This window comes from Camellia sinensis, chromosome 3, assembly GCF_055761805.1.
Source record: "Camellia sinensis isolate YWXY chromosome 3, ASM5576180v1, whole genome shotgun sequence".
Classification (NCBI taxonomy): domain Eukaryota; kingdom Viridiplantae; phylum Streptophyta; class Magnoliopsida; order Ericales; family Theaceae; genus Camellia; species Camellia sinensis.
The window spans coordinates 87347289-87491467 of NC_138963.1; the positions used below are offsets into that span (position 1 = coordinate 87347289).

The 144179-nt window shown below is 37.1% G+C and overlaps 1 protein-coding gene and 2 pseudogenes across 7 annotated transcripts; all 3 read left to right on the forward strand.

The window, feature by feature from the left end:
• Positions 1–59949: 59949 nt before the first annotated feature.
• LOC145821662 (xyloglucan endotransglucosylase/hydrolase protein 2-like) lies at positions 59950–63756 on the forward strand (annotated as a pseudogene).
• A 16734-nt stretch (positions 63757–80490) lies between these two features.
• LOC114296853 (RAF-like serine/threonine-protein kinase 20) lies at positions 80491–112130 on the forward strand. 7 transcript variants are annotated; one of them, XR_014364268.1, is made up of 9 exons: positions 80491–80856; positions 81424–84575; positions 84667–84753; positions 90671–90823; positions 90969–91132; positions 91248–91395; positions 94554–94676; positions 94754–94857; positions 111540–112130. XR_014364268.1 is itself a non-coding variant. In XM_082920322.1 (9 exons), exons 2-9 carry the CDS (start codon positions 81675–81677, stop codon positions 111749–111751), a joined length of 3876 nt encoding a protein of 1291 aa, XP_082776448.1. In that variant the 5' UTR covers positions 80491–80856; positions 81121–81674; the 3' UTR covers positions 111752–112130. The 7 variants fall into 7 exon arrangements, 4 of the variants coding, with proteins under 4 accessions (XP_082776448.1, XP_082776447.1, XP_082776446.1 ...); XR_014364267.1 differs by lacking the exon at positions 111540–112130 and adding an exon at positions 99221–99351 and having other exon boundaries at positions 94770–95153; XM_082920322.1 differs by having other exon boundaries at positions 81121–84575; positions 94770–94857.
• A 24606-nt stretch (positions 112131–136736) lies between these two features.
• Positions 136737–137354, forward strand: LOC114296869 (pantoate--beta-alanine ligase pseudogene; annotated as a pseudogene).
• Positions 137355–144179: the final 6825 nt, after the last annotated feature.

The window sequence follows — 144179 nt, forward strand, 5'->3', positions numbered from 1 at the left end:
CTCCAATACTTTTTGGTGGGCAATTTGGTTTTTCTGAAGAGACTGAAATGAATGTAAAGAAATCAATGAGGAAACCGAACTGAAAGTTAGAAGAAAAAGAATTTTTAAAGTTAGAGACATGGGGCATCATACCAGGATCATGGACTTTGTGGCCGATCGAATGGCCTTCAGCTCGGTCAAATTCTGGTGGTGTTCCATGTCTGCTGGAAGGCACACACTTTTTGCAAGATTGAAGGCCATCAAGTGATCCTTCTCAGCAACCACCGAATCGGTATCTTGAATAAAGCGGTTCTGAAATTTCAGCTTCGGTGCCCACCTAGAAGAGCCAGCCCGGTCAGAAGGCTCCGGCTGTGGAATTGGTGGAGGGATGGATTCGTCCTCATCCACAAGACGCTGTTCGGTCGAGGTAGATCGGGCGCGCTTGGATGGGCGTGATGAGGAAGGCTGTTGAGAAGGAAGGGCCACAATGGCAGGTTGCGTTTGGCTTGGTGGCGGTACTTCGGGTCTGTTGGTCTCGGTCAAAAGGGCCCTGACTCTGTTTCTCTTGGCCATTTCTTCTTCAGCGGTCAATGGGATTAGTCTGATTTCTGGCAAGGTTGGGTCCGGTTCTGGGGCCTCCTCTAGCAGAAAGTCGGTCACCCTCGCTTTTCGGCGACCGCTGTATCTATAGGTCGGTTCGAACTTTAGCAGCTTGGCCCAACTACGTTATGGATACCGTAGTGCGGCGCGCAAGGTCGCTAGATTTGGGTAGCTGTATAAAGAATGGAGGTGGGCAGAATCTACGAAAGAAAAAAAACTGTTAGTTCGGCTGAAAGATTGAAAAAATCGAAATATTGTAAAGCACACAAGAAAACCAAAGTAAATATACCAGGTGTTCCTTTTTTCCAATTGATGCTTCGGCCAGGAATCTGGGCTTGGTGATCCTCAAGGTTCCCAGACACCCAGAAAAAATTGTCGTCATTCAAGTCTTTATCCAGTGTGTTTTTTATTATTTTCTCACGTCGGCGACGTATTCTGAGATAGTATACCCAGTCGTCTTCCTTCGAACCAATGGAGTATTGGTGAAAGATTTCGGCCAGACCGAGGTTGAGACCGGCTTGGCGGTTTAGTTCGACTATTCCCATTATTATACGGTATGAATTGGTGGATAGTTGGGTTGGGCATAGTCTGGTTTGCCTAAGAAACTCACAAATTAAGGGTTGGACTGGAAATCGTAGTCCGGTTTCAATTATGGACAAAAGGGTGAAGGGGACAAAGCCTTCATTTCCCCAGGGTATGACATCTTTTTCGGCCAGGGTAAGGTGTACATGGTCAGGTATGCCATAATCCATTCGGAATTCGGCTAGGCCTCCAGGAGTTTCTACCAAAAACCTATACTTCCCCATTTATGTTTAAGTTATAAATAAATTAGTTTGGTTGGAAAACGGTGCTCAGTAGCTCGGTTGAGCGCACAAAGGAGTGCCTGGGCAACCTAAGTCCGCAAAGTGGAAAATAAAGGTGTTAAGCACAGATCGTTGACCGTGCTACAAAATCATAAGTAAAGATAAAGAAGTCCTACTTCGGCCTATGGGGGATGCTACAGGGATTATCTCGGTTCAGCAAAGTGCTTTGTAGCTCAGATTAAGCAAGGGGATCGATAGATCGGTTTGTGTGTGGGATTGGTTTACACGGTTTGAACTACGGGTTTTGTTACCTCAGTCAAACCTATAGGGGCAGCTTTCTTAGTTCGGTTTAAAAACTAGGAAAGCTGGCTTAGCCCCGAAGACTTGGCTCGGTCGAAGGCAAAGGTTTCCAGTTTGCTTAGTTCAAACTTAATTCGGTTCGTTTATCTCGGTTAAAGTAAATCAGAAGGTTGTTTGACTTGGTGAAACTACTAGTTTTGTGTGAAGTGTTAGTCCGGTGGGTAGCCTGGCTATGCAGGCGCCAGCCACAAACAACTTTTTAGTTCGGTTATGTTGGGGTTGTGGATCAAAAGTGATGTTCTACAGGTTTCATGAAGTTGAGTGGTTCTATTACATGTTTTGCAGAAAAGACGAAGGCTAAACAGAAAAAGTGTTTGCAAAAAGCACACAAAATAAAATATGGATTGAACAAATACGAAAACAAACAGAGCAAGAAAGATGGATTTGCTTACCAGATTGAAGTAGAAGACCTGGAGATGGAAGCAATGGCGGTAAAAGAGGAACACGAAGCAAGCTTCACAGTTGCAAAAGTTGGAGAGCAATGGAGCTTGAAAGAGAGAATGAAGGAAATAAGAAATGCAGTGGTGAATCCAAAGATGAGGAGATTGTTTTGTGAAAAGGACGAAAGTGGAAGGGCGGGAATTGTTCAAAAAACACGGAGTACGAAGGCGGCGTGACAGTTGCATTAAGCCAATCAGTGCCTGCCACGTGTCATTGGAATAAGAAGCGATTCAGTTGCTGTGATTGAAGAGACGTTTCAAACCAGACAGCTAGAGCCCGGTGTGAGTTTAGCTCGGTTGGAAAAGCTAAAGGGTTTTAGCTCGGCTGGATAGGCTAAAAAACTATAGCTCGGCTGGTTGATAGGTAATCCCAATCATGCTAGGCAGATGGAATTAAGGGGCAATTGAGAGGGTAATTTATGAGAAAATTAGGCCGAGCTGAGTAATGGGCCGTTATGAGCCACAATACAAAGGGCCGAGTAAAATGGCCATGTAAGTTACTCCGGTCGTGTGGATATTCTGAAGTTAGTCTGGTCCTAAGGCTGTAAAGCTAGTCCGATCCAACGTAAGATCGAAGTTAGATCAGTCTAACGGTACCTTTGAGTTAGACTGGTCTCGGAGTTATACCGGTCACGACTTGTTAGTTCGGTCTAACCACGCCATGGGTTGTGCATGAGAAGCCGACGTAAGAGCAATAAAAGGAAGAGCTAGTTCGGCTTATTCTACGGCTATGCATAGTCATGCTTACTTCGGTCATATTGGAGTTCGGCCATGATAAAACCATCTCACTTGGTTTAAGCAGTGAGGGGGGTGTTGAAGGATAAGCATTATCTTTCAAGAGTATGAATCCTAGGAGGATTCTGCATAGAGGAGTAGAAGTCCTACTAGGATTGTGCCACACGAAACCTATAAAAGCTCACAAACATCACCTTTGGAGAGGTAACACACAACTTTGCCTTCTGAATACACAGAGCTTATTATCTATTGTCTAGTTGCTGACTTAGGCATCGGAGGGGTTTCCGGCACACACCCGCCGGCTAGCTCACGTTTGTGTTTTCAGGTGATAAAGCGACGTCGTACGGAGGAGCGCAGACTTGATCAACAGGATTATACGAGAAGGTTTATTTCTTTCCCGTACAAGAGAAATAAAAAAATTGCTTGACATTAAGGAGAGAGAATGCTTTAGAACACCCGGTTGATGCACACAATATATATGCAATTTAAATAAGTAACAACAAAGCAAAACACTTGTTATATGTTTTATGCCACTCACAAGGCAAGAGTATTCCACCTTAAACCTAAGGTCTTAGATATATATTATTCTGCTCACTTTATATATAGTACATATATTTAAGAGTTGTTTTCAATGATCTAAATAAGTGTAATTTTTAATTTTATTACAAAAAAAAAATGTATAAAAAAGTAGAGAGGTGATCACTTTGCTTGGTTTGAGTTTTCTAAAAACACTTTTCAGAAAATTCTACTTTCTTATTTTCCGTATTTTTTTAATATTTTAAGCAATTTTTTTTAATTTTTAGACACACCTAATATAAATACACTTAAAAATTATAATTTTTGTGAAAAAAATATTTAAAAAATTCACTAACTACTAAAAATACAAAAAATAATAATAAACAAAACAAAACAAAAACAAAAACAAAAAACAAAAAACAAAAAACAAAAAACAAAAACTCAATACATTTTTCGTATTTTTGTGTATTTATTAATTTTTTAAAATATTTTTCACAAATATTTTACTTTTTAGACACATCTAAGTAAGATGCATCTAAAAAAAAAAGGCTTAAAATTTTAAAAATATTCACTTAAAAAAAAGACACGAAAAATTTAAAAAAAAAACTTTATTTTCAAAAAACATAATTCAAAAAACTCAAACCAAATACACTGGATGTGACTTAAAAAAAAATAAATAGATAGCTATTTTAGGGGATGCCAAACCACCCTTTAGTATTAGTAACAATTTGATCTGGTTGGAGGATTACCATATGTAAGTTATGACATTTGTGATGTTGATTACTACAAATATCATAACTATTTCACTTGCAATTACAACTAAAAAAAATAATAAGTTATAACCAAATATCACATAAATTATAATTAAAAACCTTCAATCATAACTAATATAATAATCAAAATATGTCATAACTAGTATCACAATAAATCATAATTAATTAACATTACAATAAGCCATAAACAAATCATAACTAACACTATAATGAGTCATAACTATAAATTGGAAACGTCATAACTAAGATATATTATACACATCTCAAAATAAAGTATTTATTATAGAACAGGGTTGGCTGGCTTCGGCTTTTTCGAGACTCAAAATGGACTTTTAACACGAAGTCATTCATATATATTTAAAAAAATGATAATAATTATGTGTCTAAATTTTATTTTATTTTTATATTTGACAATCATCGTGAAAATGTTACTTTGATTATACATCTATTAAAATTTATTTAAATATACATTAAAGTTTATAATAAGAAAAATTATCAAAATAATCTAAACTGAAGCATCAAATAAATAGTAAACATACTATAACAAAAATCACTTAAACATTATTCTTCTTTCATTTTTAGTTGTAAAATACCTAATCTAGTTTCCAAACGACGACTTTGCCGACTTATGTCCAAAGTCAACCCTGTTATAGAATTTACCCTAGTTGGATATGCAAATTTTATCCAAGTGCTAATAATAATAATAATAATAATACTAATATTCTTTCAATTTGTGATTTCTAGAATTTGGGAAGGGTCCCTTATCCCTTGCATGGTGCATGCATGCGGAGAAGGGAGCATATAATTAATAGGTATATTCTTTTGAACATTATTAATTTTTTCAGTATACACTATTTAATTATTAAATTTATATAATAATAATATCTTCAAATAAAATAATTATTAGAGATAATATGAATGTGTATATACTCATTTCAACAATTCACATATGAAAACACAAATATCCCTATATACACTATTTATAGCGATTTCGGTTTTAACCCGACCCTTTTTGCATCTTGGACTCGGGTTTCTTGGTTCCATGTTGTTTATAACTTACTTCCCTTGTATCTCCTTAAATTTGGCTTTAAGATTGTTATGGTTGCTTTTAGGACAGGATGGTTGCTTGGTTTCCAAACTCTTGTTGCCCAGAATTCTGCTCCTCCACTCGAGTTGGCTTTGTGAACTCTCAGTATTTTGCAAATCTGCAAAATTACTGGAAGAGTGTATTCTATGCTAGAGCGGATCTTTCTGTACTCGAGCGGTCCTTCTTGCACTCGAGCATTGGTCTGTTGTCTGCAAAACTACTGGGAGTGTGCATTCTGTGCTCGAGCAAAACAACTTATTGTGTCTGACACTCGAGCGTCACTTCTCACGCTCAAGCGGACTGTGTGTATATCAGTTCGTAGCAGCACTCTTTGCATCATTTTTTCATATCTTTTCTCTCAAAACCCTAGATCGGGACCCTCTCTCTCTAAAACCACATTTTCTCTACATTTTCACCTAGATCTAGTGGTTTCTCTACCCTACTCTCTTCGATAAAAAGGTAGAGCGTCTCAAGGGCTACATTTCTATCTGAACAGAGTTGTGTTTGATCATCTTTGAAGTTTCCTCTTTGCTTTGCTCGACTTCTATCTTTGACATAGGGACTTTATATACTCTCTTATGAATTTTAACTTAGTTATTGGTTGATTGTATAAGAAATGTTGGGATTTGGGTAAATTTTAGACAAACCTAGGGTTTTTGTTTAAAATCAAAAGAGGGGTTTTCAAATAAAGGTATTGAAAATGGTTATGGGTATAGATATGAGGATGTGTTGTGTTGAATTTGTTGATTTTGACACATGGGTTGGATTTGGGAGAGAATGGGGTTTTGCCCTAAAATGTTTCAGATAATTATTTTTTTTAAATAATGAAATTGGTATTGAAAATATGAAATTAGATGAATATTTAAGTAAATGGTGAAGTTGGATGTGTATTATCTCTCACCTATGGAAATTTAGATAATTTATCTGTCTTGGAGATTGTATATCTATTTAGAAATATCTATTTTGGGCTATCGATGGAGGATAGCTATGATTGTTGTAGAAATTGCATGAGGATTGAGTGAATTGAAACTAATCTCTTAACTGTTGTCAATGAATATAACCATGTTTTAATACATTGCATATGTATGATATTTGGGAGGAAAAAGGGGATGTACTCCATGTTTGGAAGAAGAAAGAAGATGGACTCTACTGAATTAAGTTGGCCTGTGTGTTCAGGGTGAAAGTCCCGAAAACCGCGCATATACATGGGTGCCGATTCCTGCATACGAAATTCCTGTAAAATGGCAAATTGAAGTGTTTGTGTAATGGCTATATTGATTAGGGAACCACTGAGTTGTAGTCTCAGTTGGGTTTTCTAGATAACAATGGATTTGACTCATGAATTGAGGTGAAATGAATTGTTATGAAATGAATTAAGATAAAACGAATTAAGATGTGATATTTGGCATAGTATGATCTTGTAAGAATACGAATGAGTTTACCATGGGCATTGTATATTCAAATCATACTTATATCTTTGTTAAGATTCATATATTGTACTAGATTGTTTCTATTAGGTTTTGGCTCACTCAACTTGGAAAAAATTATTTTCAGGTGCTAGTGATATGCCTCCGCCAAGGACTTAACTTGAGGCTCACTTTTGTTTATTTTGTATTTACCTTTTGTACAAACCTAGGGCTTTATTTGTACTAAGCTTATGACTCATTTTGTTGTAACCAAGCACGGTCTTGGAAAAATGTAAGCCTTTAGGGCATATGAATATTTATTTAGATTTCATTCAATCTACTGCTTGTAACACATGTTGTAGATTCGTGATGAATTATTTATGAATGTATATCACATGTGTCACCTTTTGTAAGCTAAACTCTGATTAATGAAAGCATGTCGTTTCAATTATACTTCCGCTTATGAGATGAGTCTACAAATCTCTTTTCTATTATTTTTCAAACTCAAAATATTATTATTTTGAAACATTTAGGGTTTTAAATTATTGAAATCAATTGATTTTAAAAATTTACTTACTATGGATGACATTGATTTATGACAAAATAACAATGAAAATGTCAGTTTACTTTGTTATTTATTTTGTTTGTATTGATTTGGAACAAAAGACCGATGTTCATCCTTACAGTAATGGTTTATTCGTTCTGTATGCACATAGAGTTGAACATTTACAACAAGTTCAATTATTTATATTTAAACATAATCCTTTTGTTCATGTTGTTAAAGTTGAACAAGTATTAAATGTTCATACATACAAAATTAAATATTTTGGTTTTAGTTCGAATATAAATTTGTCAACAAAGTTTTTTCAACATTATATTTATGAACAATACTAAAATGGTTTTTTATTTAATTTTTTGCTAAATACCACACCGATTTAAAATTTCAATTCATCGTTTAGTTTTCATTGTTTGCTCTCACATTGCTTCTATAGATTCAACACAAATCGAGGACACACAGGAATCTAAAATTACCGTTAATTGTATTTTGTGTCGGATTGAGTGGTCAAATAGCCCTCAATATTTTTATTTATTAATGACAATTTGTTCATATAGAATGTTTTAATTTATTATTATATTTGACTAACATTTTATTGTTTATTTTTTTATTTTATTTACAAAAAAGATAATGGGTGTGATTGACCAAGTAGACTAAGTAGTTTGATTTGGTCAAACCACTGTTAAGTGTTTTCCTACTTAATATGAGATATGTATGTGGATAGGGATAGTGTGGTTATTATTATTATCTCCTAATAAAAAGGAATTGTTATAATATGGATAAATGGTTTAAGATTTGGGTGAGTGAAACAACCTCAACAATCTAATTTATAAGGAATCTATTTTCTAACGTGTATACAGATATGGGTGTATGAAACAACCCCCATAATCATATTTTCTAACATATACTTCTGTATACTTATATATATTAGTTGTTGGGCACGTGCTTTGCACGTGACATGTAATTTTTCATTAACTGTTAATACTGTAATTATGTGTGTCTCTTAAATTGATATATGATATGTATAAAATATATGAAGACCTGTATGAATAAATTAATTTGTATCTAAAATACAACTAAGTAATAAATGAATACATACTTGGTTGAAGAACTTAAATAATAAATAAGAAATTTTATAAATATAAACATTAATTTATAACTAGATTGTTGAGATCACAATCTTATCTTAAATAATAAACAATAAGCATGTCCTTTAAATATATAGTATTACACAAATCTTTTTCTATCAACTTCCCACTTCAATTTTCCATAGCTCATTTACAATTGAAGGTATGAAATTAATTCACAATTACACAATTTTATTTAATAGGTCATCTCATAATACAAATTCATTAAATCCATTATTACATATTATTTAAATACTATTGGTGTAAGAATGCATTAATAGCAATATGTAATATATTTTTATACATCAAAAGTTGTTGAGCCTCGTTTCATATGCCACGAATATCTTGTATGATGAAAAATATAATATTAGTCATTAGTATATTTTCATTTATATAGAAAATGTGGAATATATTTTTTAAGAAAATTGAATGATATTGTAGCTTAATATTTCGATCGATATATGAATTTCATGATTATTTTCACAATTTTTATAGATCCATACTTATACGTGCTTGTAAGGTCACTTTTATGAAACTGTCAAGTTACATAATTTATTATGCAATCTGTAAGTAATCAACATATAATAAAAATTTATCAAACATTTTTATTTGATGTACTTTCTTTCTGTATTATTGAGTTGTTGCGATAATGTTTGGGCATCATTTGATTTTTTTTTTTAATTTGTCTAAAATGTATGCATGAGGTACATTATTTTTTTGAATTTCGCAACAGATATGACAATTTCTACTTTAATTCGTCTTACTTTGTTTGAAGAATATATTGCAATAGATCTCTTGTAGTTTTTGTTTTACTATCTTCTTCTTTTTCTTCTTGCTCACCATTTTAACTCATTGCAATAAAAATATTTTGATGAATAAGAGTTTAAGGCGATATCATCATATTGTTATGAATTTTAAAATCTATTTCCCTTAATAATGTGATTAGTACAATTATTGTTGTGATGAAGGTGTTTTGCAAAGTTTTGGTTTGTTATTAAAAGTGTTTGTTGTAAATACTTATTTGTATAACATGTATGTATATATGTATTGAATACAAGTTGATATGACAACAATACATAATTCCATAATTTTTTCCAAACAAAAATAACTATATTACTAAAGCGATACATGTTAGAAAATTAAAGTATCCAATGATAATATAGCATTATAGATTGACAATGTAGGAATACAGTAACATATTTAAATTTACATTTATATTTTTTTTTATATATTTATATATGTAGACATTGACATATATAAGATATCACAAAAGTAATATGTAAAATCTTTTGTAACAATATAATATATGTAACAATGAGAAGTTAATTATTCATAATTAAATAGTTGGTTATAATGTAGATGTCTAGTATTACATTTTTGTGTGTATGCATCATTTTTTAATTAGATTATTAAATTCACATAAAAATTGAAAGAAATTTGCGAAAATTGTGTAAAATTAGAGATTAATGACGAAAGACTTTTTTTTTTTTTAAGTTTATAGTGTTTGGTTTGATTTGATTTGTTTTTTCAAGCTTTTGTTTTGAATTTTATGATTTTCATATTTTTTGTCTTTGACACTGTTTTTTTTTTAATAACCATTTTATTTTATTTTTTAGATTCACTTAATTTAATACTTTTTAAAATTTTAATTTTACTTTTAGATTTAATACACTCAGAAAATAATTTGTTGTGTATTTTTTTGGAAAAGCCATAATAATAATAATAATAATAATAATAATAATAATAATAATAATAATAATAATAACAACAACAACAACATGTATAATAATAAAAAAAGCAGTTTATGTTTGAATTATAAATTTTTTTACCAATATTTTACTTTTTAATTCTATGTAGATTATTAGATATTAGACTTCATGTAAAAGTATAATTTAAATCTAAAATATGAAGAAATTCTAGTATTTTTAATCACCAAAACTAAGAAAATATGAAAAATTAAAAAGCAGATTTAAAAAAAAAAAAAAAATCAACGAAAGTGATTCATGTTTAGAATTTTGAGATGCAACACAAATTTTTGTTTTAAAAATGCATGTGCTTTTCTCTGTTTGGATTCAAACGAATGCATATTATTTTAAATTCAACCAAAATTATTTACAATGATTTGATCCATGATGGATAATTGTGAATATTATGTATATCAATATAGAAGTAGACACAGGAAAAAGAAAGAGTATTTTTTTTTTTTTGTTCTTCAATCATCATCAATGTAAAAAATATTGAGATGGTTTTTTTTTTATATATAAATAAGAAAAGAGACAGTTTGTTTATATTTATATAGGACTCTTAGAAGCAGATATATCATTTTTGACTGTTCAACTTTAAAAATAAAGAGATAATTGGTTTATCTAGGACTCTTTATGACTTTTAGAAAATATGGTAGATTTGAGAGAGTAAAATTGAAATTTAAAAAAATAAAAAAAAAAACATGGCAAACTCTTTACGCTTTTATAATAGTAGTAGATGTGATCCTCAACCATGAAATACACACAGCAACCCAAGCACAATATTTATAATATCTTTCCATTATCTATTGCTTCTGCAAACCTTTTCGCCTTGTTTGGTTTAACTCTCAAAATTTTGTTTGGTTGAAAAAAATTTTCACTTTCTCTCTCTTACACATCAATCAATCACTTTTTCTCTCTCCTGTCTCTATTTCAATTACTTTTTTTCTCACACACATCTACTCAACTGCAACAAAATATCAAATCATCTAAAACCTATTTGCAAAATATACAACCAAACAAAACAAAAAAAAATTCTAAACTCTTTTCCCAAGATTTTTTTTTTAAAATTTATCTCCCAAAACCAAACCAAACACACCCTTTAATTTTCAGATATCAATTCAATTTTGCTATTGCTGCAGGACATCACGGTGCCATTACAATTCAAGTAATTCCAGCGCGACACCAATTGTCTTCTATCATTTTGGACCTTATTGTCTTTTCAACTTTGATGGTGTGTATATCATCTTGTGTTAAGATGTATATTGTGTTGTGTAGGTTAGGCTAAAATAGAAATATTATGGTGTGTATTGAGTGAAAAATCAAAAATTCAAAATACTATTGATGTGAACTAAGCAAGGATGCATACTGAAAGGATTGATGGTGTGTAAATAGAATCACCCTAATTAATAAGATCTTATGGATGATATGACAATTCTAAAGCTTCTTTTTTTTTTCTTTTTTTTTTTTATCAGCAAAGAAAACCTTTATTAATGAAGAAACCATATATTACATATGAGATTACATAAATAAGAATGGGGGAAAAAAAAAGAGAGAGAGAGAGGAAAAGAAAGGAAATCAAGCATATAGTGTTGGTGAGAAACCAACACTAGCTCACAAGACCACTTGATGCCACCACCCATAAACTAGCTAACAAAAGCTTATAACCACTAAATGCTCCAGCTATGCTTACGTGTTGCCATCCAACATCTTTCTTAGACCAAACCCTCCTATTTGGATCTCTCTTTGTCCTTTAGCTCTAGCTCAATAATCTTGTTTAGCACATCATCTTCTTTCTCATTGAAATTGATGCCAAGAGATTGACCTAATTGTATAGTGGCTTTAGCTTCATTGAGAAGAAGATTGTTCAGACTAGTAACACCCTCAGACATATCTGAACGTGCTATCGCAGCTACTACTGGTCTGAAGATGACAGACCTAGAAGTGTGTTTGCTGACTGCTGCAGCTTTCTGCTCATGAAGTCTAGCAAAGCTGGTGAACCCCTCTAACTGAACCTTCTTCTTTCTTTTTCTCTTCTCATTCCGCAAGAGTTTTGGGGCAGAAGCAGGTTGCCCAACTAAGCCTGAATGATTTAGGCTCAGAAGACCCTTCCTATTTAAATTCTTACTAAGAGCTTATGTCAAATCCACTTCAAGATTGATACCAAACCCAATTCCATCTCTAGATCCACTAAAGCTTCTGATAAAAGCAGGTGTAGAGACTTGCTCAACATTAAAATTTGGGGTGTACACTGACTTCTCCAACATGGTTTCCTCGTCAACTGTGTTTACCTCCTCACCCAACTAACAATCACTAGACCCTGTCATCTGTTCTACCTCCTTGGTACATACTTCCTCTTCTCTGTTGAAACCTCCATCCTACTTTAACTCCTCAACGACTATGTTTACCTCCATCACATTTTCTACCTCTTTCTCCCTTAAACACTCCACTGGACTTGTTCCTTTCACAACACTGCCACAGATTTCGTTGGAGCTGCACTTTTCCAAGCCATTGTGCTTCAAACTACTAGATTCTGCTAAATGTTCTTCACACACAAGAATGAGATGTAGTTTACCCTTGCATTCCAAAGATATAGTTTTGTTAATAATCTCCATACAAGATGTAGCCACTCTGATTCTGGTGTGGGAGAAGGATTTTGGTTGACAAATATCACCATCCAAGCTAAGAACAATACCCCACATGCTTCCAATGTTATTGAGTGTGCCCCTGTTCCAGAGATTTAAGGGTATGCCATAACACCTCAACCATACACATCTATCTTCTTCAAGATAAAATCCTGACTTCCATTCCACCACAAACTGACTCCATTCCTTAAACCATTCTTTAATATTGCAAATATTTGATTTCAGCTCCTCTTGAGATTTGAAAGTTAATACTATATCTCGACCTCCCCCTTTTCTGACCATTACTTGATCCAAACCTTTCTCCTTCAGGACATTTTCAATGTTAATAGTAGAGTATTCAGTATTAAATCTGACTATTACACTATCATAGAGCCATCCAAGATCATCTTCATTGGCTTTTATGGACAAACTTGTTTTCCCAGCTACAGTGGGTGTGACCCTTTTTAATACTTCAGCGAACAATCTTAGGCCTGAATATGGGATTTCATCCCTGTATCTGATAGTTTCAAGAGGTCTTCTGATGGTATGGGATTCTCTCTTGCTTTATTCAACTCTGATGCACCTGTCCTTGGTAGCTTTTTTAACTTCTAGCACCCTTTCATCTACCAACAGACCATTCACTTTTTGGATGGCAATGTCTGCTGCTACAGGGCAATTAAATCTCACAAATCCAAATTTTAAGTTTGTTACAGTCCTTTTTTTGAAGGGAATAAAAACATCCTTTACTATGCCAAACTGTGTGAAAAGTTTGAACAGAGCTTTGGCATCCATAGCTGAAGGTAAATTATCCACAAACACGGTGAACAAACCATGCTTAGCTTCCTTGCCTTGATCTCCATCTCCTTCCCTCGCCTCACTGCCGGAATCCAATCTCCATTTCCTTCTTGTGGCATTACATTTTCATTGAGGCATATTATCAAATAGGTGAAGGGCAAAAACTTATAATTGGGAAAACAAGACCAGCTCCTAATCTTTGTTTCCCCCAAATCACAAAACCCAGATGAAAATAGAAAGGTCAGATAGTATAATAATAACCTTACTCGAATGAAGATGGATGGTAAAGTTGAAGGTGTGATCAATTCTAAAGCTTCTTAATAATAAGCCCAAAAAGATAAGATATTTATATGTTTTTATTTATTTTTTTACATATTTTCAATAGCAATAATAATTTTACAGATTTTAAAGACTGCTTTAAATTCATCTATCTAACAAAAAAAAGAAAATGCGTTTAACATTTCTCTAATTAATAATAGAGCAACCTTCTGGCCGTTGCACCAAAGGCAAGGAAAGGGAAAATCAAAAGGGTTGGATTTCTCTCAAGTTTATATTTTAAACTAGAGAGGCTCGTAGTGCCACAACAGGTATCGTTCGATAATTCAAACTATTCATTTTGCAAGGCTTTCAATACATACCATTCATGAAAAAAATTGAGTTGATCAGATAATTGTCACTATTTTATTTTATTGATTTTTTCTCCAAAAAAATGGACAACAAATATATTATTGAAAATATATTATCAACAATTTTTTTGAAAAACAAAACAATAAAATAAAAAAGATTACAATTATCGAATTAACCTAATTTTTTTTATAAATGATATATATGGAGAGCCCTACAACATGAATAGCTCAAATCATTAAAACGAAATATATGATAAGCCCCACGGACCATTCAAATTCTCTCAAATTAAAATATGAACTTGAAAGAAATACAACTCAAGCAATCAAGCAATCAAAACTACCCTTCGATTGCAGCAACAAACTGGTGGACATGGGACAACAAGCAAGCGTCTTTTTTTTATATGTTTTTTTTAACAATAATGTTGTAATGACATGTCTGTATATCATATTGGAAAGATTTGCAAATAAAAATTTTAATAAAAAATTTCACAACAGTAATATAATAATAATAATATTTTAAAAATTATAAATCATTTTAATAGACTTTTTAATTTGAAATGAATAAACACATATTTTGTGATGAAAGTTATATACTTTATAAAAGTTATAATTTCTACCACATAAAACATTATTTTGATTATCTATAATTTTAGGAGTGGACACCATAATTCCAACGTTCATGTTTTTTATCACAAAAATTGTAATTTTTAATATAAAAATTATAATTTTTTTTTTTTTTGACATATACGAGTATGTATAGTAACATTTCCCATCACTTAATTTAGACACAAGTAGAAAACTTTGTTTTGTTTGGAGAAATTTGGACTGTAATACTCTCCATTGCATATTTGTAATGAAGAGATTTTATTTCATCATTTAGAAGTGAGTGTAATAATTTTTTTTAATTTAAATTAATTATAAATTTATATTTTTATTTGATAATTATTAGGTACATAATGAAAGTTTTCATTAAACAAAGAGAAAAATTAGGGATCATGAAAAAATTTTCATGAAAATGATCATGAAAGAGTTATGATCCTTGGATTATCTTGATTAGTGTGTGGTGCTTTATTCTAAGTGTAATGCAAGAGTTACAAAACTTTCATGATTATTTTTATGAAATATTTTTCATGATACCTAACATTGTTGTTAAACAAAAATCTAGAAATTTAAATCTAATGGGAGGATGATGGCAAGAGGCACCACCACAATTCTCAAGTGGTGAGATAAAAACAAAGAAGTGAAACTAAGATGAAAAACAAATTCTGCCTTGCCTCCAAACGGAAAGCCAATGAAACCGATAAAACTGTCAGAGAGAAAGAAAGAAAGAGAGAGAGATTCCCATTTTCCAATCTACACATCTCTGCCCACCAATCAGTCTCATTGCCTCAGCATGCAGAAACTTATTGGAGGATACTTACTGCTCTCTCTCTCTCTCTCTCTCACTTATCTCTTCTGTTCCCAAGCCCATACATATTACATACACACCTTGCACGCTTTTTAATAAATCACAGAGTCACGCACAGGGAAGCACGAAAAATTATTCAGTACTCCTTCAGCGCGTTTATATTTTATATTTCTTTATTAATTATTATACATTATATTTTCTCATATTTTTTAATTACTCGACACAAAACTATAAATCTTATATTTTCAACCAACTACGACATTATAAAATAAAAAACACCTAATAACCACTCGGGGAACACCCGTCTTCACATTTTCCAACTCTTAGAAAACATAATTCCAGTAGTAGCATTAGTTGTGTTGGAAATGGTTAATTTTTCCTCAAGTTCGGTCTATTTTTTAGGTGGGCCCCGAGTGTCGTTTTACTCGGGTCAAAGTGGTAACGCGTTCTATGCCGCGTTGTGATTCACGTGGTATATTTGGTTGCTCAAAACCATTACCGAGTGAATGGGAAATTGAAGCCAAAGTGTGCTCCTTGGAAATGGAGTTTTGGTGGAAATTCCTTAAGGTTGTAAATTGGCTTGTCCCACATTGATTTGGTGGGAGGTTTTGAAAGGGTTTATAAGGCTTAGGGTGAGATACTTGGGGTGTGCCCCAAGGGGTACCCAAGTGTTTTAGAGGGAGAGGTTATGGGCAAAATGGGCTAGACCCATTGGACCCAAAAATCACCACACACGCGCGCGCCGCCGCCGTCCGTCCGGGCGGGTTGGGCTTCTAATCTTTTTGGGCCAAAAACATTTGAATTTAATTTTATTTTTTATTAAAATAAAATCCAGAATTCAAATTAAATTAGTTTGGATTTTTTGTTCATCCAAACAGGGCCCTTCCCGGTTTCAAACAGAAATAAACTGTTTTGGAATTAATGCACACCCAAACAGGGCCCTTCCCGTTTTACTATCTGTTTGAATTAATTCAAATCTGTTTGAATTCAAAACCCAACAGGTATGATACCTGTTCAATTCAAAACCAAGAGATACATACCTGTTTAATTCAAAATGAAGAGCCACCTTCACATCTATAAATAGGACCACCCTCATTTGATATTTTGCATTCAGAAATTTCGTATTTCACTTCTGTTTTCTATTCTTCATCTTGCTGCATTTTATTTTCAAAAGAAAGAGTGTAAACACTTAGTGTGTTCGTAAGGCAAACAATTAGTAGTGCTGCTATTGTTTGTGGAAGATCATTTCATCCTGGGAGATAGACGTCCGAATTCTGAAAGCACCGTGGAGAGGACGAATCTGTCTTAAGGAGACAGTGTTAAACACTGGACTTGATCAGAAAAATAATTCGAACAAATTAAATCAAGTAAGTTATTTAATTACTTTCAGTGTTGTTTTTATTTGTTTATTTATTCAGATTTTAATTTTGTTTTTGTAACAAAATAAAATCTATTTTTGTTTTTATTTATTTATTTTATTTCGAGTTTGATTTTTGTAATCAAACATATTCTCTCCTTTTTCTCTATTTCTTTTATTCTTGTTGTTGTTTTGTACACAACAGAATTAAATCTTTTTAAATACAGTGAAGATTGTCCAACAAGTTGTAGTAGTAGTAGTTTCTGAACTCCCTCTTCTACCTCTTTTGATCAGAGAGAGATCTAAAGCCAAAGTTCAAAGTCTGTAGATTTGTATCACTCACTCTCTGTCTCTCTGTGCTCCCTTTGCTCTGCCATTCTGTTCAATCTTTTGAAGGTCTTCTTTTAGCAGTTCCACCGAAACTTTTTTATGTGAACTTTACACATTACATTAATTGGCTTTTGAATCATTTTTCTGGTAGGTTTTTACTATAAATCTTGATTTTGTTACAGATGGATCATATGGATATGGAACATGAAGTGAAGATGGCAACAAACAATGAAGACGAAGCCGCTGGTGCTGCAACAAAATGATTTCCTTGTTTATTTTGTTCAAGAAAGTTTCACAGTTCACAAGCATTGGGAGGACATCAAAATGCTCACAAGAAAGAGAGAAGTGCAGCTAGAAAGGCTAAAAGAGCTTCTGAGTATGCAATGACCAACTCCAACTCCTCCTCCTCCTCCTCCTCAGAGCTAGTTTTTGCTCCCGACGGCCTTTTCCGTCCTTCGATGTATATTCGTGCTCATGCAGCCGGCCTAGGTTCATTTTCAGGCCAACAATTGTCGTCGGATGGGTTTGGATCAAATGGTGCAGCTCGGTTTGAGAATGTAATGTTGTACCGAAGAGGCAACTATATGAACTACTATTATTCATATGGTGGTCAATTTGACGAAGACAATTGCCGGAACTTGTGGCAGAGTAGTGGTAGTAACAGTAGTAGTAGGCGATGCAAAGGACGACTCTCCCAACATCTATCCACAAACAATGAGAATCATCAAGTTGAGACTGGGCTTAGCGACAACAACAATCAAAACCTAGATTTGTCTCTCCATTTATAAAAGAGTAGTGTTACTCTAATATAAAAGGTAGACCCAATTTTATTGCAGTCTATTTTAAGGCAATTATATTATTTTATTTTTTTAATTATCGATTAATCATTTTTTTTACACATCACTAAATCTTAATTTTTTTTTTTTAATCCCTTTTATATCATTTCTTCTTATAAAATCATGTATAAAGTGGACCCGAATGGATGCAGGGTTTGGTCCATATAGATGGGTTGGTTCAATTTCGAGAGAGCTATTATAATTACCTTTTGTTTCCATTATGTATGTCTTTTTTAATTAAATAAGACATTTCATGGTTTTAGGGGTTAACTCGCAGCTTTTATTGAAAATTAAGTAGTATTTTTTTGGAAGACTTTTTTTTTTTTTTTTAACACATATCGGTTATAATGATTTAAATCATTCATTTTACTAGGTCATATGTGTTGATTATTCATAATAAAATTTCAATCACATTATTTTGTTATATATATATATATATATATTTTAAATGAACAAATATGACTTTTAGCAAATATGGCTTTTAGTGATGTTTTAAAAATGCCGCTAAACACTTTTAGCACTATTTATATAGAATGCTAATGGTAAAACATTTAGCAACATTTTATAAAACGTTGTTTTACGATTGCCGGTGGTGTACTAACTTAGGCAAGATGACGTTAGAAATACTTGTAATGATGGTTTAAAATGCCATTAAATAAGAGTTTCAAATGCATTTAACTTTGCCAGCCACATTAAATTTCAAATTAGACATTTGACAACAAAACTCAATACTAATCCATAAAAATATTCAAAACCAAATTATAATTGGACTAAGAACAACATAATTACAAAACACGAAAATAGAATAGCTTTTGCATCTTGTAATCTACTAAGTACAATTCCTCAATATACATTTACATCTATTGAAGAAAAAATAGAAACAAATTTGATATTTTTTTTCCCCATGAACTAAAACCAAAAAAATCACCTTATCTTAGTATATCTCAATTTGAATTTCTATTGCTACAAACAAAATGTGAAAATTTGGTACTGCTCGAAACAACATAAATCACCAAACATCTTTGAAATTGTCTTCAATGGTTGTAGATAAAAAATGAAAAAAGAACAATTTGAAAGGGTGGATTTGTATCTTTCATTTAAAATTTGGGGCTAAAATGTAAATTTTTTTAAACTTTTTCCGTTTCAAATTTGACGGTTGGGGGAAAATTGATATGATTTCAAAAATTTTGGAGTAAAAATTGAAATTATTCGAGGTATGAAGATGCAATTGATTATGAAGGTAAAGTATGGGAGTAAAAATGAAATTTTCTCCACTTATAAAAAGAGTAAGTCCATTTTAAAGACAAAAATGTCCTTCTTACATCTTCAAATTTATAACAAAATGTCATTCTATTGTTTCTCACTACTCTTCTCCTCCAACTATCATTAGCAATTCCTTTCTCCTGCTCTTTTTTTTTTTTTTCCCCTCATCATTTTCTCTTATTCTTTTCTTTTTCGAGCTCCCCTTTGTAACAACTTCGATCGGTAATTAACCCATAACCCATGATTAAGAATGCTCATTAAGTTTTAAGAATGAGATTATGTGTTAATTGTGTGATTTGCTTGTTATTTGAATTCCTATCTGTTAGCCAGAGGAATATCTGTTCAGAACTCTGCTTTGTTCTGTTAATTAGAGGCCTTATCGACATCCGAATATGAAATTGACTAAGTCAACATGTTATTTAAGATTTTTAGAATTTTATGAGAAGTTTAATTGAAATCTGATTCGAAATCAAATAATTAGAATAAAATCATATCAATTGATTAGTCCTAAACCAAACTTAATTAACCAACATTAAACCAAACCTATAAAAGGCTAATCTTGAACATTCTATACACTTCCATTTCATTATCCTTGCAAACAAAATAGTAAAAGAGAGGGAAAGAGTTTGAGAAGTGATCAACCAAGCTTACAGAAGAGAGAATTGAGAGGAATTGGGAGAATTAGTTTGCTAGCTCAAGGAATCAACCATTTAGACTCCAATTGAGAAATTTAGGTAAGAATTCAACCCATAAGTTAAGTGTATGAATCAACAAGAGCATGAATTCAAGAGAATTAGGTGGTTAATTATGAGAATGAAGTTAAGATTGAAAAATCTAAGCTCAACTCATGCATACATGCACATCTCCTTCTATTTTGAAGTTGATTTTAAAGAATTCATAGATGCACGCACTGAACGTATGTTTCAATGTGTATCTGTCACATGTTTTTGTAGGTCACGCACCATAGTTCATCTGATCTGTCAAATTTGTTTAATTCGCTTCTGGAGCTATCTGTGTAACGCCCTTAAAATAAACCATAAGAACCCAACATTCTAGACATGCATAGACAAGAGAATAAAGCATATTTTCCATTCATCAGAGTATTAAATACAAAAGTATTACATGTTGACAACAAAAGTAAATGCCCTGCGGGCTTACAACTTTCCAAGAGAACACTTGGGTTCAACAAAGAAAAGTTCTAACTCTTTATACAAAATAAGCCCTTGGCTTGATTTACATGTAATACACAAAAATAACAACAAAAGGTCTTCCAGTCTCTAAGCCTCCCAAGCTACATCCTTTGAAGTAGCATATCACCTGAACCTGAAAATAATGTCCCATATAGGGTGAGCCACAACCCAGTAGAGATATACTAAACCAGATATGGGCAATAACTAAAACATTAGCATTTGATAAAAGGTTAACACTTGTAAACCCACTTACAGCAATTCCCAGTTTCATGACAAACACAATCATATTTCATTTCACTTTCCTTTCTTATCCAATTCAGATTCATAAACATGGCTCATTATCTAGCCCAACAATTTCATCAGACTACAACTCATATTAAAACACTTCTATTATCCACAATTCAAATGAGACTACACCTCATATTAAACACTTCCATACTTCAATTATCTACGTTATGCAAACGTAATTAAGATTTCGGGACTTTCACCCTGGACACTCCGGCCAACTTAGTTATCAATGGAGTCCATTCCCTATCTCCTCCCAAACAGGATCCTCTATCTCCTCTCAAACCATGGAGTACATCCCCTATCTCCTCCCAAACAATACACATATACAATATATTTAAACACTCATCATATACAATGATCAATTAATACATATATTCGATGTATTACTCCAACCGTCATATTCAATGACATATTCCAGATGATTAGTTTCAGTTTTTCCTAATCAACATACAAGGTCTGCAACAATCAAGACTATCCTCTACCGATAGCCAAAGCAGTTGTCTCTAAACAGATAATAAATTTATCAGACAGATAAAATATCAATATTTCCATAGGTGAGTGATTAACTAATCCAACTACACCGTTCAATCCCATAATTTCCCAATTTCATGATTTTCAACTCAACTCCACATCTCCCCAAATTAATTATTCAAATTAATTATTCAATATAATTAGGGCATTTTCCTTTTTTTTTACAAAAATTGCACCCAAGGCCAAATTTCATCAACCAAACACAATAACTTCATTTTAGGGACCACTCATACACTTGGAACCCCAAAACTAGAAAACCCCTCTTTTGGAATTTCAATTTCAAACCCTAGTTTCTCACAAAAACCCCAAACACCACCATTTATACAAAATACCTAACATCTATATCAAAACCCATAGAAAGGAGTAGGTTATCCCTACCTCAAAAGAAGAGACTCAAAGGAGATGATAAAGAAACTCGAATGTGCTCCAAACCCAAAGATTTTCGGATCCAAAAGAAGATCAAGCCAAGCTCCACACTTTATATAAAGGGACTAAGGTAGAAGATCCCTAGAGCTAGATGATTTTGTAGAAAGAAGTTGTATTCTAGAGAAAGGAGCTCTCAAATTAGGTTTTTGGAAAGTTAGAGAGAGAGAGACGAAAAAGTGATTTAAAATAACACAGTCACGATCTGATATACGTATAGTCCACTCGAGCGGAGAGTAATACGCTCGAGCATAAGACACAAAAACTGGACCCGCTCGAGCTCAAAGATACCCGCTCAAGTGCCAAGGCGCAACAGCAAAACACCACCCGCTCGAGCGCAAAGATACCTGCTCAAGCATAGAATACACTCCTCCAATACTTTTACAGGTTCCAGACACCCGCTCGAGCGCAACATACCCGCTCGAGCGTGAAAAACACTTCTGCAGTATCTCTGCAAACGCACAAAATGCTGTAAGGATGCAAACTTCGCTCGAGTGCAACAAGACCCGCTCGAGCGGATCATAAAAAATCTGGGCAACAAGATTAGAGACTAAAACTCAATCAACCTATTCAAAACGCGCCCAAGACATTTCTAAACTCAAATCTCAAGAGTTAAAGGGCAGAAATACGATGCAGACAACAACAATCATCCACGGAACCGAGTCCGGAATACAATAAACAATGAAGGGAAAAACCGAGATCGCTATAATCTGTAAGTAACACCCTTGTAAAGATATGTTCAATTATAAGTATTTTCTGTCTGATATGATAAGCTCTATTTTCTGAAATGATATTTTTTGTATAGATGAATGATTGTCCTATTTCTGAAATGTATCGTGGCATCATTAGCATCATGTGTATCAGTTATCTGTTACCTAGTACCAGGGTTTCACGTGGGTTCCATTTATGGAACTAGTTATCCATAACCGTTTATCTACTTTATATATGGGTTTTTATGACCATCTGCTTTGCATATGGGTCTTCATGACTAATCTGATCTATTAGTGCTAATGGATGTACCACGTATGACTATCTATAATTTCTGGATACGAATATGAATCTGTTTTTTATCTGAACTTTGATTTCTGAATCTGTATGGACATCATTCATAAAACCTTTACTTTGTTGTTATTCACTGGGCTCTAGCTCACTATATTATTTATGTGTGTAGGTGATTAGACGCGTGACCTGGCCTAAGCTGCTGCCTAGAAATCTGTTCTGTCAAGCCAACCATCATGCCTTACGTAGAGGTTCCTGAAAAATCTTTTGTGGTCAAGTTCTGTAATGAAGTCTTTTTGCTTTCTTTTGTTTTATTTGTATATAGGGCTAAGTCCTTTTTTGTTTTATTTGTACATGTGACGATGTGATGATGCTAGAGTGACGTCATATTATATGTAAATAAAGTTTTAAATTTTATGTCCCATATGAGTCTGCACAGCTCTATGGACATTATATATTTGTATTTGTTTCCGCTAACCTCTTATTTTGTTAATCTGTTTCAAAGGCCTTCGGTAATCCCAAGATTACTGGCCGGTTTACGATGCTAAACCTATAAAGGCAGGTTTGGATCGTGACACCCTTCAACCTCCAATGCTTGCCCTAGCTTCTCTTATGAGTGCAACCTACAAATAGCCCCATCACTCTATCTACCTCTCCTACCAACAAACCACCACCCGCTGCACAATCACTTCACCACCTACATCCATTACACCCCCACTGATGCAATAACTGAAGCTTTAGGCCCCAAAAAATTGATGAAAAAAAGATCCCAATTTTTTTTTTAAAAGCTATTTTGCTAATTCAAAAAAAAAATCATTTGAATTTAAAAGTTCCCAATAAATTTTGTGAAAATTCAAAACTAATAAATAATTGATGTGGTGAATTATTTAAAATTTATAGATAATTGTTTTTACCTAAAAACTCATTGATATGATGAATTATTTAAAATTAAGGATGGCAGCCTCTCACGTGAATGAATTGTGGGTAGAATACAATTAATATAAGTTACAATTGTTTATGGGGAAAAAACTTTTTAAATTTAAAGTCGATTAAATTTTAATTTCGATCAACTACAATACAAAAAAAATTGAATAGATAAGCAAAGTATTATACAAGTTTGATTAGCAATTTTACAATTAAAAATGTAAAAGGAATGATATTTAAGTGATATTTTGTTATAGTTCACTTTTTTATTTATTATACTTGAGTTTGGATTATTTTGGTAGTTTTTCTTATTATAAACTTTGTTATATATTTAAATAAATAATAATTATTATATATAAAAATAACCTTTTTTGTAATATTGTCTAGAAAATATAAGGTAAATTATAAATACACCCCTTGAGGTTTGTTTATAATACGAATTGCTCCCTGTGGTTTGAAAAATTACAAATACCTCATTGTCAGAATTTTTTATTTAACAAAATTAATTAAAAAAGTGAAATTTCTAACTGTTCACCTATACAATAATAAAATTATCTGAATTATTAATTGAAATAAAATTTTAATATTATTAAAAACTATTAATTAACTTAATAATTTATAAATAAAATGACTTATTTGTTATGAAATTAAAAATCTTATGGCATAATGTAATTTCTAGAACCACATGGGGTAATTTATAATTTAAATAAACCTTAAGGAGTATGTTTGTAATTTACCCAAAAATATAACCCAATCTTTTGATAACATTTTTTTTTTTTTAAATGTATGAAAGGTCCATTTCAAAAGTTCGTTTTGGACCCTAAAAATGTTGGCCCTACCAACGCTTCCTTTTCGCCTTCTGTTGTATTAAATATAAACAAATAGATTCATAATTGATAATTGAAATTTTAGAACAAGAACATGCTGAAATTTACAGAAATTCATAATAAAATAAAATAGCAAAAGAAAGCAAACCAGAACCTACACTAGACAGTCCTTAAAACAAATTCGCCGCCTCACTGGTTGGGTGCTGGAGGTTGTTCGATGTCTATCTCTCAAGATACGACGGTTAGACCAACTAGAGCAATACACCGACTGCGTAGCTTCGGCAAACAAAATTTTGCAGCACTTTCTCATAGGAAGAATACAATATCCAAACTAGAAGAAAACTTTTGAAGACAAGAAGAACAAATATTCTGCGTAATGAAAAGAAATGAGAGGGCCTCCTTTTATACACATGAAGGGAGAAAGGAAAAGACTCCTGCCATCAAGGCCTATCACAAATGCAAAAATGAATTCTGTACTAAACCTGCAAAACTGCTGGAATAATTCATCATCATTATAGAGGAGTTACCAGCTTTATTATACACATGAGTTTTGTGTATAATTTCCTCTAGCCCACAAATCTGGCTTGGCCTGAAAAGATTAAGATGGGTGGGCCAAGCCCAACCCCCGTACTCAATCCATTTCAGTAGCCCAAGATCCACAACCAACGAATCACGGATCCGGGCAGGCAGGCGACGCGTACGCGTGTGTGGCAATTTTTGCATAACGAACTTAGACCATAGTCTTGGCCCAAGTCTATCCTTGAAGCGTCCATAACTCCATTTCTTCGAAAAATTTGAATGCCCCAAAGGGCTCACACCCTTAGGCAGAAAATGGGATTTAAATACCCATCAATACTCTCATCTACAATCAATGTGGAATATAAGATTTTACACATTTCCCAACACCTTTTTCATGAGGCCAACTTAATGAGTCAATTTCTCATTCAAATCTTAATAGTTTTTTGTCATTCTTTTTGTGGTGTAAAGATTTCACTACAAAGAATCTAGACCCACTTTACTCCACCTCAAATGAAAATTGGCACCCACTTTAATATTACATTAAAGTCACCAAAAAACCATTATTTTTTCAACAATCCCCCACATGAATAAAAATTGACTGAATAACAACAAACGGACAACGCTTAACAACAAAGACTCAAAGAGAGTATATAGCGATCCCGGTTTTCCCTCAACTGTTTATTGTATTCTGGACTTAGGTTCCGTGGTGTTGGTTGTTGTTTATATCTTGTTTCCGTCCTTTAATTTCTTGTATTCGAATTTTGGGATGTATTGGGCAAGTGTGTTACAGATTGGTAGTGAGTTTAAACCAATAGTTGCTGCCAAGATTTTTGCTTCTTCGCTCGAGCGAGGCTTTTGTCGCTCGAGCGAGCTGTGTTTTGGTTCCTTCGCTCGAGCCAGGGTTCCTTCGCTCGAGCGAGAGTTGAGTGTTGTGTCTTGTGGCTCAAGCGAGAAGTCTTGCGCTCGAGCGTGCGTCTGCGTCTAGTTTTGGACCTGAAGGTTGTGTTTCTTGGCTCGAGCAAGCTTTCCTTCGCTCGAGCGAGCGAGGACTATGTTTTGGGTTTCTTCGCTCGAGCGTGCTTCTGGGTTGCAAACCTGAAGCTTCGTATTGTTCGCTCGAGCGAGGCTTTCTGCGCTCGAGCAAGGTTTCTTTATGTCTAGTCGCTCGAGCGACCACTCCTTCGCTCGAGCGAGATTCGAATATATCAGTTGGTAGCAGCGGGTTACACTTCACTTTTTCATCCCATTTTTCTCTCAAACCCTAGAACGGCTGCCTCTCTCTCTAAACCATCATTTCTCTCTACAAATCCATCTAGTTCTAGTGGTCTCCTACCCTAGTTCCTTTGTATAAAGTGTAGAGCTTGGTGTAGGCTTCATTTCAATCCAAAAATCTTTGGGTTTGGAGCATTTCAAGTTTCATCATCTTCTTCATTTGGTCTTTCCATTTGAGGTAGAGATAACCTACTCCTTTCTATGGGTTTTGACATAGATATTATGTACTTTGTATAAATGGTGGATCATGGTGATTTTGGGAAAGTTAGGGTTGGTTATGAGGTTATGAAAATGGGGTTTTCAAATGTTAAACTCCATGTATATGTGAGCCTTGGAAAATGGGATTATTGTTGTTAAATTGATAAAATTGAACCTTAGGGTTGATAATGGAAAAAGTGAAAAAATGCCCTAATTATGTTGAATAATTAATTTGGGGAATTGTAAAATTGAGTTGAAAATTGTGAAATTGGGAAATTATGAGGTTGATTGGTGTAGTTGGATAAATTAATCACTCACCTATGAAAATGTTGTTATTTTATCTGTTTAATGCATTTATTATCTGTTTAGAAATAACTGCTTTGGGCTATCGGTGGAGGATAGTATTGATTGTTGTAGACACTATATGTTGATTAGGGAAAACTAAAACTAATCACTTGGAATATGTTATTGAATATGACGGTTGGAATAATACATTGAATATATGTATTGCTTGATCATTGTATATGATTGAATATTTAAATACATTATATATGTATCTTGTTTGGGAGGAGATAGGGGATGTACTCCATGGTTTGAGGGAAGATAGGGGATGTACTCTCAAACCTGTTTGGGAGGAGATAGGAGATAGACTTCATTGATAACTAAGTTAGCCGGAGTATCCAAGGTGAAAGTCCCGAAATTCTAATTACGTTTGCATAACGTAGATAATTGAAGTATTGGAAGTGTTTTTGACATGAGTTGTAGTCTCATTTGAATTGTGAATAAAGGAAGTGTTTTAATATGGGATGTAGTCTCATTTAATTGTTTGGCCAGGTTCTGAGCCATGTTTATGAATTGAATTGGTTAAGTAAAGGAAAGTGGAATGAAACATGTACATATTTTTCATGGAACTAGATTGTGTTGTAAGTTGGTTTATAAGTGTTAGCCATTTATCAAATGCTAATGTTTTAGTTATTGCTCATATCTGGTTTAGTATATCTTTACTGGGCTTTGGCTCACCCTATATGGGACATCATTTTCAGGTTCAGGTGATATACCACCTCCAAGGACGTAGCTTGGAAGGTTTTGGGAGTTGAAGACTCTTTTGGTCGTTTTGTTATTTTGGTATTACATGTAAATTCAAGCCAAGGGCTTAAAGTGTATAAGAGTTAGTACTCTTTTTTTGTAACCAAGTGTTGGCTTGAAATGTTGTAAGCCCATAGGGCATTTACTTTTGTTGTCAACATGTAATACTTTGGTAATGAATACTTTGATAAATGGAAATTATGCATTATTCTCTTATGTCTATGCATGTCAAAAATGTGGATTTATATGTATTATTTTGGAGGCGTTACAACTTGGTATCAAAGCGTACCAGGTTTGAATACTTCGGGTACGTGGGAAGTGGTTAGTACCACAATGGATTTGTCTCACTTGTTAGAGACTTAGGTGTAATGTTATGTACTTATGTGATAACATATTTATGTGACTATATGGGTATGGGATTTAGTTTCTAGGATATTGATTAGATCCTTGGGTTTCTGGGAGTCCTATTGGAAAAGCACTTGATCAATGCTGTTTCCAATCGGAACTCTAGCAACACCACGGGACTGTCATTATCCGGAAATGAAATTCGTAGGTGCTTATGTGATTATGTGCTTACGTGGAATGAATTACTGTTGTCAAATGCTTTAGGACGCGAGTGAAATAGTTTCGGCACATTTGTGAATGTGCTAATGTTTTCGTTACCTTTATTAGGATGTCAGGACGAGGACGAGGTGGTGGACGAGGACGAGGTGGTTGGCGAGGTAGGCCTGGGAGGCGGGAGATGCCTATACCGGATAAAATTCTGGCACAGCAAGAGGGTATTGGTCAGGCCAATGTAGCCGAGCTAGTAGGTCAGCAGGCCATGGGCGCCTTAGCCCGCGAGATGGCAGGAGCATTGAGGGAATCCATGAACATTCTCAGAGCTGAGAATCAAGTCCAGGCCCACGTGACTGAGGCAGGGCCGTCCTTTTTGAAGAGAGAGTTCTTTCATTCGAATCCAGACAAGTTTGTGGGTGATCCGAAAGAGCCACTCAAGGCTGACGAGTGGCTTGAGCAGATGACTAAGACGTTTGAGATGCTTGGCATCGAAGACAGGGCATTGAAGGTGACCTTGGCGTCTTTCCAGTTGAAGGGAGACGCAGGTCAGTGGTGGAAGTTCGTGCAAGGTCGTATTGGAGGGACTTGGGACGCTTTTGTTGGTGCCTTTTAGGAGAAGTTTCTATCTCCCGCTGTTAGGGAGAAATTGAGGGATCAGTTCTATCAGCTCAAGCAGCTGAATACACTAGTGGCCAAGTTTGAGGCCGCATTTACTAGCTTATCGAGGTTTGCTCCTGAGTTAGTGGCGTCTGAGGAATGCCGTTGTCTTGAATTTGAGAAGAAGTTAAGGACCGGGCTCAATATGAGAGTTGCGGGGTCCATGACTCAAGAGTATGGGTGCCTTGTGGATGCTACGGCCCATATGGAGATTATTATACATGAAGAGAATGAGAGGATGAGGGGCTCCAAGAGGAGTCAGGATGGCCAGGGGGACAGTAGGAGGCAGAGGGGTTCTAACTCTCAGCAGTCCCAGGGTGTTTTTGTGAGATCTACCTTTCCAGTGCCGAGTTCAGGCTCTAGGAGGGGCAGTCAGGGAGACTTTACTTGTTACAAGTGTGGTCAGCTGGGCCACAAGTCTCCAGCTTGCCCGCAGAGGGGAGGAGGGTAGAGAGCAGCTTTATCTTCGACTCGTCCTCAGAGCCAGAGTCAGGGCAGAGGTCAGCCGCTCTCTTGTTACCAATGTGGTCAGGCGGGGCACCTGAAGAGGTTTTGCCCGCAGTTAAGTGGCACATCTGGTGCATCTGGGTCAAGGCAGAGTTATCAGCCAGCTCAGTCGGTTCAGGCCTCGAGGGCCAATTAGGGAGCTTCATCGTCTCAGTCTGTACAACAGTCTTTTGCTCCGAGAGGTGAGCAGGTAGATTAGAGACCTTCAAGGCACGTGTATGCTGTTACCGCGCAGGATCTTGTACCGGCTTCATCTGTTGTGAAAAGTATCTTTTTATTTTGTAACTCGGTTGCCAATGTGTTGATTGATACGGGTGCATCACATTCCTTTATATCTGTTGTATTTGCATCTATTTTGGAGTTGGAGTTGGCGTAGTTAGCATCTCCTATTTGTGTTGTATCACCCGTTGGGGGTGAGTTGATTTTGAAACAAGGGTGTCGGGGCTGTGATATAGAGGTCGCCGACCGCTGGCTTCCATTTTCCTTTGTAGTAATGGCTATGTCAAGTTTTGATGTGATTTTGGGTATGGACTGGCTATCGTCATACCGGGCTATTATTGATTGTTACCGCCAGAGGGTCACTATATGTACCTTGAGCGGGGTGTTTCCATTTCTTGGGGGATCGCGTTGGTAGTGTTTTGCCACCAGTGTATGATCCGCGAGGGTGGAGTGAGCTTAGTAGTCTTCTCGCTAGCTTTATGAGTAGTGGGTGTGATGAGATCCAGATTGAGTTATCCAGAGTGGTTTGTGAGTACCCGGACGTCTTTCCTGAGGATCTTGTTAGTTTGCCACCCCATCGAGTGGTGGAGTTTTCTATTGATTTAGTGCCTGGCACGGCGCCGATTTCCATGGCACCATATCGTTTTGCCTCAGCCGAGTTGAGTGAGTTGAAATTCAACTCCAGGAGTTACTAGATAAGGGCTTTATCTGCCCTAGTACTTCGTCGTGGGAAGCACCAGCCCTCTTTGCTAAAAAGAAAGATGGGCTTTGAGACTTTGTATTGATTACCGGAAATTGAATCGGGCTACGGTCAAGAACAAGTACCCTATGCCTCATATAGATGATCTGTTTGACCAATTGAAAGGGTCCCGTTGTTTCTCTAAGATAGACTTAAGGTCGGGTTACCATCAGTTGAAGGTCAGAGAGGAAGATATCCCGAAGACGGCATTCCGTACGCGGTATGGCCATTATGAGTTTCTGGTGATGCCTTTTGGGCTCACCAATGTATCGGCAGTGTTTATGGACTTGATGAACTAGATATTCCGGGAATTCTTAGATTGTTTTGTGGTCGTTTTTGTAGACGACAATCTAATTTATTCACCTTTGGAGGAGGAGCACGAGGAACACTTGAGAGTGGTGCTTGAGTTGCTTAGAGCCCATAAGCTGTATGCTAAGTTTGGGAAGTGTGAGTTCTGGCTAAGAGAGGTTAAGTTCTTAGGCCATGTAGTTTCTGGGGAAGGGGTGTTTGTTGATACATCCAAGATTGAGGCAGTGTAAGATTGGGCACAACCTAAGAGTGTTTTTGAAATCCGCAGTTTTCTGGGATTAGCTAGGTATTACCGCTGGTTTGTGAAGGATTTCTCCAGGCTAGCTTCGCCGTTAACTAGATTGACACGGAAAGGGGTCAAATTTGTATAGAGTGAGACTTGTGAAAAGTCGTTCCAAGAACTTAAAGTTAGACTTACTACCGCTCCAGTTTTGATTATTCCGGAGAGAGGTTTGGGTTATGCGGTTTATTGTGATGCTTCACGAGAGGGTTTGGGTTGTGTGTTAATTCAAGAAGGAAAGTGGTAGCCTATGGCTCGCAATAGTTGAAAATACACGAGAAGAATTACCCTACACATGACCTAGAGTTAGCAGCTGTGATTTTTGCCTTAAAGATTTGGAGGCACTACCTATATGGTGAGAGATTCGAGCTATTCTCGGATCATAAGAGTCTGAAATATCTGTTTACACAGAAGGACTTGAACTTGAGGCAGAGAAGATGGATGGAGTTCATTGAGGATTACGATTTCGAGTTGCATTACCATCCGGGGAAGGCCAACGTTGTGGCTGATACCCTTAGTAGGAAGTCCATTAGTGATGTACCTTGTATAGCCATCCGGGAGTGGAAAATGTTGGGTGCACATGGCGAGTTTGATTTGCTTCTGGGCGAATCTGTTGAGTCTACGACCATGTTTTCTGTAGTTGCGCAGCCTACACTTGTGAATCGAGTGATAGAGGCACAGAGGAGTGACCTTGAGGTAGAATCCCTCCGGGAGAAGATCTCCAGTAGGAAGGTTGAGAAGGGTTTGACTATGTATCTTGACCTGAGTATGAGGTACCGAGACCGTTTGTTTGTGCCAGAGTCTTGCCAAGAGGAAGTACTCTAAGAGTTTCACCATTCACGCCTTGCGGTGCATCCGGGAGGTACTAAGATGTATCGTGATTTGGGTCGCCAGTTTTGGTGGCGGGGTATAAAGAAAGATGTGGCAATTTTTGTATCGAAGTGCCTTACTTGTCAGCAAGTGATGGCCAAACATCAGAGGCCAGCGGGTTTGTTACAACCCTTGCCTATTGCCGAGTAGAAGTGGGAGCATGTCACGATGGACTTCGTTGTAGGTCTTCCGAGGACTCAGCGGGGTAGTGATGCCATTTGGGTGGTTGTAGACCGGTTGACTAGGTCGGCGCACTTTATTCCTATGCGCGTGAGAGATTCGGTAAATCATCTTGCCGACTTGTATATTCGGGACATAGTGAGGTTACATGGGGTCCAAGTGTCGATCGTCTCAGATAGAGATCCACGTTTTACTGCTAGGTTGTGGCAGAGTTTGCAGAGTGCCTTGGGCACTAGATTGACCTTAGTACGGCTTATCATCCTCAGACTGACGGGCAGTCCGAGCGTACCATTCAGATCCTTGAGGATATGCTTTGAGGTTGTGTCTTTGACTTTAGTGGGTCGTGGAAGAGGCATTTGCCCTTAGTGGAGTTTGCCTACAACAACAGTTTCCAATCAAGTATTGGCATGGCACCGTTTGAGGCCTTGTATGGCCGACCGTGTAGGTCTCCAGTGTGTTGGGCCGAGGTGGGTGATACACCTTTGTTGGGCCCGGAGTTGGTTCGGGAGACGACGGAGAAAGTTGAGCTTATCCGTAAGAGACTCGTTACAGTCCAGAGTCGCCAAAAGAGTTATGCCGACCGTAGGAGGAGGCCTTTGTTATTTGAGGTGGGTGATCATGTCTTTCTAAAAATATCACCTAGGCTAGGCAAGACCATTCCCTTAGTAAAAGTTTTGCGGAAACATCACGGGATTGAGGAAACCACTTGGGAACGTGGGTTGGATGTCCGTGAGAAATATCCGGACTTTTTTGATAATGTTTAACCATGTATTGGAAGTTTTGTTTTATTGATAAACTTTAAGAACATTGAATATGTCTTAAGTTGTAAAACATTGTATATGTTTTGGTTTGTGGGAGTATTGTAATGGGTGGTTATGCCTTGAAAATAAAAGATAATTTAACATTATATATGTTGAATGTGTGGTAGGAATGCAAATATATCATTAACATTGAATAAGTTATGAAATGGTGGAATATGGTATTGGAATTTATTGAATTTCAAAGAAATGCATGTTGTAGCATATATTGTGATTGCCTCTTGAATAGAGATGGGATGACCGGTAATGGGTCAGGATGTGGAATATTGAATTGCAATATTGTTGAGAATTGAAAAATCAAAATTTTGAAACTTATATCTAATTTCGGGGACGAAATTCATTAAGGGGGGGAGGTTATTGCGATCCCGGTTTTCCCTCCATTGTTTATTGTATTCCGAACTTAGGTTCCGTGGTGTTGGTTATTGTTTATATCTTGTTTCCGTCCTTTAATTCCTTGTATTCGAATTTTGAGATGTATTGGGCAGGTGTGTTACAGGTTGGTAGTGAGTTTAAACCAATAGTTGCTGCCCATATTTTTTCTTCTTCGCTCGAGCGAGCTCTGTGTTTTGGTTCCTTCGCTCGAGCCAGGGTTCCTTCGCTCGAGCGAGAGTTGAGTGTTGTGTCTTGTGGTTCGAGCGATAAGTCTTGCGCTCGAGCGTGCGTCTGCATCTAGTTTTGGACCTGAAGGTTGTGTTTCTTGGCTCGAGCAAGCTTTCCTTCGCTCGAGCGAGCGAGGACTATGTTTTGGGTTTCTTAGCTCGAGCGAGCTTTCCTTCGCTCGAGCGTGCTTCTGGGTTGCAGACCTGAAGCTTCGTATTGTTGCCTCGAGCAAGGCTTTCTGCGCTCGAGCGATGTTTCTTTGTGTTTGGTCGCTCGAGCGACCACTCCTTCGCTCGAGCGAGCTTCGAATATATCAGTTGGCAACAGCGGGTTACACTTCACTTTTTCATCCCCTTTTTCTCTCAAACCCTAGAACGGCTGCCTCTCTCTCTAAACCATCTTTCTCTCTACAAATCCATCTAGTTCTAGTGGTCTCCTACCCTAGTTCCTTTGTATAAAGTGTAGAGCTTGGTGTAGGCTTCATTTCAATCCAAAAATCTTTGGGTTTGGAGCATTTCGAGTTTCATCATCTTCTTCATTTGGTCTTTCCATTTGAGGTGGAGATAACCTACTCCTTTCTATGGGTTTTGACATAGATATTATGTATTTTGTATAAATGGTGGATCATGGTGATTTTGGAAAAGTTAGGGTTGGTTATGAGGTTATGAAAATGGGGTTTTCAAATGTTAAACTCCATGTATATGTGAGCCTTGGAAAATGGGATTATTGTTGTTAAATTGATAAAATTGAACCTTAGGGTTGATAATGGAAAAAGTGGAAAAATGCCCTAATTATGTTGAATAATTAATTTGGGGAATTGTAAAATTGAGTTGGAAATTGTGAAATTGGGAAATTATGAGGTTGATTGGTGTAGTTGGATAAATTAATCACTCACCTATGAAAATGTTGTTATTTTATCTGTTTAATGCATTTATTATCTGTTTAGAAATAACTGCTTTGGGCTATCGGTGGAGGATAGTCTTGATTGTTGTAGACACTGTATGTTGATTAGGGAAAACTAAAACTAATCACTTGGAATATGTTATTGAATATGACGGTTGGAATAATACATTGAATATATGTATTGCTTGATCATTGTATATGATTGAATATTTAAATACATTGTATATGTATCTTGTTTGGGAGGAGATAGGGGATGGACTTCATTGATAACTAAGTTGGCTAGAGTGTCCAGGGTGAAAGTCCCGAAATTCTAATTACGTTTGCATAACGTAGATAATTGAAGTATTGGAAGTGTTTTTGACACGAGTTGTAGTCTCATTTGAATTGTGAATAAAGGAAGTGTTTTAATATGGGATGTAGTCTCATTTAATTGTTTGGCCAGGTTCTGAGCCATGTTTATGAATTGAATTGGTTAAGTAAAGGAAAGTGGAATGAAACATGTACATATTTGTCATGGAACTGGATTGTGTTGTAAGTTGGTTTATAAGTGTTAGCCATTTATCAAATGCTAATGTTTTAGTTATTGCTCATATCTGGTTTAGTATATCTCTGCTGGGCTTTGGCTCACCCTATATGGGACATCATTTTCAGGTTCAGGTGATATACCACCTCTAAGGACGTAGCTTGGAAGGTTTTGGGAGTTGAAGACTCTTTTGGTCATTTTGTTATTTTGGTATTACATGTAAATTCAAGCCAAGGGCTTAAAGTGTATTTGAGTTAGTACTCTCTTTTTTGTAACCAAGTGTTGGCTTGGAAAGTTGTAAGCCCATAGGGCATTTACTTTTGTTGTCAACATGTAATACTTTGGTAATGAATACTCTGATAAATGGAAATTATGCTTTATTCTCTTATGTCTATGCATGTCAAGAATGTAGATTTATATGTATTATTTTGGGGGCGTTACAGAGTGCAACGAAATAACCCCGATATCGGAAATGGCAGTTTTTGGTTTTGAACCCCTCCTAGTGAAGTCCATCGGATTTACTGGCTACCCAGTGAACACGAAGTCTTGAACTATTCTGTCATTTATGTAAACCAAGATAATAGACCTCATATGGGAATTACTCCAACCATCGTTCAGTTCTCACTGTCGTGTCCGGTTTGGCCCTGGAACACTAGTCTGGTTCAGTGAGTGGTTTAAAGAATTAGGCCTTGTCAATTCTTATAGAAACGGCCCTACTTCACACTCACATTGGTGACTCTACTTGAGTATCCTGTTATACTTATCTCAACACACTAAGGTCATTAAAAGCTCAGCTTAACCTCTACACTTGCATGTATTACTGATAAAGGGAATAGCTAGAGGTTTTACCTTCTCAGTGAAATACCACCGTTACACGCAATTAGGTTGTCCCATTGAACCTAGATCTTGGGATCTCTAGCTAACTAGGTTGGGTTTCCATTCTAGTAACACCTTACACTAAAGGCCTTAAACCATTCTTTCTAACGACTTCTCTACTAACAATCGATTTAACCTTTTGGTTAGCGGATCCCCAATGTTGTCCTTAGACATCATATAGTCTAAAGTGACAACTCCATTAGAGAGTAGTTGTCGTATGGAATTATGTCTATGACGAATATATCTAGACTTTCCATTATACATATTACTACGTACTCGTCCAATAGCGGATTGGCTGTCACAATGAATACAGATAGCAGGCACAAGCCTCAGCCAACGTGGAATATCCTCAATGAACTAGCGAAGCCATTCAGCTTCTTTAGTTGCTTTATCCAAAGCAATAAACTCAAATTCCATCGTTGATCTCAATATATACGTTTGCTTGAAAGATTTCCAAGACACGACTGCCCCTCCTAGGGTAAACACATACCACTAGTGGATTTGGAGTTCTTTATATTTCTAGTATAGTTGGGTATCTGGTATAATGCAGCCCATAACCCCGGGTGCAGCGTAGATAACCTAACACCTGCATAACATTCCTCTAATGAATAACATTCGGATTACTCGTGTATCTACTAAGCCTCCTAATAGAGTAGGCTATATCTGGCCTTATACAACTCATCAGATACATCAAACTTCCAATAACTTGAGAATATTCCAGATGAGAAACACTTTCACCATTATTTTTGGTCAAGTGTAGACTCAAGTCTACCGGTGTCCTAGACACACTTGTATCTGATTTACCAAATTTCTCAAGTATTTTCTCAACATAGTGAGATTGAGAAAGTACAATACCATCAAATGTTCTGGTAATCTTAACACCTAGAATTACATCTGCAACGCCCATATCTTTCATGTCAAACTTAGAGTTTAACAATCTCTTGATAGTTCTAATCATCTCATCATTACTACTAACAATGAGTACGTCATCAACGTATAGACACAAAATGACATAACCTCTGTCAATGTCTTTAACATATACGCACTTGTCACACTCATTGATTCTAAATCCATTTGACAACATAGCATTGTCAACCTTCTCATGCCATTGCTTAGGAGCTTGCTCCAAACCATACAATGATTTGACAAGCCTACAGATTTTCTTATTTTGTCTTGGTGTTGAAAACCCCTCGGGTTGCTCCATGTAGATTTCTTCATTCAAATCTCCATTTAAGAAAGCTGTCTTTACATCCGTCTAATGTATCTCCAGACCGTGTAAAGCTGCTATTGCAATCACCATGCAAATGGATGTAATCCTTATCACAGGTGAATACGTATCAAAGTAATCCAAGCCTTCTCTCTACCTGTATCCTTTGATAACTATCTTAGCTTTATACTTATCAATTGATCCATTTGCTTTCATCTTTCTTCTAAAGATCCACTTGCTCCCCAAGGCCTTACTGTCTGGGGTTAGATTAACCAACTCTCAAGAATGGTTTTATAAGATAGAGTCAATCTCACTCTTAATTGCTTCTTTCCACAAAGGACTTTCAGGTGAAGTCATAACGTCATGGAAAGTTCGAGGTTCTCCCTTTAATATATAAGTCAAGAAGTCCGGACCAAAGGGCTTTGCGGTCCTAGCCCTTTTATCCCTTCTTGGCTCATCTACTTCCTCAACTTGATCATCGACTTGATCATCTATGTGATCATTATCACCTTCAACTTTTTTCATGAAACTCGAAACCGCTTCTTGGATATGACAAGGAAATACATTTTTAAAGAAAGATGCATTTTTGGATTCCATGATACTATTCTTGTGTATATCAAGAATAGCAAACTTAAACACAAGAAATCGATATGCACTGCTATATTGTGCATAACCATTAAATACAAAGGCAACGGATTTTTAGGCTTATCCTAACCCTCTTGAGTTTATATATTACCACCTTTTACATGACACCCCTACATTTGTAGAATTTATACAAAAGCTTTTGGCCTTTTCCAAAAATTCGTACAGGGTCTTTAAACAATTCATTAGTCTTGTTTGGTAGGACTTATTTCTACCTTATTTCAGCTTTTAGCTTAATTTAAGCTATTTTGATATGTTTGGTTCAGCTTAATAATACAGCTTATACCTTTTTGTAACTCAAAAATCAACTTATTATTTGAGTGGAGGACGAAAAACTTAATTTATAAGTCAAAAATCAGCTTATATTCACAACTATAAGTTGTAAGCTGTTAGACTATAAGTTATAATCACTTTCCCACAGCTCTACCAAACGGGCCAATTGTGGCACAATGATTATGAAACTCTCAAAATCATATCACAATAAATACATTCCCAGAATGTCATCAACCGAATTAGGCACCCAAACATATTTGGTCCAACCTAATCTGAAGCCAATAGTTTTACTATTTGGAGACACACATCTAGTGTTCAATAGTCTTTTATTCGGAACTTCAAAACATGGCCAACAGTCTTATCACTAGGAATCACTAATTTCTCAGCATGCGGTTAGTAGACTTTCTACTACTAGGAATCGCAATGTTTTAACCTGTGATCAGTAGTCACTTTACTACTAGGAATCACAACGTCCTGATATAGGATCAATAGACTCTTTCATTACTAGGAATCATCATGTCTTGACGTCTGATCAGTAGTCTCACCACTACTAGGAACCATCATGTCTTGACATGTGATCAGTAATCTGTTCACTACTAGGAATCACAATCTCATAACTGTGTAGTCAGTGGTCTAACACCTCCTAGGAACCACCAGTTTTCCTATCACTGTGATCAGTGATCTCATACTCACTAGGAGCCACCAATTTAAGAATATATTGGGAATTTAAAAATTCAAAAATATATTTACCCACCCTAATGGGTTGTCTCATCTTTGCTTTCAAGCAAAGTCATATAACAATCATATATGCTATAATTGACATAAAGATAATATACTAATCGCCTCAGATTAATTCAAAGATATTATCATGCAATCTTATGATTTCCTTTAATCACACTTGATTTATCTAGATCTTCCTTTAAGAACCTCGCAAGGCTTAAGGTTGGCAGGTGGAACAACATTTCCGTTGTCATCTCTTGAAGCCATTTCTGAAAAATCACAATAGAATTTCACTATTCTGTTTTTTCCATACACTAAACTTAACACTAGAAAATCCAAAGTTTGAAATTTAATTCAAAATTGATCTCGCCACTTACCTTAGAATCGAACATGGTCAGGAAAATTTATAGAAAGACTGGATGGGTCACACTGGTCCCACTTAAGACCCAGTTAACCTTAGACAAAACTTTCAAGAGTATGTTGCCTCGTAGTCCATGGGAAACAAATTTAGAATTACATTTCCCAAGAGATAAACCAGGATAAAACAAACCAATTTCCAAGCAAATAAAATTTCCTACCAAAATTACACCACTCATAAAATTTAACCGGTACTCTCGAAACTAAGCCCCTTATTTCTGAATAAAATCAAAAATATTTTAGCTAATGCTAAAATTTGGTTTCTTTTCTCAAAATCAAAACGCTTTGGAAATAATCAGATTATAAACCAAAACACTTTGAAAATAATCAGATTATAACTAAAGACATTCTCCAAACTTGGTTTTCCAACACTTTGGGAATAAAATGATTAAACTCAAAGACTTCCTCAAACCCCAAATGTTTGAGACCAATCCATCTTAGTTGTCATTTCTGAACAAATAAGAACTACTCTTTAGCCAAGGCTAAACACTTTAGTTTCTATTACAGAAAACCAAACCAAGTTCGAAACTTACAAGCAATTTAAAAATTGCTAACCAAATTACAACCAATGCAAAAAATTGCTTCAACAATGATTAAGCAAATAAAATGCTTCTAACAATACAAGCAAATAAAACTTGCTTTTACACAATTGGTAAAAACCAACTAAATCCAAGCAAAAAAAAAAAGTTGCTTCAAATATAAACCAATGTAGACTAATCTAAATAGGATTTTTTTTTTTTTTTTCCCATTCCCTTTTGCATATGTATTCCTATAAAAAAAAGTTACCAGAAAAATACAACAAAATGCAAAACAAATAATTTAAAAAAATTGTACATACAATCAAATATTATTAAACCTTCTACCAAATTTTTGAATAGCAAACATAAATAATGAATTAACATACTACACAAGTTATAAACCCTTATAACTCCTAAATAAATAAATTGAATTACTAGGCAAAAGTTACACAAATAAAGCTAGGGATACTTACGTGTAGGTCCTAATAAGTGAACTTATTGTCAAATAGGTCGTATGAGAAAAATTTGTCATAAAAAAAGTCATTAATTATAAGTTTTAGCGACAATTTATAAAAATCATGACAAAAAAAAGTCACTAATTGTCAATTTTTAGTGATATATATAAAAAATTGTCACAAAAAAATTATTTTTAGTGACAATTTTACCAAGACTTATTTTCAATAGGACATGATGGGAATTAAGTTCAACTATTAGGACCTATTGATAGTTTACCCATAAAACTAAAACTCCAAAATTAAATTTATACATTAACCATGTACATAAGTATAGAGAAGTTACACAACTTAAATTTATAAATCCACAATTAAATTAAAATATGAATGAGCAAATTTATAAAAATCATGACCAAAAAAAAGTCACTAATTGTCAATTTTTAGCGATATATATAAAAAATTGTCAAAAAAAATTATTTTTAGTGACAATTTTACCAAGACTTATTTTCAATAGGACATGATGAGAATTAAGTTCAACTATTAGGATCTATTGGTAGTTTACCCATAAAACTAAAACTCCAAAATTAAATTTATACATTAGCCATGTACATAAGTATAGAGAAGTTACACAACTAAAATTTATAACTCCATAATTAAATTAAAATATGAATGAGCAAGAGTTACAAAATAAACCTATAACTCTAAACAATGAATTAAAATTTAATAGTCATGAGTTATGTATGAACTTATCACACAATAAATTTGTAAATAATGCTAGCAATTCACATGTAAATAATTCTAAAATAATAAGCATGTAACAAAACTTAGAAAATTTAAACATGCAAATTATATTATCAAATTATATCTTATGAGCATGTTATTATACAAAACCTGTATAATGCATGGCATGCAAATATTGGTACTCATATAATAAAATATACTAGAACAAATAAATACAAATATGCTAGAAATCTAATAATAAAAAGCAGCCTAAAGAAACTTTGCATATATGAATAGCCACTGGCATGCTAATCCAAAACAAAACCAGAACCAGGAACAAACATATATATATATATATATATACACGTGTGTGGGTGTTGATTTCTGACCACACAACCAAATGGGGAACTCAACAGGAGAGCACTAATAGAATAGATAATGCCCAAACAACCTGTCACAGAAAAATAAGAATCCGGCAATGGTTCGTCCACCTGGGGGTAATCCGATAATCAAGTCAATATATCTCTCAAACATAACAAAATAGTACTTAATGCACAAGTCAAAACATCACAAATAAAAATATACCTTAAACCCACGAGGGTGCCTTACTTTTATATCCAGCACTAACCTGATCCCTGTAGAAGCCTAGCTTCAATGGATTTTGGCTCAATGCTCATCTTGGACTCCTAGCTAGATAGAGATAAACTCCCTAAGAGTTTTATCTTTACCCATACTGAGGTCCTCCCCCATACTAGGACTTTTGTCCCTTATCCACTCATCTCGAATTTCGATATCTCCGAAGATAACCTTGGCCTAGCCGAGATTATCTCGCACATGACTAAGCCACGTGGCACCTCGGCTGACATGTCGACGTCACATTGGCTGCGTGCTGCCATTCACGAAATATGCTCCCACAACTACCCCCTAGGTTCTATTACCTCGGCAACCTAAGGTGATGGAACCGACACCTTTTGTCCACATAGCACATAGGCTAAGACCTTCTGTTCTCTCACGACTGATATCATCTCTCGTCGGCTTTACATGACTAAGACTTTGCAGTCTACTTTATCAATGACCAAGAACCAAGAACCAAGTTCTTTAAGTTCCTTAACCGAAATCGCTCCTCTAGCCAAGGCTTTTGCTTCATTAAATCAAGAACTCCAAGAGTTTTATGAGCTATCACGCACGGTTTTCTCAACCGTTTCTGTCACGCGTCCTTCTCTCATTCATTCATACCTAATACACGCCATCAGGTCGTGTCGCTTCTACGCATGCCACCTGATAGACATGTCGTCCAAGGCAGATCACTATGGTTTGCCGCCTTTTCACAATTTTAACAAAAACTTCTTCTTCTCTCTCTCCGTCTCTTCACTTTTGAGTATTCAATCTACAACCAATTTTCTCTCTCTAACGTTTCTCTCACAAATCGCTATTGATGTTCCTTTGAGCTATTTGTAACTGCGCTTCATTCACCTCCTCCGGCGAACTTTTCATCACCTGTTCCTAGCCATTCGCGTCATCTGACTCCGGCGATCCCCATATCAGTGCTCATTTCATTTGGTAAGTCACAATTTCCCTCATCTTTGAGTTCTTTCTTTCAATATTCTTGTGACATGTTTCAAATATGCTATTCATTTAAATGCTATTTGTCACCATTGCAAATCAGTTTTTGTTCTTAAATCCCGATTGTATTTTGAATTTCATCATTTGGGTGTCAAACATGCTTGTTTGCAACTTTGTGTTGTTCAATCTGTCTCTAGGTCTACATATGCACATACGAACTGTTCATATGCTTGATAATCTAGCAATTTGTCACTATTCTTGGCTTTTGCACATCTGCACACACTTACTTAGTGTTCTTGAATTTTTGTTTGTTTTCTTGAGTCTGAATCATGTTCTTTTCTGTTTTGCTCTGACTTGTTTCCAGATTCTTGCCCTTGTTTCTTGTTTCCGTATAGTTTCTAGGATTGGGATTTGCCTAGAAACCAAATAATTAGGAGAAACTGAAACAAACTCCCCTTAGATCTGAGAAAACTTTAGCCCCAGTGCTAGCCTAGGTTTAAGCCGAGGTATCCAAACCTATGCCACTCATTTTTTCCAATTATTGCCCCAACTGTTACCAAGTCGACATTATGGGGATGTTCAGGTAGAGGGTAGACACCCTAGAAAAACTTGAGTACTTTAGAAGAGAGTTCTCCATCCCAGCCAACGTCCACTTGAGGTTAGCTGGAGAAGAGGACTCCATTATGCCTAACGGAGACTCCATGCCCTTTCCTATTGTTGCATTCATCAAATGTGGACTTCGGTTTCCCCTTGATACTCTCTTTCAAGAAATCCTCCATTACTACAAACTTAACCCCATGCAACTCGCCATAAACTCATATCGGGTTATTAATGGCATAACTGAACTAGCACACCGAGAAAAAGCTAGGATCACTTTAGCCGACATCCAATTCTGCTATACTATGTGTGGCCTCAAGTCCAAAAAAGGCTACATATACTACCTGAAGCCCAGATCCACTGCATACAAATTAATAGCCGACCTCCCAGACTCTAACAAGGGTGCTAGAGATGATTACTTCATCGCCTCAGGCAACTGAGAATTTGCACCTGACAATGACCTTCATCTCTATCCTCTACGTCGATTGGTGTTTAAAGAGAGTGATGGTAAGAGCTAGTTACCTTTCTAATCATATTTTGGCTAGGATTTGTCAGTTTATATTTGTTTTTTGTAATGTTCTTGTCCTCATTTTGTTTGTAGCTCTTCCGCAGCCAGCGAAGGACTTTTGACAAACCTTCTTCCCCAGCCCTGATCTTAAAAAGCTCTTAAGTTTGGATATCAACAAGCGCAAAGCCCCTTTGCTACTTAACTACGTCCCAACCTACAAGTCTGTACTGCCTGACATCCCATGCCGGAGTAAGACTCCCCCTTCAGCAACAATTCCAACAGTCGCTTCCTCACCAAGGCCAAACCAGGCCTCATTTTCTAATCCAACTAAGGTTGCATCAACATCTACCACTCAACTTATCCTGACATCCCAGCACCAACGCCGACGCCAAGCTCTAATCTCTGCCCCTGCCGGCAAAACTCGCAGCTGCAAATGCCGATATTCTGAGGCATTGGCTTACGACCCAACCAATCCTCCTACCACCTTTCCAGCAATACACTTTGGCACCAAAGTAACAATTGCTTCCACAGTTGACGAAATGGGCCATAAACCAGCCACCGTTGAGAATCTCCTTGCCAATATCCCCGGGGTTGTGACGGTGCAATCCTCGTCTTCTCCATCCCAAACAAAGCCAAAGTCGAAAAGATTGAAGAAGGCCAAGGTTAAGGCCACAGTGACTCAGATTGACTCTAAGGACACTGTGCCAATTTCAAAATTGGCCGAGATAGAGAAGAGTTAAATGGTCGCCGAGAAAAGGCCAGTCGAGGTCGATGCATCCGATTCCCAACCGCCCAAAAGGCCGAGGTCTGACCAACTTGAGGGTAGCCGCAACTTCCCTCGCAATATGACCTGGGCTCCCGAGGTCATGGTGGATGACAGACCCCTGACAGTCGGCGATAGCGCAATGAATCTTAAGGTCGGCGCATCCCTGTCAACGGCTATTTTTTTTCCAGAAGATATGAACTGTATGGCCGAATTGCATGAATATGAAAACTTCGCCCTTATGATGCAGCACTCGGTCTTGGTAAGTCTCTTTCTTACCCTTTTGTAGTCTTTCCATACTTAGTCAAATTTCACTAATCTATTTTACTTTTTGCAGGCCATCCAGCATGCTCATTCATGCGCGGTCAAGATTGAGATGACAAGAAAGGAGTTGGCAAAAAAGTTGATTTCTGACCACACAACCAAATGGGGAACTCAGCAGAAGAGCACCGGCAGAATAGATTAAGCTTGAACAACCTGTCATAGAAAGATAAGAATCCAGCAGTGGTCCGTCCACCCGGGGGCACTCTGACAATCAAGCCAGTATATCTCTCAAAGATAACAAAATAGTACTTAATGCACAAGTCAAAGCATTACAAGTAAAAGCATACCTTAGACCCATGAAGGTGCCTTACTTTTATAGCCAGCACTAACCTGATCCCTGTAGAAGCCTAGCTTCAATAGATTTTGGCTTAATGCTCATCTTGGACTCCCAGCTAGCTAGAGATAAACTTCCTAAGAGTTTTATCTTTATCCAGACTGAGGTCCTCCCCCATACTAGGACTCCTGTCCCTTATCCGCTCATCTCGAATTCTGATATCTCCGAAGATAACCTTGGCCTAGTCGAGATTATCTCACACATGACCAAGCCACGTGGCACCTCGGCTAACACGTTGGCATCACCTTGGCCACGTACTGCGATTCACGAAATATGCTCCCACAATATATATATATATATATATATATAAATTGAATGTCCTATTCATGCCTTCACTACAACAAAAAGAGTCTTTGAAGACAAAAACTAATGACGAAAATAATTTTTGTCACAAAAGATGTACCTTTTAGTGAAGAAAACGATATTCCGTCTCCAAATGTACCATTTTTAGAGAGAAAAAAATAATTTCGTCACCAATCTACATACATGTGCCGCCAAATTAGTGACAAAAAATTTCGTCTCCGTTAAAAATATTATTAGTGAGAATAAATATTTTGTCACCAAATATTTCAATATACAAAACTACGTAGTTTTGTGTTTGGAGAGAAAATCTATTCCTCACAAAATCCATTCTCTCGAACCAAATAATCTATTTATAAAATCTTTAACAACAATTTCAACTTTTTTTCCTTTATTAGTAATGCACAATAGTGTACTTATCTATATGCTACAGGTCTGATTGCTACTCATGGTTTTATAGATGTAACAGTTACCCATCTAGTCAAAGAACACATTCCGAATACATACAAACATGGAAAGCAACAGTGGCCATTATTCAAGAATCACAAAAGCTATAGGCAAACTATCACAGTAAGCTACCCAGAAATACTTTCGATAATTTACTTTACAGTAGGAAAGCACATAAACAAATCACTTATCATACATATGAATCTATTTAACCAATTTCATGGAAAATATATAATCTGTTTTAAGTTTGTTGTATATATTGTGTAATTAAATAAAAACAAATAGATTCATAATTGACAATTGAAATTTCAAAACAAGAACATGCTAGAATTTATAGAAATTCATAATAAAATAACATAGCAAAAGAAAGCAAACCGAAACCTGCACTAGACAGTGTCCTTAAAACAAATTCGCCGCCTCACCGAGTGGGTGCTGGAAGTTGTTCGACGTTTGTCTCCCAAGATACGACGGTTAGACCATCTACAGCAATGCACCGACTGAGTAGTTTCAGTGAACAGAACTTTGCAGCACTCTCTCACAGAAAGAATATAATATCCAAACTAGAGGAAAACTTTTGAAGACAAGAAAAACAAATATTCTGCATAATGAAAAGGAAAAAGAGGGCCTCCTTTTATACACATGAAGGAAGAGAGGAAAAGACTCCTATCATCAAGGCCCATCACAAATGCAAAAATGAATTATGTATTAAACCTGCAAAATTGCTAGAATAATTCATCATCATTATAGAGGAGTTACCAGCTATATTATACACATGAGTTTTGTGTATAATTTCCTACAGCCCACAAATTTGGCTTGGCCCAAAAAAATTAAGATAAATGGGCCAAGCCCAACCCCCACACTCAATCCATTCCAGCAAGCCCAAGATCCATGACTCACGGATCACGGACCCAGGCGGGCAAGCAGCAGGCGTGTGCATGTGGCAATTTTTGCATAACCAACTTGGATCATAGTCTTGGCCCAAGTCCATCCTTGAAACATCCATAACTCACTTTCTTCGGAAAATTTGGATGCCCCAGGGGTTACACCCTGAGGCAAAAAATGGACTTTAAATAACCATCAATGCTCTCCTCTAAAATCAATGTGGGATACAAGGTTTTACACATTTCCCAACACCTTTTTCATAAAGCCAACTTAATGAGTCGACTTCTCATTCAAATCTTAGTAGTTTTTTATCATTCTTTTTGTAGTATAAAGATCTCACTACAAAAAATCTAAACCCACTTTATTCCACCTACGTTAAGAATTGACATTCACTTTAATATTACATTAAAGTTATCAAAAAATCATTATTTTTCCAACAGCTTAAACCTCCCCCATGGAAACCCATTCAAATCCTTTCGACCAGTCCCGCTGTTACTGCCTTCTAGAAGAAGTCAAGCTTGATGAACTTTTAATGCCCAACCAATACACAAATTGGTTTCTCACATTGTGGCCATATTTTGGTTTTGCTTTAATATTGATTGACCTGATACTTCTTTGATGTCAAACTATATATATATATATATTTAATAGATAAAGAAACAATTCTTTTACTGGTTGTGTGAAATTGTTTCGCAGCATATAGTTGATGGGTGGACGTAGTGTGTCTGAGTCTGTGGAGGCAATGTGTAACAAGCATCATTAGTGCTGAAGCAACATAAGTACATCAAAATTGGTATAAAAAAAAAAAAAATTTATTCCATATGTTCTCATTATGAGAGTATTTCATTGGCTATTTGTGGGGTATTTTTTTGGGTACTTACGTATAAGTCCTAATAAGTGAACTTATTGTCTAATAGATCCTATAGAAAAAAATTGTCATATAAAAACGTTACTAATTATAAGTTTTAGCAACAATTTATAAAAATTATGACAAAAAAAAGTCGCTAATTGTTAATTTTTAGCAACGTATGTAAAAAATTGTCACAAAAAAATTATTTTTAGTGATAATTTTACCAAGACTAATTTTTAATAAGACTTGATGGAAATTAAGTTTAACTAATAGGACCTATCAGTAGTTTACTCTATTTTTTATTTTTTTTTTTATTGTTATGAATGGTGAGGGTGGGTGAGTGATTTCATGGGGTGCAGGCGTATATGCCTCTTAGGTGTCACTTGCCAAAGTAGAGATGAAATTTGCTATTGTTTGGCAGCCATGGAGGAAGAAGAAATAATATATACATTTATATAAGTACATTTATATAGGTTTATTTAAAAGAGAGAAAAAGATCATGATATAATGATCGATTTATATATTCTATTAACAAAAATTAATGTGTATTTTAGTCTATAAATTACATGGGAATTATATACTTATTTTTAAATGATAAAAGAATAATTTACACGTGTCAAACTTAGACCATAAAAGGGTAAGGTAAAATTTGTATTGCATGTAAGATTTGAATAGGAGAGCTTTTCTTTTACAAGTTTTGTTTCCTTCTCACCCCATATTCTTCCGTACCTTTTTTTTTTTTTTAGGGGACACCGTAAATCTTGGGTGTTTTCTAACTATCCCAGACTTGTTAAAAATAACTATTTTGCCTCTAAAGGCTAAGTTTATCCTGGGGATGTTTTATTAATTAGAGAGTTAAATATATCATTTCGTCCTATTAGATGTATGTTGTATAGATTCTTAAAAATAAATTAGATATATAAGATATGTGTCGATTACTTTTTAATGAACTTTTCTTATATAATAATCCTAGCGTATGCCCCTGCCCGAAGGCAGGGCGTAAATAATGTTGGGATTAAAATGTAGTTATAATGTTCAGTGTAAATAATGACAATTAATTAATTAATTTAATGCATCCTCGACATTTAATTAATCATGGAGAATATGAATACATTAGAAACAGTGTATGCTGCCACCACACATAAGCCAGTTTTGTTTGAATAATTGTAGGTATCATTAAAATTTAGAAAAAATTAACCCAAAAAAAAAAAACTTAAAATTCAATATATTCATGTGAGGTCTGTCTTTAGGAAGAAAAAAATTGTGTTGAAAGACAATTTGTCGGTAGGAAGAAGTAGCCATCAGTCCTTTGCGGGGTCTGTGTTTCACATATTTTTTTTTGCATTCCTATTGAAAAAAATAATAATATATCAACACATTTTGCATTCCTATTGAAAAAAAATAAAATAATATATAAACACAATTTGAATAGCACATAAAATAAATAAAGATGTGATAATGGCCAAGCATTTGAATGCGCAACACAATTAAGAAAACCGACCACTACTGTCACGACCCAAACCCGCCCCTATGGGTTTAGCACCGTAACCGGCCAGTAATCCGAGATTACCGAAGGCCTGCTTAACAGTAATACAGTAATACAGAGTACAGGGGCTGGCGGAAGCCAATACAGTAAATAAACAATGTCCAATGAGCTGTGACAGTCTGTATGCCAAAAAGACTTTTCATTCAAATATATATACAGTCGGACAAAACAGTATGTACATATATACAATCATTCAGTTCAGGGACCTAATCCCTATTAAACAGTACCGTACAGTAAACAAAACAGTTGCAGAGACAGAAGGGGGAACTAAAACACCCATAAGCCATAACTTGACAGGCTCGGAACCTCGCATTGAGGCACATAGGTTGGCTCAACAAAACTGGAGTTTACCCCGACGCCTCTAACCACGGTCTGGTGCCTGGACACTTACATATATATATGAGCAGTGAGCTAAAACCCAGTGAATAACACAATGCGTAAAGGGGTTAAGAATGAATGTCCTTACAGTAATGAAAACAGTTCATTAAATCAGTATTTCAGTCGTTCAGTCGATACAGTCATATGTGATACATCCATTAGTATAACAGTACAGTAGACAGTAGGTCTTAAAAGACCGAACAGTAAATGATGGCCATCAGTCAGTAACAGTAGTGGTTCCAACGAGAGAACCGACAGAGATCTCTGTAACAGTAACAGTAAACAGTAGTTGCTAAGGATGCCACAATACAGTTCAGAATATAGGACATACATTCATTCAATTAACAGTAACAGTTCAGAAAGCAGTACAGTTCAATTGTTCAGAAGATAATCATTTTGAACATATCTTTACACAGTTGTTACTCACAGAGTTCTGGGCTACAGTAAAGCTAGAGCGCGTCCCCAGTCGCCAACCCTACACAGTATACAGATTGAACACACACTAAACTACACAGTTGGGAAAGATAATAACTTAATCCCTAATTTACCTCGGTGTGGTTCTACATCTATATCCTCATTAAGATGCCTTAAACTAGGCCTAATAATGCCTAGGATGAGATGAGGATGCAAAGATGCACTTTAAAAGTATTTTCAGAAATTTCAGAAAACAGGGGTCACGCTCGAGCGTAGGTTACTCCGCTCGAGCGGACATGCCGACAAAGGTTTTCGCTCGAGTGTAGAATTATCGGCTCGAGCATTCTACAAAACAGTCAAAAGTGCTGGATAGGTGGAAATCACACTCGATTGGGCGCTCGACACCCGCTCGAGCATGACACACAATGTCTCGCTCGAGCGTCAATTATTCCGCTCGAGCGGACTGCAAAACAGAACAAAATGCTGGGAGCACGATTCCCACGCTCGAGCGCCAGTCACCCCGCTCAAGCGTGAGTCCAAATTCTGGAAATTCCAGATTTGAACCTCAAGCTCAAAACCAAGTTTTAAAACATAAATTTCGATCCTCTTGGGCCAATTTTCCAGAAAACACATCAAAACTCATACTTTAACATGATTCAAAGCTCAATTTGTAAAATCAAAGCCCAAGGGTGTTTCAAACAACTCAATTTCAAACCAATTTTCATGAATATGAAGAACATGCAAACATGCATGAATCTAACCAATTCAAAGCTTTAAATACAAGCTCAAATGAGCTAACTCTTACAAAAACATGATGAATTCATGGTCTAATGTAAAATTATGAACATGCATGTGGCAAATTTATGAAGACCAAGCTCTAAAATGCAAGAGTATACCATGCATGCAATAATTAAGCTTCAATTCAACACTTCTGAACCAATTCGTGACTTAACCCTTCAATTAGACATGAACCATGCAAGAATCAACTTAAACACAATAATGATGGGTTGAATTTCCTTACCCAGGTCTTCAATTACAAGAGTAGAAGTTCAATTAGGCAAATCTCCTACAAATTCTCCAAGTCTCCAAACTAGACTCTCACTTGAACTCAATTCCCTCACTCTCACTCTCTTGGTCGGTTGTGTGCAAGAAATGGAAGAAGAAATGTTTTGTTTACAAGTATACAAGCCTCCAAGTATGTTGCCTAAGTGATCCACTAGGGATGGCAAGGTTTTAATTAAGCCAACTATTGCAATTCAACTCATTTTAATCCAATTTAATTATACCAAATCACCCTTTTAATTAAATATGCTATAAAATTGTGTAAATTCTAACTAACACAGAACATCAATCAATTTCAAATTCGGCCGCCAATAAGGCCTTCAATTCGCAATTTAAACACAAAGGCATGAACAGATAGTCAAACAGTCAACAGATAGACATGCATTTAAATAGATACAGTTAATCAATCAGTTTCAGACTTCAGTCAGTCAGTTCAGTAGTTTATTCAGTTCACTTATCAGTTATAATCAGTTTCAGTTTAACGGTAATCAGTGGTTATTCGGTAAACAGTGACGAGGGTTGTTACAGTCTCCCCTCTTTAAAAAGAGTTTAGTCCTCTAAACTCGAGTTACCTTCGTTTTGGAAGAAAACAGGATTCAGTGGAAACAATTCAGGATATCTTTTAGCCATGTCATCTTCCCTTTCCCAAGTGGCATACGCGCCACCGTGGTTTTGCCAGTCGACTTTCACTAACGGGATCTCTTTGTTTCTCAACTTCTTGATTCGTCTGTTTACAATCTGAATAGGCCGTTCCTCGTAAGTGTAGTTATCACTCAGCACTACACGAGTAGGCTCTATTACATGGAAAGGATCCCAGAGGTAGTCCCTCAACATAGAAATGTGGAAGACGTTGTGCATATGCTCCATTTCAGGAGGAAGCGCAAGTTAATACGCCACCGGATTGATTTTCTCAATAATCTCATATGGTCCGACGTATCTCGGCGCTAACTTGCCTTTGACTCCAAAACGAGTCTGGCCTTTCATCGGTGTCACTTTCACAAACACGTGATCACCCACTTCATATTCTCTATCCCGTCTTCTGACATCAGCATAACTTTTCTATCTGCTCTGTGCGGTTTTCAGTCTCTGTTGTATCAGTTTTACTTTCTCAGTCGTTTCGTATACAATCTCGGGCCCAAGCAAAGGCCCATCTCCAACTTCTGCCCAGCAAATCGGAGATCTATATTTTCTGCCATAGCGCCATACCAATACTTAAATGATAGTTGTTGTTGTAGGCGAATTCAACTAAGGGCAAATGACCTTCCCAGTTTCCCTAAAAATCAAGGACACACATTCTCAGTAAATCCTCCAGAGTCTGGATGGTCCTTTCTGACTGGCCATCGGTCTGAGGATGATAAGCACTACTCAGTCTCAATTCAGTACCCAATGCGGTCTGTAAGCTTTGCCCAAATCTCGATGTAAACTTTGAATCCCTGTCAGAAACAATGGACATAGGCACTCCATGCAGTCTAACAATTTCATCAATATAGAGTATAGCCAATTTGTCCGCATTATAAATTGTCTTAACAGGTAAGAAGTGAGCAGATTTAGTCAGTCTATCAACAATAACCCAAATTGAGTCCATACCTTTACTGGAGCGAGGCAATCCCACAATAAAATCCATGGTGATATGTTCCCATTTCCACTCCGGTATAGGTAAGGGCTGCAATAGGCCTGCGGGTTGTTGATGTTCGGCTTTAACTTGTTGGCAATGAAGACATTTCGATACAAAATCGGCAACTTCTTTCTTCATTCCCAGCCACCAGAAATTCAGTTTCAGGTCTTGATAAATTTTTGTATTCCCTGGATGGATAGAAAATTTTGAATTGTAGCCCTCTTGCAGAACTCTTCTTTTCAATTCAGTATCATTTGGTACACACAGTCTTTCTTGAAATTTCAGTACATTATTTTCAAATTTGAAACCCGGTCTTGGTTTAGTTTCCCTTTCTTCGATGATCTTCTTCAAGAAGTCATCCAGTTGTTGTTTCTCTTTAATCTCTTCAATCAGTGCTGGTTGAGCAGAAATAGCAGCTAAGGTTCCACCTTGTTCTCGTAAAACAATTTCAATTTCAGATTTTTCAAGGTCACAAAGCAATTCTTTCTGCCCGGTGAGCAAACAGGCTAAATTTCCAATCGATTTCCTGCTCAGTGCATCGGCAACGGTATTGGTTTTTCCCGGATGGTACAAAATCTGTAGGTCATAGTATTTAATCAGTTCTAGCCATCTCTGCTGTCTCATGTTCAGTTCTTTCTGTGTGAAGAAATATTTCAAACTCTTGTGGTCAGTATATACTTCATATGTCGCCCCATACAGATAGTGACGCCAGATTTTCAGTGCAAATACTACTGCAGCAAGTTCCAGATCATGGGTCGGGTAGTTCTTTTCGTGCGGTCTCAGTTGTCGGGAAGCATAAGCAATAACTCTCCCATTCTGCATTAAAACACACCCCAAACCCTTATGAGAAGCATCACTAAATACAGTATAACCATCCGTACCTGAAGGTAGGGTAAGAACCGGTGCAGTCACAAGTCGAGTTTTCAACTCTTGGAAAGCAGATTTCCTTTGGTCAGTCCAGTCGAACGATATCCTCTTCTGAGTTAACTGAGTCAACGGTAAGGCAATTTTGGAGAAATCTCTGACAAATCTTCTGTAATATCTGGCTAGTCCCAAAAAGCTTCGGACTTCTGTCACGTTCATTGGTCTAGGCCAGTTTACTACAACTTCAATTTTCTGCGGATCAACGGAAATTCCATCTTTGCTAACGACATGCCCCAAAAACATAACATGATCAAGCCAAAATTCACATTTAGACAGTTTAGCATAAAGTTTCTGTTCTCTTAGAGTCTGTAGGGCAAGTCTCAGATGATGTTCTTGTTTTTCTACACTTTTGGAGTAAATCAGTATGTCATCAATGAATACTACAATAAAGTCATCAAGGTATGGTTTAAAGATTCTGTTCATGAGGTCCATAAATGCAGCAGGTGCATTGGTAACCCCGAAAGGCATAACTAAAAATTCGTAATGTCCATACCTCGTTCGAAAAGCAGCTTTGTCAATGTCCTCTGGTTTAACTTTCAACTGATGGCATCCTGATCTGAGGTTGATCTTAGAGAACACTTGAGCACCCTGTAACTGATCAAATAAGTCATCAATACGTGGCAATGGGTATTATTTTTCACAGTTACCTTGTTCAGTTCACGGTAGTCAATACACAGTCTCAGTGAGCCGTCTTTCTTTTTCACAAATAAAACAGGAGCGCCCCATGGTGAAGTACTGGGCCTGATGAACTTTTTGTCTAACAGTTCTTGCAGTTACACTTTCAGTTCTTTCAGTTCAGTTGGAGCCATTCGGTAAGGAGCTTTAGATACTGGCTGCGTTCCCGGAATCACATCAATGGTAAATTCAATCTCCCTGTCAATCAAATCCCTTGGCAGATTATCTGGAAATACATCTGGGAATTCTCTAACTATAGGAATAATGTTCACGTTAGCATTATCATCAGTAGATACAGTCAATACAGAACACAGATATCCCTTACACCCGTTTCTAATCAATTTAACAGCTTTCACAGATAAAATCAAATACGGAGGAGGTACTACTCCAACCCCATTAAACACAAATTTGGGTAAACCCGGTGGACGGAAAACTGCTTGTTTCGTTACACAATCTATGGTAGCATAGTATTTCGTTAACCAGTCCATTCCCAATATTACATCAAAATGATCAATGTTCAGTGGCAGTAAGTCAATAAACAAATGTGCATCTCCAACAATAATTTCACAAGCAGGGTACATATATGCACAGGTCATAGATTCCCCAACAGGTGATGATACAGCTAACAGATAATTCATGGGTTCTGATGGTCTATTCAGTTTTCGCGAAAAAGCATGCGACACATATGAATGCGTAGACCCCGAATCAATCAATGCATAAGCATTTTGAGTACAAATAGAGAGAATACCTGGCACAACGGTCTCGGTATTCTGCACATCTCCCGGTACTAGGGCGAACACTTGGCCCTGCCTTATGGGCTCTTTCCCGGTAGCTTTGGGATTCGGTTTTGGTGCAATAGTTGATGCTGCTACGCTTGGTGCAGCTTTACTATGGGCTTGTGGAGCAGAGGGGCAGTCTTTAACCATGTGGCCCACCTTGCCACACCTGTAATAGGCTCCAGATATTTTGTAACAGACCCCTTTGTGCTTCTTGCCACACTCAGAACAGGGTGGTATGAAACCACTCCCTTGGTTGGGGCTAGTTGTTGACCCCGTATTCTGTTTCTTGTTCAATGGGTTATGCTTGCCTTTCTTGAATTTAAAACCCTACCTTTTTCCACACCATTCAGACGCTGGTGTTTCAATTTTCAGTGCCTCGATGTTCGATTCAGCCATCAAGGCTCGGTCAAGAACATTTACATAGTTCGGTAGCTTCAAAACATTAATTATGTTCAGTATTGTAACATTAAGGCCGCCTTCAAACTTTCTAGCCTTCTTGTAGTCAGTGTCAACCATATGTGGTGCATAACGGGCAAGTTCAGTAAATTTTGTCTCATATTCAACAACGGACATTGTGCCCTGTCTCAGCTGTTCAAATTCAGTCACTTTTCTATCCCTAACACACTGAGGGAAATACTTTTCAAAGAAGGCTCCTTTGAATTGAGCCCAAGTCATAACAGTATTCTCATTACGGATAAGCATCCACCACCTTCTGGCTTCTTCTTGCAAAGTAAAGGCGGCCAATAGCACTTTATGTGCTTCAGAGCACGGAAAAACCTCAAACAATTTTTCAGTCTCAAGAACCCATGCCTCAGCTTTTAACGGTTCAAGGCCTCCCTGAAAGGACGGCGGTTTCATTTTGCTGAACTTATGGGTGAGAGCAATTATGTCCCCATCATTAACATTGGCATTCTGTTCTGGCTATACCGGAAGAGGAGGTGGGGGCTGTTGATTCTGTTGTTGGTCCAGTCTTTTAGTTATTAGTTCCATCATTCTTTCCAGTCTTGTCATTCCTGCCTCAGAGGATGAGGATTCAGATTCATTTGCAGTTCTCGCATTATCCATTTCACTATAGGCAGTTATAATAGTTATTAACATAGGCAGTCATTTGTTCAAACAGATTAACACAATAGCATGCATTCAGTCATGTCATAACCACACGCTTATCATGCTCAAGTAATGCCCTAATCGCTTTTCTAGGACATCCTATAGCTCATTTGGACACGTGTGTGCGGTAGAACTCGTGGTAAGTATTACTCTGATACCACTCTGTCACGACCCAAACCCGCTCCTATGGGTTTAGCATCGTAACCGGCCAGTAATCCGAGATTACCGAAGGCCTGCTTAACAGTAATACAATAATACAGAGTACAGGGGCTGGCGGAAGCCAATACAGTAAATAAACAATGTCCAATGAGCTGTGACAGTCTGTATGCCAAAAAGACTTTTCATTCAAATATATATACAGTCGGACAAAACAGTATGTACATATATACAATCATTCAGTTCAGGGACCTAATCCCTATTAAACAGTACCGTACAGTAAACAAAACAGTTACAGAGACAGAAGGGGGAACTAAAACACCCCTAAGCCATAACTTGACAGGCTCAGAACCTCGCATTGAGGCACATAGGTTAGCTCGACAAAACTGGAGTTTACCTCGACGCCTCTAACCACGGTCTGGTGCCTGGACACTTACATATATATATGAGCAGTGAGCTAAAACCCAGTGAATAACACAATGCGTAAAGGGGTTAAGAATGAATTTCCTTACAGTAATGAAAACAGTTCATTAAATCAGTATTTCAGTCGTTCAGTCGATACAGTCATATGTGGTACATCCATTAGCATAACAGTACAGTAGACAGTAGGTCTTAAAAGACCGAACAGTAAATGATGGCCATCAGTCAGTAACAGTAGTGGTTCCAACAAGGGAACCGACAGAGATCTCTGTAACAGTAACAGTAAACAGTAGTTGCTAAGGATGCCACAATACAGTTCAGAATATAGGACATACATTCATTCAATTAACAGTAACAGTTCAGAAAGCAGTACAGTTCAATTGTTCAGAAGATAATCATTTTGAACATATCTTTACACAGTTGTTACTCACAGAGTTCTGGGCTACAGTAAAGCTAGAGCGCGTCCCCAGTCGCCAACCCTACACAGTATACAGATTGAACACATACTAAGCTACACAGTTGGGAAAGATAATAACTTAATCCCTAATTTGCCTCGGTGTGGTTGTACATCTATATCCTCATTAAGATGCCTTAAACTAGGCCTAATAATGCCTAGGATGAGATGAGGATGCAAAGATGCACTTTAAAAGCATTTTCAGAAATTTCAGAAAACAGGGGTCACGCTCGAGCATAGGTTACTCCGCTTGAGCGGACATGCAGACAAAGGTTTTCGCTCGAGCGTAGAATTACCTGCTCGAGCATTCTGCAAAACAGTCAAAAGTGCTGGATAGGTGGAAATCAGGCTCGATTGGGCGCTCAACACCCGCTCGAGCATGAGACACAATGTCCCGCTCGAGCGTCAATTATTCCGCTCGAGCGAACTACAAAACAGAGCAAAATGCTGGGAGCACGATTCCCATGCTTGAGCGCCAGTCACCTCGCTCGAGCGTGAGTCCAAATTCTGGAAATTCCAGATTTGAACCTCAAGTTCAAAACCAAGTTTTAAAACATAAATTTCAATCCTCTTGGGCCAATTTTCCAGAAAACACATCAAAACTCATACTTTAACATGATTCAAAGCTCAATTTGTAAAATCAAAGCCCAAGGGTGTTTCAAATAACTCAATTTCAAACCAATTTTCATGAATATGAAGAACATGCAAACATGCATGAATCTCACCAATTCAAAACTTTAAATACAAGCTCAAATGAGCTAACTCTTACAAAAACATGATGAATTCATGGTCTAATGTAAAATTATGAACATGCATGTGGCAAATTTATGAAGACCAAGCTCTAAAATGCAAGAGTATACCATGCATGCAATAATTAAGCTTCAATTCAACACTTCTGAACCAATTCGTGACTTAACCCTTCAATTAGACATGAACCATGCAAGAATCAACTTAAACACAATAATGATGGGTTGAATTTCCTTACCTAGGTCTTCAATTACAAGAGTAGAAGTTCAATTAGGCAAATCTCCTACAAATTCTCCAAGTCTCCAAGCTAGACTCTCACTTGAACTCAATTCCCTCACTCTCACTCTCTTGGTCGATTGTGTGCAAGAAATGGAAGAAGAAATGTTTTGTTTACAAGTATACAAGCCTCCAAGTATGTTGCCTAAGTGATCCACTAGGGATGGCAAGGTTGTAATTAAGCCAACTATTGCAATTCAACTCATTTTAATCCAATTTAATCATACCAAATCACCCTTTTAATTAAATATGCTATAAAATCGCATAAATTCTAACTAACACAGAACATCAATCAATTTCAGATTCGGCCGCCGATAAGGCCTTCAATTCGCAATTTAAACACAAAGGCATGAACAGATAGTCAAACAGTCAACAGATAGACATGCATTTAAACAGATACACTTAATCAATCAGTTTCAGATTTCAGCCAGTCAGTTCAGTAGTTTATTCAGTTCACTTATCAGTCATAATCAGTTTCAGTTTAACGGTAATCAATGGTTATTCGGTAAACAGTGACGAGGGTTGTTACAATTACCACTTTTCTTACTCTTTCACCATGTCTTCAACATGGATGAAGAAATAGTCCATGAATTATCAGTGAAAATTTAAATTGGATTATAGAAATAAAATAAAATGAAACAAAAATAATGACCCATGAAAGACATACGGGTTGAAGAAAAAATAAATAAACAAGAAAATGTTGAGACCCAAACCAATGTCAACAGCCCCACAAACCAATGTCAAGACCCTCGCCTGACAACACAAAAAAGAAAAACAAATATATATCAATTTAAGGTTTAGAAACACCAACCCAAATACATAACATAACTTAACACCAACCCATATAAATTGAAAGATGCATAAATAAAAAAATGAAAAAAGAAACAGAACACAAAAAAAAGAAAGGGAAATCCAAATACATATCAATTTAAGTTTAAAAACACAAATCCAACACAAACACATCAGTTTAAGGTTTAGACAAACAAATACAAATCCAAATCTTAGAAGCACAAACCCAAATTGATGGGTCTCTTTTGCTTTGATTGAAAAGAAACATAATGATTTTTAATGCTCTGTTCCAATGCTTTGTGTCTCTTAAGCTTTGTTTCCAACTTTTTCTGTGGTTCCATTGAATGCATACCTAATCACACAAAACCAAACAGAAATCTTATAAACACAAACACAAATCGAAACCGAAATCTTAGAAACACAACCTAATCAACAAAAATATATATAAAAAAATAATAATAATAACACAAATCCAACACAATGAAACATTGAAAACCATTTGAAAAATCACTTTAAAATATCTTAAAACCCATTTGAAAACCATTTCATGAGGATCAATTATTATTTCAAACCCAAGGATTAGTTTGTATACCATACTACACGTTCCTAATCCTATTTGTTCATTAACAACATAATCACCAAATCCTATCCGTTCATCATCATCACAAAAAAAAAAAACATCAAAAAATTAAAAATAAAACAGAGTTATACGTGCCTCTTCCAAGTACTTCTTCGACCTCTTTGCCACACTCTTCAACCTCTTCATCATGATCATCAATTTGGATAGATCATAGCCTTTTATATGTACAAATTTTAGCTACAAAAATTTACTTTGCATAGATCAAGTCTTATACATGTATCAAGGCAGAGAAATCGGGCTCAACATATCTTGCCATTTCATCAAGGCAGAGAAATCGAGCTCTCTCTCGATGAATCCAATGGTCGTCTCTTACCCCACTTTTTGTCACTCGTTAAAATTATCTGATAAGTCCAACTCATTACATAGCGGTATTTCCTTATTATTGAAATTACATATCATGTGCCATGTAAACTGAATTTACTAAATTTTTCACTTTCCATTTATCTCATTCATAATCTCCATTTCTTTCCCCAAATATACATTCTATCAAAAAAATGAAAAATTATAGAATACTCTAGGACTACTGAATAATCATCCAAAAAGAAAAATTATAGAATAACACATCTATTTTCAAGCGTTTCTAAGTGTACAATCACCAAAATATTCCATGTTGTAATTAAAATGCACAAGAAAAAACAAACAAACAAACAAACAAATAATGGAAGAGTAAAGCTCATCAACTTGTTTCAAATAGATTGTGTCTTAGTTCATAGCACATTTCGAAAGTGTGTTCAAATTTTAGCTGTTAACCAAGCTATAATTTATAGAGCCAAGATTTATTCTTTGTGACAATGATATTTGTTCACCAACCAGGATCTGGAATTAAGCTACCAGCCAATGACTCCGGAGGAGTCGTAACAGCCTTCTATGTAAGTTCACATTTACAGTGTAAGAAACTCCTGCTAAAAAGGTGTCACTGATAACATAATGTAAATCATTTTTTTTTTCTTTCTTTTGGCAGTTGAAATCAGAAGATAGTGAATTGGATTTTGAGTTCTTGGGCAACATAAAAGGGAAGCCCATCAGAGTCCAGACGAATGTCTTTTTAAAAGGAAAAGGAAGTAGAGAGCAGAGGATCCATATATGGTTTGAAAACACAAAAACATCGAAATTGAAAATGATATCACACTCCTTAAATCACAATCTGTTAGAGTTCTAACTTATTTTGTTAATCGCCTTTCCCCCCAACAGTTATTTTGTGATGAATATCCCATTCGAGTTTTCAAAGCCAACAGACGCGATGGAGTTGGCTTCCCAACACAACCAATGCAACTAATGGCAACTATATGGGACGGAGATAGTTGGGCCACGAATGATGGAAAAACTAAAATCATTTGGGCTCATGCACTGTTTATAAGTCACTTTCAGGGCTTTGCCATTGACGGATGCCCCTATGACAGCTCCCACAAAAAATCATCTGACAATAACTGCAGTTTAAAACTATTGAATTCACAATATAATATTATGCTTAATCACTTTCTACTTTTTCTAATTCTCAACCTTCTCTCAGACCTAATACATTTTTCAGGACGACTATTCGGGGCTGTCTTTCTAGTTCTAAATACACGAAATATTGTAGAATTGAGCTGCACCATGTACAAAAATATGCATACAAAAATATGCTTCATTTGTATATTCTTCTCATTCATAGCATAAGAATCAACTGTGTCAGAACTTCATACAGTATTTCTTGAACACAATCATTTGCCACTATCTCACCATCACAACCCTTCCATCAAATTAAGCAAAGCAAAACACTACACAATAGACTTCAGAGCAAAACAAAATGTTCCCAGACAAAATTCAAAATAAGCATTATTTGCATTGGCTCTATAATAAAAAAATCACCAAAATGTATGGAAAGTTACTTCATTCAAAATAGGTCCATTAAAAAATTGCACCTCTGCAATAAATACCAATAATAAAATCATGGACCCAAAAAGAAAGAAAGAAAAAATAAGATAAGGTCATTCAGGAAAAAAACTTATGCAAATGTATTGCAACTTAGGCAATGAAAACTTTAACAAAAACTTATTTTTTGACCCAAAAGAAAGAAAATTCAACAAAAACAGTAAAATAAAATAAAAAAACGTGTTTAACATATTGTCAAGTGAGTGAAGAGGGTTTTTGAATTTATATAATAAGGGAAAACATAAAATGTAAAATTTAAATATAAAATGACTTAAACAGGAAAATTCAAATAATGCTTATAAAAATGGAAAATTGACTGCAAAATAATGGAAAATGGAAAATTGTCAAATAATGCTTTTACAAAATAATTTATTAAATAATGCAAAATTGACTGCAGCATCAAATTTAAGGAACAAATAATTTATGAAGTAGTTATTATGGCAATGAGGCTACTGATATCAAATAGAAGACTAATTTATTCAAAGGTTCATTTGCAATTTCCCTAGTTAAGAATGTTAATGACATCTTTATCAAGTGAACTGAAAAGCCCAAATTTCCCTCTATCAGGAAAACAGGATCAGATCTAAAAAAGCTTACATTCTGGCTAAACCAAGGGGCGTCAAAGAATTTATCACCCCCTGTAACTATCATTGTGCATGGTATGCAAATCATTGACCCACTGATAGTACTTGTAATACCCAACACCTAAAACCATCATTATCAGTACCTAATTACGTACCAATAGCATTACCAAGCTCCAGCTTGTATTCTATGGAATCACGACTCCTATATGAAGAGTTGAAAGAGTAACCAGATGGACCAGCTGGTACAACTCCGGCCCATATCTGATTTGCTAATATAACATGAGGGTTCTCCAATCGAACAGGAAATTCTCTGACATGGAAACCAAAGAAAAAATATTTTTTTTATCAACTTTGAAAGTCATGACGCAACCAAGTGATATAGCTAAGAGTAATCCATGTAAAGCCAATGCAAATAAATTAAAAAAAAAAACCATTCTCCCGTATTCAAAAAATATAAAATAAAAAATAAAAAAAATCTCAGCCATTTAAACAAAATGTAAAATTAAAAATAAAAAAAGAACCATTCTCCCTTATTCAAAAATAAATAAATAAAATCAGAGATGGGTACAGATGATTTACTGTCTTTGGGTCCATGAAAATCCACAAAGAACTTCTCTACCTTATACTCACTCATCATCCTATTTCACAACAATCAAAACCCAACTATTAAAATAATAATAGAAGCCAGTTTTAGTGAATAATACAGAGTGAGCAAACCCAATATTTGTCCAAAGTAATACAAAGCATCCAATATTTGAATTTTGTTCAAATATTTGTCCAAAGTAATACAGAGCATCCAATATTTGAATTTTGTTCAAATATTTGTCCAAAGTAATACAGAGCATCCGACCTAATAATAAATTAATGGAAGAAGAAGAAAAAAAAAAAAACTGTTCTCCTTTATTCAAAATATATAAAAATCAGAGATGGGTATAGATGATTTACAGTTTCTCTGCGATGGAGGATGGAGGTGCCATAGTGGGTTGAGATCGGAGGCGACGCGACGGTGGAGATCAGATTATGCCCAAATAAGAATTAGCATGCAACAAATGCAACTTAACCTTCATAAGTTCATATGACCACAAATGAGAGGAACTCAAATAAATAAATACAGAGATAGACATAGAAATATCATGATTGTACAGCTCTTTCTGTTAATCGATTTGAGATTGGCAAGCTTAAATATAATTTTAAACCAAGCACACTACAAATATCAAGAAGCCCAATCTAAAATGATTAGAATTAGAACCTAGTTCAAATAATTTCATAAATGACCACAGTTCTAATAACTTCACAAACTACAATATCTTGAAACAATCAACTTTTGACATTTTGTATAACTTTGTCCCAGCAAGGATACAATAAAGTTTGCTCACATGGTCGTAAAGACAATTATAGTTGGTCACGGAATCCAGTGGTTACCAACATTAACTTCTGCATTTTATAAGTTACATCCGCAATTCAACAATATTTGTATGAACACAACATTTTTTTTCAAACATCGTACAAAAGATATAATAATAAAATTGAGACATGTCAAAAGAAAATCTTTAATCAAAACATAGTAAAACTGTTTATAAAGCAATAATTTAGCAACCAGAAAGGTTAAAGCTTGAACACAAATCACAACATTATAAATAAATTTCACCTTCCTTCATAAACTTTCCCATGAGCTCCCTCGCCGATTTTTGATCCAATAAACAGTAACTTTGGGTCAACCAACAAACTCTCATCAATTGTTAACTGTGGGGCAATGATTGATCCATTCTGTGAAACCAACTTGGGGTCATCCTCAACCGACTTTCATAGGACTGGTTTCTTATCTTCTCCCTCTTCTCCTCCTCTGTTCTTCTCACTGCAACTCATGTTCCAAGTTACAACTCATGTGCCGTAGTTGCTGCCGGTGGAGATCGGAGGCGACGCGACGATGGAGACGATGCGATGGTGGAAGCGGAGCGGCAGTGGAGAGGAGGGAGAGGAAGAGAGAGATCTCTGAGTACAGAGAGTTTGAGACCTGAGAAGTTGGAGAGGAGATCGGAAGCGGCACGACGATGAAGACGACTCGACGGTGGAGAGGAGGGAGAGGAAGAGAGAGATCTCTGAGGACAGAGTTTGAGAGAGAGAGAGAGAGAGAGAGAGAAGTGTGCAAATAATGTTTGGAGTGGGTGGAACACAAGAGAGAGAGAGAGAGGGGATTGTTTTGGGCCGAAATTGAAAATATTACAAAACATCTCAGCCCTCAATGGTTAAAAACAACTCATCTCAGCCCTTGATTCAAAATGTATCTCTCATACATTTTAAGACATTTTCAAAAAGCCTCTTGCCTTATTATATAGATAGGATAAATTACACTTTGTCCTCTTTATATTTTGTCACTTTCCCACTTTGACTATTAAAGTTAATTTTTTTTCCCACTTTGGCCCTTCATGTTTCAAGGTTTTTCCAATTGACTCCTACAGTTAATTTCTATTAAAAATTAGACAAAAAAACGACACATTAACAGTCACGTGATATAAAAATATTTAATTATATATAACACATCTTTAGTAGGTGTTTGTCATGCACTAAAAAAGTGTACTTTTTTTTTGCATGCATACATTTATTTGGGTCACATCAATCAACATTTATAAACATTTCTTTTTTACTTTTCTACACATTTTTTTTTTATAAAAAATCAAAAAGTGTACTTATTTAGAACATCCCAAACCACCCCTTAGTATAAACTTAAACTCCAATGTAATAATACTTTTTTTATGTCATGTGACAGTTATTATGGCATTTTCTGTCTAATTTTGAACATAAATTATAGCTTTACGAGTAAACTGGGAAAATTTTGAAACATAAAAGGTCAAAGTGGGAAAAAAATATACTTTAAAGACCAAATTGGGAAAGTGATCAAACATAAAGGGGACAAAGTATAATTTACCCAATTGTATGTAATACTGAGAGGGTAATTTTGAGTGAAATTGGGCCGAGCTATGAGACGGACTTTATGGCCCAAAGTATGACAGACTGAATAAAAAGAGCCGAAAAGTTACTCAGGCCCAAGGGAGATAACGTTACTCCGGCCAAAAGAGATGAAGTTACTTCGGCTCGTGAATTGTTAAACTACTTCGGTCCGGGAGCAACTTGAAGTTAGATCGGTCTTCAAGGTACATCGTTCTTGAATTTATACCGGCTTTAGAGGTATACCGGTTTTGGAGTTATACCGGTCAAAGTCGTTGGTTCAGTCCAAGCACACCATGAGTTGAACAAGTGAGAACCGAGATAAGGAAATATAAGCGGAAGGGCCGAACTAAGGATAGTTCGGCTTACTTTGTGGCTCAGCATAGCCAGGTTTATCTCGGTCGGATGATAGTTCGGCCATGGTGAAGACCATCCCACTTGGTTTAAGCAGTGGGGGGGTGTAAAAAGATAAGCATTATCTTTTAGGAGCATGAATCCTGGGAGGACTCTGCATGGAAAAATAAAAGTCCTACTAGGATTGGGCCACTCGAAACCTATAAAAGCTCACAAGCATTACCTTGGAAGGAGGTAACATAACACAACATACAATTTTGCTTTCTGAACACATTGAGCTTTGTCTATTTGTCAAGTTTTCTGACTTAGGCATCGGAGAGGTTTCCGGCACACACCCGCCGGCTAGCTCACGTTTGTGTTTTCAGGTGACAAAGCGATGTCGTACGGAGGAGCGTGGACTTAGTGAACAGGATTATACGAGGAGAATTATTTCTTCCCTGTACAATTGGCGCCGTCTGTGGGAAAACCAGACAGAACAAAACCTCTTGATTAAAGCTTCTCCCCTTTACAATCAATGGCACACATTGAAGACTTGCCGCAGTCCGCCGTTGACGGACTAACTCCAGAAGGGGGCGCAAGGCGTGAAGGATTACCTTCTGTCCCTCCCATGGCGGACTTGGAGCCCCAAAGACATACCTCCAGGAGGGATGCTAGGGGGAGACGGACTCACAGCCCCCGTCAATCCCATTCTTAAAGTCCCGACAGACAAAGACGGAGGATTGACCCTCAAGCTCTGGAAGATCGCGTGAAAGAGCAAGATGAATTGATAAAGAAAATGGCGGTGGACATGGAAGCCTTGAAGCGCCAGATGAAGAAAAAAGAAGTGGCGACAGGAGAGGGGCGCAAAAACAAGACGCCCCCTCGCCACTCAGAAAATCGTAGTAGGAATACTACACCCTCACAAGGAGAGAGTAGAAGCCTCAGGACAGGCGACACTCAATCCTGGTCTTCCAGAACTCGTCACTCCAGGTCTGAGAGGACGAGATCTGAAAGGTCATACACTGAAGGAAGCACATATTGGCCCTCACATTCGCACCAAACCAGATCTAAACAGACGGAATTACCCAGATCATCCGACTTACTAACCGTGCTCGAAGAGAAAGCACGATGCAAGGAGGATGCCAGGGCAAGGGATCCACATAGAGTTTCAGCCCTGCAGCGGTTGGCTCCTCGGACGCATGGAAGCGTCGAGGTGGGAATGCCAATACCGCGCCCTGCCTATGAACCGACGGACAAGGCATTAGCAAGACTACAGACTTCACCGTTTGTTCCAGCGATCGAAAACGTGCCCCTACCATTAGGCTTCCTTCAGCCGAAATTCACCACATATGAAGGGAAGACGGACCCGTACTCACACTTGAGCCACTTCCGCCAAGTCATGGCTGTATACAGATGAAACGAGGCCTTAATGTGCATACTCTTTCCATCAAGTCTTGGCGACCTAGGCTTGACTTGGTTTGAGAAGCTCCCAGAAGGCAGCATAGCCTCTTGGGCACAATTAGCAGAAGCCTTTGTGACAAGGTTCCGAACAAACACTAAAACCCCGGTGGAGATCGATCAGCTACTCTCCATCGACATGGGTGATAAAGAGACCCTAAGATCCTACAACAGTCGCTACTGGGAGACATTCAATCAGATTGTGGACTGCCCCACCAATCTCGCCATTGCACAGTATAAAAGAGGCCTTCCAGTTGGGAACAGACTGAGGGACTCGATCACCATGACGCCACCCCTCACTATGGAAGCCCTGATGGAAAGAGTGCATCAGCACATCAGGGTAGAAGAGGATGGCGCACGAGCCAAAGCAAAATCTAGTGCGACTGCAGTACCAGAAAAGAAGACCTCAGCAAAGGTCAATACAGTAGATCGACAGAGCAAAAACGGACGTGGCAAACGAGATAACGGAGAAGACCCAGACAAAAGATGGTTAAGAATCCGCACTGCCATAACAACGGTGTTCAAAAAACCGATATATCGGATTCTGAGCGAAATAAGAGACGAGCCTTTTGTCAAGTGGCCAGCCAAGCTAGGAGAAGCTCAGAAAGACTATGACGACAGATCACGGTGCACCTTCCACAAAGAAAAGGGGCACCAAACTGAGAATTGCACGCCACTGAGACAGCACTTGGAAGAACTGGTGGCAGCAGGCCACTTGGACAAATACATTGAAGGAGGAACACAGCCAGCCCCCCAGGATCATAATAACCCCAATGGAATGCCAATCGACGCCCCACCTCAAGGCATTATCAATGTAATACATGGAGTCTTTGAACCTGAGCGTGTATGCGAGCTCAGGGGATCAATCAAGAAGGCTGAGCACTTTAGAGAAGTGTTAAGTGCACAACCTGCCATCAGGAAGGGGAAGACAGAGGCAACAAATGTTATGACTTTTTCGGATAAAGACTTGGATCGAATATACTGTCCTCACAATGATGCCCTAGTCGTCACTCTCCGAGTCAAGGATTTTGACGTCAAGTGGATTCTGATTGACCAGGGTAGTTCATGTGAAATCATGTACTACGACACATTCAAACAACTGAAGCTACAAGACAAAGACTTGGCGCCTGCAGTTTCTCCCATAATTGGATTCAACTCCATGCCAGAATGGCCCGTCGGCAAAATAATTCTTCCGGTCAGAGCAGGAAGCGTAACAAAACAAGTGGAGTTCTGGGTATTGAAGGTCCCCTCCACTTACAACATCATCTTGGGCAGAACATGGCTGCACGCCATGCGTTCGGTGGCGTCATCATACCATAAGGTAATGCGGTTCCCAACGACACCGGTATAATTGAAGAAGTCTATGGAGATCAGATCATGTCAAAACAATGTTTCGCTACGGTAAATGGCAGCCGCGCTGCCAAAGGATACGTTCATTCGGTGGAAGAACCAGAAAGTAATGAACTATTCACGGACGTCAGTAAAGAGGCTGATCAGAAAGCGGTGGAGGACTTGGTGGAGGTAAAAATAGATGAGAAGAACCCGGATAAGTTCTTCTTGCTTGGCTCATCGTTGTCCAGTGCTGAGAGATTAGAGGTCTTGGAATTCTTGACCACTAACATCGAAGTGTTTGCCTGGACGCCCTACGACATGCCAGGCATTGATCCAAACTTCATCAGTCACCAACTCAATGTCCACCCATCCGCCAGACCAGTCATTCAACGCACACGCAGATCGGCACTCCACCACGCCGAAATAGTGGCAGAAGAAGTAGGCAACCTGCTGGAGGCAGGAGCAATTAGAGAAGTGCACTACCCAAGATGGATCTCCAACACAGTTGTAGTGCCAAAGAAAAATGGCAAATGGCGAGTCTGCGTTGACTACAAAACAGTTAACAAGGCCTGCCCAAAAGATAGCTTTCCTCTACCAAGGATAGATCAACTGGTGGACCTGACGGCAGGGCACAACCGGCTTAGCTTTCTGGATGCATACAGAGGCTATCACCAAATCGCCATGCATGAGCCAGACCAGGAGGTCACATCCTTTACAACACCAAGAGGATTATACTGCTACAAGGTCATGCCCTTTGGCCTAAAGAACGCAGGGGCGACATTCCAACGAATGGTCACCAAGATGTTTGAACCATTGTTAGGCAGAACAATGGAGGCTTACATCGACGACATGGTGGTCAAAAGCAAGGATGAGAGTGACCATCTTAAAGACCTAGGCGAGATGTTCCAGATCCTGAAGAAGCACAAGTTGCGCCTCAATGCGTCCAAGTGTGCATTCGGAGTAGGATCTGGCAAATTCCTAGGCTTCCTCGTGACCAACCGAGGTATAGAAGCAGACCCCTCTCAAATCAAGGCAATCCAAGATCTGGAGAGACCAAACTCAGTAAAAGAAGTGCAGCATCTCACCGGCATGGCAGCTGCACTCAACCGGTTCATAAGCAAGTCATCAGACAGATTACGACCATTCTTTCAAGCTTTAAAAGCCAAGTTTGAGTGGGATGAAGAATGCGACCGAGCTCTGGAAAGCTTGAAGGAGTACATGTCTTCCCCACCACTACTTGTTACTCCAGTACCTGGTGAAGAACTCTTTTTGTACCTGGCAGTCTCTCAGCACGCAGTTAGCGCAGTGTTGGTTCATGCAGAAGGAATACAACACTTGCCCATCTTTTATGTCAGTAAGACATTGTTGGGAGCCGAAACAAGGTACTTGCCCTTGGAGAAACTAGCATTGGCATTGATGATGGCCTCCAGAAAATTGGCACACTACTTTCATGCCCACACCATAGTCGTCCTCACAGCTTTTCCACTAAAAGCTTTGTTTGAGAGGGCGAACTTTTCTGGGCGAATCTTAAAGTGGGCAGTAGAGTTGGGACAATTCGACATCAAGTTCCAACCTAGGACCGCAATAAAAGCCCAATCTTTGGCAGACTTCGTCGCAGAGTTTACTCCTGGAAGTCATCATATCTGCCCAGTCGACCTAACTGACACAACCGAACTAGGGACGGAAGTTGACGCCGGAATAGCACAACCCCTAGTAGAAGGTACTCAGTCAAACTCCAAGGCAGACCAGACTAAGGACAACAAGGAAGAACAAACCAAGGCTCACCAACAGTCCAAACAGATGTCAAGGAACAGACAGCAAGCATGGACCTTGAAGAAAACACCACTCTTGACCCCACGACATCATCTGACCCCTCCACTTGCTGGAAGTTATTTGTTGGAGAGATGTGGAAGCTCTTTGTGGATGGAGCATCCAATCGGCATGGTGCAGGACTTGGCATAGTCCTCATCTCTCCAGACGGCCTGGTTGTAGAGCAAGCAATCAACCTTGGCTTCCCAGCATCCAACAATGAAGCGGAGTATGAGGCGCTTCTCGCAGGACTCAAGTCAGCACATTACATGAAGGCCACCGAACTAATGGTCTACAGCGACTCACAGCTGGTGGTAAATCAAACTTCTGGCGACTATGAAGCGAAGGATGATAGGATGGCCAAGTATCAAGAGCTGGTCAGAACAGAGATCAAGAAGTTTGATGTAGTAAGGATAGAACAAATTGGCAGGGAGGAAAACAGCCGAGCGGACGAACTAGCAGGCCTTGCCTCAATGGCAGATACATCCATCCCTCATCCATTACTTATCGACTTCTTACCAAGACCAAGCATAGAAGACCCCGAAGCAGAAGAGGTATGTTGCGCAGAATTAGGCCCCTCTTGGATGGATCCCATCATCCTATTCCTAAAAGACGGCATCCTACCAGAAGAGAAAAAAGAAGCCAACAGAATAAGAACAAAGTCGCAACGATTTTGGCTATCTCCATCTTTGGCATTATACAAGAAGTCATTCTCAGGGCCTTACCTAAAGTGTGTTCATCCCAGCAAAGTAGAAGCATTCTTGTTTGAAATACACGAGGGGGTTTGCGGAAGCCATCAAGGCGGAAAGTCACTAGCCTACAGGGCCATTTCGCAAGGTTATTGGTGGCCATACATGCAGGCAGACTCAGAGAAATATGTGAAAAAGTGTGAAAAATTCCAAAAATTCGCACATCAAATACATCAACCAACTAGAGAACTCCTACCATTGACTAGCCCATGGCCTTTCGCAATGTGGGGCTTGGACATAGTAGGACCACTTCCAACAACACCCGGCAACAGAAAATTCTTTCTCGCAGCAACAGACTACTTCACAAAGTGGGTGGAAGCAGAAGCATTGGCATCAATCAAAGAAAAAGATGTGAAGAAGTTCGTTTGGCAGAATATCATCACCCGGTTCGGCATACCAAAAGCACTGATCTCAGACAATGGTACTCAGTTCGACAGCAGAATCTTCAGAGGCTTTTGTGAAGAATACAAGATAGAATTCTACAATTCTACACCAGCATATCCTCAAGCAAATGGGCAAGCAGAAGCATCAAATAAAGTCGTCCTGGATGGACTAAAGAAAAGGCTAGAAAAGGAAAAAGGCAAGTGGGCGGATGAACTTCCTCATGTTTTATGGGCTTACCGTACCGCACCACACATCGGCGATCAACAGGAGAAACACCATTTTCCTTAGCCTACGGAATGGAAGCAGTAATCCCACTGGAAGTTGGCCTCCCCACAATTCGAAGCGAAAATTTTGATCCAGACTTGAATGGAGAATCCATAACATTGGAACTCGACCTTGCAGAAGAAAGAAGAGAAAGAGCACTGGTTCACATCGCCGTATACCAATGAGAGTTAATCAGAAAATACAACAAAAAGGTGCATCCAAGACAATTCAAGATCGGCGATTGGGTACTGCGCAAAGTAATGGGAAACACCTTGGTTCCAGGAGACGGCAAGTTAGGGCCAAACTGGGAAGGTCCTTACAAGGTGGTTGGGTTAGCAGGCAAAGGGGCATACCACCTAGAAGACAAGGATGGAAAAGCAATTCCTAGGCCATGGAACACGACCAATCTCAAGTTTTTTTACTTTTAGCTTTTCTTTTTCAAACATGTAATTTTTTCTTTCTTCAATAAAACAAGCAATTCTTTTCAGCATAAATTGTTTTTTGTAAAAGTTAGCTTTAGTGAAGATTAGGTACATTGCAAGCATTTTATTCTACGTTAGCTGGAAAAACTAACTTAGAGGTTGGCTGGAATAAACCAACACCCTTCCTAAGCCCAGGATAAGGATCCAGGCTGCAGGATGTTTGGTCGGAATAACCAAACATTATTCTAAGTTGGTTGGAAAAACTAACTTAGAGGTTGGCTGGAATAAACCAACACCCCTCCTAAGCCCAGGATAAGGATCCAGGCTGCAGGACGTTTGGTCGGACTAACCAAACACTATTCTAAGTTGGCTGGAAAAACTAACTTAGAGATTGGCTGGAATAAACCAACTCTTTGTACTCTTCAGCCGAAGTAAGGGTATGGCTGAAGAGTGGTTGGCTGGAATAAACCAACTCTTGTTGCTCTTCAGCCGAAGTAAGGGTATGGCTGAAGAGTGGTTGGCTGGAATAAACCAACTCTTGTTGCTCTTCAGCCGAAGCAAGGGTATGGCTGAAGAGTGGTTGGCTGGAATAAACCAACTCTTTGTACTCTTCAGCCGAAGTAAGGGTATGGCTGAAGAGTGGTTGGCTGGAATAAACCAACTCTTTGTACTCTTCAGCCGAAGTAAGGGTATGGCTGAAGAGTGGTTGGCTGGAATAAACCAACTCTTATTACTCTTCAGCCGAAGTAAGGGTATGGCTGAAATTGGATCGGCTGGATTAAACCAACTGTGTACTCCTCAGCCGAAGTAAATATGTCGGCTAAGGAGTGGTTGGCTTATAAGTACAGTTTAACCAGCTAAAAACCGAAATAACAGTTGGAGTAATAGAAGACATTACAAGCGCAAGCATATGAATTAAAACCGGAATAAGAGTTGAAGTAAAATTTTTCATTCATTGAAAACCCATTACAAAGAAGGGGCATAGCCCGGTTACAAGAACAAAAAATAACGAAAGGAAAAAGTACATAATCAAGAAAAAAGTTCTTCAATTTCGGCGTCAAAAGCTGCATCACCATCAACTTCAAGACCGGTTTCAAGAGGAAGTTCGCTCTCGGTTGCCAGGATGGTTTCGGTTGGAACCACGGTTTCACTTGGCTGTTCAATAGGTAGGTCCTCTACCATGGGCTCCAACCGAAGTGATGGGTCTGCACTAACAACCGGAGTATCTTCAGAAGCAGAGGAGGAGTCGGAATCTGAGTCTTCCAGAAACTGCTGCTGCAGGGCATTGGCATACTCCCCAAGGGAGCTCGGTATGAAGTAGGCTGGAGGGTTGAAAACCTCGGTCTGCGGTTCATGACCGAGCTTCTCAACAGCTGCCCTCCAGCCACACTTGAAGAACAGCTCCTTGGCAGCATCGCACTGTTTGACATAAGCATCCTCTGCCTTCTTGTAGCCCTGCTTTTCGGCTCCCTTCGCGCTCTTTTTTAGTTGGGTTATTTCGGTATCTTTTCTCTTTTCAAGTTTTACCAACTCGCGCAGATACTTGTCTTTCATAGCAATGGCGGCTTTCTGCTTCTCTGCTTCAGCCGAACTAACCAGACCGGCAAGTCGGCCGTTCTCAGCTTGTAACTCGGCCATTTTCTTTTCAGCTTCTTCTAGCTCGGCCACCTTTGCTTCGACTTCTGTCATTGCTTGTCTTGTGGCTTTTCTAAGCTCTTGAACTTTCTTGTAAGTAATGTTGTTTTTCTGCAAGGCCTGACAAAACGAAGACTTTCCTTGAGCCGAAGTAAAAGTTGGAGAAATTAGACAGAAAAACGGACAGAGCTACTTACCAAAATCATTGACTTCGACGAAGACCGAATAGACTTCAATTCGGTGCTTAATTGCTTTAGGTGGTGCTCCATATCTTTGGGGAGGCACACACTCTTGGCCAAGTTGAAGGCCAATTGATGATCTTTTTCAGCAACAACCGAATCAGAATCTTTGATATCTCGGTCGTTGAAGGTTAGCTTCGGAGCCCATTTGGAAGATTCTGCTCGGTCGGTTTGCTCCGGTTGAAAGGTTGGTCGAGGACTTTGGGGGATGGATTCAACCTCATCGACAAGTTGCTGTTCGGTCGATGTAGATCGGGCGCGTTTAGAAGGGCGAGATGAAGAAGGCTGTTGACAAGGGAGGGCCACAACGGCAGGCTGCGTTTGGATTGATGGTGGTACTTCGGCCCTGGTTGTTGCGGTCAGAAGGGCCCTAACTTTGCTTTTCTTTGCCATCTCTTCTTCAGCGGTTAGTGGGACAAGTCGTATTTCGGGCAAGGTTGGGTCCGGTTCAGGTGCGTCTTCAAGAAGGAAATCGGTCACTCGGGCTTTTCGACGACCGCTATATCTGTAGGTCGGCTCAAAGTTTAGAAGCTTAGCCCAACTCCTTTCTTTAACACGTAATGCGGCTCGGAGTGTGTTCAGATTTGGGTAACTATAATGGGAAGCAAGATGAGCTGAGTCTGCAAAAAGGATACAACTGTTAGATCGGTTATTACATCCGAAACCAAAGTACAAGAAAAAACATACATAAAACCGAAGTAAACTCTACCAGGTTTTCCTTTCTTCCAGTTTATACTTCGGCCTGGGATTTGGGCTTGCTGATCTTCAAAATTGCCCGATACCCAGAAAAAGTCATCATCATTAACGTCCTTATCCAGCGTGTCTTGTATTATCTTTTCTCTATGACGGCGTATCCTAAGGTAATAAACCTAGCCATCTTCTTTTGAACCTATGGAGTACTGGTGGAAGATTTCGGCTAAACCGAGGTTCAGGCCTGCTTGGCGGTTTAGCTCGGCTATACCCATTATTATCCGGTATGTATTGGTGGATAGCTGGGTTGGGCATAGTCTGGTTTGCCTAAGAAACTCACAAATTAAAGGCTGGACTGGGAACCTTAGTCCGGTCTCTATTATTGAAAGCAGGGTAAAAGGTACAAAGCCTGCTTCGCCCCAGGGTATGATATCCGGCTAGGGTAAGGTGTACATCGTCTGGAATGCCATAATCCCTTCGGAATTCGGCCATACCACCAGGGGTCTCTACTAGATACCTATACTTACCCATTTGTTGTATAATTTACGAATAAGTTATATCGGTGCAAAAATTGTGCTCGGTAGCTCGGTTGAGCGCACGCAGGAGTGCCTGGGTAACCTAAGTCTGCAAAGTAGAAAACAAAGGGGTTAAGCACAGATCATTAGACCGTGCTACAAATTAAAAGCAAGGTATATGAGTCCTACTCCGGCCTAATGGACTGGTTCTACCTCGGTTCATCAAAAGGTTTGGTAGCTCGGTTTGAGCAGGTTAGACCGGTTCATCGTCTGGGGACAGCTTTCTGAGTTCGGTCTAAAAAACTGAGAAAGCTGGCTTAGCCCCGAAGACTTAATTCAGTTAAGCTATGTGTTTTGATACTTCGGTTGAGCCTCTAGGGGCAGCTTTCTAAGTTTGGTATAAAAACTAAGAAAGCTAGCTTAGCCCCAAAGGCTTAGCTCGGTTGAAGACTGAAGTTCCTAGTTTAATGTATTCCAACTTTGTTCGGTGATCTTATTTCGGCTAGGATGAAACAGAGTATTTTTTAAAGCTGCTGTCATCTCTACAAGTTCTAGTTCGGTTATTGTCTAAGGTGATCTACCTATATAGGACAAACAGTGTCCTAGTTCGGTTGCTACTTGATTCTGGATTCAAGACCAGTTTTCTACAGAATAGTTCGTACACGCATGAGTTTTTACTAATTTTTTCATAAGAATACAAGAAGCAAAGCAGAAAAGAAAGAACATGTTTTTCGAAAATACAGTAAACAAAATGCCTAAAACATGTACGAAAGCAAAAACAAGGGAGGAAAATAGATTTACTTACCAGATTAGAGAGAAGGGGACTAGAGATGGAGACAGTAGCTGCAAATGAAGAACACAAACATAGGTTGGAAAGGCAGAGGCTCAGAGAGAGAAGAATGTGAAAAGTATAAGTGAATGATTCAAGAATAGAAAGGTTGTTTTGTGAAAAAGGAGAGAGAAAAAGCGGCAAAAAGGGGCGGGACTGTTCAAAAATTTCGAAGTACGAGGGCGGCGTGATAACAGCTCACAGCCTATCAGAACCTGCCACGTGTCATTGGAAAGTGAAGCGTTACAGTCAGTGATTGAAGAGACGTTTTGACCGAACAATTAGAGCCGGAGTGAAATTAAGCTCGGCTGGAGAGGCTAAAACGATGTTTTAGTTCGGCTTGAAAGGCTTGAAAACATTTAGCTCGGCTGGACACTTGGTAATCCCAATCATGCTGTGCAGATGGAATTAAGGGGCAATTGAGAGGGTAATTTTGAGTGAAAATTGGGCCAAGCTATGAGACGGACTTTATGGCCCAAAGTATGATAGACTGAATAAAAAGAGCCGAAAAGTTACTCAGGCCCAAGGGAGATAACGTTACTCCGGCCAAAAGAGATGAAGTTACTTCGGCTCGTGAATTGTTAAACTACTTCGGTCCGGGAGCAACTTGAAGTTAGATCGGTCTTCAAGGTACATCGTTCTTGAATTTATACCGGCTTTAGAGGTATACCGGTTTTGGAGTTATACCGGTCAAAGTCGTTGGTTCGGTCCAAGCACACCATGAGTTGAACAAGTGAGAACCGAGATAAGGAAATATAAGCGGAAGGGCCGAATTAAGGATAGTTCGGCTTACTTTGTGGCTCAGCATAGCCAGGTTTATCTCGGTCGGATGATAGTTCGGCTATGGTGAAGACCATCCCACTTGGTTTAAGCAGTGGGGGGTGTAAAAAGATAAGCATTATCTTTTAGGAGCATGAATCCTAGGAGGACTCTGCATGGAGAAATAAAAGTCCTACTAGGATTGGGCCACTCGAAACCTATAAAAGCTCACAAGCATTACCTTGGAAGGAGGTAACATAACACAACATACAATTTTGCTTTCTGAACACATTGAGCTTTGTCTATTTGTCAAGTTTTCTGACTTAGGCATCGGAGAGGTTTCCGGCACACACCCGCCGGCTAGCTTACGTTTGTGTTTTCAGGTGACAAAGCGACGTCGTACGGAGGAGCGTGGACTTAGTCAACAGGATTATACGAGGAGAATTATTTCTTCCCCGTACAAATACTATTATTATATGTATATATTATAGTATAATTACTATAAATGTCTTTTAGACACGATAAGTTACATATAGTATTATTTTATTTTAAATACTTGATTAAAACTATAAAAATATGATTTTTTTTTATCAAGTCTACGAACCCTTAAATTTATGATTTGATGAATCTGACTTCTAAATACATATCTGCACTCGACACCCGTATCCAAATCCATATAACATAGATCAGAGGGACGTATATGTCCCAAGAGGTTAATATTTTCCAGTTCCAAGAGTTAATCTGCTCAGAGATCATTTCATTGTATCAAGGAGATGGTTGAGAATACTAGATGAGCCTGAAAGAGACGGAAAAAAAAAAAGACTTCAGAGACATCTAACGCTTTAGGTAAAACTATCTATATTTTCATTTTCAAAAAATATATATATGTACGGGCATTGAAAATCTGATACTTGATGATGAAATAATTCAATAAATAAAATAATCATATGATTACCATCTATAAGACAAAACGCATCTAGCCGCTAATGGTAGGGGGTCCTCCAACGCATCCTCCAATATTATAAAAATATTTAATGGACAAATTTTACAGAGAAAACAACATATCTCAACCCATTAGGTATAGTCTATTTATAATAACTAGCATGTCGCTTAGCAAGTAGTTTGAGTACTCTATAAATCTTTCTTATAATTTTTTGTTTAAAACTTCTATATCCATAAGACTTTATCTCTTAATAAGTTTTGTACAACGTAAAAATCTAATGTAGTGTTTAATTAGTATTTGTCAATTGTCAATATATGTGATAATTTATAATTGAGTCACGTAACAGTATTGGAACCCACATAATTCTTGTGGTGATTTTTATTCGTTGTCAATATATATATTGAGCCATAGAATTTAGTCATTAACATATTTTTTTATGAACTCCTTAATGCAACTTATTTTTAAGAATTGAGTTAATTTCACTTTTATCCTCAAAATTATCATAATTTTTTTTTTATTTCATCTCTAAATTGTTGACTTCGTCTATTTAGCCCATAAAACTTATGATTTCTCTTCATGTGGTTTAATTGGAGGTTATTGCACAAATCAATAATAATCAATGATAAAAACATAATTTCAAAATTTGAATAATTTAAATTATACAAACAAACGCCTATTAAATTGGTTGTAGGGGTGAAAGTGGAATTTTCTTTTTTGGGTATGATTTTCTCAAAATTTCAAAAAAAGACCTTCAAAAAAAATCTTAGGCCATATTGCTCTTGCATGCTAACTTTCTTTCAAAATTTAAATGAGTTTTGAGAAAGAGAGGATAGTGTGAAAAATTCAAATAAATGCCTAACACATTTGAAGATTTATTTAAAATACAAATCGTCATGCTTGTAATTATGAAAATTACAAATATTTGCTTGTCATAATTTTTATTTAATAAAATTAAATAAAATAAAATTTTTAACTACTCCTCTATACAATAATAAGATTACTTGAATTGTTAATTGAAATATATTTATAATATCATTAAAAATTATTAATTGAGTTAATGATTACTAGTAGGGACTGGACTCTCTCTAATTGGTTATTCCAATTGAATAGTCCAGTCTGGCTCATTTTGGGTCCACCTAATGATCAAAATCATTCAATGTGTAGGGCTCATCAAATACTTTAACTCACAAAAAAATCACATTGATCGGATATTAATAGTACTTGATCAGATCACGTTTGTGTCAATAATTTATTTTTAAAATAATACTTACCGTTGACACAAATATTATCTAATCAAGTAGTTATCGACATTTAATCAATGTGACTTTTTGTAGGAATGAAATACTCGATGAACCCTACATATTCAGTGATTTAGATCATCAATGTAGGCTCCGTGATAGGCCCACAAAAGCCCAACAACATGCTCCAATTTGATTTTAGATTGGAGAAAAACTTGAGCCTTACTAGTAAAATGTGTCATTTGTTATATGATTAAAAATTTGAAGGGGTGTGATTAATTTTCAAAAGAATAGTGCTAGAGACCCACAATTTAGATCCCTAAATTTACCCTCAATTAGGGGTGTGAATAATACCGCCGAAACCGCCGAAACCGCCAAAACCGCACCAAACCGCACCGTCAAGGCAAATTCGTTATTATTTGCCAATCGAACCGCCGGTTTTTGGTAAGAAAAATGACAAATTCTAGTGACACTTTTATCAATCCGCCGGTTTCTATTTTTCTTCCAAACCGCACCAACCCGCACCGCTATTAAATCATGTTTTATAAGATTCTAAATTTTTTTTTTTTTACTTAAGTTTGCTTGTTGTTCTATACCTTAGAATATAGTATTAAATTACTGCTCGAGGGGAATTCAAGATGTCAATAATCCAAAATACAGTTAGATTCCAATTCACTTTTCAATCTTTTTTTTTTCTGGCCATGTTGCAAACTTGTATCAGCTCACTTTTCAATCTAGATACTTTTCAACAGTAAACATTTTCAATATATTGTAAACCCTGAATGATATTAATTTTATGTATTGTATTTGATCATTGTAGCTTCCACAGATGTTTGTAATGAACTGATGGCATAGTCGTTGATATTATCATGTTGTTGCTGCACTTGCTGCATCAGAAGAAAGCTTCGCAAGATGCTTAACATCACGGTGTCTGTCGTCTTTTTTTTACTCTTTGATTTAAGTTTTGTAATTTGAATTATATTTTTTATAAACCGCCAATCCGCCCGAACCGCCAAAGCAAATCCGTCATTATTTGCCAACCGAACCGCCGGTTTTTGATAAGGAAAATGGCAAATTCTAGTGACACTTTTATCAATCCGCCACCCGCCATACGGTTTCTATTTTTCTCTCAAACCGCACCGACCCGCACGGCGCACACCCCTACCCTCAATGATATGGCAAGAGAGGTAGGCCTTACACATTTGAGTATATGACTAATAAAAAATTGGCATGCATCATGCCACATTATTGTGGATCAAATTATAAGTGATATTTTGTTGGTCTTAAATATTTTCCTTTTCAAACTTACAAGAGAAAAATTATATTTTAAATAAACTTCAAGTGGGGTATTTGTAAAATTTAGGAGAATTTTATTATATATACTCCTACTATGCACCTTCAGTTACAATATTTTTTTCTTCAGTTATGATCAAGTTTGTTTTTTAATTATGATATTATTTTGAAATATTTGGTTATAATTTTTTTATGTTTGGTTATGATTTTTTTTTTTTTTTGCATTTACCAATAAGTCCTATTTTGTGACTTATTACTCATTAAGTCCTATTGATAAATTTAACATGGTAAATTTATTTATAAAAATAAAAGAGAATGATAAATTTATCAATATGACTTAATAGGTAATAAGTTTAAAAAATAAGACATATTGATAATTTGTCTTTTTTTTTTTTTTTAAATTACATAGTTATGCTATTTTTTTTGTATAGTTATAAAGTGCATAGTTGTGTACATAGGCCTATTTTAGAAAAGATTAAAAGTTAATTTTTTAAAAAATAAAAAAATAATCTGTGTGTTTGGTTTGATTTTTTTGGATTAAATTTTTTGAAAACTGAGTTTTCTAATTTTCGTGTTTTTTTTAGGGTATATTTTGAAAATTTAAAATATTTTTTTTTTATATTTTTAGGTGCACCTTACTTAGATGTATCTAAAAAGTAAAAATTTATGAAAAAATATTTTAAAAAATTAATAAATACATAAAAACATAAAAAATATATTGAATTCTCGTATTTTTTTTATTTTATATTTTTGGTATTTAGTGAATTTTTAAAAGGTTTTTTTACGATTTTTTTTATTTTTTAGGTATATTTATATTAGATATGTTTAAAAATTAAAAAAATTATTTACAATATTAAAAAAATTCAATAAAAATAAAAAAAATACGAAAAACAAAAAAATAGAATTTTCTAAAAAATATTTTCGAAAAACTCTAACCAAGTAAAGGTGATAAAAAAATCAAAAAAACCAATAAATTGGCTTTTCACCGAGTTGGCAAACGAGGCATAGTGTTTCCCCTGTAATTTATTCAAATGAAAAAGAAAAGCCAATTTTTCAAAAGAAAATAGTTTCCATCTTATAGTTTCACAGTTAAGGGCTGGTCCTGGGTTGATGCCGCCTAATTCTCGGCAATGTCGCTAACCGATGTCCGAGATTGAAAATTTAGTTGTATGCTACGCTCTCTTTGTTTTCTTGATTTCTCATTCTCATTCATCCCACCACGTCGATCTTACCCAAACCATCGTGTCCAATCCAACTCCAAATTCAACGTTTCGATCGACCCTCATACGAATTGAATCGCTTCATCATCGCTGGTCAGCTCAGAAACAGACAGAAAGCAGAGCATATAAAAGCACAAATTATTAGGTAATTTAAAATCAATCTTTATATTTGTCTCTAATTCGATCTGTTCTGGTTTGAATTTGAGTTTGAATTTGAATTTTCTTTCACTCCCGTATCAATTTTGATCATACCCATCTGGGAATTGTTTTCCAACTGTCAAATCTCAACATTTTTTTTTTAGGTTATTTTTTTCCCCTTTTCCTTATATGCCTAGCTTGTAATTCCATCACCTGATTAATGATAAAAGGGTAAAAAAAAATATTGAGTCTGTTTATGTTGATTGTTCAGATTGAATTTTCTAATACAAAGATCATTTGGGTGTAGAAGATTAGATGATTTATTGGACAAAGGGACATCTGGACTATGTTTTGTGGGTGATCAAAGATTTGATTTTTCCGTGTATATGTTTGTAAATTTGGAGAGATAGAGGTGTTTTTTATTCTTTTGTGTATATATATATAATTTGTTTTCATTGCTTGGGGGTTCTGTGCTTGGCAGTAATTGGTTAGAATCTGAGTGTTCCTTAATCACAAAGTACTGCAAAAGTTGAGTAAATAAAAATTGTGTACATTGTTTGGTCTTTGGAAGCAGGGGAATCGTCGACAAGATTATTGCAATTGTAATTCAAGATTGGTGCTCGGTGGTGTTGCATTTTCATTTTAATGGTTTATAAATTGACTATTTAACTAGTTGAAAGAAGAAAGGGTCTACAAGGGCTAGAGAAGTGATGGATATATAGTTGACTGACATGTGGAGAAGTTCTTGCACTATTGGTCATTTGGCTTGAATTTGAGGGGCATAGAGGAAACAGAAGAGTCTTAAGGCTCAAAGTAGCTGTTTTCATGCAGCTAAACAGTGAGGTGCCTGGTCCTTCGGGTCGGTGGATTCATCACGAACCAAGTTCTGTTGTTTCAAAAGATGAGGTCTTGACAGGGAATAAAGTAAATAACAATATATCAGTAAACACAGGTGAGGAATTTTCTAGGCAGTTTCTTCAAGATCGTCGTACTCCAACAAAAGTTGCTGCTATTCCAGACACGCCTCAAAATCATGAGCTGAAAGTTGGATTCAATAAAAATCAGAACAGTCATATGGGATATGAGGAAATTACCAGAATTCTTGGTTTGAAGAGGATGGATTCTGAATGTGGTTCTGATATATCAGAGTTTGCTTCTGCAAAAGGGTCTACTGCCGAGGTTGAGAATGGGGCTTACATTGATCTAGTATGTGCATACAACAAGGAAAATAGTGATTGTGGATATGGGCCAAGAAGGGTTACTGGAGAAGTGAACTATGATCCAGCTGCTGTAAGACCAAGTGCTCCACCCATAAATGAGTTGGAATCCTTTCAATCCTCCCAACCTTATGGATTAGTGGTTTTGGATGGTTCTCAATCTGGAAAGATGAAGTTCCTCTGCAGCTTTGGTGGAAAAATCTTGCCTCGGCCAAGTGATGGGAAACTTAGATATGTTGGGGGAGACACTCGTATTATTTCTCTTAGGAAGAATCTTTACCGGGAAGAACTTGTGAAGAAAACCTCAGGAATTTGCAACCAACCTCACACAATCAAGTACCAGCTACCTGGTGAGGACCTTGATGCCCTTATATCTGTGTCCTCGGATGAGGATCTTCAAAATATGATAGAGGAATACCGAGGCCAAGAAAAGCTTGGGGGTTCTCAACGACTCAGGATATTTTTGATTCCTTTGAGTGAATCTGAAAGTACTTGTCCTCTCGATGACAACACTATTATTCGGCAGAGCAATCCTGATTATCAATATGTTGTTGCTGTGAATGGCGTAGTTGACCCCAGCCCACGGAGAAATAGTGAGCAGCTTTTGGCAAGTGATGTGAGTCAGTTAAAAACTAATTTGAAAACTAAGGACATACTTGGTGACTCATATCCTACGCAGTATGTGAATGAATTCCAAAATCTGGTTAGCTCTCCCATTCAATATCCTCCGTTCTCTCCATTGCCAGGTCAGCAGGGAGATTCAAATGGTGTTCATACACAATTATACAAGGATAGCTTATTTTCTGGTAGTACTGAAAGCTGCACCTTGTTCAGCACTGCTCAATTACCACCTGAAAACTCCACCAGTGATGCTGCTAGTTACTATCATCCCACTCATGGGGCAGTAACTTCAATGAACTGTTATGTTCCTAATAAAATTGAGGATATCAGACAGCCAAGTAAACCAGGTGGACTGGAGTTTCACAACCACATTCCCAGCAGAGAATTTGTAGTTCCTCCTAGCTTTGATCGAAATGATACTGATGCTGACAAATACTCTTTTGAGAGGCCAATGCTTAAGGAAAGAACATTTCATTCTGAAAAGCCTGTCTCACACTCTGGAGATCCAATGGGTCTGTTGTCAGGATCTAATGAATCCATTGGTTCTCAGCATAGAATGCCACATGCATTCTCTGATTCACAGCTGAAGGAACATGGGGGAAGGTCTGCTTACTGCTCACAAGAAGGAACGAGCCCATCTTCTCCCTTGAACTTCTCAAAACCACAGTTGTCTTCAGAGGTGGTGTCGGTTGCTTTGCAAGAAAATGCGCTGCAACTGCCTGAGAATATTGATTTGGTCAATCCACAAGTCCAAATTAAGTTACAAAATGTAGAACCTACAGTCTCCCACAGAATAATGGATATTCTAAATTGCTCTTTAGGCTCTGAATCATTGAGCAGGAATGATTATACTGAAGAGGATGCTGATGACAAATTTCAATCAACAAAGGATGTAAAGAGAAACAACTTCATCATACAAAACCTTAATGAGGAAAATCCTCATAGTTCTGAAATATTGAATGCATCAGATGATAAGGACCCTCTCTTACATTGGGTTGAAAAGCTTTCTAAGAGTAGGCCACCTTCTTTAGCCATGGAATACATGAATAAATCTCCAAGCATCAATTATGACCCAATTTCCATTCTTAGTGTTAATACTCCATCGCAGGAGTTGCAAGTCTCTGGGGGCAATGTTCCTACATCAGCAGGGATTGATTTGGAACATTTTGTGGAAACAATGATGGTACAACCCCAAAGCATCCAACTGGAGAAAGCTCCAGCTGAGCTCAGTTTCAATGGCCAAAGAACTGCCAAAGATCAGCAGCATGTTTTGACTGTGGTCATGGGTGTTGAACACGGAAGTGATACATCGCAGGCCAACAATTTGGAAGTTGCAGGCATGTTTCCAGGCTTCAAGCAACAACCTAGTGATGAAAATTCTCCGAGCGATGTACCGTGGGGTTTGACAGATGTTCTAGTTTGTCATGAATCTTCTGGTGCATGTCAGAACAATATGGGTTTCCAAGAACCCATCCTAGTAAGCTCTGCTGATCTGTGTCTGTCTGCAGTTTGTGACAATGCAGGTATGGATGCAAACTTGCATAATCTTCCTGCAATGCAGAACCCAGCAAAAAAATCTGGTTTTAGGAGAGAAGTATCTCTGATTGATGATGATTTTGTAAATTACACCAATCAGACAGTTGCAAAGTCAGGCATTCTAGGATGCGCTAATGAAAAGCAAACTCTAGAATATGTTTCCCTGAACAATTACAATGAGCAAAATCAGCTGGATTCCATGGTTATTGTGGAACAGGTGGCTGACACTGCATTTCCTGGCGTGGAATTTTCCTCTGCAGCCATACCCCTTGCAGTGGATGCAACTGGTGATGAAATTATATCCTCTGGTGTAAAAGAGCCTGACAGCATACTTCCAGAGTCTGACTATGAGGTAATATTATCTTGCTACTTGATTATTAATTTATATTTTTATGAATTTTTTTTTCTAACTATAGCTGAAGTTAATACCTGGTTCTGTATAGAATGGCAAAGCTGACGATGGAGATAAGGATGAATCTATTAGTGATGCAATGATAGCTGAAATGGAAGCTGATATATATGGTTTGCAGGTTTGCACTACTATTTCAACTACTCATCCCTGTTTTTAATATGTATTTTCTCAGTTATAAGTTTTGGTTATGTCTATACAAAACCATAAAAATTTGCTTTGGTTTTGTCCCAATCCTTCAATAGAAAAAGGACATGAGAGAGAGAGAGTTCTCAGGATAAATATTATTCATTCAGAGGTAATTGTTCGTTTACACAATCCAATATATATAGGTAAATAGTTTCCATAACTAAAAAGAAAAACTAAGCTATAAAATTCTAAAGAAAAAATCTCAGAAATAAAACCTTATTAAATCAAAATTCCTAAGGATACTAAAATTCAATAATTCTTCAATTTATTGTCATCCAATGCCTTTGCGATCCTCATCAGAGAGAGAGAGAGAGACAGAGAGAGAGAGAGAGAGAGAGAATTCTGTTACCATTTTTTTAATCTAGCAGACTATGCGCTTTGTTTTGTGGCAGGCTGCTTCATAAACATGAGGATTGCTGTTCAATTTACGAAGCTATGTCCACATTTCAATACTTGCTATTGGTTTCTTCTTACAGTACGATTATGTTAATATGCAAGATAATACATCTAGTGAGATTATCACTTGGTGCTTGCCCCTCCCTAATTTTGATCATTCAACTCTTGAATGAATTTTTCTCTTGTGATGCCCTTATTGACACCATGTGTCATAGGGTTGAACCTAACTTTCCAACACAGAGGATGGAAGCCCCTCCCTAATTTTGATCATTCAACTCTTGAATGAATTTCGCTCTTATGATGCCGTAATTGACACCATGTTTCATAGGGTTGAACCAAGCTTTCCAACACACAAGATGGAAGCAGCTAGTGTCTGCTCAGAACACTGGCCTGAAAGACAAGATTTGTAATTACTGACATTCTTCCTTTTATTTTGTGTACTTCAAGTGTATGTTGTATATTTTCTTGCAGGAGTATATTTGAAACCAATTCAATTGTGATATATGGAATTTTGCCCCTTAGCTAGGAAAGACATTGTGCAGAATCCTGAAAGATGGTTCTTATATGAAACAAATCCAGGCTGATAGCTTTTATTTTGTAGCCTGGCCAATATGTACGCATACCTATGCATACCTAATTATTTTCATCTAAAGACATTGAGAAACTTTGAGCTACAACTATGCATACCTAATTATTTTCTAATGACGCAAAATAAGATTCTAAATTTTCCTCTGCATTTTCTGCTTAGTCATTGAACTACTTGTGACAATATTTACATCCTTCTATGTAAAGTGTATGGTATTGCTTCTCCTTAGCTACTGAAAAATCATTTATCTTGTCTGTGAAAGAGGAAAACAAAGGTTTACAATGATTTGAGCAACCACGCAGTAGCCATTAGTCTTCATGAATTGTGTCACGGCAGACATGATATATGTATATGTATATATTTTGATAAATAAAGAGTAAATTTTATTGTAATAGAAGCATCAAGACGATGCTAAAACAATAATAGCCACATAACTACATCTAAATGTGTAAAGAGTCAATGAAATTGACAATAGCAGATAAATCCGGATTCACTATCCCCGAAACCCAACCAAACAAAACCCCCAGGAACCTATTCTTCAAACAAGGCACCGAAACCTTTAACCCTTGGAAAGTCCAACGATTGCGCCCAACCAAACCAACCACATTAAGCACGAAGGCACTATAGTCCAAGCTTCCGCCGCCTCTTCCTCACCCTACACCCACACTTCCCTGTTGCACTCAATCCAAACCAAACACTGTGAAAATTAAGCCTCAAATTTCAAAAGTCACCGGGCAATGAAGCAAAAGATGCGAAACAAACTTCGCATAATGACAACACATACAATACCAATTGACCAAAATCTAACCATGACAAATCAAATTGTCCAAGGTCAGAACCCGATCACGCACAACCGTCAACACAAAAAAACGCCACCTTTGATGGCACCCCCGCAACCTACACACCCCGCCACGGGAAAGAAACATCTATAAACCCCACTTGAGCACAACAAAAAGACGACACTGAGAAAACCCCTTTCGCCCCTTTGTAGCTCCATAACATACCATCCTCCCCTACCCTAACCTCTCAAAGACCATACAAACAAACCATTAGATCCAACAAATTTTCAACCTCCCAATCAAAAACCGGTCTACGAAGCCTAACATCATCCCACACCATCCGCCCATCTAACAAAGACAAATACGACGCCACCACTACATCTTTATTTGTCATAATCTGAAGCATCGGAATACGAGTCACCATAGTTTGATCACCACACCACCAATCCTTCCAGAAATGCACCCGTCCACCCCTAACCTTGCCAAACTGAACCCACCTCCAAAACTGTCCCATTATTAGCCAGATATCTTTCCACAAACTCCTTCCATGATTAATCCGCACCTACCCAAAACACCACCCTCCCCACCCAATCCTATATTTTGCCACCACTAATCGACGCTGCAGCCGCTCCGCTTCCCCTACAGACCGCCTTAACCATTTCCCCAACAACACCCTATTAAACACCACTAACTTCCTCAACCACATACCACCACTCTCATTTGGACTACAAACCGTATTCCAGTCCACCAAATGAAATTTAAACACATCCCAACCCAACCCACCCCACCCCAAAGGAAATCTCGCTGCAACTTCTTTATCCGCTGGGCCATCGATATCGAAATAACATGCACCGACATGAAATACGTAGATATACTACCTAATGTGCTCTTGATCAAAGTCAACTTCCCTCTCTTAGACAAATATTGTCGCGTCCACCCTGCCAGCTGTGTTTGAACCCGCTCCACCACTCCATCCCAAGTATGTCACTGATAGAGAAGACACACCTTGCACCCCAATGTATAGCATATGATTTTCTTGTCCTGCAGAAATTCAACTTGATTTAATTAATTATAGTTAGACAGAGGTTGCACCTATTTGAGGGTCTTCACATGAACACCCTGTGAATTTTTTATTTTTATTTATTTATTTATTTTCCATATATGTAACGTATGTTTTGATTTATTATTTGTCACTTGTTACCCCTGAATTTTTTATTTTTTATTTTTATTTTTTTTGAGCACCTTGGGCTGCTGAGATTGCCATTTGTCATCCTTGAAAAAAGATTTTGAACACCTTAGGAAGATTGCATTGTCATTTGTCTCCCATAATTTTTTTCTTTTTCTTTTATAAATGTTTTGGGCTGACTGGATTGTCATTTGAGATTTTGGATCATCTAATTTTTTAATAGATCTTTGGCAAAATTTAACCTAAGGCTCCCTTCAGATTATGGATTTGAAATGAATGGATTTGACATCAATAATTGGAGGAGTATAGCCTTTAAGTCAATGTAATATTTTAGATTTAGATATCAAGAATAGATTTGAGACCTTTATAATAATGGATTTCAAATCACTCTGTAAAAGTTCCACTTGAACAAGGATTTTAACAAAATACATGAAACATAACTCGAAAGGCTTCCTTTAGATTATGGGTTTGAAATGAACGGATTTGGCATCAATAATTTGAGGAGTGCCTTTACGTCAATGTAATATTTTAGATTTAGATATCAAGAATAGATTTGAGAGCTTTATAATGATGAATTTCAAGTAACTCTGTAAAAATAGTTATTTGAAATCCTTCTAAAGATTCTACTTGTACAAGGATCTTAACAAATACATGAAACATACCTTCAACTTATCATCTTCTTTCAATAACTAATCTTCTTATAATTTCATAAAATTCAAACTCAAATCCCTCCATTTGAAATCCACTCATCTAAAGGGAGCCTTTTCTCTAACCCATGTATGACAATGGTAATCTATTTTTCAATATTATAGAATGGAGCACTTGTAGTGTGTATCTATATTTTTTTGTCAAAACAATAGTATCAATATATTAAAATTCTCTTTTATTTATGAATTGAGAAGTTTTTAAATTAGTAGATTTATTAGAAATAGATGACACATATTGATGAGATCTACCTCAAAACAAAAAAAGAGAAGGTTTTTTGATTTGCTTTTTCATTTGTAGTAAAAATTTTCCAGTATTCTTCAATTTGAACAAAAACTATGAAAATATCTACTGAAAATGAAAAAAAAAAGCTTTAAAAGCTATTTTCTTAATTAAATTAACTTTTTTCATCTTTAATAAATTTTTATCAATTTTCTTCATAAAAAAATTGATGAAAAAAGATTAAAATTTACGAAAGATGGAAAAAAACCAAATAAAAAATTGCTTTCAACAATAATAAATGTCAATCCTTCCAAAATTATGAAGCTGCACTCTAGTTAGATGTCATCTAGTAAATGTCGTGTCCTTTTTCTTTAACTAGGAGTAGCATTCTTATGAACGTTATGCATCAAGCTGGGGATAAATCCAGATTTAATGAGGCGTAGCAGTAGTTTTTGATACGAGTGTTGGTAGAGCTTCCTTTAGAACTGCCATTACTCGAGAGTGGGAGCTTTGCCGAATATAGAAACTAAGGTGTTTGTTCTTACTTTTTCAGTCTTTCATAACACCTAGGTACCCCTTCCCCTTTTGGTTTTTTAGTTTCATTCTTCACAACTGCCAGTTCTTACCCCTTAACCTTGCTTCAATGTTCAATTTTCATTTCAATGCGTAGCATTTTTGTATTAACAAACAGATACTTGTCCATTTATACGTAATCTAGACCATAGTTGTCAAATAATGAATCGAATCATGAATTGAAATGGCCTTGTACCGAATCACAAATCGAATCAAATCGTGAATCGTAAAGATTCGGTCACTTTTTCTAAATTACTTAAAAAAATATATCTACACAATTGGATGTTAAATATAACTTATAAATAAAAAATATTTAGATTTAAATCAATAAAAATGTTGTTTTGAATAATGATTATGTGGTCTAGGTAAGAAGTTAACACAGGTTCCCATGTAAAATCACCATCTTATCTTCTCTTTTTTAGGTATTGCATATCAATCATTCTTAATAAAAAAGTAAATAAAGACAAACTCTCAATTTCTAAGTAATAATAACTTAACATAGATGTTGATATTTCATAAGCATACATACATTTACAAGTAACACTGACCCAATAATAAAAAAGAATTAATTGTAATATTTTATTTTAAAACCTAAAGTATTTTAAAAGGTATATATGCTTATTGTTTAAAAAAGTATTTTAAAAAAAAAAAAACTCACAGAACCATTAGGTTTAACTAACCTCACCCATGTAATATTGAAGTATATTTATTTCAATAAAATAGTAGTAGATAATTCATATTGCAAGTTGCTTTAACCTAAAACATTTTTAGAGAATACATTATGATTTCTTTTAAGAAAAAAAAAATGAGAAGAAAAGGTTAAAAACATATTGAGTCTAACGAAATCTGATTGGATCCTATTGAAAACTCGTTGATCTCCAAAATAACAGCAAATCATGTATATTTTATCCAAAAAAAAAAAAAAACAACAAATCATGTATATGTATTGGTTATTTTCATACTAAACACTATTAGAAGTTGTATTATGTCATTTTAATTAAAAAAAGGGAGAAAAATAATCGAAATATGTCATACATGATAGTTGTAAGAATTGCATGAATCGTAAAAGTGAATTAATTCGTGAATCGATTGTAAATCGTGCGATTCAGTAGAGATTCACATGCAAAATAGATTCACCCATAGATTCGTATCGATTTTGCAAAAATTGCGAATCGAATCACGAATCGGAAGTTTTGATAACAAAGATCTAGATTACAATTTGAGCATTGTTTCTCATTCCAGTTCTATTAGGTACTATAATTCAATTAGGAATTCAGTTGCAATTGAAAATATGTGGTGTGTAGCTCACTGTTTGTCTCATTAATTTTGGGGTCCTTCCATTTACGTTAATTCTTAAATTTAGCTACTATATGTAACTGAACTTCCTCATGCCGATATCCAGATCATAAAGAATGCTGATCTTGAAGAACTGTGGGAGTTAGGATCTGGTACATATGGAACTGTTTATCACGGGAAATGGCGGGGAACAGATGTTGCTATCAAGAGAATTAAAAATAGCTGCTTTGTCGGGAGATCATCAGAGCAAGAACGATTGGTAGGTCCCTTGCTCTTTTTTGTTTTTGCCATTGGTTTGGTTTGGTTTGTCTTTTTGGAGCATTCAGTGTTTCTTCCCTTGCTTGCAAATCTTAATTGTCATTTTAATTTTTGTGTGAAATTGATGACTGTTTTGCCTGTATTAGATCAAAGACTTTTGGAGAGAGGCACAAATCCTTTCAAATCTTCATCATCCAAACGTGCTTGCATTTTATGGGGTGGTACCAGATGGGGCTGGGGGAACCTTGGCAACTGTAACTGAATTTATGGCAAATGGCTCACTTAGGAATGTCCTACTTAAGAAGGATAGGTGAAATAGCCACTTCTTTTTTTAATTTTTTTTTATATTTAATTTTTTTTTCTCCTGTGTATTTGCTTGTTCATTTTATTAATACTTTAATGGGATTTTGGGATTCTTATTGCAGATCACTTGATAGCCACAGAAAGCTTAGAATTTCCATGGATGCAGCTTTTGGCATGGAATACTTGCATTCAAAAAATATTGTCCACTTTGATCTGAAGTGTGACAACCTGCTAGTCAATCTGAGGGATCCACAACGACCCATATGCAAGGTAATTACAAACCAAGCATCTTGTTAATCCATGCAAGGGTAGAGATAGATGCAACTTTTAGAGCATCCACTGTATGTTAGGTAGTGTTGATTTTATTATGATGCATTTTTCAGTTCCAACTAATTTTGTTTATTTTATTTCATGGAGTTTGGGGAAAGATGATTTGGATCAGTGAGAAAGAATTTAAAACATTGAACTGTTCTGTTCTGTTTTCCAAATCAATTTAAGCATAAAGCAATTTGGAGTCTATGCAGAATGGTAATAAACTATTTGAAGATGTCATTTCTTGTCAGCTGAAATCGATACTATAACGTAACATTTACGCTTCCTAATGCCAAGAAAGAACACAATGTTATTTACTATTAAGCAAAAGGAATGGTTTCCCTTTTGTTCTTTGTCAAGGGATGCATGTTTGGGCTAAACATATGCTAACTATTTTGGATATGTGTAGCAGAAACTGGGCATTTTGCGGGATGTGTTTTGTCCATTTTCACATGGGAGTGAGCTTGTTATGCCTAATATCATTGATGGTTAGAGATCTTAGCAGCCCTGCTATCAAATCTTATAATTTACAATTTAATTCACGAGTTGATTTGCGATTCATGCATAGTACAAATCAATGGGTGATCTGTTTTGGGATAGTATCTATGGTGAACAATCGATTCACTATTCAATTCACTTTTTACAATTCATGCAATTTTTGAAACTATCGTGTCTAATAGACTTCGATTATTTCTTTTTCTTATATTAACTTGTGAGAGTGTTTAGTATGAAAAGACCAATATTAATTCATGATTTGTTGTTATTTTGGTGACCATATTGTTTTTAATAAGATCCAATCAAATTCAGTCAGACTCAACATATTCAAAAGAATATATTACGACACATCTTCTAAGGATGTTTAAGATTAAAGCAAAGTAGCTTGTACCCAAAAATATATACTGTTATTTTGGTTTAATAAATATAGTTCAATATGAGTCATATGTTACTAGAAAATGCTAACATCCTAATGAATTACAATTGGTATGCTTATGCATGTTCCAAAACATGGTACACTTTCATTCCAAAAGTGTAATTTAGTGATTTGAAGCAATCCCAATTTTTTTTTTAATAATATATTTCCTTAAATTTTTCCTTAGGAGCAAAAAGTTAAACATAATGAACTAAAATCTAAAGTGAGTTAAGTTTTGAGAAGACGGAACATAAAAAATGGATCATAATGCTCATAGAAATGTTTTGTTAGATGAAGTAAGAAATCTAAATTCTATTGATGCCTAATAGTTAAAAGAAAATTACTGTAGAAGTATCTTAAATTTGTAAGTGTAATATACACAAATCTATTCCTATCGTATCACATTTTAGAACATGTGGTGTATCCCGTTCCCCTTCCCCGTACCGGAACGATCCACATTCTAGGTTAAACTCAATGGTGTAAGACAAGTAAGGATTACGTTCCTACAAATAATGAGCCCGAATAAAAATACTGACAGCGGCAACAATAGGCTTATACGGATGGATTTAGTTGTATTTTGTGGCTGCAAAAGTATTAAAATAATAGGAGTTTAACGGTTTGAAAAAGGGTAGGGTCTTGGGAATGAAAACACAAGTGTTTAGGGGTTGTTGTGTGGCTGTTCTAAGCACTATGATCAGTGATGTGTACAGTAACTTTGCTGGAGAGAAGGAGAAGAAGAGAGAAAAAGGTGCTTCATCCCCACAAGGGTTAGGCCATTCACACACGCAATATCAATATAAATTCTTCTATTGAATCATTGAGATTACACATATATTTATAGGTTAAAGACGCTTCTAATTCCATAGGAACCAATGTTATCGATATCATATCGTACCGGCCAGTATCGGCTAGTACGTATCGTTTGAAAAGAAAAACGGTACCTACATAGTCCAATTTTGTTCGCCTAAAATACCAGACAGTACCGGCCAATACCAGCCAGTACCAGATGAAAAACATAATACCAGGAAAATACCGGTCCTTTTTTTTTTTCTTTCTTTTTTCTTTTTTCTTGTGTAGTGGTTTGTAATATTAAAATGGTAGAAACTTGTGTTCTATACTCTCTTTGAAGTACCTTAATTTGTATTATTTAACAGACATAGTATGCTTTTAAGCCTCTTTTGCATATAAATTTGTGATTCATGATATTTATTGTTAAATTATTTGTTACTAACCAATATTTATAATACATATATAATATTTTTGTAATAAATCCGAAATGGTATCCGGTAACATACTGGTACCGGTGGGTACCATACTAATGAAAAAAATGGTACCTAATCCGGTACGGTATTAACAATTTTGATAAGGACTAGAACTCAAATTTAGAAATTAAATGTTTGACAACTATTAATATTTTAGACCAACTAAGACTATTGACTTCCAATTCGACTTCAATCATAATAGGAAACTTTGATGACTTTTAATTCTACTCCAACTTCAAAATAAGAAACTTGGACCTTTTTGACCATTGAAATTATTCTAGACAGAACAAAACCCATATAATGACCCATTTAATAACTTGACTCAAAATAAAACTCATGGATGACCCATACAACCGATGTCTAACAATTATTGAAATTACTCTAATACCCTTAGTACTCAAAACTACCATAATTGGAATAAATACAAATAAAGACTCAGTTATTCCGAACTACAATCAATGATGTCCTAAAGGTGCGCCATGTGAAATTCTAAATTTGCTCTTTTTCTTCTTCGCGTGATCTCCATCACCCAATGTTCCACACCTGGTTTTTTTTATAACTTTTTTTGAATAATAATTATACACACCTTTTGAAGTATTTTAGGTTTTAAAATAAAATTTTTCACTTAATTCTTTTTATTATTATGCTCTCTATAGGATTCCCAAGTACATTTTTTGAATGTCAATAGAGATTATATTATGGGTTTTGAATAATTTTAGAATTTGTGGGATTTAAACCTACATATGAAGGCAATGTCTTCCCAATTAGACGGTGTAATCATGTCCTTATATAAGAACATTTTAATAACATATACTGAAATTAATTAATTTATTTTTCCTCGTATACAATTGTCTGATATTATTTTTTTATGGTTTGTATTGAATCATAACGATTCTCAATTCGATTCATGATATGATTCTTGATTTAACAACTATGCTTAGCAGGTTGGTGACTTTGGACTGTCGAGAATCAAACGCAATACTCTAGTTTCTGGTGGTGTGCGAGGAACCCTCCCTTGGATGGCACCAGAATTGTTGAATGGGAGCAGCAACCGGGTTTCTGAGAAGGTTAGCATAACCCTGTCATTATTTGCCGTGGAAATTTTCAGTAATGTGATGATGTCATAAAGAAATCAGCAATATAGTTCGGGTTTTTGACAGGTTGATGTTTTTTCATTTGGCATTACAATGTGGGAGATATTAACAGGAGAGGAACCTTACGCAAACATGCATTGCGGGGCAATCATAGGTCAGTATTATTGATCTAATAATTATGAGCAAGGTTTTAAAAAGTGGCCGCAACCATTACGTAACGCCGTTACATAACGGTTGTGGTGGTTACCGCCACCCGTTACGGCTTCTTTTGCAATGATTGAAATTTACTGGTGTGTCGGCCGTAGCGGCCACTATAGCGGTCGTAATAGTGCCGTAACGGCCTGTTATGTACCTTTACATAACAGTTCCGAATTGCTTCTTTTGAAAAAAAAAAAAAAAAAGTTGAAAATGGGAGAAGAGAGATAGAGAGAGAAGATGGAAGATAGAGAGGTGTAGAAATTTAATGTATAAAGAGAAATGATTGTATTATTGATTGATATGTTGATACAAGATTGATTTTATTACAATTCCTATACAATCTATATATAGAAGAAAATGTGGTAGTAGGTGTAGTGGAGGTGTGGTAGTAGGTGTAGTGGAGGTGATAGTGGGTTAGGTGAAGTGGAGTGTGTGGTGAAGTGGAGGTAGGTGAAGTGGAGTGTGTAGTGGAGTAGGTGAAGGTAAGATGGGAAATTCTAACAGCCCCCCGCAAACTCAAGGAGGAGAGAAACTAACCAACTTGAGTTTGGAGAGAGTAACAAAACAAGAAAATACATAAAAATAAAAAAGGATAGGAGACACTGTATGGTCGTGTCAGACCGTTGGTGAAGACACTGTATGGGGTGTCATAACGTTGTAGAGGACACTGTATGGTGGTGTCAGACCGATGTAGAAGACAGTTTATGGGGTCATGTCGGACCGTTGTAGAAGACAGTTTATGGGGTCATGTCGGACCGTTGTAGAAGACAGTTTATGGGGTCATGTCGGACCGTTGTAGAAGACAATGTTGTGACAGTTTACGGAGTCTTGCTGGACCCTTGTAGAAACTAACCGGAATCAATGTCGGGACAGTTTACAGAGTCTTGTCGGACCCTTGTAGAAACTAACCGGAATCTATGTCGGGACAGTTTACAGAAATTTTTTTAAAGAATTTATGTATTACAAGATTGTTGTATTTATATTTTTAGTACAAATGTGAGAGGCTCCTTATATAGGAGATATAGGTGGTGTAGGTGAAGTGGAGGTGGTAGTGGTGGGTTAGGTTTAGTGGAGTAGGTGAGGGTAAGATGGGAAATTCTAACAGCCCCCCGCAAACTCAAGGAGGAGAGAAACTAACCAACTTGAGTTTGGAGAGAGTAACAAAACAAGAAAATACATAAAAATAAAAAAGGATAGGAGACACTGTATGGTCGTGTCAGACCGTTGGTGAAGACACTGTATGGGGTGTCATAACGTTGTAGAGGACACTGTATGGTGGTGTCAGACCGATGTAGAAGACAGTTTATGGGGTCATGTCGGACCGTTGTAGAAGACAGTTTATGGGGTCATGTCGGACCGTTGTAGAAGACAGTTTATGGGGTCATGTCGGATTTAATGTATAAAGAGAAATGATTGTATTATTGATTGATATGTTGATACAAGATTGATTTTATTACAATTCCTATACAATCTATATATAGAAGAAAATGTGGTAGTAGGTGTAGTGGAGGTGTGGTAGTAGGTGTAGTGGAGGTGATAGTGGGTTAGGTGAAGTGGAGTGTGTGGTGAAGTGGAGGTAGGTGAAGTGGAGTGTGTAGTGGAGTAGGTGAAGGTAAGATGGGAAATTCTAACAGCCCCCCGCAAACTCAAGGAGGAGAGAAACTAACCAACTTGAGTTTGGAGAGAGTAACAAAACAAGAAAATACATAAAAATAAAAAAGGATAGGAGACACTGTATGGTCGTGTCAGACCGTTGGTGAAGACACTGTATGGGGTGTCATAACGTTGTAGAGGACACTGTATGGTGGTGTCAGACCGATGTAGAAGACAGTTTATGGGGTCATGTCGGACCGTTGTAGAAGACAGTTTATGGGGTCATGTCGGACCGTTGTAGAAGACAGTTTATGGGGTCATGTCGGACCGTTGTAGAAGACAATGTTGTGACAGTTTACGGAGTCTTGCTGGACCCTTGTAGAAACTAACCGGAATCAATGTCGGGACAGTTTACAGAGTCTTGTCGGACCCTTGTAGAAACTAACCGGAATCTATGTCGGGACAGTTTACAGAGTCTTGTCGGACCCATGTAGAAACTAACCGGAATCTATGTCGGGACAGTTTACAGAGTCTTGTCGGACCCTTGAAAAAGTGGCACCCTCAAAAGGTGTGCCCAATTTTGTCAAAAGGCGTGCCATCAAAAGGCGTGCCCAATTCATCAAAAGACGAGCCATCAAAAGGCGCGCCAGACACGCGGCGATGCACGTGATTGACAATGCGCGTGTCGGCCGCTTCGTCAGTGTCGATATAAACCATTGCGGAGGCTGTGGAAACCAGTCTGAAACTCTCTGAACATTGTCATTCTGAAACACTCGGTAAAGACTTTGTATCCAACCCTTCTCTGAAACATCTGAACAATGGCCTCTTCTTCCCGTTCAGCTACCCAGAATACGGCATCTTCATCCCGTGGTCTACTCACTCTCTTTCCCGATCTCAACGAGGCCACAGGAGAGAGAACTGGTGCGGTGTCCCGTGAACCTCAACCAAACACCACTGGGTTTGCTCCGTTGAACTTTCCGATGCAGTCGGTGGAGCAAAAAATGGCAGTGCAAACGGATGTGGAGGCTAATCAGTATACTTTGAAGGCATGTGTGGAGTCCATGACGGCGGTCACAAACTTGTCGCACCGGCTGCAGAGTAGGACAAATGAGGTGCAGCAATTAAACTCCCAGCTGGCTCTGCTCCAACGCATGTATAAGGATGCGCGAGCAGAGATAAGCGTGCTAAGGGCAGAAAACAAGGAGCTGAAGCGGAAGGCCACCGTGATGTTCCGATTTGGAGGGCCGCCATATGCTGCAGTGGAGGAGCAGGGAGTAGGCAACTTGCTTGGTGGTCTAGGAAGTACAGAGGGAGCACCGTCAAGAGCCGCCCAGGACGGAGGCAAGAAAAAGAGACCAGCGGTAGAGTAGAGAAGAAAAAAAAAAAAAATCCCGCCGGTGGATGTGGTTGTTTTGTTTGTTTGGTTTTTTTTTTTTTTTTTTTTTTGTGTGTGTGTGTGTGTAAAAGTGTGATCGGGGTTGTTCCCTGAGATAAATAAAATATGATTGGTTGTGCAAATTTGTAAATAGTTTGCAATGGTGTTTGGTGTTTGGTGTTTTTTTTTTTTTTTTTTTTTTTTTTTTTTTTTTTTGTTTTGTTTTGTTTTGTTTTAATAAGAATAATAATAATAATAATAAAAAATAGGTATCATGGAGTGGGCGGTGATAAAAATATGATTTAGAAAAAAAGAGGAAGGTGGTGGAATGATGGGTCAAAAAGTAGAATAAAAGAGAAAAAAAAAAAAAAAGGTGCACATGAGTTGGTATGTCAAAAAGTAGAATAAAAACAAAAGTGCACATGGGTTGGAAAGTAACATGACCTCGTCAATTATTTGTCCATAACTAGTTCCTTTCTCCTTAAACCAGTATGGGATTTTTCTCTTGGAAAATATGATGTTATCATCGGGGAGACCCGGCAAAGCAAATGTCTCTGTAACATAGAACAAGAACCTGGGAATGCCGAGGCGAGCACCAAGGTCGGCAGTCCAGGGATGGAACATGTCGCTGACGATGCAATCAGGGCGGCGTCGTTTGAAATGATCGCCGATGACCTGCGATTTTGGACGCCGATCACGAGGTTGAGATTTTCCGGCGAGGAAAAGAAGCAGAAGCTTCCGAGATCGCAGGATTCGCCTCTGATGGTGACGACGTAGGCGAATCGGACGGCGATGATGAGAACACCGAAGACAAAGAGTCGAACCAGAATGTTCCTCAGTAAGCTTGGCTTAGACTCCATAGCTCTCTGTATATACTAAATCTAGAGAGAGGGAGAGAGAGCCGTGGGTCTCCTTGGTTTGATGCCAGGAGAGTGTAAAAGAAATTGAGAGAGAGATGTGGAATTTGTGGCAGCGGAGTGAAGGAATGTGTGGAGGTCCGGCGGGCGGCCAAGGCGAGGCTGCCGCCCGCCGGTGAAGCAGAATTACTAGCTTCTTAACCTTGCTCTGATACCATGTAGAAACTTAATGTATAAAGAGAAATGATTGTATTATTGATTGATATGTTGATACAAGATTGATTTTATTACAATTCCTATACAATCTATATATAGAAGAAAATGTGGTAGTAGGTGTAGTGGAGGTGTGGTAGTAGGTGTAGTGGAGGTGTGGTAGTAGGTGTAGTGGAGGTGATAGTGGGTTAGGTGAAGTGGAGTGTGTGGTGAAGTGGAGGTAGGTGAAGTGGAGTGTGTAGTGGAGTAGGTGAAGGTAAGATGGGAAATTCTAACAAGAGGGAAGATGGAGGAGCAAGAGATAGAGAGAAAGAAGAGGGAAGATGAAGAACATGTTATTGATTTGTTGAAGCTGTAAGACCTATGCTATTTTATTTAGCTGTTATCACTCCATTTTGTTTCTGTGTGTCTATCTATATATTGTTTGAAAATAATAATAATAATAATAATAATAATAATAATAATAATAATAAGTGTGGTCATTATCTATTTGGCTTGATTAAAAAATATATATATATATGTAGACTTTTATTTATTCTTACTTTTGTTATTGTTTATCTTATATATAATAGTTGGTGATTGATTTTTTGTAGAATATAAAGTCATTAATTATTAAAATAAAATGTAAAAAACTCAATTTATAGTGATTTAAAAATATGAAATATATTAGATCAAACTTAAAAATTTACAAAAATTGATCAATATTTATTTTAAAACCCAATAGATATGATCATGGAAAAAAATGTGCATATCAGTACGTTTTTTTTCAAATTGTGCGATAAATAAAAAAATTCACGGTTTCGGTAATCGCAACTGTTACGCTACGGCCTTTACACTCCGCAACCGCAACTGTGCCACCGCCACCGTTACGACGACCGCAACCGCTTTTGAGAACCTTGATTATGAGTACATTAATTTATTAGGAAATTACATCATGGCTGTGGAAAAATTTCTTGAAATAGCATTTGAAAGTACAAGTAAGTTTTGTAGTTTACCTAATTTTCATAAATGCCAAGAGAAAGGAATTTGGTATTATTGAGGACAAATGGCTCCTAATATTTCAAGAAGACAATTTGTAGGATTCACTTGTCATGACAACAATTTTCTATTTCATTACTAGGCCGTTGTTATTGTGACTTTGGAAACACAACTGGCAAATATGTGAATTGAGTAAATTAGGGCAACGTCTTGAGGAACAAATGGTACTGCCTGATATGACATGTACAATTACTTATCGAGTGAGGCTGATGTTGATTACATTTGTGTGTGCTAAAGTCTTGCTATTTGGTAAAAGAGTGTAGGTATTTGAATACCTTTAACTGGTCATACGACCACTAAGCAGTGGACTCCACAACCTCAAGGATTGAGGCTCACCTCGGCAGGTGGTCACCAAAGTATTTCATACTGATTAGCGAGCCTTCCCTCGCCTAACATGGATTACCCTCTCTCCACGAGCAACTCCACTCCGCAAGCACATCCCCTTTCTGTGAGCAACCCCTACTCACCATGGTCCTTCATACCTTATTCTTGCAGGGAATGCTCGGGAGTGACCACCTCCACTCAATTGCAACATAGCTTAGTCCTTGGCTCGCCTATATCCCCTATGCACTCACTCCCTAAGTGGGGATTACTCTGGTCACTACTATCACATCCACCACTTGGTAACCTAGTCTTACGACCACTAAGCAGTGGACTCCACAACCTCAAGCAATGAGGCTCACCTCGGCTGGTGGTAACCTAAGTACCTCATATTGATTGGCAAGGTTTCAAAAAGCAGTGTTACGTAACGGTTGCAGCCATTACGTAATGGTTGCACAGTAGGCACTACCCGTTACACCCGCTTTTGCAATGTGATGGAAATTCACACGTGTAACAGCCGTTTCGGTGTTACGTAATGGTCGTAGCGATACTATAGCCGTTACATACCGTTACACACATTTACAATATTCTGAACAGTTTCTTTTCTAAAAAAAAAAAGCTTACAAAATATACATTATGTGTAGATTTAGAGGAGAGAAAGAGATAGGAAATGAGTTAGACTTCATTCTCTTTTATATTGATAATTCTAAAGAATTATTGGCCTAATTTTGAGCAACTAAAAAAGGAATAAATAAGATAAATAAGGATACAATTATTATTTCCTATTCTCATATTTCCTATTCAAACACTCCCCTTCAAGCTGGTGCGAAGATATCTCTTATGCCCGGCTTGTTGAGAATGCCATGGAAGGATTTGCTCCCTAGTCTCTTGGTGAGAACATTAGCTAGTTGGTCCCCAATCTTCACAAATGGAATACATATGGTGTCACTAGTGATTTTTTTCCTTGATGAAGTGCCTATTAATTAGGGCTAAGCAAGGAATCCGTAATCCGATCCAGTCCAGTCCAGTCCAATCCGATAGGTTTGGATTGGTTTTTTGAATCCGTGGTTCGGTTCCGGATTGAACAATTAAAAATCCGTAGTCCACGGATTGGTTCCGGATTGAACCCCACGGTTCCGGATTGGAACCGATCCGAACCGTATACAAATAGTCTATATTTTTATTATACATCCTCTCCGTAGTATATTCTCTTATTCCATATAAAACCTAAACTCAAACCTAAACCCGCATAATATCTTCTTTTATAACTTTTGTTTGCTAGTTTTTAGTTTTAATTTGTAATAGTTTAAATACTTATGGTGAAACCAATTTTCTTATGGTTGTTTAAATTGTAGAACAGTATGTCGCTATTATAGAAAGACATGTTGCTATTGTGGAACTAATATAGCGTTTTGTTTATATTTTTATGAAATTAAAGTGTTATATATACATTTTTTTGTTATTTAATTATGTAAATCCGTGGTCCTAAACCGATCCAATCCGTGTTTAAATGGATTGGTTCGGATTGGTTCCATGATTTAAACGGATTGGATTGGTTCCAATTTTTCAAGAACCGTAAATAACAGATTGGTCCTGGCTTTACCCCCAATCCTGTCCAATCCGGACCATGCTCACCCCTACTATTAATCTCCATATGCTTAGTTTTATCATGTTGAACTGGGTTATGAGCTATGTTCATTGCGGTCTTGTTGTCACAGGATAGTCGCATGGAGTTAGTCTGATGAATTCTCAAGTCTCCCAACAATATTTTAATCCATAGTAACTGACATACCCCCTGAGCCATAGCCCTGAATTTTGCCTCAACACTAGATCGAGCAACCACATTCTATTTCTTATTTCGCCATGTGACTAGGTTGCCATCAACAAATGTGCAATATTCAGAAATTGATCGTCTGTCAGTGACTGATCCTGCCCAATCTGCATCAGTAAATGCTTCCACACTGAGATGGCCATGTTTTGAGAAGTAGAGACCCTTTTCAAGAGAAAACTTCAGATATCGCAGGATTCTCATAACTGCCTCTAAGTGGGAAGTTCTAGGAGCATGCATAAACTAGCTCACTATGCTCACAGCAATAGCAATGTCTGGACATGAGTGAGATAAGTATATGAGCTTGCCTACTAGTCTCTGGTATCTCCCCCTATCCACTGGCTCTCCCTCTTAATCCTCACTAAGCTTCTGGCCTGGTTCTAGAGGTGTATCACACGGTCTACCTCCAAGCAGTCCAATTTCCTTTAGCAAGTCAAGCACGTATGTTCTCTGACATATAAAGATGCCATCCTTGCTACTAGCTACTTCAATACCCAAGAAATAATTCAAACGACCCAAGTCTTTGATTTCAAACTCCTTGGCTAAGTATTCCTTCAACCGAGGGATCTCCTCAACGTCATTCCCTGTCAGAACAATATCATCAACATAAACAATAAAAGCTGTTGTCTTACCATGTGAGGAGTGTTTCACAAATAAGGTGTGATCAGCTTGACTCTGCTTGAACCCATATTTCAGCATAGCTTGAGTAAACCTTTCAAACCAACCCCTAGGGGACTGTTTTAGTCCATAAAGCGACTTTCGAAGCCTGCATACTTTACCTTTAGACTTATCATCTGCAAAACCAGGAGGAATATCCATATAGACCCTCTTCTGCTAGGTCTCCATGAAGGAAGGCATTCTTCACATCAAACTCATGAAGTGGCTAATCCAAATTTGCAGCAAGAGAGAGTAAGATTCTCACAGAGTTCATCTTAGCAACCAGTGCAAATGTCTCTTGGTAATCTACCCCATAAGTTTGAGTGAAACCCTTAGCAACCAATCTTACTTTGTACTGTTCTATGGAACCATTTGCTTAATGTTTTACCGTGTACACCCACTTACACCCAACTGGTTTTTTTCCTCTAGGTAACTCCACTAACTCCCAAGTGCCATTCTTGCTGATAGCTCTAATTTCTTCCATCATGGCATGTTTCCATTCAGGAATAGAGAGAGCTTCCTAAAAAGTAGTAGGTATACTCACAGAAGACACTTTAGACAGAAAGGCTTTATATGAGAAAGACAGATAAGAATAAGAAACATGATTAGTAATAGGATGCTAAGTACATGACCTAACTCTCTTCCTATTAGCGATGGGAACATCAAGATCTGAAACATCAGGAATAGGAGTACTAGAATTAAAATTACCTGGACTTGTAAGAGATGAGGTTGACTCTGGACACTCATCCGGAGAAGAAGTTGGCAATAGTAGAGGGAGAGTAGGCTTTTGCATCTAGGTGACTTACTGTCTGTCCTTGTCCCTGATATAAACTTTGCCTGCTTCTTTGTCCTCAAACAACTATTGGCTCATTATCCTCTATCTGTTCAATCATTGGCAGAAGAGAAACAAGTGGAACAGGAATTTCTTCACACGAAGGCTCCCCCTGAAGAGATGACTGGGATATCGGGGAAGGCGGAAAGTAAGGTTGAGACTCAAAGAACGTGACATCCATGGAGACAAACCATTTGCGAGTATGAGGGTGATAACACTTATAACCTTTTTGGTTGGCAGAATAACTCAAAAAAATACACTTAAATGATCTAGGATCTAATTTACCACGAGTGGGAAAATGATCCTGGATAAAGCAAATACAACCAAAGGTCTTAGGAGAAATAGAGAACTCGGAAGAGGTAGACCCGAACAAAACGTGAAGAGGTGATTGTTTTTGAAGGACTTGGGTAGGAAGACGATTAATCAAATAAGCGGCAGTGAGAACCGTTTCCCCCCAATAGGATCAAGGAACTCACATCTCAAATGATAGACAACGGGCGATATCAAGGAGATGGCGATTTTTGCGTTCTGTAATACCATTTTGTTGAAGGGTATTAGTGCATGAAATTTGGTGAATAATGCCATGTGTGGCGAAGTAAGTGGCAAGATCAGAGTCAATAAATTCCCCCCCATTATCAGAACGTAGAATTTTGACAATTGCCCCAAACTGAGTACAAACCATTTTATGGAAGTTTTGAAACACAGAAAAAACCTGACTTTTATCTTTCATCAAAAAAATCCAAGTGGCCCTAGAACAAATCATCTATGAAGGTAACAAACCATTTATGACTGGTTAAAGACACAAAACAGGATGGACTCTATACATCAGAATGAATCAAAGAAAATGAAACTAAACTTTTATTAAGAGAAGGAGCAAAAGAGGCTCTGTGTTGTTTTCCAAGTTAACAAGACTCACATTGAAAATCGGACACATTATTTTTCTCAAAAACAGAGGGAAATAAATGCTTAAGTAATAAAAAAGAGGGATGTCCTAAGTGACGGTGCCGTAACCAAATGGTGGATGGTAATTGAATAGAGGAATGAGCCAGCTTGTCAGTTTGATCCAGAATGTAAAGCCATGTTCCTCTCTGCGACTGCCAATCCTCTTCCTTGTGATAAGATCCTGAAAAAGATGATGATAAAAAAAAAATGTCGCACTACAATTTAAGTCACTGGTAATACGACTCAAAGATAAAAGATTAACATTGAAATTGGGAACATGGAGAACAGAAGGCATAGGAAGGGAAGAGGTGGCATGAATTAAACCTTTTCCTGACACAAACAAAATGGTACCATCTGCAATCCGCACTTTTTCCTGACCTGAGGAGGGGTTATACTCTGAAAATAAATTAGAAGAGCCAGGCATATGGTCGGAAGCACCGGAATCAATAATCTATGGTACAGTTGTATGAGATAGCAATGCACATGGGGAGGAAGCCAAGTTACCTGAATTGGCAAAGGAAGAAGAGGGTGCACTTGTAACAGAAGTGGAGGCTCGACGGTCTAGCAAGTGGCGAAGAGCAATCTCAAAATCCGAGGCAGATAACCCCGAAACATCAACAGCGGAGGAGATAACCGGAGATGAAGATGGTGGCTCAACAGTGTCTAAAAGATGGGCTCGTGCATGGCCCCGCGACCTCTAGTACCAGACCGACCCTCTCGAGTACCAGGACGGTCGTCTCGGCCACCAGAGGGAGCTTTATGCAGCTTTTAACAAGTCTCTCGTGTGTGGCGAGGGCGACGACAATAGTCACAGTAAAGGTTATCTTTCTCAGAGGAAGGACGAGAACCACGAGTCACACGGTTGCCATCGCGAGAGGGTGGTGCAGAAACCAAGGCCAAGCGATCAAGAGTGGTAGAAGGAAGCATTCTGCACAAAAACAAGAGCTTCCTGGTGAGAAAGAAGTACATCCATGCCAAGTACTTTACTCCGAACCGGATCATACTCCACATTTAGGCCTTCCAAGAACTTGACAACTTGTTTTTATGCCACAAACGTCTGGTAACCAGCAGAGTCAGTGGGACAGACAGGCTTGTAATCCTGAAGGTGATCAAGCTGCTTCCACCTATTGCTAAGGAAGGTAAAATATTGGAGGATAGTTGTCTCACATTGTACTGACCTTTCAATGGAGCGACGTAACTCGAAAGCCTGTGAGAAGTTGCCCTTCCTAGAGTAAGTAGTGGCGACAGCCTCCCAAATATCTTGGGCAGTGTCCATAGACAAATAGCCCTCTCCAATCTAAGGTACCATAGAATGTATCAACCACCCCATGATTAGGAAGTTGGTGATCTCCCACTGGTCATAACTAGGATATGTGGTACTGGGTGCCTGTATCCTTCCGTCAACATACCCCGTCTTCCCTCTGCTCTTCAAGAAAACAGTCAGACTTTGCGACCAGGCTAGATAATTTTGACCATTAAATAGAGTGGTGGTGATCTTAAGGCCAGGATTGAGGTTATCAGTCATAGTAGGAGGTATCATGGAACTCTCGCTCTTTGGTGGTTGTGAAGTAGTGGACTCACTAAGGGAATCGGCTATGGATACTCTACTAGTTAACTCTCAAACACAATACCAATCACAAACCCGGAAGATAATAGTAGAAGAAAAGACCCAACTACCACGATGAAAGCATAAGAATTAAGAACTCATAATTTTATATTTTTTTTTAAATATATTTAACTGTGTCTAAGTCGGAAACATTGCACAAAACAAAGAGAGAAACAGATGATGGAGATCGACTGACTATTTGGAGAAGCCGGCGGTCGGAAGCGTGGCCGACAGAGGCCAAGAAGGCCAAAGGGGTTGTCGACAAGCCCCTAGAAGGCCAAAGAGGCTGTCGACAGACCCCTAGAAGGCCAGAGGGGCTACCGACTAAGCCTAAGAAGCTATCAGAGAGCCCAGGAGGTCTGTAGATGAACTAGGCAAGGGTGTTAGAGGTGCGGATTGACTATCGGTGGCCTGGGTGAGAGTCTACGGTGGCCGACTGGACTCTTGGAGAGAGAGAGAACTGCCGGAAGTGATGCTAGCGAGAAGAATGAGTGTCAACAGAAGAGGAGGTATGGGCTAGGGTTTTGGATCTGATACCATGTAGATTTAGAGAAGAGAAAGAGATAGGGAATGAGTTAGACTTCATTCTCTTTTATATTGATAATTCTGAGGAATTACAGGCCTAATTCTGAGCAACTAAAAAAGGAATAAATAAGGATACAATTATTATTTCCTATTCTCATATTTCCTATTCTAACAATTTCCTATTTTAATATTATGTACATTCTACAATATTCAGTAACTCTAAAATAATTTTTGTTTGTTTCAATTTTTATTTTTGTAATCATTTCATTTAATAATTGTAAATAACTTTTATTTAATTAGTTCAGGTATTGGTCAAAAATAATTTTGTGGACATTTTAAATCAATTATTCTTAAAAAAAATAAATAAAAATAAGAGGCACAATATGGATTTATAACATATAAAGTCATCAACTATTGAAATAAAATGTAAAAACTCCTTTTAGAGTGATTTAAAAATATGAAATATATTGAATCATACTTAAAAACTAATAAAAATTTATCAAAATCTATTTTAAACCCCAATAAGTGTGATTATAAAATAAATATATGCGTATCAGGTAAGTTTATAAAAATTCACGGTTCTTATTACTGCAACCATTACGCTACGGCCTTTACACCCCGCAACTGCAATCACGCCACCGCAACCGTTACGGCAACCACAACCGCTTTTTGAAACCTTACTGATTGGTGAGCCTTCTCTCGCCTAACATGGATTACCCTCTCTCCATGAGCAACTACACCCGCACTGCAAGCACATCCCCATTCTGCGAGTAGCCCCGCTCATCGTGGTCCTTCATACCTTATTCTCACATGTAATGCTCGGGAGTGACTACCTCTGTTCAGTTGCAACATAGCTTGGTCCTTGGCTCTCGCCTATGTCTCCCTTATGCACTCACTTCCTAAGTGGGGATTACTCTGCTCACTACTATCACAGGCATCACTTGGTAGCCTAGACTGGGAGCAGGGCTTAGTCATCCACTACTCGAGATCATTGGAGGATTGTGGATTGGAGACTAGGATCACAGGTTCATTAAGGTTGCCTAGTTGTCTCCCTAGGGAAGACAACTCCTCCTAGACCAGTCTTAGAGAGAGAGGATGGTCCTATGATGCACTTCCTGAGATGTCATACCTACCTTTGCAGGTTCTATGATGGAACCTTCGCGAGATCGGAGTCAGAGGACGCAATAGTGGGGTTGTCCATAGATGCATGTAGCCACACAAGAACAACACTAGTATAGCGTGTGCACAGCAACCTCATAGCTAAGTATTCAAGGTCTTTCACTACCACTCTCTCTATCTCTAAGGCTGCCTTGGTCTTCTCCTCCACTGCCTCGACGTTCCTTGATAGTGCCTCCCTACTTTGATTCCCTGAAGGTCCACAACTTGAGCACCTCTAATACCTAATACCTACAAAAAGCATTGTTATACTTGGAGGATAAAGTTATACCTCACTCTCCCACAATGAGAAGAAAAAAAATGAAACATAGATTTGGCTGTTTTTGGAATTCAAAATGAACTTAAGTTGTTTTGATGGCTTGATTGAACACAAAATTAAGTCCAGCAGCAACGGCAGCACTAGTGACGTTGTGAGATGTTACTTGTTAGTAGTAGTTGGCAGGCAATGTTGATAATAGCTGGTAGGATTTTTGATGGCAGAGACAATGGGGTGGGAGTTGATTGGTGTGCAGAACTGGCAAGGACTTGGGACGGGACCAAAATTTCATGCCTCGAGGATCCAAATTGTGTAAACTTTTTTTTTTCGTTTACGTAGATGATATTTTTCTTCTAAACCATGATTTCATTTACTGAAAATTTGTAGTTTTTATTAAAAAAATTCATAAATTGTATGTGTTCCCCATTTAATAGCTATACAACATGTGTACATAACTAAAAAACAAGACACAAAAATGGTGGGAATATAACAAAAGAATATACATTATATATATATATATATATATATATTGTATGTATATAAATATTAGATTTATAAACAGTGAAAATTAATAAAAGTTAACACTAATTTAACATTAAAAAAAATTAAATCAACCTGATACTAAGTATGTGTTGCATTGTGTTCCAAGGATTGTTAGAAGCCATAGGAGCTAGTCTCTCAACTTCACAACTGTGTTTAGATCTGTTTTGCGTTGTCGATGGTTTGATATGTGTTGTATATATTTTGAATTTAATCCTCATGTTTCCACATATTTTAATATGAACCCTAAAATCAGATTTAAAAAATTAAAAATAAGATTCCTCCGTGTCCCCTAAAAACAAAACTATTAAAAAAATAAACACACCACGTGGCATGTCCCGTCCTGTCTATGTCCTGTAAACAACACAGCTAAGACACCTATTTTGAAGTGTCAATGCTTCATAGCCCCAGACTCTCCATGATTGCTTTCTCACTCCCTTTAAGCCTATTTCGACTCGTACCCCATCCATCTTGGTGACCTAGCTCCAGTTCTGTGCCTGCCATACTTCCAAGAAGGCCCCCAGCATAGTAGTTAAATCGAGATTCGTATCGTGAATCGAAATGACCTTGTACCGAATCGCGAATCGAATTGAATCGTGAATCGTAAAGATTCGGTCACTTTTTTAAAATTACATAAAATATATATTTACACATTTAGATGTTAAATATATCTTATGAATATGAAATATTTAGACTTAAATCAATGAAAATGTTATTTTGAGTGATAATCACGTAATTTAATAGGTAAGAAGTTAACAAAGATTCTTATGTAAGATCACTATCTTACTTTTTTTCTTTTTAGATATTTCTTATCAACCATTCGTAATAAAGATAATAACCAAATAGACATTATCAATTTCCAAAATAACAATAATTAACAACGATATTGATATTAGGACAATAAGCATACGCACTTTTCTAAGTAACAATGAACAAATAATAAGAAAGAATTATTTAGAATATTTTATTTTAAAGCCTAAAACATTTTCAAAGGTATAACTGACCTCACATATGTAATATTCAATTATATTCAATTTAATAAAATAGCAATAGATAATTCATAGTGTAACTTTAATCTTAAACATCTTTAGAAGATATATTATGATTTTTTAGAGGGAAAAAAAATGAGAAGAAATGTTTAAAATATGTTAGGTTTAACTGAATCTGATTGGATTCTATTAAAAATTTCATGATCACTAAAATAACAACAAATTATGTATATATGTTGGTTATTTTTGTATTAAACGCTATTAAAAGTTGCATTATGTCATTTTCACTAAAAACATGGAGAAAAAAATAGTCGAAAATATGCCGAACACAATAATTTAAAAAATTACATGAATCATAAAAAGTGAATTGAATCGTGAATTGATTGTGAATCGTGCGATTCACTAGAGATTCGCTTCCAAAATAGATTGGCCCATAGATTCGTATCGATTTTTCAAAAAATTTGAATCGAATCGCGAATCGTAAGATTCTGATAAAAGAGAGATTCACCCATAGATTCGTATCGATTTTGCAAAAATTGTGAATCGAATCGCGAATCGTAAAATTCTGATAACAGAGGCCCCCACTACCAGCCAACTCACCTCCAAGGCTCCAACCATCCACAATTAACTTTCCTGTCTATTTTAAGATGTGAACCCTTAAATATAAACTTTTTAGGTTTACCAAATATACATTATGAAGTCAGCAAGGGATGCAAGGACTCATTTGTTCAATGTTGGCTTGAAATATTTTAGCATGTTGAAATAAATTTTCCACTTGCCATTGAAAGAGGCACTTAGGCTCTATTTGGATAGATGTGAATTTCAAATCAAGGGATTTAAAGTTGGATTTTATAAAAATATTGGAGAGTTAGCTATTATAGGTGGATAGAAAAACTAGAAAATATGAATTTTAGTAGCATCTTTGTAGCTAAAAGGAGAATTCTTAGCATGATTTCAAATAACTACTTTTACATAGGTATTTCAAATGCACCTTGATAAAACTCTTTAATATAATCTTGAAATACTTGGGTAAACTATCATATCTTAATTTAAGCTATCTTGCTTTCTTCTTGAATGACTGATGCCAAATCCATGCATTTCAAATTCATAAATACAAACGGCGTCTTATTGTTAAGTACCTTGAAGACAAAGGAAAAGAAAAAGACAAAACAATGAAAAAACATAAAACTTAAGACTTGTCCATAGTAATATGCTAATGACTTTGGATATGCTCTAGTGCTCCTCCCTACACTGAAAATTATAATCCCTGTTTACTGCAGCTTAAATAAGCTGTTTATAGCTTATTTTAGTTTGGAAGTTTGTGTCAGGTTGTTTGATGCAGTTTTTGCTTGCATCTTAGTAGGCAAAATTAGCTTAAATAAGTTGATTATGTAGAAGCTGGGAAGGGGTGCTTTTAGCTTCTGTTTTCTGCTATTTTATTATCATCTTTTATCTTACAATAAGTTGCACCAAACAAAGTCAATAGATAATTGTATTGGTTTTTGATAAAGCACAAAACATGCAGGCAGCAATAGAGGTGCATTTGACAGCTAGTTTTAGGAATTTGTTTCTTGTTTAAGCTTTATGACAAATTCAAATTTTGATAGATGCCTAGATAATAATTTGTTCATATTTTATTACTCAGTTAATTTGTTTATTATGTGTGTGTGTGTTTCCTTTAGAATTTGCTACCCTCTGTTCATGTAATGTTATCATTCATGCTCATTTTTATATTAATGGTAGGATACTTGAAATCACATTCTGCATATCACTATTTGTGCATCTGAATTTCTTAGGTAATGGTAAATCTAACTTGTGCCTTTTCTTAAAAAATGAATAACACTTATAATAATAATTTTTTGATTTGTTCCTGAACTATGATGAATGAAGGGGGAATTTTGAAGGATACCCTGAGGCCTCCTATTCCAGAACGGTGTGATCCTGAGTGGAGGACACTGATGGAACAGTGCTGGTCAACGGACCCCGAAGCTCGGCCATCGTTTACTGAGGTTACAAATAGGTTGCGATCAATGTCCATTGCAGTCCATGCAAAGGGACAAAATTATGTAGCAAGACAGACGAGGCCTGGCATCCCTGTGTAATTCCGAAGGCAACACACCACATACCATGTTTGAATTTGTTCCTTTCTTCAAGAGCCAAGATTGTCTTGTATCTTGTTGGAAGAAACCCTAAGGTGGAGAGGATTTATAAGCTTTCAAGGGCATGAGCACGAATACAGTAATTGCTGGAGTTGTAACTCTCCGATGCATAGTATCTTCTTTTTTTTCTTTCTTTCCCCACTTTTGTTAATTAGTATAGCTGTTCATTCATTCATTCTTTTTGGTATATAGGAAAAGACATCGTATTAAGGTGTGATGGAGAGGGCATATATATATTTTTTCCCCCTGATTAGTACTGTTGATGTTTGTGTATATATATTGTATGCACATGAATGAAGTAATTTAACTTTTGTTTGATGTATCTGCTTTCTCTATGAGCTTTTTGTAACTGTGCTAAGGTGTGGTGTATCTATTTTTGGCAATGGATGAAACCCAAATTTGACGTGTGTATTATGTATTTTTTCTGAGGAAAGTGTTTGAGAGAGAGGGAAACAGAATGGAAGGGAGTTCAGAGGAGAAGAAGAGGTCAGGAAAGAAGGAAAAAGGAAGCCTCTCCACTCCTCCATCTCTATGATTATGAATATGACTATCATGCAATTCGTAAGGTTCCTATCATGCAATTTATAAGGTTCCTTCTCGTGGTGGTCCTAATGTTAAAGCCAAACATGCTGAGATCTGTTTTCTCGAAGTTTGTCCATTATTCTTATCCAATCTTATTAAACGGGGATATGGGCGAAATTCTTTCAGAATAAAGTTTTAGGCCACGTTTGTTTGGGTGAACATGAGTTTGGGATTGGATTAATAGTTCAATAAAATTATTAATCTGATGTTTGATTAAACAATTAAAGTACGGACTAATTATTTTAAACTTGACTATTAGTTAAGATAAGATACATAATTCAATGAATTCGTAGTCCTAGGACTATTAATCATGGGAATGCTAATCCAGTCTGTCCAAACAAACATGGCCTTAATGTATTAAGGATAAGTACAAAAAGTTTTCTTTAAAAATGCGTATCACTATTATCACAATATATTAGTAATTTAATATTTTAGATTTTAAAATAATATTCACTTTGCTTGGTTCTTCTTTTCTAAAAATACTTTTCAGAAAATTTTACTTTCTTGTTTTTCGTTTTTTTTGTTTTTATTGAATTTTTTTAATATTTTAAATAATTTTTTTTTATTTTTTAGACATACCTATCATAAATATACTTAAAAAGTAAAAAAATTATGAAAATAACCTTTTAAAAATTCACTAAATGCAAAAAATTAAAAAAAAATACAAGAATTTAGTACATTTTTTGTATTTTGATGTATTTATTAAATTTTTAAAATATTTTTTCACAAATTTTTTACTTTTTAAATATATCTAAGTAAGGAGCATCTAAAAAAGTTTTTTTAAAAAAAAAAGCTTAAAATTTTAAAAATATTTACTTAAAACAAAAAACACGAAAATTAAAAAACTCAATTTTCAAAATATTTAATTCAAAAAATTCAAACCAATCACACTGTTTACTTTTGATCTAAATATCAATTTTTAATAAAATTAGTAATTTTATAATCCTCTCATTATGATTTATCAAATAAGATTTATGTTGACTATAAAATTTAAAAAAAAAAAAAAATAATACCGTCGAAATTGACGTAAACAGTAACATGTTATTCTGGTTCACATTAACATTTTACTGTTACAAAAAATAGAGAATATACTAGATAAACTAACCAAAAATACGCATACACAAAATTTTTAAACTTGTATAAAATAAAATAAAAGTGTTCCTCGTCAAATGAGTTCTATGATATATATATATATATATGCATGGGTAATACTGTCTAAGAAAAAAAAAAATTACTCTGTCCTTACTTAATTATGCGCCTCCTCCTTAGGGAGTTTCTGAAGCAAAATAAATTAGATTGCCATTTTCACCAAACAAGGGTTCCATAGAGAGATTTTGGCCAAATTTTCAATATTAAAATGGCTAATTACTTTCTTTTTTTCCCAAATATATATATGCTGAAAAATAAACAATTTAAATTTGTAGTTTGTTAGTGTTTAATAATCTAATTTAGCACTTAAAATTGAATTAAGTGAAAATCAATTAAACTTGTGTGTTAATTACAACTGATATCATTGAAAAATTTAAGTGACTCTTAAAATATAAGTTAAAGTCAATAAAATTTAAAGTGGTATGAAATTAAGTAATTGTTGCTAACTTTTAACTTCTACCTCACTATTATCACTGCTGCCGCTGCCGCCACCACAACTACTAATATTATCACTTTTGTTACTATTGTCATTGTTGCTATAAGTATCACTATCATTTTACTATTGTCATCACACTACCACCAACGCCACCTCACTACCATTGCCATTATAGTCGTCACTTCCATTACAACCATTACCATGACTACCATCATCATTCCACCATCACAATAACCACCATCACTGTCACCCTTTCTTATCTCTATGATATTACCCTTTCACCATAATCACAACCATTATCCATTTATCTCCACCATCATTATCATTGGTGTCATAGCTAATGTTGTTGCTTCCTCTACCACCACCAACTCATCATCACAATATAAAAATTAAAAGATACAATTTAATCTTTTACATATTAAAATATATAATTTGTTTTAGTTCAATATGTGAAATTTTATCAAACAATTATTTATCTTAAAAAATTCTGTGTGGGGATATATTTTCTAAGTCCCAACACGTGGCCAAGGTGACGCCGACGTGTCAGCCGAGGTGCCACGTGTCCAAGACATGACGCCGAGGTGATCTCGGCAAGGCCGAGGTGATCTCGGCAAGGCCGAGGTTAACTCCGAAGATATCGGAATCCGAGATAAGCGGATAAGGCACAAGAGTCCTAGAATGAGGAAGGACTATAGCATGGATAAGGATAACACTCTTAGGGAGTTTATCTTTATCTCTTAGAGAGTCCAGGGTAAACACTAAGCAAGAGTCCATTGAAGCTAGGCTTCTGTTGGGACAAGGATTGAGTTAACTATAAAAGAGAGGCACCCACGTGGGTCTAAGGTACGCAATTTATGTTTTGAAAAGTGAAATTAGCACTATTGATTATCTTTGAGAGATATACTGACTTGATCGTCGGAGTGCTCCCGGGTGGACGAACCACCACCGGAATCTTCTCTTTCTGTTGCAGGTCAGCCAGGTGTCATCTATTCTGCCAGTGCTCTCTAGCTAAATACTAAGTTGGGCAGTGTGATCGGAAAATCACTCACACAATTTGGTGCCATCTGTGGGAAAGAAAGAAGAATAGATGGCCAATGACGGACAGAAGGAAAAGATTGGGGGCGACACTCCTGCTAGGAGTGGCAGACCTATCGACCTTGACGTCGAAGGAGACAACCGCAACACAGAAACTCGTGACCAGAATCACAGCAAGAAAGACGTTGGCTAGGATGGCGACGTGCCAAAGAAGCCAGATCGAAGTGGGTACTACAATGAGAATGACCTCCAAGTATGGAAGGATAGATGCCTGCGGAGGGATGAAGAGGTAAAAGAGATGACAAACAAATTGGAAGACTTGTAATCGGTCGTCAATTTTATGATGCAAAACAATGTCATGCAGCCACCATACCCACTGCAGGACACGCCGATCCCAGCGGCCAATGCCCAGAAGGGAGGGCAGAAGCAAGTCCCAATAGCCCCTCAGCATACCAGGAGTGAAAAACACTCTCACCAGCCTTCAAGGGAGGTCGGACGAGGAGAGTCAAGGAGAGAAGAATCACGGAGGATGCATCACGTGAAGGAGGCAGACCCCAAAGAACATCGACATGTTCAGGGGCAGGCACTCTGCTTCGACACAACTCACGGAGAAAGATCGAAAAGGACCCACCATGAAGCTGAGAGTAGTATGCCGAAAAGATTGAAGTCAGGAGATAGTCGAGCCCCTGGGCGGAGCAAAGAAGACTTGAGAGATTACCTCAAGAGGAAGCAGCAAAATACCGATGCCGAGGTAACTTCCCCTGAAAAGTCGAGAACACTATTCTCGGTGGAGCTAGACAAATTTGAGGCTCCGAAGAGATTCAGTATGCCAAGGTTCCAAATATACGATGGTAAGTCGGACCCCAACTTCCACGTTGGGTTATACTTGAACTCGATGGCATTATATAGTGGGAACGAGCCGTTGCTCTGCAAAGTGTTCCCCTCATCCTTCGGGGAGATTGCATCAGATTGGTTTCACAGACTACCAAAGGGAAGTGTGAAGACCTGGGAAGGCCTGGCCGAGATGTTTGTGGCCAAGTTCGTGACAAACAAGCTGCAGCCATTAAGAGTGGATGCATTGATGGCTCTGAAGATCAGCAAGGATGAAGGCCTTAGGGCCTATGCAAAAAGGTACTATGAGGTATTCAACCGAATACCAGAGTGTAATCAAGAGGTGGCGGTCGTATCTTTCAAGAACGGCCTAAAAGACAACTGTTCACTACGAAAATCTTTGGCAAAGACATTGCCAAAAAGCATGGAAGAGCTCATGGCGAGGATCGAGAAGTATGCCAGAGCCGAAGAAGATATATCGGGGACCAAAGAGGCAAAGCAGGAGAAGGGAAACGGCTCGCTGAAGCGAGGCCGAGGTAACAATGGATTGAACAACAAGAGACAGAACTGAGGGCTGCATATGCAATGGCAATTGTGTTCCGAATCCCAATTCACAAAGTCTTGGATCAAATTCGGAATCAACCCTATTTCAGAACACCAGTAAAGGCACCAGGAGAATTCATGGGAAGAAACCTTGGCAGGCATTGTGCTTACCACAATGAAAACGGGTATATGACTCAAGGCTGCAGAACCCTAAAAACACACTTGGAAGACCTGGTGAGACAAGGCCATCTGAGAGACCTTATCGATGAGGCCAGAACAAGGGAAGAACATGCAAGATTGCCTCAAGCGACAGCAGCTCTACCTCTCCCAGCACAGCAACCTCAAGCAGGAGGACCACAGGTAATTAATGTCATTCACTCGAAGGTCAGCGAAAACGAGATCAGGGGGGAGACCCAGAACGTGAAGCACTTGCAGCATGTCTACCAAGTCGGGAAAAAGAGACATCGGGCAGAGGAGTGCCAAGGACCGATAGTGTCCTTTTCTGAAGCCGACCTTGAGATGGTGCAGCACCCGTATAATGATGCCTTGGTAGTATCCCTCCAGGTTGGGGAATGTCGAGTAAGGCGCATCCTGATTGACCAAGGCAGCTCTTGTGACATCATGTACGTCCGATGTTACAAGCAGCTTAGCCTTCACCCAGAAGATATGGAGCAATCCAATAGCCCAATGGTCGGGTTCAATGGAGCGCCGACATGGCCACTAGGAACAACCAGCTTGGAGGTGCAGGCAGGCACCAAGAAGATAACAACAGAGTTCACCATAATTGGCACACCCTCCCCTTACAACATCATTTTGGAAAGACCATGGTTGCATGCAATGAGGGTTGTTCCCTCAACTTTGTATCAACTATTGCGGTTCCCAACAGAGCATGGGATTGAGGAGGTCAGAGGAGATCAGCTGCAGGCAAAGAATTGCTCCATGGCAGCAATGAAATCCACCTGTAGCATAAGAGAACCAGAGAAGGCAGAGATTGAAAACGAGGACATGGAGGTCCTAGAGGATGTCGGCAAGGAGCCGGCCGAAAAGAGTGAAGAAACACTGAAGAAAATCTTCGTCTAAGAGGGGGATGAAGAACGCTTCTTTCTTCTCGGCTCGGGCCTAGCCGAAGAGGAAGAAAGAGAGATGGAAGCTTTCTTGAGAGCAAACATTAAGGTGTTTGCTTGGACGCCTTACGAGATGCTTGGCATTGACCTCGAGGTCACTTGCCATAAACTGAATGTTGATAGGTCAGCAAAACCGGTAATCCAACGAGCAAGAAGACCGACGTTGATACACGTCGAAGCAGTGGAGGAGGAAGTAGACAAACTTCTCGAGGCCAGGGCCATTCGAGAGGTAGATTACCCGACATGGTTATCAAACACAGTAGTAGTGAAGAAGAAGAATGGTAAATGAAGGGTCTGTGTGGACTTTACCAGCCTGAACAAGGCCTGTCCCAAAGACAGTTTTCCTCTACCCAAGATTGACCAGCTGGTAGACGCCACTTTCGAGGCATGGAAGGATGAGCTTCCTGGATGCCTACAGGGGATACCATCAGATAGCCATGTATCCCCCAGATGAGGAGAAGACTGCATTTATCACCCCAAAAGGCCTGTACTGCTACAGAGTGATGCCTTTTGGGTTGAAAAACGCAGGAGCAACGTACCAAAGACTGGTAACCAAGATGTTCAAACACCTGATTGGCAGAACGGTGGAAGTTTACATCGATGACATAGTCGTGAAGACCAAGGAACCTAAAGGTCATCTAGCCGACCTGAAAGCAGTCTTTGACATCCTTAAAACATATTGGCTCCGACTCAACGCAGCGAAGTGTGCATTTGGAGTAGGATTTGGTAAGTTTTTAGGATACTTGGTGACTAGAAGGGGCATTGAGGCCAGCCCAGATCAGATTAAGGCCATCTTGGAATTGAAAAGCCCGACGTCGGCAAAACAGGTACAAATATTGACTGGAAGGGCCGCAGCCCTGAATAGGTTCATCAGCAGAAGCTCAGATAAGTGCAAACCTTTCTTCAACTTAGTGAAAAAAGCCATAGACTTCCTATGGACTGAGGAGTACGATGCCGCTTTGGCCGACCTGAAGAAATATTTGACCACAACTCCAGTTCTTTCAAATCTAGAACCTGGGGAGGAGCTGTTCCTATACTTAGCAGTCTCAGAACACGCAGTAAGCGCAGTAGTAATCCAAGAAGAAAAAGGGGAGCAAAAAGTTGTTTACTATGTAAGCAAAACCCTGGCCAATGCAAAAACAAGGTATCTACCCTTAGAAAAATTGGCACTTTCTTTAGTAATGGCTTCAAAGAAACTGAACCATTACTTCCAGACCCATAAAATTGTGGTGTCAACAGAACACCCCTTGAAGTCTTTACTACAACAAGGAGACCTGGCAGGAAGAATAGCCAAATGGGCAGTGGCCTTGGGACAGTATGACTTGGAGTACAGACCCAGAACAGCAATCAAAGGCCAAGTTTTGGCCGACTTCATGGCCGAGTTCACACCAGAATCCATCGCAAATCGGGCTCCGTTAAGCCGAGGTGAACGATGTCCAAGCAAGAAAGGAGAAGCCCAGCCGAATGTAGCAGAACAAAGGAAAAAGGAAAAACTCAGACCCTGCAGCATTTACATCGACGACTTTTTTCGACTGTTTGTCGATGGGAGCTCAAACCGGCAAGAAGCAAGGGCAGGAGTAGTACTAGTATCTCCAGATGGAGAGGTATTGGAACAGTCCATTCGATTGGGGTTCAAGGCCTCAAACAATGAAGCAGAGTATGAAGCATTGATTGCAGGACTAAAGCTGGCGGTTGCAGCAGAAGCCGATGAAGTGATAGTCTTCTGTGACTCCCAGCTCATAGTCAACCAAACAACGGGCGAGTTTGCAGCTCGAGATGAGAGGATGTCAGCCTACGCAAAGGAAGTCAACATGTTAGTAGCTTTGTTTTAAAATTGTCGATTACATCAGGTTAGCCGAGATAATAACAGTCACGCCGATGCATTGGCTAATCTGGTTAGTGCAATACAACCTGGAAAAGCAAGGACAATAATGGTCGAATACTTGTCAGGCCCGAGCATCAAACCACTGACCATAGAGCATGAAGCAATGTGTGTGGACATGGGACCAAGCTGGATAGATGCAATTGTTGCATTCCTGCAAGTAGGAAAGCTGCCAGATGACCACAAGGAAGCACACAAGATCAGATTGAAGTCAGCAAGATTCAGTCTAACAGCAGAAGGACATCTCTATAGAAGATCTTTCACTTGACCCCTTTTAAGGTGTGTACACCCATCACAAGTTGAAGATTTTGTATATGAAATACATGAAGGAATATGTGGAAGTCACACTGGGGGCAGATCACTTGCCCACAAGGCCATTACCCAGGGGTATTGGTGGCCCTACATGCAGAAAGATGTAGAAGCCTATGTGAAGAAATGTGAAAAATGTCAAAGGTTTGCACCATTGATATACCAACCAGCAGCAGACCTAAACCCAGTATCCAGTCCTTGGCCGTTTGCCCAATTTTGGCATGGATCTCGTTGGGCAACTGCCCCAAGCAACTGGACAAAGAAAGTACCTACTGGTAGCAACAAATTACTTCACAAAGTGGATAGAAGCTGAGCCCTTAGCCAAGATCCGAGATGTAGACGTGAAGAACTTCTTATGGAAGAACATCATCACCAGATTTGGGATTCCGAGAGCAATCGTTACTGACAATGGAACACAATTTGACAGCAAACTAATCAAGAACTTCTGTGCAAAGTTCAAGATCAAGAACTACTTTTCAACCCCAAGCTTTCCTCAAACCAATGGTCAAGCAGAAGCATCCAACAAAGTTATCCTAGATGGGATAAAGAAGAGGCTACAGGTAGCAAAAGGAAAGTGGGTGGATGAACTACCAAGTGTGCTCTGGGCATATTGGACTACGCCGAGAAGATCAACGGGGGAATCCCCATTTGCTATGACCTATGGCATAGAAGCTGTCATTCCGCTTGAAGTTGGCATCCCTGGGATCAGAACCCATGGAGTAGAGAATGGGACTAATGATGTACTCTTAGCCCGAGATCTGAACCTACTAGAAGAAAGAAGAGAGAAAGCTACAATTCAGCTCGCAGCCTACCAGTAGCAGCTTGCCAGAGCTTATAATAAAAGAGTCAACCCAAAGGAGTTCCAAGTCAGAGACCTAGTCTTGAGAAAAGTCGTCGGCAACAAGAAGGATCCCAGGGAGGGCAAGCTTGGCCCAAACTGGGAAGGACCCTACAGAATCACTTCGGTATTAGGCATCGGGGCATATCGACTTGAAGATAGTGAGGGCAAAGAGTTGCCAAGACCCTAGAATACTTGTAATCTGAAGTTTTTCTATCATTAGATTTTCCTTGTTATTTGCCGACATAATGAATAAAATTTTAGCAGAATTCTTCTATATTTGTGAACTGATGAAGATACATAACGTTGTTTCGAAATACGTGCATAATGAGACCCCAAGTGGAACTTAGATTCACATTAGGGGGGCAGAGAGAAGAAATGATGTTTAACACTTGTTGAAACTTGAGAAAAGTTTACAAGTTGAAGTTAAACCGAAATGATGTTTAACACTTGTTGAAACTTGAGAAAAGTTTACAAGTTGAAGTTAAACCGAAATGATGTTTAACACTTGTTGAAACTTAAAAAGTTTACAAGTTGAAGTTAAACCGAGATAATGTTTAACACTTGTTGAAACTTATGAAACGTTTACAAGTTGAAGTTAGACTAAGGTAAAACACTTGTTGAAATTTTATGAAACTAAGGTTATGTTTAGAAAGGTACTTGGGTACTTGCCGAGATAAATCATCAATTTGTATTGCCGAGGTGTTTCACCCCGAGAAGGTTGCACAAGACTGAAGAGCATTTTTAAGACACAAAATTATTCTAAGTATGAAAGTCATACAAGAGCTATAAAGGGAAGACAAACATACAAACATTCAAGAAAAAAGGAAGTTGTATTCATAAAAATCACCTCGGCCATACAAAGAGTTTACATTGTCCCAGAAACAGAGAAATACAAGAGGCAAAAAACAAAGAAAAAAAAACATCAAAACTCTGATTCCTCAGCATCATTAGCTAGCTGGGTCTGGATCTCAGAAGACTGCTGGGAGGACATCTTAGCTACCTTCTCGACCGCAAGCTCAGTATCAATCTCTTGAAGGGTCTGATCAAGGCTCTTGTCGGCGAGAGGCAAGTCCAAAGATGCCTGCTTAGGGGTAGCTTCCTTAGGGACCTCCTTAACCTCCTCATCTTGAGTCAAGTCTAGGACTTGCTTATTTTGAGGAAGAGACTTGGCCCCAGCAGCTTCCTTGGGCTTCCTCACCAAAACCTCCTCCTCGGACTCAGAGTCGTCGTCGGCGGCGGGTTGGCTTGGAGTTGAGGGGAATGGCAGAGGAAGGACATCGGCATTCTTGAGGGGCGAGTCCTCGGGGACATCAAGCTTTTTCAGCAAGCTCATCCAGCCAAGGGTGAAACCCCTGTTGCATGCTTGCTTCACCTATTTTTCGTAGTCCGCCGTGACGTCGGCCACCCCCTCGTTGTAGCCCTTTTCATCGGCTGCCTTGACTTCGGCTTCTTTGGTGGCTAGAGCGTCTTGCAATTCTTTTTGGGCCTGGGCCGTCTTTTCTTCGGCATCCTTCTTTTCGGCCTCAAGCACCTTTTTGATGGCCTTAGCAGAGTCCGCCTTTTCTTCGGCGTCGTTTTGGGCTTTGATGGCTGCCTCGGCCTGATCTTCCACCTTTTTCATTTTCGATTGCAAACTTTTGTTGGCCTTTTGAAGACTGGAGACTTCCCTCTTCATCTCAGCCATCCTCTCTCGGTTCTCGAAAGATTGTACTGAGAGCGAATGGGCATGCTAGATGGCTTGAAAATAAACAGAACAGAAGTTGTTAGAAAAAAATTACAAGTATGAAATGAACAAAAAGAAAGAAAACATTGCCAGACAAAGACACTTACTTGAACGGAGCATTGAAGCATCAGAGCATAGTTTTCATACTCGCTCAACTCGGCGTTTCAGTTGAGATCACCGGGGAAAAGCAGAGCGGTACTAAGGGCTACGCCGACGTTAATGTCATCAGCACTATCGTTGGCCATAACTGGCTTATCTTCTAGAGTGATTTTGGGGCCCCAGGGGGCATCATGTTTTTTGGACCCCGAGATGGTTGCAGAGAATGACCTCGGCCTCTTTGATTTCGGAGAATCGGATGGTTGGGCCTCGGCACGCCTCTTCTCCATGGTAGGCTGGGACTTGTCACTTTCAGCCAGTTTGGAGATCGGCAAAGTGTCCTCAGTGTCAACCTGAGTCACCTTGGCTTTTGGTTGAGCCTTCTTAATTCTTTTTTGTTTTGGTGGAAGCTGGGTTTGTGTTGGCTGAGCGTCAACGTCGGAAGGGATGCTGGCTAAGAGGTCTTTTGCAACAGCTTTCTGGCGGTCCATCTCGGAAGAAAACACAGTTCGTCGCCGACGATGTCGTTGAGATGGTAGGATCAGGTATGGAGCCGAGATTGACGGCTGCTCAGCAGGATCAGAGGTTGATCCTTGGTCTGTCCGAGATGTGGACACGACTTGTGGAGTTATGGCAGAAGGTGAAGAAAGGCTTTTCTTCTTCTTCTTTGGGACGTCGGGAATAGCCGACTTATAAGTGGGGATGAAGTTGAGAAGCAGAGGGGCCTTCCGCTTGTGGACTGGAAAATTCAGTAGTTTCTTCAAGTCTTTGCTGGGAAAGAAAGACTGACGGAAGCCCTTTGGTGGCTGAGGGAGAACTGCAAAAAAGAAAAAAGCGTAGACATTAGAGCAGAATGTTGAAAACTTTATGCAAGAAAGTAAGAAAATTTGTGAAGGGTGGCCCTTATCAGCTCATTTCCCGAAAACTGTTCGACTTAGGGGATAAAGATGGAGGTCATCATTTGGCTGAAACTCCCAATTACCCGAAACGATGAAGTAATCATCCCCCGCTCCCTTGTTGGAGTCAGGGAGGTCGACAACGATTTTGTATTCCGTGGACCTCGGCTTGAGGTAATAGATGTGGCCTTTTTTTGATTTAAGGCGATACATGGTATAACAGAACTGGAAGTTGGCAAGAGTAATCCTAGCATTCTCTTGTTTGGCTAACGCTATGGTACCATTAATAACTCGGTACGAATTGATTGCAAGTTGCATTGGGTTCAATCAATTAGAAATGGAGGATTTCACGGAAGAAAGGGTCAAGTGGAAACCTAAGTCCACACTCAATAAACGCTACTACTGGGAAAGGCATAAGGTTTACATTGGGCATAATGGAGTCATGCTCCCCAGCCAACCTCAGATGAACGTCGGCCGGGATTTCGAACTCCTGCCTAAAGTGCTCTAATTTGGCTGGGGTGTCTACCCTATGCTTCTACATACCCACGGCGTCAGCTTAAATGGAGGTATCGGATTTCAAGAAGAGGTATTTTTTAAGGGTTTAAAAGACCTCGGCTCAAAATCTAAAAATGTACTGCGGTAAGGGTTTGTATGAATCTAGAAGGAATTCGTTTCAGTTTTTCCTAAAACCTTGTCGGTTCTATAGACAAATCCCAAAACCTAACTCAATGGGGGCAAAGATTGAATGCATGGATTTGGAAAACAGAAAAAACAGGGATCCGTTTTAGAATCAAGAATGGTAATCAAGACAAAAGTTTGCACAGGTGTGTCCGGCCAAGAACAGTGGTAGAAATCAACAGGTGTGTAAACAAGTATATATTCAAGAAGATGATTTGGGAAAAAACAGAATCATGAAACAAACATATTCAAATATATGGTGGAATACAAGATGTAAGATGAAATATTAAAAATATGGACAAGATTGCAAAGACAGCAGGTAAAACAGTAAAGTTCAGTAAGATAAACAAGAAACTGAGACCAGAAGGAACAATGATTTACTAGAACAAAGGAAGCCGGTGTTGAGTTCGCCGAAGTCAGGCAAACGACGGCAACGGAAAAGAGCAGCAAGAGTCTCAGAGGAGGTGAACAACAGCAATGGCAGAACTTCAGAGCTTGGAAAAATGGAGGATTAGAGAAAGCTAGAGAGAGAAAGCTTCAAGTACGAAAGTGAAAGGATGGAAGAGGAAGAAACAAGTTTTGTCAAAAACTTAAAACGACGGCAAAAAGGGTAATTGATGAGCCTAGAAAAGTGGATTTGTCAAACGGCGCATACAGGCGCGAGACGACTTACGAGCGTGTACAAAGTACGATCTAGTAAAAGGAAGACGCGTGGCTTAAACGGTTGAGTTGTGTATAACAGCTCATGCGTGTGAAGAAGCCCTTGGGATTCTTGATCTTTAAAAAGACATATCGGCCTATAATGATGATCTCGGCTTAAGCCGATGTACTGGCAGGGAGAACCGATATAGGTTCAATCACCTCAAGATGACGAGGTAATAGAACCTAGGGGGCAGTTGTGGGGATATATTTTCTGCGTCCCAACACGTGGCCAAGGTGACGCCGACGTGTCAGCCGAGGTGCCACGTGTCCAGGACATGACGTCGAGGTTATCTCCGAAGATATCGGAATCCGAGATAAGCGGATAAGGCACAAGCGTCCTAGAATGAGGAAGGACTATAGCATGGATAAGGATAACACTCTTAGGGAGTTTATCTTTATCTCTTAGAGAGTTCAGGATAAGAGTCCATTGAAGCTAGGCTTCTATTGGGACAAAGATTGAGTTAACTATAAAAGAGAGGCACTCCCGTTGGTTTAAGGTACGCAGTTTATATTCTGAACAGTAAAATTAGCACTATTGATTATCTTTGAGAGATATACTGACTTGATCGTCGGAGTGCCCCCGGGTGGACGAACCACCGCCGGAATCTTCTCTTTCTGTTGCAGGTCAGCCAGGTGTTATCTATTCTGCCAGTGCTCTCCAGCTGAATACTAAGTTGGGCAGTGTGATCGGAAAATCACTCACACATTCTGTATTCAATATTTAATTTTTAGTTTTCAGCTTTCAATTTTATCAAACACTGGCTTGGAGGTGTTTGATAACCTAATTTAACACTTAAAACTGAAAAATATTAATCAATTAAACCATTTGATAATCATAATTGATATCATTTAAAATTCTAAACATTTTTTTAAAGTAGGCTAAAACTTGATGAAATTTTAAGTTACATGAAATTTATTTAATTCTAACTTATTTTATAGATACTAAACATAAATATCAATATATACTATTATAAACCCATTGCCACCACAACCATTATTGTCGCCGCCGCCGCCACCATTACTACCACTATCACCGCCACCACTACCACCACCACAACCACCGCCATGCCACCGCTGCTACTACCATTACTACCACTACCACCGTCATCACTATTATTATTATTGCCATAAGTACCACCGCCGCCGCCCCACCACCTTCATTGTCATTATTGCCATAACCACCCTCATCATTTACTACTGTCACTACCACCGCTGCCACCACCAACATTACCGCTACCACCACCACCACCGTACCATCGCTACCACTACCACCACCATTACAATATAAAAATTGAAATATATAATTTGAAAATAATAAATTTTAAATTTGATCTTATACATATCAAACAACTTATTTTTAGTTTATCATTTAAATTTTTATTAAACAACTTTTTAACTTAAAAAATTCAGTATTTATTTTTCAATACTTAATTTTCAGTTTTCAACCTTATCAACCACCACCATTACTAACTCTAGGGTCTCTGCGCGCAAATTAACCCATACATTCAATTAAAAAAAATCCAAGGTTTATAACAAAATAATAAATCTCAAGTTTTTAATTTTGTCCATTTAAATTCTAAATTTTTATTTGTTTTCAAACTAAGTCATTTACCTATTTCCGTTAAATAAAATTGACAAATGATATTTGTCATCAAACTCAATGAAAAATTATATTCATTATATTCTAGACATTTTATGTATACTTAGATTGAGTTTAATAACTAAAACATTATTTTTTTTGTTAGTTTATTTAACGGAAATAGGCTAATAATTTAGATTGAAAACAAATCAAAATTTATAATTTAAATTGATATAATTAAAAATTCATAATTTATTTTGTAATAATAATAATAATTATTTTATTTTATTTTATTTTATTTTATTTTATTTTTAATCCAAAAACGAAGAAAACCTTGAATTGGAATCGCCCCGAGAAATAAAGAATCCTAAGACAATAAAAGATGAAAATTTGTAATGATGTATATATAACAGCCGCTTAATTGCTTTAGATTTGTCTTCTTTTTTTTCCCCTCGATTTTATGTTTTTATTTTGAATAATTTACTAATAGTGACCTATATATTGATTGAAGATTTTTTCGTAATTACGCAAACATTCTTGATCAATTATGAAACAAGTTTTTTAGTAATTACACAAACATTCTTAGTCAATTATGAAACATAAATCTTTTATTTTTTTAACAAATTACAAATACACCCATCAGATTTGTTTAAAATATGAATCGATCCTATAATACTAGAAATTACAACTATCGTTTGTTATAAATTTTAATTTAACACAGTACTCAAGAAAAAAAATATATTCTCTTATGCAACAATAAATTATCAAAATTGTTTATTGAAACATATTTCTCATATCATTAAAAACTATTAATTGACTTAATGATTTATTTATTAACAAAATGGTTAATTGAAAAATATTTTTCATATCATTAAAAATTGTTAATTTACTTAATGATTTACTTATTAATAAAATTGGTCATTTGTTATGCGACTATGAGTTATGTATTAATAAAATTAGTTATATATATATATATATATATGTATATTTTTTTCTACTTCTTTATTAGTTCAGTGAATTATCCTAGTAATTTTTTTTGAATGAGAGAATTATCTTAATATTTGTTTTATATTTTTCTGTTGAGAAAAGTTATACACCATAATTTTTTTTATTATATAAATTCAGAAATGTTAAAAACTCATAAATTTACGCAAAATGATATGATAATAGAATTGGAGTCTATAATATTAGGTGTATAACAAATTAAAAAATGATACATTTCATACTACATAATTCTATCATATATTTAATGATTTATTTTATTTAATTTTATAAAATAATATTCTAATTTTTAAAAAATTATCAAAATACAAAACTTTTTTTTAAATAAGATCAAAATACAAAATTTAAATATAGTGTAATAATAACTCATGACTGGTATGAATCTTTTTAAAATAGTCTATCCATATATATAAATATTTATTTAAGTAGCACCGCTGAGATTGTTCAAAAAAGAAAAGAAAAAGAAAAAGAAAAAATAAGTAGCACCGCTGAGATAGAAAAAGAAAGCCGCCACGTGTTACGATTTTGGAGCAGTGTAGTGTTGGTTGTCTGTTATTTTATAATTTTAAAATTATATTTTATTTATTTTATTTTATTTTATTTGATATTTACATATTTTTATGAATAAGTTTATGATGTTATATGAGTTTTCTAATCTTTAAGGTTATCCTACAATATTTCCTAAATATCTAAATTATGGTTATTTAATTGGGTATATTATAAGACTTCAACAACGTTATTTTCTATACAAACAAAAAAGAAGTTTTTCTTCTTTTCTCACTACAACAAAAATATACTTTAGTGGCACTATACTAGTGGCATATTCTTAGAAAATGCCACAAAAAATGATATTTAGTGGCACGTTTTTTAAAAATGCCACAAAACGACAAACATAAAAGGCTCTAGTGACATTTCAATGAACAAGTGTCACAAAACTACAACAAAAACATACTTTAGTGGCACTACACTAGTGGCATATTTTTAGAAAATGCCACAAAAATGATATTTAGTGGCACGTTTTTTAAAAATGCCACAAAACGACAAACATAAAAGGTTCTAGTGACATTTCAATGAACAAGTGTCACAACACTACAACAAAAACATATTTTAGTGACACCATACTAGTGGCATGTTGTTAAAAAATGTCACAAAAAGAATATTTGGTGTCATTTTTTAGAAAAATGTCATAGAACTACAAACATACAAGACTCTAGTGGCATTTCAATTAAAAAAAGTGTTACTTCACTACAATAAAAATGTCAATACAACAAATTTACACTTTAGTGACACTACACCAGTAGCATGTTTTTAGAAAATACTACAAAAATAAAAATTGGCATTAAATGTTTTAGAAAAATGCCAAAGAACCACAAAACATATAAGACTCTAGTGGCATTTCAATAAAGAAATGTCACATCAATTTTATGGCATTTTATAAAATAATGACACAAAAAATTATGTTCGTGACATTTACTAATAGATGCCACTAAACTTTAGTTGCAATGGCATTTTTTTAAAAATGTCAAGACACTAGGTAGGAGCAAATTACTTTTTATTGCACTTAGGTGAAAAGTGTCATAAACAAATATTTTATGGCATTTTAAGAAATGCCACTAAGCTAAAAACTTTCCAAGCTTATAATGACATTTTTGAAAAAATAAAAAATGCCAATATATTGTCTAAATTTTTAAAATGCAGTAAATGATTAAAAATAAATTAATTAAACTCAACATACAATACAGGAAAAAGCATATTCGGCGACTAAATTTCCTGACCAAAAAAATTTGATCGCTGAAAGTAGCTTTCAGCGACCAAAACAGCATTAGTTGTCAAAAGTAAAGCTTTTTGGCGATTAAACAATTTTAGTAGTCAAAAGTCTGCAATTAGTGACTAAAACTAAGTTTGGTCGCTGATTATATGGGTTTTAGTGACTAAAAAATTTTTAGTAGCCCAAAGTAAAGCTTTTTGGTGACTAAAAAAATTTAGTAGCCAAAAGTCTACAATTGGTGACTAAAAATAAGTTTGGTCGCTAATTATATGGGTTTTATCGACTAAAAAAAATTTAGTAGCCAAAAGTAGAGCTTTTTGGTGCCAAAAAAAATTTTAGTAACCAAAAGTCTACAATTGGCGACAAAAAAATAAGTTTAGTTGCCAAAAGTGGTCATTTTTAGCGCGGGAGAACTAAAATCCTAAGGCGGGAATAAAAATTTTTTGTGACCAAAATTTTGGTAGCTGAAAGTGCATTTTCGACGACCAAATCCGATTTTGGTCGACAAAAGTTAAGTTTTTTAGCAACTAAAAAATAATTAGTAGGCAAAAGTATAGAATTGACGACTAAAAGCCAAAGTGGTCTTTTTTTTATTTTAGTAGTAAATAGTTTATTTTACATAAATTATGTTCAATAAAATAATGATGTTTACACATATACTTTTATATTAATATGGATGTATGTACTATATAAATAATATATGTTGCATATATAATCATGTTGTGCTATAGAGGTATAGTGAGAAGAGTGTGGTATATAAGGTTTATGGTGCGAGAGGTTGGTGGTTCGAGTCTCCGCAAGAGCGGATCAAATTGTTCTACAACGAATTATCATCACGAATAGCACTTGATAGCATCACAAATAGTGCCTACCATGACATTAAAGTGTCACTGAAAGGTTTTAGTCTTGATGGTGTAATGACACTTATAAGTGTCACTAACTCTTTTTTTAATGGCGCTTGATAGTGCCACAAATAATATCTACCATGACATTAAAATGTCATTGAAAGTTTTTAGCCATGATGGTGCAGTGGCACTTGCAAGTATCTACCGTGACACTCGTATCTACCGTGGCACCGATAGAAGTGGCACTTGTTCAAAATGCCACAAGACCAAAAAATGTCACTAAAAGAATAGTTTTGTGGCACTTTCAAATGTCACTAAACTAAGAAAATGTTGTAGTGTCTTCTTCTGCTCTGTTATTTTCTTTGTGAGTTTACTGTATTTAGGCCCAATCCTGAGATTTCTAAAACCCAAAACCGATAATCAGCTAATAAATATCACTAGATCATTTGGGACCCTTCACATATTTTTTTTTCCATTCAATGAAATTTTTTTAATTGTTTTATTGACTTCTTTTGGTAAATAATTTGCCATCAACGGCAAATAATTGAGCACTTCAATTGTTTTATTGACTTCTATTGGCAATCTCTCTTTCAATGCTTTTAGTTCCATCAATATCAGAAATCTCACCATATTTTAAAAATTCTTCAAGGTTCACACACCACACCTTCAACGATTCATCACTACAGTTTTTCAAGTCAAACAAAAAGCCAAAGTTTGGCTCATATATTTTGAATTGGTCGAACCTATTTTTGAGTGAACAAAAGGCTTGCTCAACAAAATAAAAGAAGTAACCAACTCTATGTTAGTTTGGGCCTTTTAATTTTGAATGGGCTTTTTAATTTTTTAATGAGTCAATTTATTTTAAGTTAGTTTGGGCCTTCTTCAATTTTTTTTGGACTTAAAACGTACCTAATATATTACACTAAACTATAATTGGAGGGGGCCTTTTTTTTGGGTCTATTTTAAGAGACCCTAAGCCATGGCCTAGTGGGCCTATGCCCAGGGCCGGCCCTGACTGTATTGAGTTTACAAATGAGTGTTGGGCAAATTAAGGTTCATGAATTCACTTTGATGTATACAAGTGATTTCGAAGGTCATTGTATCTTGGAAGAGGAATACCATTTAACTCGGTGCAGAAAAGAGTGTATCGTTCCTAAGGAGAGCGCAATCTGCGTGCCTTGACCACCATTCAGGCTTCTCTAAATTCTCTCTAATAATAATATTTATTTGTTGTTTTGGTTTATTATTAGTTTAGTATTTTTATTGTAATAGTAAATCCTGTTTAATTTTCTAACAATCTTAGGAACGATAATTAGGATTTTCCATTAGAAGTTGTTGCATTTTTCTATTAGAAATTGTTGCATTGATTATAATTTTATTTTGGAGCAAAAAAATATGGGATTTGATGAAACCAATTCCTGCAAGCTTAAGAAGTTTAATGGTCAAAATTTTAGATGTTGGCAACAACATGAAATTTTGGTTAACAACTTTGGGTCTTTATTCAGTAATTCATAAAGCAACTGTTTCAAAAAGAAAAAAAAAAGGTTTCTGAAAAAGAAAAGGATTCTCGAAAAAGTGAAACTTCTTAGGCTGTAGAAATTGTTGAGATGGGTAATGATTTAATTTCGTCCAAAAAATCTGATGATGATGATTTTGATAAAAAATATATTATCTTTGTCATGGTAGGATTTTAAGTGCTTTATCTCCTTCTATCTATAATATTTTTTTGCAGTACAAAAACTTCTATTGAATTATGAGAAGCACTTGATTTTAAATATGGGTCTGAAGATGCTAGTCTTAAACGTTACTATGCTGAAATTTTTTTAGACTTTCATATGATTGATGGTAAATTGGTTATGGAACAAGTGCATGAATTTCAAAATATTTTGTATGATCTGAAAAGAAAATGAATGGATTTATCTAATATTTTTATGGTTGCTTCATTGATTAAAAAATTACCTCCATCTTGGTTAGAATTTGGTAGAATGTTAAAACAAAAACAAGATGATTATACCTTTGATGAATTGCTAGTATCCCTACATATTGAGGAAAAGCACAGCGAAAAACAAGCTAAGTTTGTAAATTCTGATTTTCGAACCAAGGCACATTTTGTAGAAAATCTTAAACCCAAACATTTTAATTTCAAGAAAAATGGTGCACACAAGAATGGGAATAACAATCTTGATAATAAATCAAAAGGCAAAAATATTATTCAGAGAAAACTAATTACACTGCTAGAGATTGTTATCATCGAAAAGGTCAACCCCATAAAGACCGTGGTCCTCCAGTAACCCTAAACCACAAGCTAATGTTGTGACTGTGGGGTCAGCTCCACTAACCCTGCTAGCAGGTATTTTGTTAGTGATCCCGAGTTAAGTATTGTTTTTAACTCAAATGATTGGTTTATAGATTCGGGTGCTAATGTTCATGCGTGCGCTGATAAAAATATTTTTTTCACCTTATTATTAGGAATCAAGCACACGAACTGTAAGCATGGGAAATGGGAGCTTGGCCAGGGTACTAGGTAAAGGACAAGTTAGGTTGAAATTGACATCTGGCAATATAATCACCTTAGATAGAGTTTTGCATGTTCCTGATATTAGAAAAAATTTAATTAGTTCATCTTTGTTAATTCAACCTGGTTTTAAAGTTGTTTTGAATTAAATAAAGTTGTAATAACTAAGAATGGTAACTTTGTTGATAAAGGTTATCTTCGTGATAGTTTGGCCTTAATGTTATGAATTTTGATTTAAATAAAATTGCATGTTATTCTTTCTCTACTTATTCTATTGCTAATCTAGAATGTTCTAATACTTGGCATGGTAAACTTGGGCATGTTAATTTGAACGCTATTAAAAGAATGATGAGTTTAGAATTAATTCCAAAATCTGTAATTAATTTAAAGGAAAGATGTCAAGTATATATACAAGCTAAGAAAACTAAAAAACCTTTTAATTCCGTTGAAAAAGATACATCTTTGTTACAAGTTATACATAGTGATACATGTGACCTTAACAATGTGTTAACTCATGGTGGAAAAAGATATTTTATTACGTTTATTGATGATTTTTCTAAATATTGCTATGTATATTTAATAAGTCACAAAAGTGAATTATTTGATAAATTTAAAATATATAAAGCTTGTGTAGAAAATCAATTAGAAAAGAAAATTAAAATCTTAAGGTCTAATAGAGGACGCGAGTATGAACCAATAGAAATGGAAGAGTTTTGTGAACAACATGGAATTATTCACCAACGGTCTCCACCTTATTCACCACAATCTAATGGAGTAGCAGAACGTAAAAATTGAATATTGCTAGATATGATAAATGCTATGTTAGCTAGTTCCGGTTTACCTAACAATTTGTGGGGTGAAACTTTATATTCTGCTTGTCATATATTAAATAAAGTGCCTTACAAAAATTCGAAAAAAACACCTTATGAAATTTGAAAAAATCAAAAGCCTAGTTTAAAATATTTCAAAATGTAGGGGTGCTTGGCTAAAGTTTTAATACCACTTACTAAGAAAAGAAAATTAGGATAAAAAACTATTGATGGTGTATTTATTGGGTATGGCTTAGATAGTGTTGGTTATGGATTCTTAGTAATTAATTTTGAAAATTCTGAAATTTCTAATAATATAATAATGGAGTCAAGAGAAGCTGTATTTTTTGAAAATATATTTCCTATGAAAGATAAGTTATCTAAATCAATTGGTGAAAATTCTATGTCTAATAGTAGTATAGAAAATCATGCAGGAACTGAACTAATAAGAAATAAAAGAGGAAGAACAAAAAATAATATTGATAATGACTTTCTTACTTATTTAGTTGAAAATGATCCTAGAACATATAATAAAGCTATGGCATTGATAGATGCTACTTTTGAAAAGATGCTATACATAGTGAAATGGATTCTATTATGACTAATAATACTTGGTACTTAACTGATATTCCACCAGGTTGTAATACAACAAGCTGTAAATGGATATTTAAGAAAAAAATTAAGAACGGATCGAGCTATAGAAAAATTTAAAGCTCGACTTGTAGTTAAGGGGTTTAAACAAAAAGAAGGAATTGATTTCTTTGATACATATTCTCCGATAACTCATATAACCACTATAAGGGTCTTAATAGCCATTGCCTCAATTTATAAATTAGATATACACCAAATGGATGTCAAAACGACGTTTTTAAATGGAGAAATTTATATGGATCATCCCGAAGGTTTTGTAGCTCCTGGACAAGAAAGAAATGTATGTAAACTTGTAAAATTTCTTTATGGATTAAAACAAGCTCTAAAACAAATGGCATGAAAAGTTTGATAAAGTAATTCATTTATCACTTTTAATTATTTTGTCACAAGAACATTATGTTGACCAATTGCTAAAGAAATTTAATTATTGTGATACAAAAGTTATATTTACTCCATTTGATCCTAATGTTGCTTAAAGGAAAATATGCATGAAAGTATTTCTCAACATAAATATGTTCAAATAATAGGATCTTTGATATATCTTTCTAGTACAAGACCTGATATTTCTTTTGTTGTTTGTAAACTGAGTCGTTACACTATTAATCCTAGTTTAGAACATTGGAATGCAATTGAAAGAATTTTTAAATACCTTAAAGGTACAATAAATTATGGAATTCATTTTTGTGGGTTTGCTGTTGTGCTAGAAGGATTTAGTGATGCTAATTGGATAACTGAATCTGATGAAACTAAAGTAACTAGTGGTTATGTGTTTACTTTAGGTCATGGTTCAATAGCTTGGAAATCTTCTATACAAACTGTTATATCTAGATCTACCATGGAAGCAGAACTCATTGCCTTAGATTTGACTTGTACCAAGGCCAAATGGCTAAGGAATTTATTATCTGATTTACCATTATTTGATAGTTTTATACCTGTTGTCTCTATTCATTGTGATAATCAAGCTACAATTTCTAGAAAAATAGACATATTAGAATAAGACATAATTCTATTAAATAGTTATTATTACAAGGTGTTGTAGTACTTGATTTTGTGAGGTCTGAAAAGAATATAGCAGACCTTTCTCTAAAGGATTAGCGCGCAGGCTAGTCGTTGAATCATCAAGGGGAATGGGGCTGAAACCCATAAATTAGTCATCACAATGGATACCTAACCTTTATGATTGGAGATCCCATGAATAAAGTTCAACAGGTAATAAAAAAGTTGATGAGTGACTTGGAAGAGCACTAAAAATATTAGAGGGAAATTCCCTGGTCCTATTCCTATGATGATAATGCTCACTATTGTGACGGGTGTTAGGAAGAGTTTGAATGTATCCAAAGTAGGATTTCTACAGGGTGTTGGTCACAAATCACCATTGGAGAATACACATATATAAGAGTGGTAATGGGGTCGCTGTTGTGGGAAACTAGGTTGCTCCCTAAAGCCACTTGTAGAAACAAGATATGTGCGTATGACCGTTTAGCGCGCCAAACCGTTCTAGAACCATGACAATTGCTCATACTGTGCGTGTAGTAAGCTCATGTTTGATCACAAGGACCTAGTTTAAAACTTTGTTTACTACGATTTCTTCAAACTGAAACTTATTAACACCAAGTAGAGATTCAAGACACATTTAGAGATAGTCGAGAGAGAGAGAGGGCAGAGCCTCTCTATCTAGGTGATTCCCGGCCAAGCTCTGGCAACTTTCCGGTGATTCTTTTTCTACTTCTAAAATGTAAATCTACACTTCTAGAGTATAGATCTACCGTTTAGAGTGTAGATCTGGACTTTTTATGTCCGAAATAGGAGTTTTGAGAGTTTTCTCCTCCGATTTCGAAATAGATTTTTTATTTTTCGACACCTACAATGGTTCCTTCCTCTCTAAACCCTTCTCCCATACCATTGTGGGTGTTCTTCCTTCTTCGGCGACAGTGGCGGTGGCATTAGGCAACAGCGACAGGGACATTGTCGACAAGGACGATGGGATTTCAAGCAAATCTTGCTTTTCAGACCACATCTTTGAGCAGATTGGTAGCTTTTCCTGGATCGTAACTATTTTTTTGGTAGATTTGTTTTTGTTGTTGTTTTTTTTCTTTTGTTGTTTGGTTGGGATGACTCTTTGGGGTCTTATTTATGTACTCTTGTTGTTTTATTAATATATTGTTTTCTATGTTCCAAAAAAAGTAGAGGTTCAAATCTGGAAGACACCTACACCCACTGTGCAGTAAAAACACTCTTTTCAATTTTAAATTATGTGGGGGATTGTTATTTTATAATTTTAAAATTGTATTTAATTTAATTTATTTTATTTGATAGTTGCATCTTTTTAGGAATAAGTTTATTATGTCATATTAGTTTCCTAGTCTTTAGGGTTATTCTACAATATCTCCTAAATATCTAAATTATGGTTATTTAATTGCGTATATAATAAGACTTCAACATTGTTTTCTAAACAGGCAAAAAAAAAAAAGAAGTCTTTATTCTCCTCTTCTTCTGCTATGTTATTTTCTTTGTGAGTTTATTGTATTGAGTTTACAAGTGAGTGTTGGGCAATTTAAGGTTCGTGAATTCACTTTACTACACTTCGAAGGTCGTTGTATCTTGAGGGAAGAATACTATTCAACTCGGCGCAGAAGAGGATGTATCATTGACCTTTTCCATTTTCATATATGTGAGTCTCTTTTGGGGTACAAAATAGGATATCTTTGCAGTTCTTGGTCTTGTTGACAAAAACATCAAAACACATGATCTGATTCTGATTCTGATTCAGTTTCAAAACTAAAAGACCACAAAAGGGTTGTTATGAAAGAGAAAGAGAAGCCCACAAAGCTCAAATGGAATTTATTAAAGAACCTCTGATAATCACAGGCAAGGAAGGCAGTGGTCAAAGATAGTGAGAGGCCAAGGCAAGACCATAGCTTTAGTACCCACCATGGGTTACCTCCATGATGGTCATCTCTCTCTCATCAGAGAAGCCCACAAGCACACTAACCTCACTGTGGTCTCTATTTATCTCATCAACAACAACAACAACCCACCTCACCTCACCACATACCCATCTTTTGATTTTCAAGGGGATGTCAAGAAACTCAAAACTGTTCCTGGTGGTGTTGATGTTGTTTTCCACCCCCACAAGTTGTATGAGCATGGAAGAAGCGGCCGCAGCAGCAGGAGGGATGATGGTGGTGTAGAGAGAGAAGAAAAAGAAGAAGAAGACAGAGAGACGAGAGAGAAAGAGGGATGGTGGTTGTTCTTGAGAGGAGTTGCTACTGTTTTTGGAGCAAGGATCCTCTAGAGTGATTTTTTCCTAAAGTTTCCTAAAGTGCTACACTGTGTGGTTGAGATTTACTGGCAAGCCACATCAATTTTTCTGATGTGACTTGCCAGTAAATCTCAACCACACAATGTAGCACTCTAGGAAACTTTAGAGAAATTTAACTCTAGAGGATCCTTGGTGCTATTTTTGTTGCCAAGTTGTTTAATATATGTAGTTGAGCCTGATGTTGGCATTTTTGGCAAGAAAGACTTCCAGCAGTGGCGGATATCATGAAAAAAACAGGGATCATGAAAAAAATTTAAAGCTCTTTTCCAAATAATAATATTAGGAATTATGAAAAAAATATCATGAAATATTTTATGAAGATTTTTTATCCATTAATTAGTATATGGTATTTTTTTGTATGTATAATCTAACGATAGAAAATTTTTCTTGATCATTTTTATGATATTTTTTTCATAACACCAAGCATTACTCTTTCCAAAATGGTGAGTTTTTCAACTTGCTGCAGTTCTACTACAGTTTAGTAAAAATAAAAAATTAAAGCACTTTACCTCTTATCATTCTTTAAAAAAACTCTTGTGATTTTAGATTAAAGTGATACTTTAATTTTCTATCTATATTATACACTATTTTTTAGAGAAATTTATTTTCTAAAAAATTAGAATGAAATTAATATAATAAAAAAATAATTTTATCACCAATTTTATTCCTATTTTCTCTAAATTTAAAATTAAATTAATATTTTAATTAAATTATAATTAAGAATTTATCTAAAATATAAAACATAATAGAGAATTGATTTAAAATATAAGATTAATTGTGATCTAAAATATAATTAAATTGAAATTAGATTAAAAAGTTAGTAATTACAATAAATAGTTATTTAAGATTAATTGTGATTTAAAATATAATTAAAATTAAAATTAAAATTTAGAATTATAATAAATAATTAATAATTAATTGTGATTTAATTGAATTATTATTAGGAAAAATTGGTGATAAATCTAATGTATTAGATCCAGTAGATATTTTTTGTTAGTAAGAAGCCTTTTTATTATTTTGGGAAGACATTTTATTTCTAATTTTACCCCTTAATTTTTCTATTGACTTTTTTTATCTGTTGAACTTTTTTTGACTATCTGTTCAAATTTTTTATCTATTCAAATTTTTTGACTATCTGTTCAAATCTATATATATGTTCAATTTTTTTTTTTTACTATATGTTCAGTTTTCCCCTTTATTTGTCCAATTTTTAATCTGTACAAATTTTTTTATTTGTTCAACTTTTATTACCCATCCGTACACACAGATATATATATATATATATATAGAGAGAGAGAGATTGAAATCTGTTCAAATTTTTATCTATTCATTGATCTAATTGAAACTCAAATCTACGCAATATCCAACTAAATTTACTCTCTTTCTTCATTATTGATTGATCAATCTTCATCTAAAATTGAAACTGAAACTCAAATCTAAAACTTATATCTGTGCAAAATTGAATTGAAAATGAAACTCAAATCGAAATTGAAACTTAAAATCGATTGATCAAAAGATGAAGATGAACACAAAACCACAAAGCAGAGAGAACAAAGAACAACTTCACAAACTTTGAATCGTTTGATTTTTATCTTCATAAGATTTATACACACACATACATATATATATACATGTGTGTGCGTATCAAATCTCGCATTAGACAAAAGTGGATCGGAGTTCTGCAACTAAGGTGGACTATCCAGAAACTGGGGACCTGTAACATAGAACACTGTCAGAGTTGCTCAGTCGGGGATGGCCTGAAAACCCCTCTGGCATGGGAATGAGTGATCGGAGAAGATGAAGGGCTCTCTTTAAGTGTAGAGAGAAATAGTGTTTAGAGCTTTGTTGAGATCATTTAGGATGTGTTAAGTTACCTTCAATGTAAAGAAAGTGTGGCTTATATAGAAAACTTTACTTGTTGCCCAAGATGGTTTCATGGAGTTTGGGTACCTCAAGGCTTCTCTTAGCATTGCTCAAGGTGGAAGACTACATGGTAGTTGACCATGGGGATATATGCTCATTGTAACCATGTATATAATAGATCACATTCTCTCTGTTAACAGTTTCCATGTTCTAAGAAGGGGGGACTAGCTAAGGTAGCAGTCTGCACATGCATATGTTCGCAGCTTCTATGTTTCTCTGGGAGGTTCCCTCAGCTCGGTCCCGATGTGCTCCAGCTCGGCCTTCTATTAGATTGCTTGTAGAGATAGATTGGCCCATTCTAATAACTTTATGTGGGCTCAGCCCACTTTAGTTCTAATGATGGGTTCGATCCACCAGTTTGGTCTTATGAATTAGGTCCAGCAACTCGACCCAGCCCACCATTGCAGCTGGGCTGGCATTTTCACTGTGTGTTGGATTCAACCCGTTTATATTTTGTCCTTTCAATGTGTGCGTTGATTATGTGTTGCATTTACATGTTTTTACTAATCCGGATAGAAACCATGCGATGAAGGCATTGGATTGACTTGGAATCAGAGACTGCTTCGAGCAGATCATAAAGCATTCGCATGATGTGGTTGTTAAATCAATCGAGAGATTGTGAACCCTTGTGTTCATAGATCAATCACTCTGGTTTTATCATTAATTATTTGGATCGAAGAGTGGCAGAGATGAGTGGCGGTAGGGTTTGATGTTGTCGTCGTAGACCTCGCCACATACTGGAGTGGTGAACTTAGATCTGCACAAGATTAGAAACCTGCGAATGGTGAACTCTGAGTTCACCATCTTCATCCTCACTAACGACAACGTTGTTTAGCCAGTCAGGTACTCACCGATGACAACAACACCGTATATTTAAGTGGGAAAAAGAGACGGTGGTTCTGGTGGCCGTGGTGTGACAGCGAAGCTGAATAGACTCGATCTGTGTAGATTTGTCGGAACCTGAGAATCTTAATGGACTCGATCAGTGGCGGCAAATGAGAAGAGAGTGGCAACGTCGTAAGGGCAGAGTGGAGATCGGCGAGGAGACGACGGTGAAACGGTAGTGGTGTCTGAAATGAAAGACAGAAAGAGATGGAGTAATGAGGAGGAGAAAGGTTTTGATTTTTTTCACTGTGTATATCATATGTATATATATGGGGTATTTTGGTCATTTTACAGGAGATTGTCTTTATGGACAAAGTATTTTACCGTATGGACTTTGGACAAAGAAAATTCAAAATTAGATTTATGGATTGAGCGCCCTTGATACTAGGCATTATAAATTATGTACATAAGAGATGAGAGAGAAAGAAAATAACAAAAAATATGAGGTTTGAGGGCATTATAATCATTTCACATCTATAGTTAACGGCGTTAACAGTTATATTTTAGTCCAAAATCACATGGGGGTATATAGTCATTTTTTAAAAAAAATAGGAGGTAAAGTGTTATCAAGCCATATCACAGGGAGATAAAATAGACTTTGCTAAAAAAAAAATCATAATTTTGTTCAAAATTTATAATTAATGATCAAGACTTATTTAGATTGTAGTTCTACGTTATGAAGGGTAAATATACAACATTAATCTATGTTATTTAAACTGTAGTCCCACGTCAAGGACACTTTCAAAAAATATTTACAGATTAATAAATAAAAAAAAGGGCGCTCGAGCCAAAAATTCAAATTCAAATATTGTTTGGTAAGAGATTCAGGCACTGAATTAGCTTGTCTATAAGGACAAGTTCAGGTTAGATGACCAAAATACCCTCTCTCTCTCTGTATATATATAAAATATACACTGCCCAAAAATAACAATCGGTCATCTACTCTCTTTCTCCTTCTATCTATTTATCTCTATTCTCTCTTTTTGTCTCTTCCTCCGTCGCCTCCCACACCGTCTCCTCCTCTGACGCCACTATGATTGTTGCGTTGCCTCCTCCAATGCTGTTGACGAGCACCACCGCTTCTCCATTGTCAATTTCCACAACCCTACCCATCTTCGCCTCATATTTCTCTCTCTTTCTCTCTCTTCTTCTCGCCGCTATAACACCATAGCAGATCACCATTGTGTGTGGCGCAATCAAGTTGCCACTTCACCGAACACCTCAGTCCCTCACAGGCTGGATCAACTCGGTCCTCCGAGCTCACTTTTAGGGTTTTCAACCTCTTATCTCTGAATGGTGTCATGATGTCTTCGATTTCAGCCGCCGATCGTCATTCCTAGATAAAGTGCGTGTTTTCAATCGAGCGATTGCCTATGTAAGATAAATTGATGTATATTATTGATTGATGTATTACAAGATTGTTGTGTATATATTTTGTACAAGAATTCCTATTATATAGGAGATGATTCTGGAGTAGGTGAGGAGTGAGTGGTGGAGGTAGGTTTGGTGGAGTGTAGTAGGTGATAGGAGTAGTAGGTGGAGGTAGGTTTGGTGGTAGGTGTAGTAGTAATTTACATTTACATTAACAGCCCCCCTCAAACTCAAGGAGGATAGGTACTAGCCAACTTGAGTTTGGAGAGATTAACAAAACAGAAAAAATAAGCTGACAAATAAAATTAAAAATGGGATAGGAGACACTGTATGGTCATGTCGGACCGTTGTAGCAGACAGTTTACGGGGTCATGTCGGACCGTTGTAGCAGACACTGTGTGGTCGTGTCAGACCGATGTAGCAGACAGTTTATGGGGTCATGTCGGACTGGTGTAGCAGGACAGTTTACGGGGTCATGTCGGACCGTTGTAGAAGACAGTTTACGGGGTCATGTCGGACCGATTTAGCAGGACAGTTTACGGGGTCATGTCGGACCGATGTAGCAGGACAATTTACGGGGTCATGTCGGACCGGTGTAGCAGGACAGTTTACGGGGTCATGTCGGACCGATGTAGCAGGACAGTTTACGGGGTCATGTCGGACCGATGTAGCAGACACTGTGTGGTCGTGTCAGACCAATGTAGCAGACAGTTTATGGGGTCATGTCGGACCGATGTAGCAGAGGTTGTGGTGGTGCACCAAGGGGGCGACTTATACATGATACTGTGTATAACCCCCCCTCAAACTCAAATAGGTGTAAAGATAGAAACCTATTTGAGGTTGAAATAAAGGGATTGATAAAGCTGACCGGTGTAGAAGACACTGTATGAGTGTGTTTATAGGCTGCCCAAAAGATATACATGGATATAGATATCGAGCCCTCAAAAGTCGTGCCCTCAAAAGGTGTGCCCAATTTTTCAAAAGGCGTGCCATCAAAAGGCGTGCCAGATATGATGGCGAGGCACGTGAGTGCCTTGGCTGGCGTGCCCGTTTGTCAGGCGTCAAGAGGCGCGCGATGCGCGTGGCTGCCTCGGCTATTTAACCAAGACGGAGCCTGAGGCCGAGGCAGAAGACAAACAACTTGCGAAGAAAAACTTCTGAAAAACGTTTCGTTGTGCTGAGAGAGATAGTCTGTAACACTCTGTTGCGAGAGATGGCTTCGTCGTCCCGTGGTCTGCTGACTCTCTTTCCCGATCTCAACGAGTCAACAAGAGAGATAACGGGTGCGGTGTCCCGTGAACCTCAACCAAACACCACTGGGTTTGCTCCGTTGAACTTTCCGATGCAGTCGGTGGAGCAAAAAATGGCAGTGCAAACGGATGTGGAGGCAAATCAGTATACTTTGAAGGCATGTGTGGAGTCCATGATGGCGGTCACAAACTTGTCGCACCGGCTGCAGAGTAGGACAAATGAGGTGCAGCAATTAAACGCCCAACTGGCTCTGCTCCAACGCATGTATAAGGATGCGCGAGCAGAGATAAGCGTGCTAAGGGCAGAAAACAAGGAGCTGAAGCGGAAGGCCACCGTGATATTCCGATTTGGAGGTCCTCCATATGCTGCAGTGGAGGAGTATGGGGGAGTGAACGTGCTCGGCGGCGTGGAAAACACGGAGGCAACACTGTCAAGGCCCGCTCCGGACGGAGGCAAGAAGAAGAGACCGGCGGCAGAGTAGAGATAAAAAAAAAATCCCACTGTGGGTGTGGTTGTTTTGTTTGTGTGTTGGTTTTTTTTTTTTTTTTTTTTTTTTGATGTAAAAATGGGGAACAGGGTGAGCCCCGACATGAATAAAAGGAGTTTGGTGTGCAGGTCATCTTCGTCTTCTTCTTCTCTTGTTTTTTTTTTTTTTTGTTTTTGTTTTTGTGTTTTTTTTTTTTTTTGTTTATTGATGTTTAAATTGGGAGAAAATAGTAAAATAAAAAGAAACGAAAAGAGGGGACAAAATCCATGTGAGAAAGTGGAGTGAAGGGGAGAGAATCTAGAAAGAAGAATGGGTTGGTGCGTATGATGATGCTCCGGGAGAGATGATTATGTTGGAAAAAGAAGAGAGAGACTTGGGACCCTATGGATTGTCGAAAAAATAGAATAATAAAAAAAAAATGCACATGGGTTGGAAAGTAAAAAAAAAAAAAAAGAGAGAGAGAGAGAGAGAGAGGTGTATCTAATGATGATGCTCGTGTATGTTGCTCTCCCACTTGTTTTTTTTTGTTTTTTTTTGTTTTTAAAACTTTCTTTGGCAAAAGGGGAAGAGTGACTCAGTGGCGGCAGAAGAAAAAGAATAGTGGGAGCTTGGGGGAAGAGAAAATAATAAACATATGCATATAGATACAGTAAAATAAAAGAAAGGTAAGGGAAGCATCAGTGCCGAGCATGACCAGTGAGGGCCACGACGGGGACGCTGGCGAGCATGGCGTCGGTGAAGCCGCTGACTAGGTGGGTAGCGGCGGGGCCGGAGGTGGCGATGCAGACGCTGGGGAGGCCGGAGGAGCGTGCGTAGCCCTCGGCGGCGAAGAGGCCGCCTTGCTCGTGGCGGGGGAGGACGTTGCGGATGTGGATCTGTAGATGGCTGAGAGACTGATGAGAGTTGAAATTGTACAGAAAAGGCTTAGATCCAGAGTAGTCTACGTCGTAGCAAGGTAGACCTTCCACCAATGAAGGCGGTTGTTGAATGTTCTTGATCTGCACCGGAACAACTCCATCGGCGGGAGAGATGTATTGCTGCTGCTGATGATGCTGATGAGGCCATGATGTCGAGATCCAGATACGGATCAATATCAGGGAACAGATATTCCGAAGACTTGAGATCAGTACTGTCGT

Bases quoted from the DNA above. Each gene is read 5' to 3' on its own strand.
- LOC114296853 (XM_082920322.1), top strand. From the start codon at position 81,675: ATGCAGCTAAACAGTGAGGTGCCTGGTCCTTCGGGTCGGTGGATTCAT. The intron at 84,576-84,666 runs GTAATATTATCT...GGTTCTGTATAG, and splicing joins TTCCAGAGTCTGACTATGAG to AATGGCAAAGCTGACGATGG. The intron at 91,133-91,247 runs GTGAAATAGCCA...TTCTTATTGCAG, and splicing joins GTCCTACTTAAGAAGGATAG to ATCACTTGATAGCCACAGAA.